Source organism: Trachurus trachurus (assembly GCF_905171665.1).
Source record: "Trachurus trachurus genome assembly, chromosome: 24".
Classification (NCBI taxonomy): Eukaryota; Metazoa; Chordata; class Actinopteri; order Carangiformes; family Carangidae; genus Trachurus; species Trachurus trachurus.
The window spans coordinates 16886075-17013869 of NC_139910.1; the positions used below are offsets into that span (position 1 = coordinate 16886075).

A 127795-nucleotide genomic window follows, 5' to 3' on the forward strand; every position below is an offset into this window, starting at 1 on the left:
TACACCCTTACCCCAACTCGCTCCCCAAACGCCACCCCAAAACATCCTTCTATGTCAACACCTCCAACCCCCATTCCACCCAAAGTCAGACATAGCAGCACAAAGTTTAGGGGAGTCCTCACACACACACACACACACACACAAGCACGCACACACATTTACATATACAGAGAGATATGGAGCAAGAGTGCCACAGTTTTGACTTCTGGCACTCACCCTCTCCTACTACATTAACATACTCAGTGTATATTAAGACACACAGTGACAAAGATGCATTTCTTTCCCAACTTTTATCACACTTTTATCTCTGAGGGCAGCCAGGTGTATAATTGAAGCGCGCTCCGATGACCAGCCAGATGTGTGGGTTTTCTCCCTCTCCGATTGTCGGGTGCCCTTTAGCCGGACTCCTCCGCGCCCCTTACATCACTTTGTTTTCGGGCTGCTCTGTTTCTTAGCGAGAGAGGAAGAATCCACTCCACAAAGCTTACAGCAACTCCTTCTCTATCCAAACACTGGCTGTCGGTCTGTCTGTCCGAGGTGCTGACAAAATGGTCAGTGCGGCCCCTGGTCTCTGGCAGTAATGCATTGTTTGTTCATCTTTGTGAGTGAAGAGCCATAAAAAAATTTGCAGTTTTGCAATCATTGTTTTTCATGTAAGTCCAAAGCAGCTTTTTTCACAGCTGAGCTAATCCAAAATGTAAAAACATTATTTATAACAATAAATAACAATGATAGCCTCTGTTTAGGAGTGTTTTGTCAGATGTTCTCGTTTTACTTGTTTCTCATTGTTTAAGGATAGAAGGTGAGTCATGTTAAATAAATGCTGAAGCTCTTCTGGACAAACTTCTTGTGTAAAATCTTCAACTGTCTACAATAAAAGGCCAGAAATATGTATTTAGAATATTTCTATTGACTGATGCAAGCCCTCTTTCCCCCGATTAAGTGTCAGGAATAATGAAAACGAGCCTTTTGGTCCAAGTATTGATTTTGAATGATGAAATTTGGATGTACAGAACATAATGGTTACTAAATTCTTGTATCTGTAAATGATAATAATGAGGCTTCAGTACAAATGAAAACATGTGTTCTCTTATTGTGCTTTACTAAGAGACAAAAAGTCAAGGACACTAATGAAATACACTAGAAACCATTAGATCTAATCACTTGAGGATGTTTAACCTTGTTAAATGCATCTTTCGAACAAGAGATTTTCGTTTCATCCTGACCAAGCTTCATGCAAACAGCCAACAATTTCTCTGCAGACTCGAGCTGCACCAGATAATGCTCATGGCAGTGTCATCATTTCCAAAACTAGTCTAAACAACGGCTTAGGCAGGGAACTCCATAACATCTGTGCAGGTGTGTTAATGTTAGTCCAGTAAATCTGATGTGATGAGCGTCGGAGTGATCGTCCCTCTGTCTGAACTCAGCCTCACGTCTCGAGCTGTGACAGGAGGAGAACATTTTGCTTCTTGCTGAAACTTCGTCTTTGTTCGGTTAAATTCAGACCTTTTTGAGATCGAGTTCTACTGTCACGTTTAGTGTTTTGTGGCAAAAATTGGGAACACACAAACTGCATGTAAAATGATTGTGTGACTTTAGACAAACTTAGATCAGAGAATAGCAAATAAAAACCTGTATGAGTCATGATTTCAAGGAACTTTCATTCAAAAGAATTGCATACGAATTCAACCCTCAAACTAATATTTCACTTAAAATCTAACTTTTATGAATAGTTTTGATGAATTAGTAACTCAAGGGATTATTATCATTATGAATATGAGTCTACAAACCATCTTCAAGTGCCTATGTGTAGGTGTTTATAAATTTGGGTGAGTGTGTATGCACATGAATCCAGTGTGTTGGCTGTGCCCCTGATGCCTGGCTGACTGGTCCCTGTAAGAATGGAGCTGATATAAACACGCTTGGCCGTTCCCACGTCTCTGTTTACACTGGGAGACCCCAGAGCAGCACTACCAGAGCACTGGATTCCCTCTTCAAGGCGAACTCACACACTATCCATCTGCGTCTCATACAGAAACACTTACTCATAACTACACGCATACAGTGCACAGGCATGCATGTACGTTATTATGCAAATCCACGCAGCCATAATGGAGACATGTGAATGTGTTTTTTTTCTGCCTCCACCACCTCACTTTTATCCGTTTTCTCATCTCTTCTATTTTTGTTATTTGCAGTCTTGTCCCTGCATCCCACCTACCTTTTTATTTTCCTCATTCTATTCAGTCACTGCTGAAGAAACTCAAACTGATCAAGCTTTTGCAATCAGTTCCCACAAAGCTCTCAAACCGGTGCTGACCTCAGTTTTACAACAGTCCCACAAAGACTCTCAAAAGCTTTAACTTTGCTCTCTAACTCCTTTTGAAATGGGCCTGTGATGTACGCCCAACATAAACACAACACTGGGGTCCTAACAAACACGCCCAGTTTACAGGCAACAGTGAGGTCACCCTGGCAGCTCATCTCTACAGGGATGCATAGCTGACATTGACGGCTGCAGTTTTTGTAAAGAGAACAGTAAGGAAATGTGAGCGCAGAAAGAGGCTTTGGGAGAAAATGATGTGGCCGTGTTAATTTTTTGTCAAAAGAATATAACACAGTCAGTCACAACAAACAGGTTTGAGGTAAACAATGGTTTACACTTTGTACAGATAAGTCTTAAAGTGTGTATTGCAACACCTTCTCATCACAATCCACGCCATCTAACTTACAGCACAGATCAGCTGTTATTAAAACCCAACTCATAAGTAACAGGATCGTGATACTGGACCACCGCTCACATTAGCTACACAACAAACCGTTAACAATTAATCCACACTCAAACCGAAGCAACAATAATGTTAACTGTACTCAACAAGCTAAATTAGTATTACAAGGTTTACACAGGGCTGTGTGTGTGTGTGTGTTTGTAAGAAAGAGAGGGAGGTCTGTAACCTGCTAGCTGTTAGCTACCGTAGCTCAGGCGTCGGTCTCCCATCAGGTAAAAGCTGCCGTTTATTCCTCAAATGAAGCTCATTGCGTTGTTGAGCGTCTCCGGTAGAGTTATCCATCACTGCCGTTGAATTAGCCGCTAAACTGCTGGGCGCTAAACCGAGGGTGCCGTCCATAGCCGTCTGTGTTTACAATTCACGAAAGCAACGTGAAGTTACGTGCCGCTCACACTCAGTAGAGTTACGCAATGAGGCAGCTAGCGTAGCCTCAGCCACACACACACCGTACGGGCAGAAGAGGCAGAGCAGCTCTGTGCCTCTCCTCTGAAATACAATGAGACGGCTAGTGCATGGGTGCAGATCCCGGGGGGGGACGGGGGGGACATGTCCCCCCCAATTTCTGAAAAACATGAATTGTCCCCCCCAATAAAAATACCCTAAATTATTAAAAATTGAACAAATGTATTTTCAGACTTCACATTCTTCACATTTTAGATTAACATCTAAAAAGAAATGATTGAAATGGTGGAACAAATAACCAGAGCAGAAATCTCTGGTGTCCTCCACTGAATGGGTAGTTTCTTACACAGACGTTGATGACATCAGCAGGCTTTAAATTTTAAAAAACGACCCCCTCAATAGGATTCATATTTTGATATTCATCCATATCAATTAATCATGCATAAAGTAGTCCCATACACTGGAAGAAAAGGAAGATGGTGAGAAGAATCGGGGATCTGGGAGGGTCGGTGGGAGGCGAAAGATAAGAATGTGAGTAGACATTATTACATGTCCGAGACCCTTAAAATTATAATTTACTAATATAACAGCAGTGATACGTGCTGTTGGCTGTTTAGGACAAGAAAGGTAAGCACAATAAATAATTCCCTGTGCTGTACTTTTTGAATGATATGGTGAGCCTTTACCAAGTTGTGATTTATGGCGGCATGGTATGAGTTGCATATGGGCAAAAAAAAAAGAAAAAAAAAAATCACTTTTGTGTCCCCCCCCAATCCTGACATCGGATCTGCACCCCTGGGCGAGTGGCTTCTACGGCCGCTCTAATAGCCTGTGGTTGTTTTTTAAAATGTGAAGTAATCAGCCAAGTAATCTCCGTTTTTATCAAATGTACCGGTAATCTGATTACGGGTTTTTTTTTCTGTACTTTTACCCTTTTTATACTGATTACGTAACGCCGTTACATGTAGTCCGTTACTCCCCAAGCCTGGTTATCATCAACCATCAACCATAATTCAGATCAACACTATCCATCTACATCTATCTTTGTAGGCTACAGACACACAACCACAAGCAAGCACACAAACACTAATAGCCTATTCCCAGAAGAAATGAAAAAAAAGATTTATCTCTCACTTTTCCTAAGTCACTCTCTCCTTGACACACACACACACACACACACACACACACAGTGATGGACTGTCTATTTATTCTTAGACATATCTGCATCTATTATGCCGTAAGTGCTCACATCTGTGTGTTTACATGCCGCATCTTATGACCTAATGAGAATAAGAGCATTGTTCCCCTGGGAATCGACTGCCCCAGTGATGTGCAGCCCAACAAACTGTAAACATACTCCTGCGCCCCACGTCAGACATCTCACGACACACACACACACACACACACACACACACACACACACACACACACACACACACACACACACACACACACACACACACTCAAAATGCAAGCACGCCATCAATGCTAGCGGTTTGACTTTCCTAACCTGCTCTAAATCTAAACCTTTATAGTAAACATCTTGGGACATCTGAACAAGGCTCTTGTGCAGAATGGATGTGAATTACAAGGCTATATTTCACCCAAGAGAAGCCCGTGAGGATTAACTGTGAGGAGGAAAGAGACAATTTGGTAACCAGGGAGGAAGGACAATAACAACAAGGCTGAATCATAAAGAAGTTATTTTTCTGTTTTGTTTGGGCAAAGGCCAGGAGGGAGAAGTGTTTGAGGCGGTTTGAGCAGGGGAAGTGGTTTACAGCACATAATGCATGTACGCAAAAAACAAGTGACTTATATTAACACAAATACACATTAATGTGTTTTCACACAGACTGACACAGAGCTTTATCTCTATTACAAGTCATTCTTATGTGTTTCCTGCACTGCTCAAGTGGAACAAATCAGTTGAGCTCAACAACATGTCAACCAACACGAATGCTCAAGAATTCATGATAAGTCCGGCCTCACGGTCCCAAGCACTGAAGGATGCGACAGTGCTCAGACACTTGAGGACAGCGTTCATTCAATAAATTCATTCATGCGCCACAGGAGCGGCTGTGAATTCTCTCATTGATAACACAAACATTCTCGGCCGCCTCCAAACTTTACTCCCTCTCCTCTTTTGTGGCCCGTCCAGAATTCCCTGTGGAGCATTTACTGACCAGATGTGCTCATTTTTTTGCTTGGAGATGTTACTAATCCACGTATCTTAAATGTCAATACACCATAAACACTGAAAAAAGTTACACATTGTTGTCTGGAAATGGTGTTAACATAAGCCTGTTAAGTGTAATATTGGCTGAGAGAGATGACTGCAAAGACACATTTGTGGACACAGATTTTGGCTCAAGTCGATGAGCATTTTAACCCTTACTTGGACTATTATAACTTTTAACGACTCATTCATAACATGTTCAATAGTATGGTTATGTTAATAGATTACTCTGCATTGTCTACACTGTGAATCCCAATCATCCATGACTCTACTGTTAAGTCCTGCCTCAACACCAGTTATGATTCAGATGAACAATTAAAAAATATGTTGATTTGACTTTAGAAGATAAATATATAATGTAGCCTATACATGTATGCATTTTCTTTTGTTAAAAAAAGAGATACATTTCTAAGGGACTTTACAATGAACTTTACCTCAAATGATGTCAAAACTGTGTTTTTCCCCCCTGTCCAACAGGACAACCACCATTGTCCACATGGTGGCACAAGACACCAACCTTAGACCTGTTGTTACTGCAAGTTACTTTGGATAGACAACCATGACACAACTATTGATTGTGTTCTAGACCTCTTTGATGGTCAGACTCAAGGTTGTATTTTGTCAATTAAATAGTTTCCTGTACCATTTCATTTCAACTTTTGCATTTAATAATTTCCATTGGGTTTAATTGGCAATAAAAGAAATGCCACATAGAGAGAGGGAATGTTAGTATACCTGCTTAAATACTGGGGGCAAATTCTCATATAAAAATCTGATAGCAAGCATCAGCATCAATTAGACTTTTAAAAGATGATAGAAAATCGTAGGCTACATTGATAATATTTCCATAAAATGCACTTAATGTTTCTCCAAGCTACTTCAAACTTGCCAAACAATGCCGAGGAATGCAGTCTGTAGCTCGGATCTGTTTGAATCCTTAATTGATCTTTTGTCTTATATGTTTAGGCTACAGTAGGCCTGTATACCTCAGTATTTTCTTTTCTTGATTTCATCTGCTCCTTTAACTTCTGATTAAAGTTTATTTTTATATTGATGTAGGCCTACTATCAGAAATTGCACTTGACAGTCCGTCTGTGGCCTTTGTTGTTCTGTGCTTGATTTGCAATCTGATGATTTCTCTCGGTAGGTAGGCTTGCATACTGTAGCATGAAAAGCTCTGGCTTTTAAAATTCTCTCCTAAATACATAGCCTAAATGTATGCTGGTTTTTACAGTAAGTTGTGTTTTGAAAGTTGGAACCGGAAGTTGACATACGTGTACTCTCTTTTACTTTGAAAGGTGAAAGCGGAAGTGACTTGCTGGCTGGTCCACGGAGGAAGGGGTTTGTCCACGAAATTTCGCCGTTAACTGGCTGTGTTGTGTGTTGGGGCTTACAGCAGTGGAGTGGCTGAAGAGGTAGCCAAGGAATTAAAGCAAACACATCAGATACACACATTAAATCAACACGCAGCTCCTCCACCCGGTAACCGAGGAGCTTCCTCGTCCTCAGTGCAACGTTTGGCTGCAAATCTGCTAAGCTAGCGTAGCTAACAACTTTTCATTCATTACTGCCTGTGCATTTTTTCCTTTGTTGCTAGCTAGCTGGTAGCCTTTATCCACAACATTAGCAGGGCGGTAGTGAGTTGTCGTTAACCTATAATTTGTTTTTTGCCGTTTGCTGTCGTTAAATTTCAGTCATAATAAGAAGAGCTGTGCATCAGTTTGCGGTAAATACAACAGCCTGTTTGTTTTGCTGGCGAGATTAGCTAGCATCGTTTTCCAAAATAATGCAGCCGCGTTACTGTGCAGTAACAAGATGAGTAATAAGTGCATCACCTGTAACACCAATAAACCGAGATGATGGATAAACATGCGACGGCGTTCACATACATTTCAATAAAACAAAAAAAGCATCACATAACAAAGTTTTACTCCGGTGGTACTGTTTGTCAATTGGTAAAGTGTAACGTTAGCTAACATCGGGCTAATGCAGTGTCACTAGCGGGTGAGCTAACGTTAGTACATGGATAAAATAGCGAAGAAGTACCTTTAAAACGAAAACGAGGTTGTTCTCCGAAGTGTTATAAGTAATTTCTCTCCTGTCTTGCAGATGCCTGTGTGATTGGTGTTTCAAGCTCCACTCCTAAGAGGGGACCTACGTAGCTGGAGAACTAGATGAACTGCCGCTTCCAGCCCCCATCCTCCTAGCATTTTGACGTTTTTAAGTAAGTATAGCAGCAGTTGGTGTGTCTTTGTGCTGATTGACTTCACAGAATGTACAAGTGCAATGACAAAAACAAAACAAAACAGAGGCTGTTTAATAGTGTTGTAGTCAAGACCACCTAACCCGAGACTGAGTCAAGACCAAGACCAGAACATACCAAGACCAAGACTTTGATGGGGTCGAGACCAAGTCCAAGACCGAGACCATTTTCAATACCATTACTGTATTCACTACCAGTACTCATGTGGCTTGATATTTACATTATTCCTCAGCTAAAAACACATGATGATGTTATGTAAAATCTATAACATATTTAATTGAAACAAAGTTTGGATTGAACAGAAGAACACAGCACAAAACCTGCTGAAGTCTCTTCCACTTTTGACACTACCAAGTTGTTCAGATGGTTACACAAGCATACTCTCTGTGCTTGCAATTTCATTATCTTAAAGTTATTGAATTACATTTCATAAACCAAAGTGGGCGACTGACAGACAGAGACATTTGTGGTTAAAAATGAGATGTCACTGCAGCTGTGGTTTTGAGTGGTCTTTAGAAAAAAATCCCAAGTCCAACTCGACCAAGACCGAGAAAAAATGTAGTTGATTCTGAGACAAAACCAAGACCGGTCTCGAGTACTACAACACTACTACAGACTAGCCATTACATAATCTGTTTGCATAGCTGTGGAAGATACTGCCTGAATATAAAACTAATTTGTCTAAAGTTTTGTATTCATAACACTTACAGTTTATTTTGCTTTTCCAGTGAATCTTGTCTCCCTGCCCATGCATAAGTGGTGATGGTGGTACCGATGATGAGGGTGTGAGGAGAAAGCCCCCTGTGCTCCCGTTGCTCCGCCACACACTTCCTCATGGATTCCAGCAATGATGAGGCACTTGATATCATTGTCACCAATGTGGTGGCGACGTTCAGGACCAGGTGCCATCTCAATTTGCGCACTATTGCCTTAGAGGGAATCAACGTTATCTATAAACCAGAAGTAGGGGTAAGGAAACCAAAGTCACTTTCTTTCCAGTAAAAGAAAGTCATATATTTAAATCTTTTTAACCTGATTTTATTATTGAACTCTTGTGCTAAAGAATGGAAAATAGGACACGTTGAAATAAAACCACTCTTCTTGTTTCCAGAAAGTCCTGATGAAACTTCGTAAACCCAAGATAACAGCCTCAATTTGGTCCTCAGGGAAAATAATCTGCACTGGAGCAACAAGGTAGACGCTCTCCACACGACACGATCATTAAGGCAATAAATGGAGGCTCTGGTTTCTAAAAAGGCCGATCATTTTCTCTTACTACATAAGTCTTGCCTGCTTTACTGTTGGTGCAGTAATGTTTTTGCTGACTGAGTGAGAGTCCTCATTGACTTCCCTATAATGCAGTGGCACTGTCATATCCTAAAGCTATTAGTGCTGACATTAGGAATGGAAATTACATTCACTGCAAGTCTATTACATGTCATACAGCACATTAATGACTATGGTTATTGGTGCCCTGAACCTACTGTCACTCTAAAGGTTGACACTTACTGTCTGTGTGTTATATTTGTATATATTTCTTGCATGCCAAACCACGTACAGTATGTATGTAAGTTGCCGTCTCTCACTCCTGCTTTCTTCTTTCTTTCAGTGAGGATGATGCGAAGCTGGGCGCTCGCAGGTTAGCACGCTGTCTGCAGAAACTAGGCTTCAAGGTGGGAATGATCTCAAAACTGTTACTAACCACACTGATATTAGTAAAAAAAAAAAAAAAAAAAGGAAAAAAGCAGAAGCATCATGATAACTTTTGATGCAGAGAGGGTTTGTTATCATATCTGTTAAGTTATTGTATTTCTTGTTGTCCAGGTGATGAAAGAGTCTTGCACAGAAGTAAGCTGACATTGCAGCTGACATTCTTAGGTTTTTCAGAAATATTTTATGGAGAAATCTGACTTTGTATCATAATTCACAATATTCACCACAATAATTTAGAATACTCTATAAACAAAATATCATAAATAATTAGATTTTTAGACCGTGTGATTAAGAACGCCATTTATGTGTCTTTAAAATTTAGCATATTAAATTCTACAGTGTAGTTCCTGAGATTTTGGATATAAATTCTCTTTGAAACAGTTTCAAAATAGATTCATGGAAGCACAGACCTTATACACCAGTTCTGAAATGAATTAAATACCCAGTGTGCTTCATTAGACCATGTACAATGCTCATTCTGTTTGACTATAGTTTGCTTTAGTCAGGTCATCATCTCATGACTCGCTGTAAAGAAAACAGCAGCATGCAACCAGTTTAAACTGCAAGTAGAAAACTAAAGTGAAGTCGCTCCTCAATGTAAAACAGCTGCTCTCCGAGCTTTGAATTAGCTTGAGTTTAAAGCTTTTTCTGGCAAATCACTCGTTTCTTCTCCTATTTCTGCAGTAACAACACTCAGTTCAAATGAGGCTAACCTAGGAATTCTTGCCAACACTACGGCTTGAAGACGAGTCGATTTTCACTTTTACACTCTGAATAGTTCCTAGTTGAGTTCCCGAGAATCATGCTCCAGTGAAGGGATGTCCTTTGTTATTGTTTATTTTGATGTTGTAGAGGCAGCAGGGAGTGCATGTGTGTATGTGTGTGGTCTGTGGCAGAGTGCACATCAAAGGCACAAGTCAAGTCAAGCAAATAATCATTTAACAGAGACCACAGAACAACTAAGTTGTATTTATTCACGTTACACGTCTCATAAATTCTAGTAGGTGTGTCAATACTACCTGAAGGTTAAATAATGAAAAACATTAGGACATAAGATTTGACTAACAATGAAATCAAAGCATTTCCATTCAGGTAACACAGCACTATTACTCAGGTAAACATTTGGAGACTACTTGATACACTATCTAAAGTGCAAAAGTGCTACTAAGAATTCACATATTAAACCCTTGTGCTACATATCTTACAAACAGTGCCATTGGCAAGTTACAATAGAGTGTCTAACAAGAACATAGCTTAGTGCTCATGTGGTAATAAATGCCCAGTGGACAATATGCAGCAAATGATTCTTGTGCCCTTAATTGCTTTTGTTTAGTTGCTCAATAGCACTGATTGTAATCACATGTTTTTACCACAAGGCGTCACTGTGAAGAGTGGAAGAAGGGTTTTCTAATAATTTGGAGTAATATTACTCCGCTCATGTATTAATACATTCATCTAAGTGTGTGTTGTCTGTGCAGGTGAGGTTTTCAGCCTTCAAAGTCGTGAATGTGCTGGCAGTGTGCTCCATGCCCTTTGCAATCCGCCTCATAGACTTTACAAAGAACAACCGACCCATCGCCAGGTAATTCATCCTGTACATCATAACCTATATCGTAATATTGATTCACATCATCACCGTTGTCCTCATTGTTGTTATTCCAACTTATAAAAGTTCTGTGATGTTAACAAATCGTGAACTCTGATCTCCTGTGCTTCATGATGTTTACTTTGGTTCATTAGTTTTGAGTTATGAATTTTGACTCTTTCAGGATAAAAGTACAGATCACTGTCAGAGTTATCCATCATTCACTAACTATGATTTGATTATGAGATTCACGTCACATATGCACTTTGAGATGCATGTATTATAAAGCCAGGAGCCCTGTTAAAAAACTCTTATTTACCAGTGATTCTGTTTGCTAGTATGGGATGACCTCTAGTGGTGAGAGCACTTGTCAGTGAACTAATGTAGAGCAAACAGAAGGCGTGGGTAGTGTCAGCCTCGGATTCACATATTTATGTGACAACATAACTGGCATTTGACATAATGTAAACAGTCTCAAAACTGCATGTACTTGATGTTGGACGTGTGGTAACGTCCCTGTCGTACTTAACCATGTGTTTGTCTGTGTTAGTTATGAACCAGAGCTCCACCCTGCTGCCACATACAGGATCAAAAATCTCAAGGCCACCATACAAGTGTTCTCCACTGGCAGCCTCACAGTCACAGGTACAGGCACACACATGGGGATACAGCTTAAAGGATTGAGGTCACATTGTTGTAATGCACTTTTATAGTCTTTTACAACCAGAAAAGCAGTTTGTAAATAACGCAATCCCTCAAGGAATTTAGCCAAAGAGTGAAATTGTTTAGTTTATGTGCTCTTTGTATGGCATGGTATACATAACTTGGCACAGACAGAAGAAATTCTTTCTTTTTTTTTTTATTTAGGTTGAAACTTGTTTTTGTACACTCCACCCACACTTTCTCCTTTACACTGATATAGGACCATGTGTGCAGAATGTGGCCACCGCTGTGGAGCAGGTTTATCCGCTACTGTTCGAGTGTCAGAAACCTCTCCGCAAATGAAAGACAACAGAAGACAGAAGAGATGAGTGAAAGAGAGAGCAGGGCCGGGGGAAGCACCTTGTCTGCAGATTTGTCCTTTAGATTTCCTCACTACATGATGACCGGGCATCAACATCCAACATAATCGACGGGCCAGAGTTCACCTGGAATTCTGGAATTTCACTCACCCACTCGGAGTCCCGCAAAAGTTTCAGTGCCGTTGTGGTTTTATTTCGTGGCTCTTGTGATTTTAACAGCGTAAACATGCAGATGTCTTCCAAACTTTGTATTCTTCAGCAGAAACCCCACCCTCCACTCTCCGGCAAACCTGACCTTGACCTGCAGGGCTGGTGCACTGCTCTCACTCTTGATTTACTCGGGGTGTTTTTGCATTTTGCATGGCCACAGAAAAACCAGTTGTGTAACCATTTGATGCTTAACCGTGGTCACTGTTTTTTAACAGTGAGAAGCCTCACCTTTAACCCTATATACACAACAAGTCAAGCCGTTTGCCACTTTCTCTGAAAGACTATCCGTCCACAGCTCGTTTGTAGTAAACACAAATACAAGGCATCCATTACTCACATTTTTTTGCTTAAAAAGAAAAACTGCAGCTGAAACTATAGACTTGAGTCTGGACTGTCCTTATACAGATACACATATCCGCTCACAATATGCATTCATCTCTGATTTGACTTGTTTTCTTACATTTCGTTTGTGTGTCTGTTCACTACAACTCTGTTCTTGTTTCACAACTGTGGCATCGGCTCAGAATGCACACTTACTCCGTCTCTTAATTTCTTCTCATTTTCTAATGGTTTTTTAACACAGAGTAACTTTGCAAGTATTTAACTGTTCTTTTTAGGTTTGGTCAATGTACAGAGCGAGGTTGATGTCATTAATGTTTGGCAATACGTCCAGTGAGTTGACTTTTTAAAGCAACATAAGACTACTAAGAGTTCAAAGAAGATATGTTCAAATTACGTCCTATGCTCAATCAATTAGTCTTGAAAACAAACCCTCCATACAGGACCCTCCTCTCCTCTATTCCAGTGAGAGGAAGTGCTTTTAAATGGAAATCACAATCCTAGTTGTAACATGACTGCTGACACTTGTGCTGGGTATTACTTCCATAGAGGTAACACGTGTGTATGTATGTATATATTGAACGCATCTCATGGGAAATATGTTGACAAAATCTTTGACATGTCTGATTTATGTGGGATGGAGTACTTTTGGAACCAGTGTTAACTGAAGATTTGTGACACTTGTTCAGAATTTTGTATTTTGTATAAAATAATAAAGGTTAATGATAAAACAGACCAGACACTCTTACGTTTTTTTTATCATCCTTTTTATTCGTCCCTATTACAGGTTTTATGTACCAGTTTCAACATAATACCCATTATTATGATAGTTTCATACGATTTCCTGTGACAGACATTTCAAACACATTTACACATTTCACAACATAAGAAAAGATAATGGTAAGTAAAGATTTTAAAAAAATGTGCAATTGTAATTGAGAAAAGGTCCACATATTATTTTCTTGCAGTACAACATTTTACTCAATCAACTAAGCATGATTTTGGCATCACTGTCAAAAGTAAAAAAAAATAAACAAACTTTTTTTTTTCTACAACTGTGCTAGTCAATAAATTATCTAGCCAATATTACAGATGTGATGTGATGGGTTTAGGTTTTTTTCAGCTACCAAACGAGCTGAATGTGGTCACTCATTAGCATTGTCTTGATCACATTCCTATAACATGTAAATGAGCCTCAGTCAGAGCACATGCTGCAATGTTAACCTGATATATACAGTAATGGTGCTATTACTTTACCTCAACACACTGTCATGTTATCTGAATTTACTTAACTGTGTTAATTTGGTTTGAAGGGATTAGTGTTAGATTCTCCAGTAAAGCAAACTGGGGTTATTAGTCACCATAATGTTAGGTCAGTGAAACAACATTCAAAGGACTAAAAGACTGTAGTAGTGCAGAGCCCCATCCCTTCGGCTGGCAGCTGCTAGAGAGTTCAATCCTGAAGCAAAGGTGGAAAATGTCTCTTTCTACACTGTGACTATGCTACAAAAGGATGAAGGTAAGAACAAAGCATAGGCAAGTGAATATACAGTATAATCTCACATTCAATTCGAGTTGGCTACCTTCTGTAACTGTTGCATGAACCCTGAGCTATCCTCTTTTTGAGTAATTAACGCCTCCATTATGTGAGGTGGGTGAGTTGTTCCCCAGTGTCTTTCATGATTACTGTTCTTGAATGTCCCCCCGGTTGAGGAGTACTGTAGCGACATGGTAAGGGACTCAGCTGTTTACTGGCATTTCTGAGGAGGTGATGCTGCTGATCAGGCTCTCCTGAGGCTTGACCTGCCGACAGAGACTCACTTTGAAAGGCTTTCTGATAAAACACAGAGAGAGAGAGAGAGAGAGAGAGAGAGAGAGAGAGAGAGAGAGAGAGAGAGAGAGATGGAAGATAAAACAAGTCGTTAGTTCACAAGATAAACTGATGACAGTATTTTACGTCACATGTAGGCTGACACTCACTTCTTAGCCAGTTCTTTGGATATCTCCTCCAGTGTGCGACCTTTGGTCTCAGGAACACAGAGGATGACAAACACCAGGAGAACGAAGCTCATGACAGCGTAGAGGAACATCACATTAGGAACTCCAATCTTTTCTAGAAAAAACAACAGTAAAGAAACAGATGTTTTCAGCTGTGTTTAACTTGCTATTACCTAATAGTGATACAATTTAGATGGATCAGACAGACAAGTTTACATAGGAAAATAAAGGCTGAAAATAAATGTCTAAAATGTTAAATGCTAAACTGAATATCAAGGCAGAGCAAATATTTGATATTTGAATAGAGTGCCCAGTGGAGAGAAAATCCTGCAACACCTTTGTTTTTTCAGGAGATAAACCCATGTTCTCTAGCTATAAAATTGAATCATTACAAAGTCAGGATTATGTTTAAACAAAGGAAATGCAAACACCATTATTTTTGTTAAAATGTATGTTTTAAAAAAATTGTTCAATGGAAATGATTGTTTGCAGAACAGAAACGCTTATGTTCTAAAAAAAAAAAAAAAAATACAGCTCTGCCTCACTGGCGGCCTGAACATACATCCAGTACTTTATAGCTGATGGATAAAACAAACACAAACACATAAACACACCGGTAAATGTGAGGAAGGTCATGGAGATGAGAAGGTTTGTGGCCCAGTTTACGGCTGACACCACAGACACAGCCCTGCCTCTGACCCCCATGGGAAAGATCTCGCTGAGAACCACATACACCACTGGAAAGGAAAGAAAACAATGGCAGGAATGTACAGAGGATAAGAGGTGATGATTGACAGGCATCTGTCAAATTAACATGAACAATCACTGAACAAAATCATTTGAACATAATATAGCAAATAAATTCTTAAAGGGATCGTTCAACATTTTGGCCTATTGCCATAATACCTATAGTTATAGCAGTAGGTTCGTTACCTTTAGTGCAAGCTATTTTTAGAGCGGCGGAGCCGAGCCACGAGCTGCTCAGAGCTACTGGAGGCTCATGGGATTTCTTGGTTTCCCTCATCAAACTCATTTCAACAACTCCAAAACGCTCTCGTGGACAAGTTGTGACCTGCACATTCACCACACTATGAGATAATAACAGAACGTTACATGACACGAGTTGTTTTCGAGGCAAATGCAGAGACTGCTTGCCGAAAAACTGCCCCTGAAGGCAACGGGCATCAGCGGTTTCGCATGAATTTACCTCTAAAACAACTCTGTCTGGTAACGTTCCGTTATTATGGCCAATTTGCCAAAATGTTGAATTATCCCTTTAACATGTGAGTTCCTATACATTCCGTTAAATTGATAATGGTATAGATTGATTCACCCACTCCTATCGGTGCATGGGAGCACCAGTGGAGTGGGTGAATCGACATCAGACAGTGAGTTCTTACTTGGTCCGAGGCCAATAGAGAAAGCTGCAACATACACCAGCAAACTGATCAGTGATGCCCACTTCAGTGTGGATGACACTTCTACGCGAGTCCTTCCTCCTCCTGACTCCCTAATCCCAGCATCCTCTCTGTTAGTCCTCTGCGTGTCCTCGCTCGCCCAGTGGCTGGGGAGGTCAGTAGAAAAAATGCCACTGTTGTCCAAGTCTGTGGAGGTTCTGTTTAAATCCCATGGGATTTGTGTGTGGTTTGGCGTAGTGTGACTTTTGCACAGGCTGGTGAGGTGAGTGTGGCTTTGTAGTGTCAGTGTACCGAGTACAGCCAGCGACATTCCCATTGCGACAGCACCCACACACAAAAAGCTCTTGGGTCCCACCCGGTCGACCAGCAACACAGCAGGGATTGTGCCAACTACTTTGACTACTCCAAACCCCGTGGAGGCCAAGGTTGCCGCAGCGTCGCTGTCGAAGCCTACGCTACGGAGGAGTGGTGAGGCATAGGAGAGGATGTTAGGTTGACCAGTAGCCTGCTGGAGAAACACTAAAGCGATGCCCGTTAGCAGTCGTGAACGCAGGTTGGCCTTGGTGCTGAACAACTCCCGGAAACTGTACTCTGATTCTTCTTTCAGTCCCGTCTGGATGTCCTTGAGCTCTGCTTCTACACGCTCCGTTACCCCACCTCTCATTCTGGCCATCACTATCTTGGCCTGCTCCATCTTACCCCGAGTGACCAAGAAGCGTGGACTGGGTGGGAGGAACATGAGTGCGCCTACTTGCAGCAGTGCTGGGGGGATCACTAATCCAAATGTGTACGCCCAACCGGAGGGCACGGTGGCAAAGGCGTAACTGCAGCTGAATCCCAGCATGACACCCACGACCAACATCAGCTCGTACAGCGTCACCAGCAGACCCCTCCTCTCTCTCGGGGAGATTTCCGCAATATACAGACACGCCGCCGTCCCAGACAGCGCCGTACCCATGCCGACTATCACTCGGCCTATTGTCAGTGCGGCAAGCGAAGTCAGGGCGATGAGCACGACGGTCCCTGCGACCACGAGGGCGGCGCTCAGGAGCAGAGTACAGCGGCGGCCATAGCGATCCAGTATGGGGCCTCCGGCGAGGCAGATGAGCAGAGCTCCGACCAGGTGGGAGCTGACCAGCAGTTCCTGTTCCCGGCAGGAGAGAGAGAGAACGCCGCGCAGCTGCAGCAGGACCCCGGAGGTCAGGCCCATCTCGTAGCCCAGCATCAGGCCGCTCAGAGAGGCTGCTACAGCTGCTACCACCACCAGCCAGCTGCAGCCTGGAGAGAGGGACACAAAACATGGAGTCAGAGAATGTGCTTCAAGATATCAGCTATCCAACCAAAGGTCTGATCCCAACCTTCAACCTCAAGGATTTACACATTTAGCCTAACTTTACCATGACAGAAATCATAAATAAGTTCACAGCAACCTTCACCTTTCATTGTCTTGATATGTCATATATGTATCTAACCATGTATTATCATTTATTCATTGTTAAAGTTTTGTTCTTTTTAGGTCAAGGTACTTTTTATGAACCTCAGGCATGTGATTTCAATCTAATTTTCTAACCCAAACACCCTTTGCCTTTATTTATCTTTATAGAATGATGAGCTTTTTTTCATGGCATATTTTTTATGTATTTTGGAACCTGCATTTTTAAAAGTGGCAGAGAAACTGAAGAGAAGAGACATTTTCACTTTCATATATATATATATATATATATATATATATATATATATATATATATATATATATATATATATATATATATATATATACTGTATGTATATAGATAGATAGATAGATAGATAGATAGATAGATAGATAGATAGATAGATAGATAGATAGATAGATAGATAGATAGATAGGAAATGTCATGTTGAATCATCATGCTGAAGTGGATCTTCTTGAGTGAGGTCAACTAGATGACTATTTGTTCCCTTGGGTGATCAAACAAGTACTGTGTTCTTTACAACTAGTCAAGCTGTAAAGCAGCAAATAATCGTCCATGCAGTTGTTGTAATCCGGGTTAAGATGACATGCAGCAGGAGGGGTGGGGCAACATGTCTAAATGTTGAAGGTAACATGTCTTATTGGTTTTATCCGTAGCCAACAGATTCTTGAGCAACAAAAGCTTCTGTAAAGGTAATTGCTTTAAATAAAGATTACAGTAATAACATTGGATGAGATAGAAAACTGACTGCATTCAGTGGTTGGGTGTGGGACACTCTGTAAAAGCACAAATGTCAACATTAAGTTATCAAAGACACGGTATAAGGAAACGCTTCTCCACAATGGGAGAGAATTTGCACACAAAGAGGCAGAGAGGAACGCAGGATTGGGTTACTTCCACTAACAGTGTGATGTCAGAGCCAGGGTGACCAGGTAAAAGGCCAGATAGCATCATTAGACATTTTTTTAAAAAGTTTTCCAAGTGCTGTGTGCCATACCTTCTGGCCCGCTGACATATTTTCTCCCTGGAGGTTTCCCCCAACCACAAAGCTGCCTTAACAGTGCTGACTGTGTGGAATTAGAGGTCGGAGGTTCACAGGAAGAATGCTGAAGCAATCTTGTAAGTCATTATATGCTTGTGCGTGTAAGACATGCAATTTCCACATGCATTGTCTGGCATGTATCTTGTGAGTTAACATAAATATCATTATCATTACAGTGAGGTAGATAGGGAAGGAACAAACATAAAACCCATAAGCTCAGCATTCAAACACAGATATAATCATCTTTAAACATAAATCCACAACTGCTATTAATGACCCTTGTAACTGTTGTTAACCTTTGTTATTGCTATTGCTATCAATATTATCTAAACTTTGTAAAGAGGCTGTATAATCTTATATATTCTTATGGATTTTACTGCTGTGGTTCTGATAAGCATGCCGGTAAAATGTATTTAATCTGTATGGTTCAAAATGCAAGAGAAACACTGACACAGGTACAAACTGCAGTAATCTTTTTCCATGTGTGACTTTATCTAATAATGTGAACAAAACATTTGAAATGCTAATGTCGACATACATGCATTGGAGCACTTGTACATTCACTTATTATTCTTTACACATTTTTCAGTGAGTCTCTGGACTGTGTTTAATGCATAAAGTTTTTCTTTCAAATCATGTGCTGGTAATACCCACTTCCAGTTAGGGATTGTTACAGGTGCTCTAAAAGCAGTGCCAAGTCCAATTAAATCAGAGTCAGTGTTTCATACATCACAATAAAGCTCAAGCCCAGTAGTATAGTAGTAGTATATGTGATTAGATTAAGTTTTGGATGAGTAATGAGTGATCAGTGACCAATCTGTGTCACATTTTTGATGTTGTGCCACCTAGGTCAGAGTGACCCGCAGTAAGCATAAAAACAGTCATAAAAAACATTTGGCTTCATTATTAATCAGAGTTTGAGAAACAGTTTATGTGCAAAACCCATCACTGTTTTCACACATAAGGCTACTGTACACGGAGGCTGCCTGTAATATGGAGCAGGATTTAAGGGTTATCAGGTTACTTCAGGTTTAACAGCGGGTTTACAAGGGTTACAACGATGGTTCACTTCTTACGGAGGTAAATCTCCATGGTTACTTTACTTCAGAGGGTTTAGAGAAAAAAAACTGTCAACAGTCCAACTACTGACCAACCAGATTACTGGAAAAACTAAGTGATTATTTCAACCGGAAAAGAGTTTACAATAAAGTTTTAATCTTTTACAATTTGTCACTGCAGCTCAGGATAACATGAGGGAATTTAAGACGATAACTGGAAATAAAAACTAAACCCTCTGATGTCTTTTATTAGAAAAATTATTCACACACTGTTAAATATTTCCCACGGTTATAATTGAACATTTGAGTCATTCTGACCACATCAAACATTAACTACTTCTCCTCTCTCTGCTTTGGTAGCAGCAACAGCCTGGCATTTTTATTATTATTATTTTTTACATTTGCATCACATCTTCATTATAGATTTTTCATCATCAGAGAAAAGAGCTGAAGTATTTACTCAGAAAGAAATTAAATTATCATTCCTGCATATATTGACGTTATATTCAAGTATACATATAAGTATACTCTGGCTTTTCTAATAATTATTTTTAATTCTGAGTTAGATTTCATTTCTCACATCAATCTTGCTACAGCTAAACCTCTGATGGTGTTGCCTATTAACACCATAACAAGCCTGGTAATACAAGTTACACAAGATGCCTGTCCATGCATGTGTCCTGTGACACTAGCAGCTGATGAAAACATGAAAACATATCCTGGCTATGTGGACTTGCTTCATACCACAACCAAGTTGCCAACTGACTGGATGACTCAAAACTCACAGCAGGACTTTTTACATTAGTTACAGATTCGTGGGAGGGTCGCTGGAAAAGCTATCTGGCCAGTAAAGATGTTTCTTGGAGGAGGTCAAAGGTTAGCATTGAACAATACTGATTTTCAGTACACTTGAGTTTTACATTCGACTCAACTGTTAATGGAGGCTTGGTGGTGCGAGCCAGGAAATGTAAGATGTGGGGAGGTCCCCATTATAACTTATGCCCAAGTAAGCTATGAAGAACACAGACACACCTGTGACTTAGGTATGTGTTTAGATCAAATAAAAACAACCCTTAATTACACCATATCAAAACAATCTCACTGTACCTGGGCCTCTGGGTGGGGCCAGTGCCTGGGTCTCAGAGGATGGGTCGCCTTGGTGGCAAGAGGCCATCTTCTTGGTCTCACTGTCAGGGTCCATTGTCAACCAGCACTAACAGTAGGCCTAGGTAAAACAGATACACACAAACACATTACGCAAATACGCACACACAAAGACACTCAAAAGTTTGATCCCAGACCTGAACTGCAGGCTGATGGATAGCACTATTTCCTAGGAGGAAACTCCCAGACTGTAAATCGATGCTCTCTGTTAAAATGCCAGTACCTTTTATTACACTTTATTTTGAAAAAATATATTAGGCTACATACACATTATGTTTCATTAAACACAATAAAAAGTTCTTCTCAGATGTAAAATGTTGTCTTAACACAAGCACCCTTAAAATTGCCTATTAGTGACAAAATGTTCACATTTAGACCCCCGTAAAACAAGTTAGCAAGTGACCACACATTTGGTGCCAGCTCTCAGTGCACCATCCTTCAATACTGGGTGCTATTAACAAAGTTTTATCCTTGCCATGGATACAACACAAGTTACAGGAACATCACAGAGGAACAGAGCACTGTTTCACTTCATTTCAGTAAAACACTGAGCCTAGGCATTTCCCGAAGGACTGCATAAGGCAATCCAGGGTCAACCTCACACCAGCTGATGCCTTTTGGTGGTCCTGGATACTTGCAAGTCCCCTAATGAAAGCCTGTGTCATAAATACCAGCTCTTTGAAGCTCACAATGGACATTTGCAGTCGGTTCTTGGACACAGAGGTGCGAGTGTAAGCCTGCCAAGACTGTTGTTTTTAGTTTACACTTCTATCATCTCTTGTTTTTCTTATTTTGTCGTGTCTAGCGCATTGAAAGTGTGTAGTCTCGCATTCATTTGGACTGTACCCCATCCTCAGCAACCTGCAACAGCATATGAAAGGGTGTCATGTGTTATATTCTGTGTGAGGCTACACAATGGGACCACATCTTTTTGTATTTAATACATAAAGCTTGGTTTAAAGATGGTCCAAGTTCATTTTGCGGACCTCAGTTACCACCTCATCAAAAACACAACGTTTGTATGCCAACACCGACAGGTTCCTTTGAGACACCGACTTCAAGTGTGGGCTTGCACTTATTTACATGCACTTCGCTACACTATTTCAGTTGACAACAGCTGTATGCAGTGACAATTTTCCTACCTGACGCCCCAGCCGAGTTTTTTGTTTTGTTTTGTTTTTGTGAGCTCAGAGTCGTGTTTGTCGTGTCGCCTCCATTCGCTTACTTCTCCTCCAAAGTTTCCCCACCGGACTAAACTTTTCCTTCGCTCGCGACTCCTATCTGCGGCTCGTGTCGACGCACGCATTCGGCTTGTTTTGGTAAGGCACTTGTTAGCCCCGCCCACGTTTGCCCGGACCACGAATAGGAAGCGAAGATTTGGCTTCTACCGTGAAATCTCATTGGTCCAGACGTGTCAATCTGGAATTGCCTATAGAACTATGTATTTATTGTAAACAAAGTATCCTTGCAAGCTATTGTTGCTCTTCTGTAATAGTTTGAAGTTGCAAATGATTTCTGTGCTGCACTTATAGCTCATCACGAATTTATGTATGTTGCTGTAATCATCGATATAAGTCAACCAGCAATAAAAAAAAAATACACCTGTATCAATAATGCTGTTTCACACAAGCTGCCAATGAAAACAAACGGAGTGGCCACCTGCCTGAAATGCTCAGTCAGTTCCCATGCCCTGTTTCTGCAGCAAGCTGTAGGGCTGAGCTGTCCCATCTGCCCCTGCTGCTTTACATATGACAGAATGTACCCTAATGTGCCTGTAACATTCAGTTTGTGCTTGGCCTACTTCTGCAGAGATGTATTTAGATATTGGCCTATAGGATCCAAAGTCTGACCTGTTGTGAACCACTGTCATTTGAGCCTCAGTTTAGTTTACCAGAGATGTGTGTGGGTGTGTGTGCGCGTGCATGTGCATGTGCGTTATGCAATGACTTGGTAACTGAGATAACTATGAGTGGCCTACTTGTCGGACTATGTCAGCAAAGTCACAGATTGTTTTCCTTAGGTTTAGTCCTGTGTCTTAAATACCACATTGGAAAACACTTTCAGCATTTCAGGTTAAAAGCACTATAAGCAACTAAGCCTACACATTGTAAATGTATGCTTTCAAGGCTACTTTCTCTCAGTGTAGAACAGTCATTGGTTTGATTCTGACAAACAATGCGATATAGCTCTGTTTTAGGCTACTTAATATTACTTAGAAAAGAAAGTCTTACTCACCAATGTAGCTACAACACAGTAATGGTAGGGTAATCAGCGGCAGACCTATTGACAGTTTAAAGGCCAAACTAGGATGTTGGTTGTGCAAATCAAAACAAATTAATCAATAGATTTGTTTTTGTTCAAAGTGGGGGAGTGGTAGACAGAGTAGTCATACCTTATTTTCGTATGTTTTCCTTTGATATACAGTGTGTGCATTCAAGTGAACCTGTATGACACAACACACAACAGTAAGATTTTTTAAATAAATGCAAGCTTCTTAATACAGTATAAATTAACTGTCTGTGCACACATGATGACATGCACAAGGCCATTCATGGAAACACACCCTCTTTTTCTGCTTCCCTCTTTCACCATCTCACATGCAAAGCTATGCTGAATATCAAATTAAATTTGCAGGGGAGCCATGCCTTTGCTTTTCAGTACTATTTGTCTGGGAGGTTTAAATTCTGTTGTAGATTTATCAGGATATGGATGATGTAGGATCTGAGTTTATAAAGGAAAAAAAGAACGTCAGTTCTTGGCCATCATCCCAGTATACCTATGTCCAAGTAGGCTAACTAACTTGTTTGGTAAGACAGGAACAGCAGAGTATCAAACAACTGTTGTAATAACACACACACCCATTGCATTGACATTTAAAACTCAATATATGGGTGTCATTTAAAAATCATCATGACAGATAGGAGAGGAATATAATATATTTCCTGGATTTTTTTTGTTTTGTCTTTATTTAAAGCACATTGAGTTGTTACATAAATAAAGATGCCTTGCCTTGCCTTGCCTATTGCGCACATTTTTTGCAACAGTTATATGGAATTAAGTCAAGATGACATTGTCATTTTTGAAGGCTGCAGTTTGTGGTACTGTTGAACTGTATTGTGTTAAATAAGCATGTGTTTCTGTTATTATTAGGTCAACTAAATAACAGCAATTTGGTGTAAATTCAAACTTCACTTTAAAGAAACCTAGACTTCCTCAGATGTAATGTGAGTGTGGCTGAATGTGATGTAGGTTGCTCAGTGTTTCAACTGCTGCCACAGAAATATAAAAAACTAATTTCAAAAAAATCAATCGGTCATCAATTCATATTTTTGAACTCAGAACAACATCCTCTGCCATTGATTAAAAATAAGTCATCTTAATACAGACAATTGTTTAAAAAGGATACAATATCAGCCAACCTTTTCATAATGCTCTATCTCACTGTTTTCTATTGTCAATATTGCAACATCGTGATTAAAGAACTTAACCTTAATGTTACATTATTTATTAAAATTTTTTTCAAGTGTCATCAAACTCATTATAGTGTTTTAATTACTCTGACTGGCTGTGACTCTGGGCTTGAACCTTGAGCAAAAGAGTTCATGTGGTTGTCAGGCTCATGAATTATAAAGAGGGCTCCTTGCAGCTGTGCACTCCTGCCCTCTTGTGGTCGTGAGCATTTCTTTCAACAAAGAAAATTAGACAAGAAAATAACTTCATTGGATCTGACCAATTACCCCTACTCTTTAATGGACCCACACATTCAAGAACCAAATACTCTAACAACTTCCCAACCACTGGAATCAAGTAGAGCTGCCTTGAGCTGCTGTTTGGCCATTCCAGTAAGCTTTTTGACAAAATTCATAAGAGTAACAAAGTGTGAATTTTGGGTCAATAACGCTGTGTGTCCTTACTACAAATTTCTTCAGTGGTTGCTGGTTGGATAAAGCCATTGCCACTACACTAGTGTGAGGTGGTATGTGTGACACATGTAAAATTAGACAGAACGATTTTGTGTTGTAGATTTCAGATCAAATTCACATGTATCTATAATTTTGGATTTATTTAGATTTTTCAACAGCATATTTGTGAAAGGACAGACACAGACAATCGATCCATCAATCAATCAAACAAACTTTTTAATAGCACTTTTCATACAATTAAAAATGCAAAACAAAGTGACAAACTAGGACAGATGTTCTCAGATGTTGAGGGATGGTTTGTTTAAGATTTTCATGACATTTATAGAGATCAGAAAAGTATAGAATGACATCGGCATCATCCTCTAACCATTAAAGTTTATCCGTCTCCCTGCAGGTGATAAAGGGAACATACCAGGATGTCTGAAATTCTGTTACACCAAACAGCTAAAAACATACACAATATAAAACTGACAAACAAAACACAGCAATACCAAACAAGATGGAAGCCAGAGGAGCAACCTCGCCCAGAAAGGTCCCAGGCCTGGGAACTGAACCTAGAGATAATATTGCTAACAATTTTTTAAATCAGATTATTAAGAACATCTAGGATGTGTGTGGTGTTTATGACCTACCTTACTATCAAAGTCCAACACACACACACACACACACACACACACACACACACACACACACACACACACACACACACACACACACACACACACACACACACACACACACACACACACACACACACACACACACACACACACACACACACACACACACACCTGTGACACCTCCCTCATGCCAGTGTTCAGGGAGATGATCAGTCAGATTGTGTGACTCCTGATGATAGTTAAGGTTCATAATGGAGAAGTTTGATGGAGAAACTTAAGGTGGTATGAGGGGGGATGTCATCTCCCTTGCCTTGTTAGCAAAATGACTATACACTTCATTCTCATTGACCTGCCACCCCCCCTCTCTATCCCCTGGCAGCAGAGAAAGTGGGTGGTTTAATATATGTAACTCTCGGGCCGCCTGACTCATTGATCCTTTATCTGACTGGTTGTGCGAGTTACTAAAATCTATGACTGTGAACATGGCTGTGAAATATCAGTAGCTCTCTCTGTGCTGTGTATTGATAAGTCTATGATGCTGTCCTTGGTGCTGAAGTGGGAGACAGCTCCGCCTTACGCCTTTCTCCCTCAGACTGTGGTGTCAGATCTTTATCATGTGCCTCCACCTTTTCTGTGACTCTGTTTTTGTTTCCTCCCCCAAAAAAGATGAACAACTTTACTCACCAATCTGCTCAGTCCCTTAGAACATCTCATGTTCAGTTATAAAGTCACATTTATCATGGGAATTTTGGCAGCTAGAGAATAAACCCCTTGTGTATTTTATCAGTTCACGGTTTGGCCAGCAGATGGCAGTACATGACTATGGCTGCGGAGCAGATTTAGAACTATTACAGAACATCTTCTGCCTGATAGGGTTTTAAAGACAGAGACAGAGAGCACAAGCGACTTAATAATCTGCAGTGATGACATTCAAAATATTCCAATACCTGTAGCGTACACGTTTTTTGTTTTATTGATTGTGCCTCTTCTTTTAGGATTCATATGCAATAAGGATAATATTTTATTGGAATTTTTAAATCTTGTTTTCCCTCTTGGAGCAGTGTGAAAAAAAGGTAAACACTACAGTGAGAGCAGTAGCAACAGATCTAGATTTTACATAGCAGTGGGGCACAGATACAACATATTCAGTGAAGGGCATTGACCCGAAGAGTCTGTAATCTAAGATACAGCACAAACATACAGACTATGTGTAGAACATTATTCTTTAGATCAGGATATAGTGTTTTAGGAAAAAAATGCCATCAGGATTTTCTATTTCTGATAAGCACTGATGGTCTGTAGACCCAGTTACAGCCCAATCCATAAACATTCTGCATCGCCCTCATGCTGGGTTTTACTGAATTTACAGGAGATGCCTCAGAGTAACAATGTCAGACTGTTGGCTGGTAGACAGAGTTAAATCTTTTATGGGTCTTCACCAGGACAGTTTCTGCAGTCCTTTTATAATGTACGGTAAGTCTTTTGTGTGGGAGGAAATCAGAGGTCAGAGGTCACCTATAATAACCACCTAGATCTAGCAGATACTCGGTGTGCACCTCAGCAGACACTATTAACCTTGAACTCAGCAGGACATCAAGACACCACCCTGCTGTAATCTTCCCGTAAACATAATTCTTATTATTGTCTCATGATTTATGAATTATTATTTTGCATTTAAAATCAGTGCCTCTCCAGTGCAGGTAAAGTGTCTCTGCTGAACTGATATTATTACTGTAATATCTTTATGTCCTGGAGTGGCCTTATCAGTCTATCAGACACTGGCCAATAATTTGCTCGTCAAGAGATCAGTCCATACACGCGCACACACATTCACACACTTGGACGTCACAGTCATTGTTGTGTAAGGCTGCTGACGCATGACGGTTGGTTAAAGTCCATTCGATAATGTGGGACGTTTGGCAGAGGTCAGTAGCTCAGGCCTCTTCCAACCATCACTGGTCAGTGTTTATAATTTAATCTCCTTACATGTTTTAATTTACTCTCTAACTTTGAAAAAGGATTTCATGTGCATATTTTCTGCAGACAACGGATATTCGCTGCCAATGTTGAAAGATTAATCCTCATATTTCAGACTCATAGAAAATCAATAAAATGAAGCCTTCACCAGGTTTTAGGGTGTAATAAAGTTAAACTTTTATTGCAAACCGAACATGGTCACATAAATCTTAAACAATTTTACAATTTACAGTACATTTAACATGAATTGTTACATATACATATTTAAGCATACCTTTAGTCGTTTTTTGTTCAATATACATTAAAACTAGTACACATAACTCCAAATATACAAACAAACTTAAATACCATCAAACTGCATTACAGCAATATTAAAATGGAATGTTCAGTTTCAATGTAGTCGGCCCGGCTGCAGGCCGCCGTTACATTATTGTGAGGCGAATGGAAGACTATATGAGGGGGACACAGTTGGCAAGCAGAACCATACCAACACCTCTGAACGCGTTACTGTCTTTCTCACCTAGCAGCAGCAGTGCTCTCTCTTTCTCCCTCTGTCACCATTACCGTTATTGTTTTATGTGCAAATGAAGATATGAAACAGTTCCTACATCTCATGTGTTACATAGAGAGGAGGTGTGTAAAATTTAGTGCTACATCTTTCCTCTCTGATGACTTTCAAAAATAATAATAATAATAATAATAATAATAATAATAATAATAATAATAATAATAATAAAAACAATGGGTGAAACTGTGACATTAAAGTTTGACATAAACAAACCCAAAGGAGGTGAGCTCTGATGGAGAGAAGAGAAAAATAAAGGCACCTTTGAGAGAAATAGAAATGTCCCCCTCTGTAACATTCAGCTTCAAATGACTCCCTTTTCAAACACACAGAAAGGAAATGAGAAGAAACTAAAGCACCAAAATGAATGTCATCTCCGAGCTACTCAACGCAACAGCCAGGTCCCCATGGGTGGTTAGACAGAATCTCAAAAGGGAGAAGATGTTTCGCTACATACTAGATGAAGATGGAATTCCTTTTTCAGGGCTGGTACTAAACGGCCCAGCCTTCCTCTTTTGAGAAAAGGTGGAAGTTGGTGTGTGTGTGCTTGTCAGTTGTGGCTTTAGGGTCGAAGGAGGTGAGGAGGGGGCTTTTAAGCTGCCTGAGCTATGTGCAAAGGACCTCCACTATCAGGTTTAAGATGAGCAATCGAGGGCTGAAGAGGGATCTGGTTTGTGTCGGCTGCGGGAGGTTGAAGAATTTGTGCGTTGGTAAATAATGGTAACATGGAGGATTGTAACCCCAGTAAGTCCTTTTAAACGCCAGGCATCTTCTTGTAGCAAGTCGTCTTCAATGCATTCAAGAGTTGGAGAGATTGTGGAAAGTGCACATGTATAAACTTTTGTACTGTAGATACGGAGTTGTTGCAGAGGGTTGGTTCAAAAATATCCATCATCCTGATGGGAAACGTAGGGTGGGGTCAAGATGCAGATCCATGGACATGCCACAGTTCATGTCCTGTAAGTCTAAACTCGTGTCCATTGAATGTCTGCCTTTAAATCCTATAGGTAGGAGTCCATAGAAGGGGCGTAGGAGAAGCCCACAAAGGCCTCAGCTGCCTCTTTGATGCTGGCTGTGACAAGTGCGCTGTCTGGGGAGCAGCCAATGGAGCTGGGCACCGGCTCATCTGTGAACTCTGGATCAAAGTGCCGCAGGTCATTGGGTCCTGTCTGGAGGCGGGGAGGGGAAATGGAGAAGGGAGACAACAGGGGATTAGTCTGGCTGTAGAAATACGAAGCCACAAACGTAGAGAAGCCCAAATTCACCATCAGCAGCACTTATTGGAGTATTAAAATGGAACATACCACGTTGGGGTTGAAGGGAGGGGTGATCTTCTTAGCATTGAGGTCATCCCAGTTGATAGGGGAGAAGAATACGTGGTTCTTGATTTCAATCTGGAAAAGACCGGAGTGACAAACAATTAAAGGATGGGCATAGGCAGAGAATATGTCTAAACAAACATAGAGGAATATCTCATAAGAATAATATAATAAACACTTACAAAGTCTTCTGTGCAGCCCAGCCTCTTGGTCCGGTCCTTCTGCAGAAGGCCCTCCAGCAAGTGTCGGGCTGCGTTGGAAATGTTGGGTTTCAGCTGCAGCGGCTTGTTCAGGATGTTGTCATACATCTCCGCTGTGTTACGGCTGTAGAACGGAGGCTGAGGAGGGACAAAAGGAAATGATTAGTATCGAGGAATCCACATGACCAACACTGATTACATCATTTCAAATCACGCACAAATTCCTGTGCCAATAACAAACGGGACAAAAATGTTGCCAAATGACTGTGAATGTTACTCACCAGGCCGTAGAGCATTTCGTAGAGAACAGCTCCTAAACACCACCAGTCTACTGTCCTGTCGTACGGCTGCTTGTGTAGCACCTCAGGAGCTAAATACTGTGGAGGGGCAAAGACAAGGGAGAAGTGGTAAGAGTCAAATACTGAATGTTCCAGAGAGCTGTCAAAAACACCTGAACAGCAGGGGGTCAGCATAACTGAAGAGTTCATCCTTACCTCTGGCGTACCGCAGAAGGTCGACGTGGTCCCGTTGGGTTCGATGTTCTCTTTGCACAGGCCAAAATCTGTGAGGATGATGTGTCCCTGGGAGTCCAACAGGATGTTCTCTGGCTTCAGGTCTCTGTAGACAATGTTGAGGGAGTGGAGGTATCCCAGAGCGCTGGCGATCTCTGCAGCGTAGAACCTGGCTCTGGGCTCAAGGAAGCAGCGCTCTCTCTGTAGGTGGTAGAACAACTAGAGAGAAAGAAAAAGGAAACAGGAGAGTAAAGGTTATTCATACATGTATATTTTTTAATCATGGTTAATCTAGAGGGAGGCTCTGAAAGACATGCACCGAGATAGGAAATGAGTACAAGAAAGCCCGATAATAAAGGGTACAGAGACAGAACGGAAACTGACTGGCAGGAAATAAAGAGGCAGGAAGGTGACGGCTTAAAAAGTTCGACAGGGGAGGACAGATGACATGAGGGCCAAATTTGGAGCGAGAGACCAGTAGGATGGAGAGAAAAAAATAGAGGGGAAGAAAAGAGAAAGGGGAGAAGGAGAGTAAATGTGTCCTGTTTCCTGATAAGGCCCATATTTAATCAGCAATGTCTTTGCTCGTCCAACAATCACAGGAAATTAGCTCGATTAGACACACACTGAGTCTGAATGGCGCTGCTAATTTTGGCCCCCCGAGTCTCTCCCGCTGTCCCAACCCACCCCACTATTTCCTGAGAGGTGTTTCCTTTTAAGTGAAAGAGAGACTAAAAAAAAAGACAGAGAACGACAGTCTCTGTTCTGCTTCTCATGACAGGATATCCCCCCTTGTCTGTCTCTGTCTCATCTTCATGTCTGATTATTCTGAATTTACAGGTTGGGAGCCTCTATCTCTCTTCCCCTTTCCCTTTCAGCTACATCCACCATCCTTTTCCTGGTTCAATTAGCTCCTTCCTTAAATAGCTCAGCTTCTCCTCTTTTATCCCCATTCTTTAAAGGCAGCAGTTCAGTAAGTGACTCACCTCGCCTCCGTTGATGTAGTCCAGGATGAAATAGAGTTTGTCTGCCGTTTGGAAAGAATAGTGCAGGCCCACTAAGAACGGGTGCTTGACATTCTTTAGCAGCACATTCCTCTCTGACATGATGTGTTTCTCCTGAGTAACACAAAGAGCTTGGGTTAGACATGTTGGTGAGAACAGACTTTTTTCTGTGCTATGAGTTTGTCTGAGTCTGTGTTTACTAGTTGAGCGCCTGTGTGTGTGTGTGTGTGTGTGTGTGTGAGAGCGCATTTACCTCCTTCTTCTTGAGAATGGCCTTTTTCTGTAAGACTTTGACTGCGTAGAACTGGTCATCTGTGCGGTGGCGTGCCAGCAGGACCTTCCCAAAGCTGCCTTTGCCAATCACTTTGAGGAAGTGAAAGTCGCTGGGTTTAGCTGAAGGGTTGGAAGATGGACCGAGGTTGATCTGTTGGGATGGACTGGGCTGCAGGAGGGGGACCAAGAGAGAAGAGGATGGAGAGTGTTAGGGCTATAAACCAACTCCCAAATGTATGGTAAACATAAAAGAGGAAATGAGTGCATGTGTCAAGTGTAAACAGAGGAAGAAGCACACAATTCACTGTTTAATTCAATATACTTACAGGGGGAGAGGGGTTTGCATTCATGAGTTCAGCTTCCTGAGGAGGGCTTAGGTTCAGAATAGACTGAACCTCAGGACTGAAAAAACAAAGAAACATAAAAATGAGCTCATCTAAAAGGAAAGCATGAAAAAGAGCCTCATTTCAAAAATTGAATTAAGTCACATGAAGTCGCAAAGTTTCTCCAGAGGGCAAGTAACTGGCATTTCTGCTTGTGTTTTGTCCTCTGGCAAATGCAGAACAATAACATGAGTCAGATGGTACTCACTGCTTGCAGGCGTAGGAGTTTGTGGCAAGCCGCTGAATGAAGTCGTTCAGACCCATCCTCCTCTGTTTCATAAAAGCTGCAAGGCAAGGGAGAAAAAGGGAATATTTAGATTTTTAAATAAAAAGCAAAAAGTTGTACATCCAAGCAGTAAAGAATCAGCGTCAAGTATCCAGTTATGACTCCGTACCGGTGACTAAAGCCACTAGTCCTCTAGATTTCGAGTAGGTCAGGACAGGCTTCTCTGTTTCTGTTTTGATCGTCATGATGTGATGAGTTGGACAGACACCGCACTCATCAGCTGGACAAAGCCAAAATACAACTAACTTGCTTTAGGCTCTTGTTTTATAACAGGCCAAGAGGAGGAGGAAGAGGGGGAGGAGGAGGAGGAGGGCGGAGCCGCCCCTTTTTTCCCACTCCCCCCTCCAACCTCCCCCTCAGTGGGCGTGCTCCCCTGCAAGCATTTCACTCTGGTAAAATGGGCCATCAGAGGATGATCGATCTCGTTCTCGACCAATCGGAAGCCGTTGCGCTCCCTGCGCGTCACGGCCGCGCCTCAAGATGTGCTTGCGTCAAAAACAACAGAGGAAAAAAAGAGTCCTTTACCACAAGCCCGACTTGTACTATTTGCACATATGTTTGTGCAACACCATAGCAACTTTGCCTAATGCCCCATGTGTCACACAGTCTGAAATTGTCGCAGTATATTTCCAGCTGCAGAAACAAATCTTATAGGATAATGACACCCAGATGTGCAGATGTCCATTAAGTAGCATAATGGTGCCACTTAATGTTCCATGGATACAGAATAAATGTGCAGAAGGTAAAACTGCTTAAGATAGTTGCTGTGACTCTACATTATTCTCCAGGCTGCTGATCTTTTTTTTTTTTTGTCACAGACAGTCAGTGTATCCAAACTCCACAGCCTACCCCCTCTGAAAGTAGGCTCCTGTACAAATAATCTGATAGTCTCCGAACTAGGCCTATCAGCTTAACTGTTTGGCTGTGTCTCAATTAAAACGGTCGGGAATGACGCAGGTTATACAAAAGACGAGAGGGAGAGCCTGAGCCGAGGGAGGCCAGATGCCAAGAAAAGCCGCCGGTAGTGGAAAAGTACAGAGTGAGAAACTCCAGTCCGAGTACATTCAGCTCGAGAGGGAGAGAGAGAGAGAGGGAGGGTGGAGGAAGAGATCCTCAGATCGGCAATCTGTTATGAGCTAAACCTCTCGGGGGTAAAGCCCAAAACGCTTCAATGTGATGTTTAAAAGTGAAAAATTCTGTGGGGGGAAAAATGCCACCCTGCGCTGTGTTTTGGCCGCTGGCACGCAAGAGGACCAGCCGGCCTCAGTTAGGCACGGTTATGTAAGGCACCTGGTTCAAGTTTGATCAACACCCCCCAGTGGAATGAGAACGGGTAAGGTGATATCACCTGTGAAAGCCAAAAAAAATATTACCCCACTATGAAATAGGACATTGTTCACCGTGACTAAAACAAGGAAGGAATCCACATTAAAAGTCCCAAATGTGGCAACACTCAATGGAAAAATCACAGCTGGGAAACAGCTGTGTAATACAGTACAAGGGGGGTAAATTGCTGATTGCAAACTTCAAATTCTATAGGAAAAACTTCACAAATAAACTATTCGCTCACAAAAAACACACGCAGCAGACTCAGTTTCCATGGGGAAACAAACAAACCTTTCAGATCTGAGGGAGTTCTCATGTCGCCTGCCTGCAGCTCCGCAAGTTCAACAAGTTGCGAACTAGATCTGCCAAAGTTTCTCTGGCACTTTTAACAGAACAGACCCCCTATCAGCGAGGCATTTCCATAGATAACAGCATCATAAATCCAGGTCACGGGATTAAGGGGGTGAATGGATGGAGGCCCCCCCACCCCCCTCCATCCCCACCCCTCCAAAAAAAAGTATGTCTGCCAGTTCTGTCTTCCCAGCCACACACACACACACACACACAAAACAGCCCACAGACACACAAAGTAGGTTAACAGCTATCCTTACAAAATAATCTATAAATATCACAATAGGCCGGTTACTGCACTAACACCATTAAGTCTCGCAATAACACCATTAGTTCATTAGTTTCCCATAGGAGCATTAGAATAAAGATTTCTTGGACAGATCCATCGCTGTTGCGTTCAAATACAACACAGACTACTTACACGTCAAGGTGGTCGTTTTGTCTTTCATGGGGATGCTTTAATTCCCGACTCACAACAGACGGAGAAGGTAGTACAGGTTCCTCGGCAGAGAGGTAATCGAACTACATCGCATTCTTCTTCTCGGTGAGTTTCATCAAGCAATTTTTTTTTTACCTCCCTGTTGAGGGCGGAGACATCCCGCCTCTATTTCCTTCCAGTTTAGTGTTTCATGCATGGTTGGATGAGTTTTTCCTCAGCGCGGGGGGGTTATGCTGCCTTCAAATCTGAGCTCCAACTTTTTTTTAGCCACTGGAAATATTGCATTTTAAGTTTTATTTCAAATATTAAAACAACAACAAAACTTAATGATATGTTTGTTTGTGTATTTTTTTGCAGCCATAGGCCTACCTCCCTCCCCCTTGCAGGACATGGTGTTACAGTGCAAGCACATGAAACTGAATGAATTATAGCCTAAATATTAGTTGTAGACTATGTGCCTCTAACTTAAAAAAAAAAAAAAAAAAAAAAAGTGTTTGAAATGCTGTTCATGCACAAGACAACAGTGCCACAATATCATACTGGACTAATATGAATGTCTTTCACTTGTAAATGCGATTTGCCTGTGCAAAAACTCAGGTTGCCAAACATTTTTTACAAATCATTTCATGTTCATTAGTTGTTTTTTTAAGCACCACTGCAGAGGCCATTCACCCACTGTGCTGCTGAATGAAAAGGTTTATAGAGTTCACAGTCGGCAGCTACCAAGAAGTTATAGGGTCATATAAACCCAGCCTCTCAATGGAATGTTCTCTTGACTATTTTGAGCAGACATGATTTTAAAAAAAAGAGAAAAAAAAGAAGTGTTTTTTGATTCATGTTAGTCACAATCTGCTTCTGTATTGTTGTTTGTGCTTTTTTATTAACATTTTCATTATGTATTTTTTCTATTTTGAAAACATTATCTCCTGTGTTGGGTTGGATTAGGATGGGTGCTCAGTGTTTTAGGTGCAATATATTTTGTAAACCTATTATTATTCTGGATAGTTTCATTCATTTTTAGTAATACCTTGATTCCAATTGCACAATCGTACCCATTCACCCTAAAAGCTGAGCAGCTGCCCAGTACAACCAGTGACCGCCAAGCAGGAGGAGGAGCAAATTAAAGGGGGGGGGGTTACATGTCTTGAGGAAGCTTACCTCAGCAGAGGTAATAATGGTGCAGTTGCTGCTTCCTCACTTTCAGTCAGATTCACCCTGTCTATCTAATTCACTTCAAACCAGCAATCACAGATTCAAAGGTAATCAAGGTCAAGCGTGTTAAATGTTGGCTATGTTTTAGTGCGACAGCTACTCCGTGTGTAATCGTTATTAGACTGTGGAAATGCAGAGACAAAGACAAAGACAGCAGCGATTTAAGCTTATCCACAAATTATATGGAGTCAGGGAGATGGCTGTGTGTGTGTGTGTGTATTCTTTTGTTCCTGACCCCCCGGCTTCTGTTGGAGAAAATCATTGTGTGGCTGCATGTATGACTTTGCAGTTTTTAAATATAGCACCCACTTTTCACTGCTGTCTCTGTGTCTCCCTTAACTCAGGTCAGATCTATTATTAATCTGTCTCCCACAGCCACCTGATGCATGTACACACACACACATGCACACACACAGAGCTAGAGGGCAAAACAAACTTTGCAGGGAGACTGACAGAACATGCACACACACATACACACACACAAGTTCCCTCAAGGTGTCCAAAACGCCCCCTTCCTCACTGAAATGCCAAGAACTTATTTAGAAAAAGAGATTTCTCCTTGAGGAAGCGCAGGTTGCAGCGATACACTGCCATCCCTCAGTGTGCATTTATCATCAACTGTATCTCACTGTCGACACCACAGAAGCAGTCCACGTGGGACACAAACAGACATCTGTTATTAGCACTTGAGAGCATCACAAGCTCAACAAGCGAAACCTTGCGCGTCACACGGTGTCTCCTCAAAAGAGAGCGGAAAGAACGTAAGGAAAATGTGAATTAGTACGAAACATCGTTGACCTCGATAAATTTAGCTTAAAGGAGACAAAAAACAAATTGTGAATAAAACTTTGTTACGTTACCTCCAAAGGAGTGTAAGCAATGTTCTTGTGCCTGCATCTGTGGTCATATAGCCCAGAGTTGAATGAAATGAGAGAGAGGTGTTGAGAGAAGATCAGGAGAGAGGAGGAAAGAGAAAGAGAGAGAGAGAGAGAGAGAGAGAGAGAGAGAGAGAGAGAGAGAGAGAGAGAGAGAAAGAGAGAGAGCAATACCAACAAAAGCTCCACACAGTGTTTTTCCTCTCTGGCCTTCTTCCCCTTCTGAATTTACAGGCTGCTCGAGGCTCGGACCACGAACAAGAGGAGGCTCCACAATACTCAAGCTGTGTGTTTATTGCCTATGTCTGTCTGTGTGTGTGTGTGTGTGTGTGTGTGAGAGAGAGAGACACTTGTACATTATGTAACCCTCTTGTGGCACTGTCATCTTTGCCAAAGCCCAAATTGGCTCAGACACACACACACACACACACACACACACACACACACACACACACACACACACACACACACACACACACACACACACACACAAAGGCAGACACACACACCCCGGGGGTTAGTTCATGAAAGGACAGGAAGGGTTTCACTGCAGCATCAGAAGGGTTGAGGTGCAGGATATTAACGTTGTAGTATAAAACACAAAACACACACATACACACACTCCCCTCAGCCCACCCACCGACAACAGCGTACCCATACATACACAAAGACCAGCACATGCCCATATTCACGCGGTCTCCGGCAGAGGACATCCATCCATTAAGTCCGCTCATGTCTGTCATCACTCTCCCTTCCCTCCATCCTTGTAGTGTCCGTTTGTCTGTGCCGGGGATGATGAGTGTGTTTGTGGCTATAGTTGATCTGGTGATGAATGTGAATGAGCCTCGGTGGTGAGGAACCAAATGACACTGTTACATAAAGGCCTCGGCTATTCAGAGAGGACAGCCAGGCTTTTATTTTGCCAGTGGATATGGTGAAGGGTCAGTGTGCCAGTGTGGCCTGCTTGGCTATATCCAAAAAAGTAGCCTGCTTATCCATTCATCTACCTCCGCTGACGGTCATGTGACCGCCATTTGCTGAAGCTTAGTTCATTGAGGAAATTATAAGGCACTCACAAACCCATAAAACAAAGCATTAGAGTGTGTTTCAGTCTTTTTTGGGGGGATTCATTTAATGTGTCTATTATTAGACTTTGCAAGGACAGGACGTTATGGTGCATCCTGAGCTTTTAGTATCTTTTTATTTGAGATTGAGGATTTAGGTTTCGGATTAAGGTTAGAATTATGAATGTGATGGTCAAAGGTAGGTTTAAGGAACACAGAGTGCATTATGTCCTTTGCTATACACCCAAATCCATCTCTTAAAGCACTTTGCTGAGATTTTTCAGGGTATGATGGCAACATGGTCAAAAAAATCCTTTTTAAGCTGTCAAATATCTCCAGTTTGGGAGTGCCTTTATGAATTGCATGCTCGTCCTGGTGATGTATTGTATGCGCATGTGTATGTGCATGTGCCTGCCTGTGCTCTGTGTAGGTGTGTTTGTCTGTAAAGGGCAGGTGAGTGATGTGTCATAAATAGTGTGAGAAAAGTGTAAATAACAGCCTTAGAAAAGGGCCTGTTGATAGTATTTAATGTCACTGTAAAACAAGGGAGTAAAGAACACACACAAACACACAGGCTTAGTAATCACACGTTATATAAACCTGTTGGCATTTCAATGCACAAAAACTCAGTGTAAATGCTGATTAGTTGTACTGCAGCGAGTTGATGAACATACTAATTTGGTTTAATAAGGGTGTCCTGAGCAGATGCTTTGTTACATAAGACAGTCTGTACTTTTTTTTTTTAAGACACACACGAGGCAGCTTTCACAAAGATATTTTAAAGTCTTGGGCCAGTCTTCACTTTGCCCTCAGATTGGCCTGTTCCAAGTTAAACAGTATCCCAAAAATAAATCCGACTCAGCCCTTTCGGCCTAACAAGTTAACTGCTTGACCTACACTTTCAACTAAGCAATATCTCCATGGTAACAATCAATAAATGTGCTGCCAGTGGCATCAAATGACAAAATAAGTAAAGAAAAGTAAAGAACAATGTCATGGAGTGAACACTGAGAAGTGAAAGAGTTTTTAGAGATGGCAGTAGCACCTTGGATATAACCATTGTTAGTTTGCTCTTGCCCAAGGAAACTATTTTGCAGTGGAAGTCCTGCAACCATTAGAAGCCACTGAATCTCAGCTCTGCTGCAAGAGATTTTTATTCTGCAACAAATGCCCTTGTTACTCTTTAGTTCATTCAAAATGTTTGAGATTTTCTTCTGGACTGAAAGACATGAGTTGCTGGACACGTCAGTCATGTTTCTACAATAAATCATTGCAGATGCTACTTAAGAGAGTGAGAGAGTAGAAACTTCAGTACAACTGATGGATTTAGATGTCTATGTGAAGTCTGGTGACTTGGAACTGAACCATAATCAAGGTCTATCTTTGGTTTGTTGTTTGTTCTTCCTACAACCTATGATAATTACTATGAGATCTATAATTGCCCTTTGCTGCTCTTCACACCACTCACACCACATCACTACATCACTGGAAGAGGCTGTGATGTGTGACACCCTTCAAACCTAAAAAGTGCTTCTGTAGTAACTAATTGCTGAACTTGGAACAACAGGGTGTAGCAGCATCTTGGCCGAGGCCACAGGAACCGCTTGTCACCAGCTCGGCTAATTGCTTGGATTTCTCTCGGAAAACTCCCATAATTAACAGCCAGACTACTCCCAGTGAAAAACATTTTCATCAGAATCAGGCTCTTGTCACATTTCTTTCTTGGAAATGTTCCCAGAGACAGCAGGTACCTGCAGCACTGCCACAAACACATCAGCACTTTGACTATTTCCACTTAGTGTCTCTTTATATTTAATACATTTGCACTTCACATATAAGTAGTTACTTTACAGATAAATAATTTACACATTAGCCTATAATTACCACTGTGTAATTCTTAAATTTACTACAAACCACAAGGTATAGAAACAATAACAGTATCTAAAAGTTAAAGCTGGCCATACCTTGGCCAATTAAACCAACATCATCAATACTGAAATGCCAAAAAAAAGTTAGTTTGTTCCTAAAAAATGAGGTCACACACACATGCACACCCATAAATACACTCATGAGAGGAGCTCATGTCTGCAAGATTCCCACCAGAGTTAAAAGTACAATATAAAAGGGAAGACTGTCGATAGGCTCTCTGCCAAAATGTCACACGCGTACATACTGTGCCCTTTGGATTGGACTGTGATGTGTGGCAGAAATAATGGCCATGATGGAAAATTAAAGTACAGTCACTTACAGTTATGTCGGCTATAAAGAGATTATGGACTATTGCCCAGTGGTACACAGGTGAGAAAGAATCATACAGTAGTACATGTTAGTGCTTGCAGATGAGCTGTAAACAGAAAAGGTCACTGTGTCGTGTGTATGATGATCGGCCCTTTGTATTGTGCCTGTAACTACTGTTTTGCCAGTTTCCACAAAGCAACAAATAGTAATCTGGGTTTATGGACTACAGTAATTATCCTGTTTAGAGGTTGGATTAGAGGGGCCAAGTGGTGAGGTAAGGTAACATGGCTGAATCATTTTTGCTTCCACAGCCGTCAGGTCTGGACAGCAAGACAAACAAGAGGAAAACAGACAGAGAATGAATGGTAGGAGACCATTTTGGATTGATGGTGAAAATAAACTAAACTGCAGATAATAAAGAGAAATGAGCCGCCAGTGACTGAGGGAGTTGCTGGAGAAAGATAAAAGAGGACGGAGAGCTTGTGCAGCGGAGGCACGGTGTGAGAGATGGATGGAAAAAAGGGAGAGACGGGAGGAAGAGGAGGAATACAAAACAACAGGATTAGTTGGTGGTGACTTACTGTTGTCGCCAGGGCAACAGTAGCTGTCTGGGTCTGACTCATTGTGGTAGTACAGGTCCATCGCCTGGAAGAGAAATATGGCATTGCTTAGTAAAAACAACTCAAACTCAAACCACAAAAGTACATTTTTAAAAAAAATGGACAGACTTTGGGGATCTACAGTATACAGATATTTATGACTGCTGGTAGAAAACAAAACAAAATACTCACAACACTGTATTTAAACATAGCTACATAAATCACAGACTGATGCATCTATGTCTTACTATGCATCCAACCTTGAAAATCCAGTTTTCTTGTTTTTAATCAGGTGAATAGTGACAGTGGTTGCACATCTTGTGTAACAGCTCAGCCCTCAGGCTTATAACATCCTTTCAAATGCCCAGATAAAAAAAATAAAAAAAAATAAGCTAAATAAAGGCAGGGTAAGCTACAATCTAGACCAGTGTTTCCCAACTTGACGTTTGGAAACTGAAGCTATACTGAAGACAAATCTGAGAGGTCACTATCTGATTAACAGCTGAGAAGAGAAGACAATATTCTAGTTTCTTCTAATCATTGTTTTTACTCTTTTGAACAGTTTCACACCGATTAGTTCAGGAAGCTCTGACGCCGAGTTGGGCCTCCAGTCCACAAGGTTTTGGCGCACGGTGACATCACGTGCCGTGACCTTTTGGAAACAGCAGCATCCTAAATCAGCTTTTCCAAAACCACAGGTTCCTGACCCAGTTTCAGTTGGTTTCCCACGTGATGTGTTTTAATGAGTTTCCAGGGTGAGACTGCATTAAATCATTTAGGGAAGTGGTGAGAAAACTCTGCTCTATAACATGATGATGCTTGTGCTTTCTAAATAACTTGATGCCAGTTGGACCTTCATCAGTAATTGGGCCAAGGATAAAACAGGGCATCATTAGGAGGCTTCATTACCTCCTAATACTCATAGTATACCAATAAAGTGTATTCATGTGTTCCTCATTGTGTGAACCCTTATTCTGAAAAGTAATGAGAAATCATTGGTATAAATTAATTGAAGTGGACTGAAATATCTGATAATATTAATTGCAAGTGCAAATAAGAATCTAAAAACTGTAGAGTAGTTAAGTAGAAATATCTTGCATGTTTAGAGCTGATCTTTGACTTGCCCCATTTCATTATAAAACTTGCTCTACATATGGTTAAATGTCTCAGAAATATGCAAGTAAACACACGTCTTATGAGCAGCTGCTTATGTCTGTCCCACTTTAACCCTCTGCATACAGTAACAGTATAATTGGCAGCTGTCATCGCACAAGCAGCATTCGCATCTCAGGACATTCCCATGAAAGCTGCGCTGTCGTGTCAGATATGCCTTTTTCGAGACGCCCGCTGTCAGTCAGCAACTTTTCAAAGTGTCTGTCTTAAATACAGTCTTAGCCTAGTTTGCTATTCCACGCGGCGGCTCTGAAAACTTATTGGAGCTCTCAGTGTTCTCCCATGGGTGTTTTCTGAGAACAAAACAAGCTGAGGCATGTGTGTGTTTGCATATGTGTGTGCGGTGTGTGTGAGTCGTTTCAATCTCATCAGTTTGTTTAGTCACTCAGAGATACTGCCTCCAACAGCCTGCCTATCATGCTGGTCATTTCATCTCTGTGTGTAAGTCTTAAAATAGCTGACAGAGGCCTCATCTATCAAATCTGTTCCTCTGAGATTCACTAATAGATTCATATGTAACTTGCTGTTCATATCCCTTCATACTATAAAGATTTCTCCACAGTCAAAATCTCTTTATCACTCATGCCCCTTTGTCCTTTCCCTCCTTCTGCCTCACTTCGGTCATGTCCTCCCTCTCCCTTACCTCAGGTTGTTTATTGATTCAGTAAAGAGATCCGATGGAGTAGCATCCATAGTGATGGTGAATCTAGGCTTTCTGTTCATTAATATTTCATGGTGAATTTATTTTTCCAACACAAGGCAGAAAGTTTGGGTTGTTCCAGCAGAGGCAAAGAGAGACAGATGGGGGCGGGGGGTTGGGTTTCTTTGTAAGGGTCAAGGAGAGGTTTGGCTTGTATGGCTTGAGTGTGAATCATACGTTAAAACTCATTAACACTAAAATATTAAAATATTTCAATTTGTACATTCAAAGAAATAGGTATATTTTTCTGGATGTTTCCCTTGGTTTGAGCCTATTAAAATGTGCAAAAGAAATAAAAGAAAGAGATGCATGTAGACATCATATTTTATTTATACCAATGTGGAAAATCTTGTTTGTTTCTTTCTCTTGCCAAACTAGATGAAAATTAACTACGCATTGAGCAACATTCTATGAAATCATCAGCATCTAACGAGTCAGCATCTTACTTTAATTGTTTTGTCATCTGCTAACTGATATTATGTAATTAAAGGAGTTATTGTGTTTTATTTTTGCAACATAGCCAGTGTTAACTTTACAGTTTTGCCAAAAGCTTGTGCCATTGCTGTATTTACAATAGTAGAGGTTATAACATGCCTTCTGAGCAGGTCTGCTTCAAGGCAGACCGGATGACAGTGACTCAGTATCGGAAAACTGAAGGGACGGACCGACCACGCCAGATTTAGCTGGTTAGCATGTTGCTTGCTCTTGGTGTGTAAAGGAAATATGTTTTATGCTGAATTCAGAATTTATCATATTATACTGGTAAATGAATATCTGTTAATGCTAATGTTGGCTATGTAGCATTAGCAAGACTTACAAATAACTCCTTTAACCTTTTGTTGTAGGTTGCTTACCTCACATAACCCAGAAAATAACATCTGCTATTTAATATAACTCAATGTTATAATGGATGTTTACAGTCCATAATTTCTCCAGAGATTTCCTGAACTAACCTCATGAAGGACACCTGGAAGTCCCCCTGCTTTGTGAACCACTGATTACTGTGATAAATGAGTGTTTGCTACCTGTAATTTAATTAGCTGCACACAGAATGAACTTGCCTGTGTGCGTTGGCGTGGCTGCCAGATATCCTCCAGGGTGTAGCTTATGTAGGGTCCACTGCAGATGGAGCACTCCAGCATGACTGGGCTGGCCAGGCGGGGCGACGCGTGGACCCCCCAGGACTGACAACCTCCCAGGTGGACATCTGACTCTGCTTCTTTCTGCTTGCCTGTACCGTCGCTGTGATGGCGAGCCAGCATCTTCCACTTTCTGACCTGCAACAATAAGATTGATTTTTTTTTTCATTAAATTGGTTAAAACCAAATGAATGGAATAAATCAATCCATATCTATGAGAAATGGTCACATGATTATTATCTAAACAGACTAATATAAGTACACAAGTGAAAACCACAGTGCATCATACTTCCAATGCAAACCCTAGGTGGGAGTTTAGACAGAATTTAACCTTATCAACATTAACCATCTACTTAAAAACAGCACTGGGATCTGATTTAAGCTTAGTGTTGTTGGTGGTTTAGACTTATTTAGATAATCTTCCTCCTACATCTTGTCAAAACTTGTCTCAAAGTTGATAACAGGTCTGTTTAGTTCATAAAAATAATGGTGGTTCACATGTTTAACAAAGTCCTTAGCCTCATTCCTGAACTCTTACATATACATGAATCACTTATATACTAATCAAGAGACACATTCTTGAACTTTAAAAAAAAAAAATTATACTTATACTATTCATTTTTTCCTTTATAGTGAGATAAACTTTGAGCAAATACACTAGGCCACACGGGCCACGTAGGGCATAGAAGTAATATATACATTATAAATATACAACAGAGGTAGAGGAAGCAAATACTGTAGGTATTGTAAGCCCTGGGTCAAGGCTAACACTATGCTGTTGTAAAGGTCAAATTTAATATAAAGCATGTATCAAGAGTGATATCAGCTTTAACATGACTGCAGCTACAGGACTCCATGAGTAAAATATCTGAGACTTGTGTCTGCATTGCACAGGAGGCAGTGAGTCAGGCTTAGCCTTTGCAGTAATCCCTTCTCATGTGACAGCAGAAAATTGACACACTTTACTGAGTAGAATTTTCATCACAAACTCCTATCCTTATAGTCTTTCAGCATGTGACTTACATCACAAGCAGAAAACACAAAAAACACGTTAAGCACACACACATTCACACAGAAGGCGTGAGAGAGAAATACTAGATGCATGATGTTACAATGGAAGGTAAGGTCAAGGTGCACATAGTTCTTGAGGGAAGTGAGTTGCACAGATGGATGTGTTAGTGACCCAGAATGGCTGTTACGTAAGGTAAATGGTGTCCTTGGCACAGAGAGCGGACGGGTTCAGTGACTGCAGCCGTTTCAAATGAGTCTTATCAAGGCCTCTATCAGTGACTGCTGCTCTGCTGGGCCTCTACATTACCACGACTTGGCATGGAGAAGTGTATGTACTAGTGTATGTGTGTGCGCGTGCGTGCGTGCGTGTGTGTGTGTATGTGAGAGAGTGTATTGGAGTTCAAACTTGCAACTCAGCAAAAAACTTTCCCTGTGCGTGAATGGTCGTTCCCTTGACTGTAATTATAGCCCCGGTGCTGGAAGGACAGAGGGGATCCAAACAATTACTGAGGGTGTCAAGTACAACATGATAGCATTCTGTCGAAACAGAGAGAGAGACAGAGAGAGGGTGTGTGTGTGTGTGTGTGTGTGTGTGTGTGTGTGTGTGTGTGTGTGTGTGTGTGTGTGTGTGTGTGTGTGTGTGTGTGTGTGTGTGTGTGTGTGTGTGTGTGTGTGTGTGTGGTCCACCTTACTTACCTAACTATGTCATTTAGCCAAACTTGAAAAATTACCATATTAAATTAACACATATTACTATAGTAAAAATGTTAAAGGAACAGTTCGGTATTTAAAATAGCAGCTCTACAATCAGCAATTGTACATTCAAAATAATAATTACACTAATAAGAATTTTATTGTCTAATAGTTTTCTAAAAGTCTTACGAATGTTATCTGAAATAGTTCTAGCTTTTAATCAAAATTGTGATTTATTTGTATTTCAAATTATCAACACACTAATTGTACATGTGTCAAATTTACATTGCTTTCCATACAGGACTAATTCACAGCTTTATCTTTTCTGAAACGCAAATATCTGGTTATGTATTTATTGGTGACCTCAAATTATAAACAAACAGACGTCCAAGACAGGGCAGCAATATCACTGTGTGTATACTGTGGATTGTAAAGATTCTTCATCTAAGCAATATTTCATCATGTGTATGTTACAGACCCATAAAGGCTGAGCTGTACATGTTTATAATGCAGTTTATCATCCTTTATTGTATGGCCTCTAACTGAACCTTGTTCCAGAGAAGGAGCCACACATTCTTCAAATGGGTAAGAAAATATGTGGACAGGATGTACAACACACACACACACACACACACACACACACACACACACACACACACACACACACACACACACACACACACACACACACACACACACACACACACACACACACAAATACCAGTGTCCAGACTCTCCCTCCTACTAACCCCTTTTCCTTGCCCTCTGACCTGGTTTTGTTCTACGACCTTTTAAGACAACAGTGGTACCGCTATTATTTAGGTTACATAAAGCCTCCTCTATAAGATCTGTCCCTTCACGTCATAAACTCAGGATGTAATAAGGGAAATTTGTCCATACTAATCCCAGGATATACACATCAGCCCCATAAATCAAGAAATAAAAACATCACACACGCCATACTCAGACTCATGACCCCTTTCCTCTGTTGCCACCTCACTCACCTCTTTGCCCTTTGCCTGTGTTCTATACAGATTATCTTTGAAAAACAACATTTTTAGTCACTCACAAAGTTATGCAATATCTTCACTTAAAGTCCTAACCCTCTCCATAAACACTGCAGTGACTTTGCTGTCTGTGCAGGATCATATTGTTTTAATCAGTGACTTTACAACAAGGCTAATATCAGTTATGGGTGGTGATACCGAGGGATTAGATGATAAGTGGGCAACACATCACTGGACATTGAACAGTAACAACTAAACCTACTGTAAGCTGATGCTTTTACGTTTTACAATGAAATTACTTAAAATTAAATTAATTAAAAACATACCTACTAACCCTCAATGTGCCACAATCATGTAGTTTCCTTTCTGACTGTGCAACTTTGCATTCAGAGAAATCATGACATCAAAAAAAGAAAGAAAAAAAAACAGAAACAATGCTTACTGAGACAGAAAAGACAGGAGGACATTTGGTGTCCAAAACCAAACTGATAGTCTTGAAAAACAAACACAATTATCATTATGAGCTTCACTGATCTAGTGTTTACAGCTGTTGAGTTCTGTACAACATGTCTGTTATTACTATGCAAGCGATACGATCTTTGTACATTACACATTAAATCAAGATTGTGTTCACAGCAGGGTTTTAGCCAGTCTACGCATGGCCCTGTATCCTGGTAACCTCGTTTCCGTCTTGTCCTTATCCCTTCCTGTCCTCCACTATCTCCCCTTGGTGCATTTCTCTACCTCTAACAGGATGTGTGATGTCCCAAATACTGTATGTCTGAGCATCAAAGAGTAATGAAATGAGGGGGAAGACAGCATTAGTGAGGGGGGGTAATAAAGTGGAATGAGGTAATACGGTTCAAACTGCGATGTGGAGACAAAGGAAAAATATGTTTGAAAGACCAAAAAGATAAACAGAGAGAATGAGAGTGCAAGCTAGTCTTACATAAGCAATCCCATTCTCTGTCAGAGATAAGATTTGCTTATTAACACCAAGGTCACTTCTCTTTCTTGTCTCTTTCTTTACCCCGCGTTTGTTCCTACAGTCGATCGCAAACATGGGTCCTAAAATGAATGAGTAAAGGGAGTAAAGTCAGAAACCAAAGGGCAGAGAATCAAAGAGTTATGATACAGGAATACAAACACAGAGAGTACAGTATCCCCCACAGGAGATAAGCATCAGAAATACTATTCAGACTCAACAACAGAGAAAGAGGGGGAGTCAAACTGAGAAAAAGAACAAAAACGGGTGTCTGAGAAACAAGATGGATATTATTGTTGAGCAGGAAAACCGGACCAAGTGGTAAATTTGGGATTTTTTTTTTTTTTGGGATATTGACCTAAGCTGCTTTCAGGTTTGCAGCCACTTTCATCCTATTGGGTCATACTCAGGCCCTTTTCAAATTTAAATCCTGAGGAGCAATGAGACAAGGCCTCTAAGCCCTGACTTTCTATTAAACATTAATATTCATGGTCGTCCACGGTGACTCAATACGCAAGTTTTCTTGGGAATTGAAAAAAAGAAGCTACCCCATCCCTGTTTTTCTGTTTTTCTCCTAACATATTTCTTTTTACCCTCTTCCTCGTTTTCTCTCATCTCTGTAAACAGAAATATATCCATGTGGCACAGAGCCTCTCTGCAGGGGCTATTATGAGATTTGTTTCGTTCTCCTTTGTTTTGACATTAAACCTCACCTCCTGTCACACTGATAGTCATAACTACCCAAACATTTCACACAGCGTGAGCACCGTTTGAATAAATTGGCCAAAGGTGAAAACATCGGATCACAGACTTTAAAAACATCACTAATATACAGTATTTCACCCACAAGGCTCATCCTGTTTTAGATGCTTAGGGTTAAGATGATCTGATTATTAAGTTGCATGGTGAAAACACTTTTGTTATGCCCTGCATAACAAAAATTGATCGCTGTACGTCACTGACCTACATGTCATGGATAAACAAGACTTCACACCTATGGATAAAAAGCTGTTACCAATATCTGGCATCTCATATGTCGAACATAATTTACAAACACCAGTCATTCTTTTTTTTCGTCAAGGGTGCATATGCTAACATCAGTTACTTAGTACTAAATGCAAACTTAAGCTAAGGCTAACAGTAACGTGATCCTTTCAGGTTCTCATTCACCAAATACACTTTGCAGATAAGAACCTGTTAGTGATGCTATATGAAAAGTCAGTGATCATTAATAAATTCACCCTTGGGGGAACATGAATGCCTGTAAAAAAAAAAATGTCAAAATCCAATAGTTGTTGAGCTATTTCAGCTTGAATTGAAGTGGTGGAGTAACAGCTCAACCAAAATTTGACACAAATCAGTTATTAGCATCAACATTGATTTCACAGCCAGATATAAAGCTGATTTGACATTCTTTACTTAGGTTAGGTTAGGTTGTTTCCCTTGTTTGTTGCTACATTGGGTTTTGTTAATATACTTTCCTGGATTTAATGCTGCAAATCTGCATCTTTAGCCCAATGTCCATTGGAAAAAGAATACCACTAAGACCTATAAGTCTGAGTCTTTCACAACAGAATGCAGTATCACAGTCAGTAACAAAGCACAACCACAGTAGCTTGGTGTTGTGCACCAGTAATGCCGTGAGTAAGCATATTGTCCACGGTGGAAGCAGATCAGGTCAACTTTAAGCTCAACTGTCGAGGGTGTGTTATAAGCCTAAAAAACCTCAGTGCACAAAGCAGTTTCAACAGAGCTGAGTATGTGAATGGGATAGAAAAAAAAAACAAGTTACATTGCATAGTCAGGGTGCTGCTGAGCCTCTGTGGCGCAGTTTTGGCTTTAGCTCTGGAACATCAAGATGGAAGAGGGGATTAGCCGGGTTCTCAGGGTAGATTAGAACAACAATAATTCCCAAATTCCCTCAGAATAAGACTCGGAAGGGAGGGTGCTCCCTTTTTCTAGTGGGCCAAGGTCAGCGGAAAGAAGAGGGGAGGGCACGAGGAGAGGGGGAGCATGAGGAAAAGAAGTATCGATGCCGGTGGATCTCCCAGTAATGGAGGGTTTAATCCTCACGAGGTGCGGAAACCGATACAGCATTTTTTAAACCTTCCTTTTTGTCCCTTGCAAACCCAATACACACCGAATAATTATTATTATATCATATCCATTTGATATCAGAAATAGAATTAAAAGTATATTTTAACCATAGGAAAAAAGCATAGCTATAGTGATGATTTCTTTAGTGGTTTCCTTCATCATGTCACCTCCGTCTTTAATCCTTCTTGCATTGAAACTCAAATTCCACAAATTCACTTTCTCTAAATTTCACCATGTGACATGCAGTCATGCAGATGCATATCTTTGCGTACCTCAAATGCCTTTACTAAACCTCTCTCACCTGACACAGATTAGTCAAGATGGCTCGTAACATCAGAGAAAAACTGTCAGACTTCTCACCAGCTCTCCTCTTGTCTGATGTAGCTATAGGGCTGAAACACTACAAAGACATTTCAAACATTTCACACGTACACGTAAAATGATAATCAATGAAACTGCCAAGATAATGAAGTGCTATACCTCTGTGATTATTTACCTCAGTTTTACCCCTTGGCAGAAAAAAAGAGCCTGTAATCCTGCAGTAACAATGAAAACAAATGCACCATGCACATTTTGGGATATATACAGTTCATCTACTGTGAGCAAAACGGAGAGATCATGCAAGAAAAGCAATTCCAAGTTTATTACTCCAACCACATTCTTCCACTGCCAGAGTAGTTGGCTTTGGAACAAAAGCATAGCTGAGGATTAGCAGTTTTCCATTGCTAAGTGTATGCTAAACAGTGGTAGCTTTGAACTGCCTTCCAGACCATGGGAGAGATCCCTCATTAAAATGCTGCTTAAATATGTTTAAATCAGGGGAGAGTCGTGACAATAAGGAGGGCAACGGCTAATGGCAGGAAAATATCAAGGTTGTGAAGGACATGAGACATGATTTTAATAGAGGAACTGATACAAACTGGCTTCGCACCAATGCTAAGCTGGCAGCCCACCAGTTTCATTACTAAGCACAGAATCTGAGAGACTCCAGGGGTTCTGACTTCTGGCATTTACATGGAGAGAAAGTGAATATGTGCTGAGGTCTTTAACAAGGAGATAAAGTTTTGAGTCAATTAGCCAAACTACTCAAAAAAGCACAAACATGAAGTTTGGTGTAAGAGGCATTCCTCCCTGGTATTGGTACAGTAGCTATGCATGACAAGACAGCAACTTGGAAAGGGATTTTTGGCTCCCTATGCAACTCTTTGTATCAAATATAATTGGACCTTGTGGGTTGTTCCTCTTAATTCCTTTTTTTATTCCCAACGCTGGCTAAAAACTGTTTTGACAGTAATGCAATTCAGAGCAAATACAACTGAAGCTTTTTGCAAGGCTGTTACCTTTTTTGGCTATTGGTGCGGGGTCATCCACCAGGGCAAAAGTGTTCATCACTTCATTAGATACGCCTACATTTACCACAAGCCATTACAACAAACCTGTGATAAATCCTTTTTTTTTTTGCTGAGTCTCTGAGAAGCTGTTTTTTAGACTGTGGTGTTACATTGGGTTTTTTTCATTATCTTTGTGAGATTGACCTAAATGTCTTTGGGAAATCATTAACTCACAAAATTAATTAAATCAGCAGAAAGTGAAAATTTTCCATCTAGCATGGACAGATCAGATAGCCGCGTGTGACACATTTGCAGTCTGGTCCAGAGTTTATGTCATTGCCTCAAAAGCGTCAGTGGAATGCCAGTTAAAGGTCACTGGTGAAACGGTGTAAACTTTGACACCCAAGGCATTAACCATTAGCTCCTCCGAGAAGTGAACTGCCTGAGATCTGTTGCTTCTCCGAGAAAGGGCACTTCTCAGATAAGACTGGACCGATGACCAAAGCCTGCGGTGCAAAGTCGAGCAGAAAACCTATAATAGACCATAAAAGTGAGAAATATTCTCATCCTGAGGTGTGGACAGCTGCACTAACACAGTGACCTGTTCTGTGTTGACACAGCTGAATTGCATTTGTACTTGTGAACGACTCACAGTCTAACTTGACACAATCTTTGAGGGGAAATTGGCCAACCATCATCGACCCCTTTCTTGGTCTCAATCTCCAGCTCAGACACAATATGCATTAGCATTTGTGGACCATGCAGAGCTTTAAGCCTGCAGGGCCTTGTCACTGCTGAGAGAGAACAGGACAGAGGTGGATTTGTCACAGGTCGTCTCCTTCTGTTTCCTCTCGGTAGAGAGCGAAACAGGATAGCCGGCGGAAGAGACACATGTTTAAAACACCAATGACCCAGTGATCATCTGACTGAGCGTTTTTGACAGGGAGGAGGGCAAGGTACGGTATGATCACGCCTTTTGTTCTAGCTGACTCCTACAAAACATTTACAGGATTAGCTCACCTCTGACAGATGAAGTAAGAGCTTTCTTGCATCCCAGCTAATTTCTAAAGAATTCAGATGCAGTTTTTCGCCCTCTACTTCGTGCCACTCTTGTCAGCTGAGATCTAATCAATAGTCAGCCACATCTCACAGGCTGCAGGGGAGTAGATAAAAATCACTGTTCTTCTAGGACACGCTTGGCTTCTCTCATCTCCTTGGATTTCCTCACCCAGCGTCTTCTCTGCTTCACTTCCTGCTTTCCTTCCAGCCCCCCTCAACCACCCACCCTCTCTCTCTCTCTCTCCTCTGCATGAATGAGTTTTGGACAGTAAACACAATTAGGACCATAGAGGGTCAGTCCTTTCAGGGTAAAGTTGGTGTTTAAACCAATAATGACTATACACTTGAATGATTAACACCATCACCTGATCCATGATCAGAACAGACCACATGCAAATAACAGTAAGCAACTTATGCAACTGCAATGAGCTTATGTAATGTACGAATCTAATATCTGCCTTGTTGAGATATAATATAATATGTATAATATTAGATTACAGCTCTTACACAGAGGTTGGTTTCTATATTACAGATCCATTAGTTCCTTACTACTTAAACAAAAGTGAAAAAGAAAAGAAAATAAGAATTTTGCAATTGCAATTAACCTTTGGGTTTAAGAAGGATTTATATAACATTTTATAATGATGTATATGTGTGTATAAGGGGATAGCGTGATAAAAATTAATTGTATAATTTGCTGCTATAAAAAAGTTGAGGGTGGGTAATGGAGAAAACCATGAGGTGACGGTAACTGCATGAGGTGACGGGGGCAGGTGCACACTGGTGTTCCAACAAGAATGGGAGGTTAATTATTGCAGCGTGTCCAGCATGTTTAACCCACTCATCAACATGGTCAGTTTCAACAGGCCTGTGACAAACACACTCCTTACCTCCCCTTTGCCGCAATTTGCGTCAAAATTCCTACTCCTTCTCTGAGTCAGAGCTCACAAACACACAAACTATTATTTTTCTGTGTGATTTACACTTTCCACAGATATAAACTCAGATTCAAGCAAATATAATGCCACTGCCTGAAAATCAACATGTTTTTACGTTTTCTTCAGTGTTAAAGTAATCCATTGAGAATGGACTGTGTATGGGTGCACTTGCAAAAAGGAACTGCCAATACATAATTAAGCATCAATAAGCCAAAATTTACAGGGGGAAATAACCGGCCTCAAGTTGTTGGCCACAGGTTATGAACTTACTCCATGGGTACATTTGACTTCCTGTCCACTTCCCCCAGTGAGACAAAGAGTAACAAAATCCACTTTTTGCATGTAGCTCAATCAATGTTTTATGACAGTACAAAGGTGTGGGTTGGTAGGTGGGTAGGTATATCTTTATGTTTTGCATGAATTTACCTCGAAAACAACTTCGTCTCGTAAAGTTCCATTATTATCTCATAGCGTGGTGAATGTGCAGGTCACAGCTTGTCCACGAGAGCGTTTTGGAGTTGGTGGATTGCGTATAAAATAGCTTGCACTGACAATTAAAGGTAACAAACCTTCCCAAAATGTTGAACTATCCCTTTAGGTTCCATGTGGTATCTTGTTGGTAGCCTACCCTGTATGTATAAAATACAACATACAGTACACTGTGTTTGTGGGTTGCAAATGTTTCTTAAGTTCCCATGAGACTGCAGAGAAAATGCATGACAAGAGCGATAACATGTCAGGACAACCATCAGTCAGCAAAAGTTTGCGTTCTTTTCATTTCAGATTCAGTCTTCATCAAGAACGGCACAGGCGAGAGATTAGTGGAAAGGCTGCGTTTGCATTCGCTCTATGTGTGTTTGTGTGTGTCAGTGCCCGATCCGTACCCGGAACACGATCCGTTCCAGGACGCTTCTGCGCATGCGCACGCACATGCGCACTCCCCCCTTCTTTTAGTTTACGGCAGACACCGCGGATATGGATGAAAACAGAGACGTTCTATGAGGAAAAACACAAGCACGTCGCAACGAATTCCCCTCTGTTCTATTTCTGATTAAATTAAATGTAATGTAGACCGATCAGTTAATTGTAAAACATTTATTTATTGATGTAAATGTGGTGATTTCTGCACATACAGACAGCAGCAAGTCAGCACTGCTCCTCTGACCAGCTCCTCCTGAAGCTTCACTTTTCATTTACACAAACTAATCAATGAGACCATAAATTAATCTGCTCGCTTTCTCCACCGGCATGACGACGTCTGGGTGACCGGTCAATCACCTCAGCCGGCCGGCTGCTGCCTCTGAGATGAGCCGAGCAGCGAGCTAACGTTAGCTCCCGGTGGCTACTCCCAGCTCTGCTCCCAGCTAGCTCTGCACTTCTCCCAAAACCGGAGCAAACTTCCAAACAGACGTCAGTTGGATAAACTGCCACAGATTAGGACTCTAAACTGTGACTTTCTCGCATGAAAAAATATTTAAAATTAATAAAGTGACGTTTTAACAACGTTACGGCGGACTTTTAGCTGCTCTACTGCTAGGCTATCAGTTAGCATAGCTTTGAAGCTAATGCCGTAAAACGGCGCATGCGCAGAAGCGCTGGAACGGATCGTGTTCCGGGTACGGATCGGGCACTGACAGTGTGTGTAGAGCATTTGACAGTGTGCTGGTGTGTACATGGTACAGTACAGGACGTCCTTATCAAGAGGATTTATATGCCTTTGATTTCTGGTCCTACTCAGGCAGTGGGGCAGATGCTCTGACCTCATCTCCTCTATCGTCTAATAAAATTGTCCTCTCAGCTCTTCTCATCTCTCTCTCTTTCTTTCTCTCTCACTGCTGTTTCCTCTATTTATGTCTCTCCCCTCAGCTCCGTCAATCCCTCATTTCTTCTCTCCTGTCGTTATTTTTTACTCTTTGTCTATATTTAATTATAAATTCTTCTGTTACCCATCTTTCCTCCTGCTTACAGTAAACATCTCTCCCTCTGCTCCCTTATTTTCTCCGCCATCATCTCCCCATGGACAAAATGCAGGTGTCATAAATTCAGGGCACTGATTTTACAATATAATAAGATCAGCGCCATAAAACGTGGTCTATATTTAGCTTTGGGTTTGACTTATCGAAAGTAGCACAAGGGTGAAGGCTATGCAAAGCACTGGGTCAAGGCTAAGCTAAGCTACATGCATTTTTAATAATGCTAATGCTTTGTAATTAGAAAAAAAGGTGCCATCATAGATTTTTAATAAGGCGGAGAAGGAGGTGGGCAATCCGTCACAGACGTTTTTTGGAATGAGAACAACACTCAAAGTGCGCACGAGGGTTGGGCGAATGTCCCCACATTAAGTCAAATATTGCAGAGTTCATATTTTATTTATTTTGTGCCCTTTAATTTCAGCTCTGATGCAGCTCCTCTGGCAACAGGAACTGCAACAACATTTTTGCTGCCAAGTACAGATTAGCTATTTCTAACAAAGGCTTCCACTCACAATGAGCGTAATGCAGAAACGAGTCGGTGAACATAGGACAAAGGCTGAATACCCAGTATTCTACAATACAGGGCACTTAAGGCAAAATAATACACTTCTACATCATAAACAGAATAAATAGCAGAGAATAAAGAGCAACATATCAAACCGAGACAAATATCCCCAGAGCTTTCCCATCAGTCTCTGCACACTCAAGAGTAATCTGACACTGTCTGTCATCATCTGCTGTCTCATTCATCTTCACCTCCTCTAAAATTTGAAAGCACGAGCAGCCTCCCGGCGTCATCACCCCCACTTTCTTAAGTCCGAGTCTGAGACACTTGCTAGACAGCGACTGACACGGTTCACTTTGATGGGCTGACATATTTTTATAGTGAAGCTTTTGCTCATTTGCATTTGAGTCAGGTCGTGGGTGGCTTTCCTTAAGATCAGAGCAGCGTATTTGGCATGCGAGGGAAATGTTTCTGTTGCTGCTTCATTTGTTGAACAAGTGTCTTGTCGCTTGGGGAGTGTTTGGCTCACCGACTTTGAGGGCCCTGAGATGCGGAGCGTTTGGACAGAGTGTGCCGAGATATGGTACAGTATGAAGAACATTGCAGAACATGACGTCTGTGAGCTGAACTTTGTCGGGGAGTATTTGGCATTGCCACACAAAGTCAAACACAGGAAGAATGCATTTCAGCCCATATTTAGATTTTGCTGTATGTTGTAAGTTTCCATTTGAATCACTGACTGACTGAGCTTCGGCTCAACAAGACCATACATGAGATATGAGCGGTTACTGGAGGTCAACCCTGTTTAACTCCACATTGGCTTTGCATCGACTTGACACACATGCACACACACACACACACACTCTGCAGTGAAAACTATGACTCACCGCTGAGCCCCCTCCTCTTTAACCCGTCAGCCTGCTCCCACTGCTCCACAACACCCATTAATTCTACACACACACACACACACACACACACACACACACACTGGTTGTCTCCACTGAGACATTAGTGACAGATCTATCGGTTGTGAGGCCAAGAGGTGGAATTGATGGAGAGATAGAGTGAGGCAGAATGGCTGGGAAGAAAACCAGAGCAGAATGAAACAAAATGGGAAAAAAACCTGGAGGACTGCAGGGATGCAAACGTGCGATAGACAACTCCACAATCCCGTTTCATACTGGTATACGCCTCTGTGTTGATTCTCTGTGCACGTACTCACATGCAAACACATACAATACAGCCTGGCTTTGTCTTGCTGGGATGGTGATGACTCATTCTCTCCTGTCACGCATGGGACTGGAGAAATACACACACAGACATGGGTAGGGGACCAACTGATGGGTATGATGATTGATAAGGAGTGGGATAGCTATTATGATTGCAGTTACATAACCAAGGACAACCTGGACACCTGCAGCAGCAGCAGCATTAGTGTGAACGGACTGGTGTGTGTGTGTGTATGTGTGTGTATCTGGGCCAGCTGCTGACAGCTCTTCCTTTTCACTTCCTTCCAAAGGGCTTGTGTTAATTTTCTAAAAACTTTTGTTGAATTTTTAACACAAAAGAAATCAACTTAGAAATTCTGCTTCCTGCTCTGATTTCAGAAACACCAGCCCACGGTGTGCAAGAACAAGGGGGGCTTTGAAAAACACCCCTGTCGCTTTAGTGTTTATGTTATGCAACGACACTCGTGGTAGAGCTTAAAGGGGGAACAACGACAAAAAGAACAATGTCTAGAGTCCTGTTAGCGCCTAATTTGCTTCTTTGACTTCTTTCAATGAGCACTAATGGGTAAACAGAGGGAGGCCTGTGAAGTGAGTCAAGTGTCATTATGGAGTGTGTTAGTGGATACTCTCCCACCTGTGGAGAGGATGTGGTGGGTGGGATATGGGTAGGATGGTGAAAGTCATATCCTCCTTATTATAGTAACCCCTCATTTGTCTCTCTGCATGTAGGCTACAGAGGTTATTCCACACAGAACAACAATATCACATATGTGCTGGGCATTGGCTTCCTCCAACAAAACAAAATGTTCTAAATGGTAATGGCTTTTTTTTTTTTTTTTTAAGTATAGCTAAATTGATTTTATGATTGCAACATGACAGCAAGTGGACATATGCTGCACACATTTCTTCAAAATCAAGTCTGAAGTAATGAGATCTCTACTGGACATGTTTGCAGGTTTGCAGGATTAAAAATGGTGTTTCCATTGTATTAAAACTTGTTTTGTATCATTTCATAGTGTTAGTGTTAGTGTCTTGTTCTTATCAGCAGCTATAATGTTGCTTGTATACTTGTAAATGTGGTATCTTCAATAAAAAAGAAGATGTCTAAGTGAAGCAACCTCATGATCCATCAAGAAATCAAGGATACAGTGTGAAATCATGAGCCACATGTAAAGTGATATGCACAATAGGTTGGATTATATGGCTCAGATGTTGGCTTGTTCAACTTGTTTGACAATCTGAGCCTTTACCAAACCGGGGTTTCAAGATCAACTGGTGAGGTTATGTTGTTCATTCATGGGATTAAAAAAAAAAACATTTATGATTCAAAATGTATTTCTTCCTGATGTCTGTAGCATTTATCTAAAATAGTCAATATTGCATTTTTTATAGTGTATTTTGGGGATTTTGTTTCTTTCTCCTACTGATAGACTTAATGATAAACTGTCGTAACATACGATTTGATAAAAATGACGACAGCAGGAGTTATGCTTTATTTAGAGGATGATCACAATTTAGCACGTTATTCACAGCCTACAGCTGTGTGTGTGATGGAGGTGACAAATGATACTCGTGAGGAACAGGCAGCTGATCGTGTGTCACAGGGAAGAGTGTGACTTAATGAATGGGTAGTGACACAAATGCGGTCAAGGACACACAGGCACTCTCTCTGTTTGTTTTCCCCTCTTTACCTTACAGCCCTTGCTCTTGTCGTGGCCGCTGGTTTGTCCATTGGCGGGGCACGGTGAGCACGGCTCATGGTGGTAGTACTGGCCCCCTTGCAGGCCGCCGTAGTGACAGCAGCCGTAGGGCGAGGGGAAGTGTGTGTACCACAGGTCGTCTGACAGCGGACACTTTGGACAAGGGTAGATGAGACCTTTCCCCTGGGCCTTCTCCACGCTCACCTTGGGGTTCCGCATCCATCTTCGTACCTGGGCAAGAAAGAGATGTTTGGTGTCAAAAGCGGTTGGTTTGATCTCATCTTCACTTTGCTTCTTGTTTTTTTTTTATTCACACATATTTATAAGTACTTGCACAGGTGCTCCACAGACACACACACACACACACACACGGACATATACTGTCAACCCTGCCAGCTGCAACCTTTGATCAGAGAAAGAGGAGTCTTTTTTTTTTGTTATCCCTAATTACATGTCAGTTCAAGTAGGACACACACCACACACACACTCAGTAGTGCACTTCAAAGAGGCACAGATTGCGTATCTGCTCTGGCACACTTTGAAGACATGAATCAGAGAGGGAACACACACAGAGTGACACACAATATATGCATATACACTTGTTGCATGTTGATGACACAAGGTAAAATGCTGATGGCCCTTTCAAACATGATGAAGACGGAAGGCAAAGTCTGTCCTGTCAAATCTTATGTAACCTCTGACTTGCTTTAATGTCAACAATAGCGGAGAAACTGGCCGCCAGACGAGGGAGATTACAGTAATCTGTGATGGATTATCACAAATGAAACCAAGTCACTGACAGACATTATACAACCATCCGCTACCAACAATAAGTGAGACATGATGGGGCATGCAAAGCACACTGCTCAAGTACCTACACACATCACTCCTGCAGTGACTAAGACTTCTCAGTAAAGCACTGTCACTAACCGTAAAACCAAGTGTGGGTGAATGTGTGTATGTGTGTGAGCGTGCGTGTGTAGTGATAATGGAAAGGAAGCAGGAAAAACCAACACAAGAGAAAAATAGAGAGAGAGAGGCACCATTTTCACAAGAAGCCTTGTGAAATCCCGTCCCGCTGCGCGAGCCCAACATTTAGTAAACACACACCACAGGACGGTAGCCTATGTGACTGAGCATAGAGTCCAGTCAGCTGTGTCACACACATACACATACATACACACACACACACACACACTAAGATTAAATGGCTAAGTCAAAGGGTAGCCAGTCAGTCAGCATGTCAGGACGTGTCACATCAGATGGAAAACATTCCAGCAGGTCAACACAAAAACAAACCAGCCACTGTAGGACTGACACAACAACTTCTACACATGTTGCTTCACGTTAAACATGAACTAACGTGTGATTGACATCACTGCTGATCTTCTCGTTGTTTTGCATGAGAAATGAAAAGTGAGAAATGTCTTAGCAGTAACTCGTGGATCAAATCTGCGCACTGTCATTACTCTTGTTTACGCTCTGACAATGAACCTATGTCTTTTAAAGCTTAACACTTTTTCACCTTAGACACAAAACAGCACAAGTCATCATATCATGTGATGTCATGTGATGTCATGTCATGCAAACAACTGCAGTCACAGTATATTTTCTCTCTTATGGGCCCCTTAAGAATTCACTGAAGAAATATACTGTACACCGGTGTATCATATTCACTTGTTTCCTCTAATCACATAAGTCATCTCAATTGCACAGTCTAAATGCGTAGACAAAAACAAACACTTACACTCACAGGGCCATTGATTTTATATTTCCTTCCATCATTTCCCCTCTCTCATTTGTATGATGCAGAGCTTGGTCTGGACCCGTGCTCTCCCCATTATGTAATTAGGTTTATTTAGTCACAAATAGAGAGAAAAATAAACCCTGAAACAGCAGCAGGCATTAAATCTGATCTGGAGCCATGTGTGCATAATGGGAAAGTTCTTTTATTCGATCTGGCAGGGAAGAAGGGAAAGCTGGACTTATACAGTGATATGCAAAATAAAAAGATTTAACATGCATAGATGCATAGATAGATAGATAGATAGATAGATAGATAGATAGATAGATAGATAGATAGATAGATAGATAGATAGATAGATAGATAGATAGATAGATAGATAGATAGATAGATAGATAGATAGATAGATAGATAGATAGATAGATAGATAGATAGATAGATAGATAGATAATCACTAATTATTGTTAAAATCTCATGGGAGACTCATCGCAGCAGAATGTGCCTGTGGGAGTGCATGTGTGTTTGCGTGTGGGTGTTAACACAACACAATCTGTCCGTGTTCACCAGGCGAGTCATCAGTGATCCACACCATACTGCAGCACCATCTGAGCCCAACACTCACAGTTACACACGCACCTCAGACGGCCACACTGTCAGCAACAACATACGGCGGCGATGACACATCCACGCGAGAGAAAGTTTGTAAGCTCCCAGAAACCTAAAGCGAAGACATATTTGTCGAGTACATACTGTAAATGATTGTGGATTGTTGGCAATTTGATGTTATCTTGGAATCCATTCAGTCCCTAAGGCTGGAAATGTGTTAACTTGAACCTGTGCAATAAACTCTTAATTTATTATCTGATTTATTTTATTACACTGTTTGGGTAATGGAAAAAATAACGTTCTGCTTTATCCTCCCAGCAATACAGTGATTAGTGAGTGAACGCATCAATCCGCCTCTCCTCCACAGGCTGGAAGTAATGTTAGTCATTTCCTTCCCATCATACCCCTGCAGTCATTACTGTGTGTTTTCTTTTGATCTCATGTAAATCAGTGGCAAATTATTCAGATTTAAAGAAGCAGAAGTCGAACTGTTTGTCATGCTCGGAGTGTTTTGAGTGAGTGTAACAAACCCTAATGGAGGTTTATTGAAATTAGAGTGTGCACTGAAGCTCTGGAGTCCAACAAACTCTTTCTCATGCCAACTAATTTTGCAAGAATTCGCATTTGAATTTACCACCACTACAGTGTTTGCTACATTAACAAGGATACTTGTTCATCATCTTTCTTTTGAAACTTTCTATCTCTACACTTGACTGATTTTTAAAAAATATAATTACAGAGTTTTAGGCAGAATCATTACATAATTTTTAAAATCATTATTTAGTCACTTATGGATTGTTTTCATCTGTTGGCTACAACAAACCATTGCTTTTTTATCATCAATTAATCCACTAAAGAGCAAACATGAGCAAAATTCCTATTTCTTTTTTTCAGTTTGTTTCAAATGTGTTTTGCTCTCATTACATTGCTAATGTTAGCATTAACATGATTTCAACAATTGCGCAAATTCCTTTATTGGCCAAGAGCAGGACACTTGTTTTTCATCAGCTTCTCTTTCCCCTCCTGAACTTAGCATGCTAACCAGCTAGCCCGTCCTGTTGTGTCACTTTCTCAGAGTGAGTCACAGTAGCATTCAGAGTTCAGCATCAGGGTGCAGACATAGACAAGATCAGAGGGAGCGTTCCAACCTCTTGTCTTGTAAACACAATTGCTGAAGCTTTTGTTCAGGGACCAACCACCACCACCCGACTACTCGCACAGTTAGACCACAGAGAAAATGTATGGCTTAAAAAATGACACGCAATTGCTCAATTGTCAATTTTAGATTCATTGTTTGTGCTCAGCATGCATTATTGCTCTGATTTATGCATGTATTTTAAGCCACAGCATTAAAAAACACTCAACTCAACACTGGTCAATGTGTTGCTTCCTAATAAGAAATACTTCTAAAAGGATTTGCAGTTTGTAAGGGCTTCTTCAATATTCACAAATCTTCAATTAAATAGTGTAAGAAATGCCATTATGCTGCAATAATAGTGGTATAATGCAAAGTCTGCAGTTGTGAATGTTAATAAATTCCTATTGAGTGCATTTGTGTTCCAAATTCTCTGCAAATGTTCAAGTCAATTGGTGCAATATTCCTTTGTGAGGGACTTATTAACCATATTACACTCCATAATAGGTGATTCATTTACCTCTAATTAACTTATTAGTTACGATTCATCAATCTTTGTGACGTATATCAAAAAGTGGAGCCTGTCCTATTACTGTAAATCCCTGCATTGTTCTTTAAGAAAAGTCAGCACATGCATTTCGCCAAACAAGGAAAACCTATAATGCAAACCATTAACATTACACAGGAAATGAGCCTTGTGACAGCACTGCAGCATAACGCAGGATGTGCTGAGTAGATCTTGGACGACAGTGTAGCACCTCGCCAGCACAATAATGATGTCATGATTTCAACACAACAGACACTTGTGGGCTCTGGTAGTGCAACAGTGTTCTGGAGCAGACACAGGCACAGAGAGGCAGACTCACTCACGCACACAGTAAACATAGACACACGGGGAGCCGAAGCTCGCGCCTGATTAGCAGGGCTTAGCTTCCACAATGACATCATCTCTGGCGTGCACATACACACACACACACACACACACACACACACACACACACACACACACACACACACACACACACACACACACACACACACACACACACACACACACACACACACACACACACACACGTTGAAGGAGAGAGGGAACACTCCGGCTGTGACACCTCCTCTCTCAGCCAATATAAAGCTCATCCTGTATGTGGGCGTATGTGTGGGCACACACTCACGCATGCATCATCCCAAATTGTGTGTTTGTGTGTGTGTGTGTGTGTGTGTGTGTGTGTGTGTGTGTGTGTGTGATCCAAACTCACCTTCCTCTTGACAAACTGGAAAGCGGAGCACTTCTTAAAGGAAAAGGCTGTCTTCTCTCCCCCTCCTCCAACTCCTCCACCTCCACCTCCACAACCACCGCCACCACCACCTCCTCCTCCTCCTCCGCCACCTCCTCCTCCATTCACCAGCTTCATGGCCGACACCGGCACTCCGCTTGCCTCTGTAGAGCCCAGGATGACGGACAAACTGGCAAGGAGTTAAACAAAGAAAAGAAAAGAAAGAGAGACAAGAGAGGGAGAGTTGTTTAAGGCATGAGGAGGAGGAGGAGAATGTTTGCAGGGACAAGTGTGGGACAGCGAATGAGAGAGATGCTTCTGTGTGGCATGAAAAAGGATGCGAGGGAGAGAGTGGAAGCGAGAGGAGGTGGAGGTGGAGGAGGCAGATGGACCAAAATATGAGGGAGAGGAGGCAGGATGCTGCAGAGAGAATGAGCGTATTGGAACAACTAGGTGCCAGGATAGGGATGAATATAGGGTAAAAGTAAGAGAGAAAGTGAGAGAGAGAGAGTCAGGTGCCGATGAAGAGATGGAGAGACAGGGGAGGAGAGAGGAGGAAGCTCCTGTTGCTGTGAGGAGGAAACAGCTCTGTTTACAGCTCACGAGTCTCACAGCACTCAGGAAGCATCTCTTTGAACTGTCAGGCATGTGTGAAGTTTACCCATGCATGAGTCAGTGTATTCACATGCACAGTGTGTGTGTGTATATACATATATATCCCTTAAAAAAACAATAGATTATATTCACTTCTATGAGTGTGTGTGAATGTGTGTAAATGCATGCACTGTGTGTACACATGCTTGTTTCTTTCTGTACCTTTATGCTGGTGTGATGGTTGGTCCCGCTGATCCCGCTGCAGCCTGTTTGTATCCGAGGATTCCTCCTAAAACTGATCCCAGATCAGATGCGCCGACCTGCTTTCCTCAGTTACAGGTGTCCCCTTCCCCAGTTCTCACTGGACTATGCCCACATTCACAAAAAGACGTGGAGGAGGAGGAGGAGGAGGAAGGAGAATCTGCGATGATGATGCTGTCCAAGGCAATAAGAGAATGTCACTGTGTGTGTGTGTGTGTGTCCTCAGCAGTGCAGTTGTTTGTAGTGTACTGTGTGTGAATGCACTGTTGCCACTGTGGTGTCAGCCTGTAAACAAACACTCAGGAAGTGTGCGTCTGAGAGCATGATGATGATGCGGGTGTGATGTGTCCAGCTGCAGTCTTCTGGCTCACACCAGCGCTACTTTATCAATGAAAGGCTCCGCAGTAAGCAGACGCTGTCTCCCCTCCCCTATCTCTCTTCTCCCATCTCTCTCTCCCTCTTCCTCTCGCTTTCTCCTGCTCCCTCACTGTCCCTCATCAACCTTCTGCCACCCCCCCTTTTCCTCAGCTCGCTCATTTTTCTGCTGCAGTCGATGCAGGCTCCTCCTCCGACACCCCCCCACTTCTCTCTCCCTCTCTCTCTCTCCGTCTCCCTCTCCCAAAATACCTCACCTCACAGCTCATCCCTCCCATGATTTCTTTCTCTCTTCCCTTAAATTGTCCCAGTGAGGATGATAGAAGAGAGGACAGGGACACCCAAAATATTTCTCAACCGTGCATTACAGTGCTTGTGTTTAATGTAGTGAGCCATTTTTCCTGACAGCTTTGGTCCGGCTGGATTTCACATAAACACACACACACACACACACACACACACACACACACACACACACACACCTCATCATATCTGTGTGTCTGCCCTTGGCTCAGTACCTATAACACAGGGGCACTTTAATTTCCTGATGTGACACCCATGGACGATAAAGCTGAATCATGTTCCTTTTATGAATTCATGGGCTGTATGTGTGCAGGAAATCTGGCAACAAAAATAAAATCATGTTTCCAGTCGTGTGTCAGCTATATTGCATCAGAAACAGAAAATATTAAATTCAACAAAACAAAACAACACTTCATTTTCACCTATAGACAGACAACTAGATGTTATCCTGAAATAAATGTTGCATGCTGTTTCTTTTTTTTTTCTTTTTTAAATAAAGCATTAGCTACATTATGTCCCAGTTAGAAGCTGTTTTTTACTGACTTCATTTCACTCATGATGAGGAAATAAGTTTACACTTGACCTTTGTCTACAGTAGCTAACAAACTCAAATGGCCGGAGGCATTTCTAGCAGCTAATGTCAAGGTGTGACTTGAATCACAATTGGAGGTGGCAGGGTCCAAGGCAGTGCTTGTTTCTTGTTTGGCATGAGTCACTAAAATTGGTTGTTGTGGAAGCCTGAAGATGAATCGTCTTTGAATCTACTGTAAATGGTCTATTTCTCCACTAAGAGTGATGTTAGTTGTCATTTTTAGTCTGGTATTTTAGAAAATATAGATAAAGTGTCTTGATAAGTAGAGTATCCTGAGACGATTGATACCACTTTTATGTCTGTGTTTAATAGTAAGCTGGTGATTAGCTTAGCCTAGCATAAAGACCTGAATCTAGGGCCTAGCTCTGTCCAAATGTAAAAAAAAAAAACACACGTTTCACAGAATTATTCACAGTTTTATTCCTATACGTGAAATTTAGCATAACAACAACACATGTTTGTTTTTACAGGAAGTTAATGTAGGCCTATAGCTAGCTGTTTCACTTTATGCTATTTGGTGTTCACACATGAGAGTGCCACTGATTTTCTTATCCAACCCCTAGCAAGAAGGTAAATAAGTATTTCCCAAAATGTTGAAACGTCCTGTTAATCATAATCCAAGAGTGTATCAACATGGTAACACTCTACAACCACATCTGCTTCCTTTCACAGTCAGATTATACCATACAGTATTTGCTTTGTGTGGGCTAATTCTGTCGCAGGAGATGTATGGTGTGAAGTTGAACTGTGAGCTGATGTGCCACTAAATAACATGTAACCTTGAGAAAAATACTGCAATATGCACAATTTGTCTGAGAAACACAAGGAAATCAATTTTCAGGGAACAGTAGCACAATTGTACAATTATGTTAATGTATTGATTATGATAGCCTATAATCAATTAAAAAGGAAAGGTTAAGAACCTGTAAATTCAATGGGAACTTTAAAAATATCTCCTCTCTCAGAGTAAATTAAAAGATATTACTCAACAACACTGCTGCGTATATCGTATGGTAAGCATTTGGTGGAAATGTAAGCCTCATTATGCAGCGAGCAAGTCAGTTCACCTCAGCCTCATATTGAGACGGATGTAGTTTGCTCCTCTCAGGGGAAACAATGACTGTGCAGTATTCACTGTAATCAGGATCAATCAGAGGCCCAATCAACAGTGACTCAGCGGTAATGACATGGAACAATGATTGGTGAAATCAGCTTTGCACACAGCTGCATAAAAACTGAGGGCACCCTGTAATTTGCCAGCGGAAGAAAACAGAGTATTTTCTTCCCTGGAAAACCTCTCAGGATTTGTTTCTAGAGTTTACTAGCATCTCTTGAAATTTAATTTGCCCAAAAACTATTATTTCAACCTATATATACTGCATTTTTTGTTTTGTTTTGTTTTTGTTTTTCTACCTCAGATCTAACTTTAACTTGAGCCCTGTTCTTTCTGCACTGACTAGATGAATAGCACAAAATGTGTTTTTTTAATACTTGCTTCGCTTTGCCTTGTAAATAGAAAAAAGGAGGATAAAATCTATTTTGACTCTCAGCATTTAAGCACCAGTGGTTTGCTTCATTGATTTGAGTCAGAAGAGCAGAAGAAGGCAAAACCCTACTTTTTTCCAAAACATCTCCTCATAGAGCTGTGAAGGCCCCAGGGTGCTTTTACATTGTCTGACAGCAGTGAAACTCTTACATACATATGAGTACTCTTACATAACCGTAACTTACATAAAGTATTTCTCTCTCAAATATAGCTCTATGGCACAAAAATTATTCTGTGATTTCCCAAGAGACCCCAAAGATTCTGCGCTTCACTTGTAAATTCAAATGCAGCAGATACATAATTAATAACAAGATTTCTTAAATGGTTCAGAGAATTGCTAAAATGATCTTAAAGTCAATAAATTATGGATTTCCCTCTAAGTGAGTTATATGCAGTAAAGTAACATATAGGCAACACCTACTCAAAAACTTAAGAAAAAAAAGAAAAAGCCCCCAACTGTAAAGACTGGCATGAGGTGTGGGGGTTGGTGTTTACAGTGCACTTCCATGCTTATTATTTACCCGGAATAATCAGTGTGTACATCTGAGGCTGAGTACTTTTAATAGAAAGCCAAGTGAAGCTGTATTATGCCCTTGTGATGGTCAGGGATGATATGCACTTGCTAACTCAGAGTGCTAATGAGGTCCACTGCACGTTTTGATCATATACCAAACAAGACCTGGTTGTAAAAAGAATCTCTGCTAATCCTTTTCATTCCTTTTAAAGAGAAAGAAAAAAACACTTACAATTTGATTCCACTCTGATAAGATCCAGTTCATCTGAGAGGTAGAGGGGAGGAGCACTGATGCTTATTTCAAATCTTTATCAATCTGAGAAATAAATCAATAGAAAACATGAATGTGTGTTTTCTGTAACAGATTATGAGGCATTCTGTATCTCATTTGGATTTTTATGCGCAGCCGAAAGTTAAATCACAGTGTAAAAGGCAGTATAAAAAACATCAATGGAAATTGATCATGCTTCTGTTCCTCCTTGCTCTAGAAGCCATACGTACCACCATAATATGGCTAGCCAACCAGATGAACAGTGTTCACATTTACAGCAAGTTTCTCTTCCGAGAAAAGGGCAAATCAACATTGCAAATGAGAAGATAAAATGTAATGTTTTGCATCTTCCTTTGCTCTGTCTCTTTTTTTTGTTAGTTTGTTTTTGCCCTTTGACCTGTCTCCACTGTGTCAAATACAATTGATTCCCTGTGTCCTTCTCAGCTCTATGTTCCTGCTTAGAGAGGCCGGGTCATGGGCTGCTTTCTTGTCAAGGTTGAGTCTTGTCAGGACACGCAGAGTCTAGCTGCTGATACCTGCAGAAGAACTTCATCTCTGGGAACAATTCCCTGAATGATTGCCAACATGTGCGCCTGACTGCATGCGTACCTCTGTTGTTTTCTGAGACACCTTCACAGCCACCCTTCCTTTCTCTTCTCACTGTCTTTCACTTTAAAGAAGCTGCTCTTGACTCTGAGTCACTTTCATAAATTAACCATATTCCTGCTCTGCTTCCACAGGCTGCTGCAGAGAGCATCTATAGGGAAAAGTGCTTCTTTCATACACCACTTCCAAGTTCTCTCCCACGCTGAAAATAGCAACTCTGCTTTGCACACATGTTGCCGCAGAGTTCCATATTTCTGCAAATAGGATTCGCTGGGTGACAAGGTTTGCATACAGTACGTGTGAGTTTGTGTGCATTTGCATGTGAGATTGTTAGCATATACACATGTTGAACGCATTTGCTTTGTGTGAATCTCATCATTGTGTATGTGTGTGTATGTGTTGGTCTCTATCTTACTTTCTTATTAGGTGTAGTTTACCTCAAGGCTCTCCCAGGGCCTTAAGTCAAGCTCACTGAATCTATCACTGCCTAATGAGCACCACACACACAGACACGTGCCTACTGTTGATACCAGTGTGTGTGTGTGTGTCTGTGTGTGTGTATGTGTGTGTGAGAGAGATGCGTGGGAGTATCGATGGTGCTCGCAAAAGAAAGGAGGAGTTGTTAGAAACTAGTGGGGTGCGCACACACGCAACCTCACGTGCCACTGATGCCTTTGTGTGAAGATGCTCATTTGTGTAGTTTTTGTTTTCCGGGGTACAGTAATGTGTTGGTGTGTGTGTGTCTGTGTGTGTTGGTGTGCGTGGGAGGGAGTGCAGCCATGAAACATCTCCCAATGGGACTGACAACACTGCAGTGCTGAGCTAAGGAGACAGAGGGAAAGAGCTGGAGAGCAGAGAACCAATTACAATGGCTCACTGGCCGACTCTCATCACTGTGCTCAGTCAGCTAAAGTACGAGCAGGGGCAGCAACTGCGACGAGCGAGACTCCCTCGCTCAGGACTTATTTTACGCGTTTCATTCGGCATGACGCTTCAAAATAAACGTTTTAGTTTCAGTACTTTACCGGTGGTGTGGAGTTGAACCACTTGGCTTGGATTCAAGTCACAAATTTCAAGTTATAAATCAAAAGATGACTTAGAACTCAATTGTCAAGGTTAGAGGATTGTAACGCTCTGTACAGTATATATCCATAAAACATAGTAGGCTAACTTTAAGACAATGGCTTCTCTAAGAACAGTAGTACCTGCATTATATATTAGATGACTGAATCCCAGGATACACGTATACTGTAAAAAAAAAAAAAAAAAAATGTCAATACGACAATGAGGGGAATATTGGACATTGCACATGATGGCATGCATGGTTAAAGGGAAGGAGAAACTGAGGTTATGGATAATAAAGTATGGCTAAACAATCATTGACTGCCGGTCTGTGACAAAACAGCCATCTGCATGATAGTCAGACTTCAAATTACACAGCCATCCATCAGCTCTACTTTATGCTCATACTTGTATTTACTATGTTCCACTTCACCACAGAACCTCAACTTACAGCTTCATCCACTGGAACTGAACAGCGGCGAGAGAGCAGGGCGGAGAGACAAGAGAGGGACGGATTGTTGTCAGGTGATGTTGTTTCGCTTGTATTTGTACAAATCAATGACATCCTTATATTGTTGTAATTAAGCACGCATAATGCAATATATGGAGGACTCGGCTGGAGATTAAGACTCATGGGCGCCACTGATATTGATGAGCCATTATCTGTTATTATCAGGATTCAACATCTCAACATTATATAATGAACAGTATATTGAGTTAATCTGTTTTCCATGAGAAAAAATATCTGATGGTTATGTTGTGCCTTCACTGACAGAATCAAAGCTTGTTGTCGAAAACTTCAGCCATTGTGTCCACCGCCTGCACAAGACTATTCATAGGACTGAGCAGCAGGGCTCTGCAAGTTTGTTTGTACAGCACCTTTCAAACACAAAGGCAATCCAAAGTACTTTACATAATACATTACATAAAAAAACCCTACCTGTTGAGGAGCACTGCCTATTTATCACCATGTCTCCTTCATGTGATTAGCGTCAAGCTGGGAAAACACAGTGCTTCAGTTTTCATGCAAAAAGCAGATGCAGTTTCACAAAACTTCACGAGACCAGGTTCACTTTTAAAGTCACTTAAAGTTACTGGGAAAAAAACATTGAAACAATCTTTCACTGATAGCGAAGTGAGAGTAAATGGCAGCCACTTTCATCAACGCCTCATCAATCAATCAGTGAAGGTTTTCTATTTGACTGACTGGTTATATATATTATATTATATTATATTATATTTATTTGGATAATAGTTGGAAAGCTTTACTTACTCTCCCGATGTGGAGCTTTTGAATGTCTCACATTGTCCTCATCAACATGCTGGAGTTGATCAGTTGCCAGGACTTTCACATGATTCTTAGTCGCAGACTTCAAAACAGAGCTTTGCACATGGAAACAAAACATTTGATAAAGTCTCTTCTCAAGGTCCACTTATCATCTGATGATGATCATGTGATATGGTCAAAAGCTTTGAGATTGAATTATTTTGTCAACTGTAAATGTGTATTATTATAAAGATGTTTTGTCATGACATGTTTGTGATGTCTGGTTACAGCCTCACAAACAGTTAACATTCTGTAGAGTGACATTTTCAAGACTAGTAAATAAACATTCCCACGTGACAGACTTATGTGTGACTGCCTTATCCACAGATAAGGCAGTCATGCAATACAAATACAAAACCACCACAGATACATGGAAGTGGGACAAGTAAAAAAAAAAAAAAAAAACAGGCAGTGAGGTAGCTATGCTGGATGTCTGATGGGTGTCAAGAGTCCCCTGACATTTAGACATTATCTGATGATGATGGTAACGATAAATGATACACATGGTACGATATGAGAGATGTGGCGTGATGTGTGTGTGTGTGCCCATGAAAATGTTGCGTCACACGTAAAAGTTCTGCAGTGTTGACTAACTGTGTTAGAGTATGTGCTTTGTAATTGTACCAACTCTAATTATTTTGCAGTCAGGAATCAAAGCCAACAAAAGGGTGTGTGTCTGTGTATAATGGGAGAGGGACATTACCAACCGGACATTTCTAAGTGACAGTGCACACACTGTACCTGAAATTTACCATGGTATTCGCATGACATAATCTTCATCACAAGGTGTTAACCTATGAGCGTTTCCACTTTCATTTGTGTTCAGCCAATCACCAGCCAGAGTCAGAATCACCAGAGCCAGGGAGAACAAGGCATGAGAAGAGATCTGCTTTAAAGTACAAAATGCATTGCACAGAATGAATGTGTCAATAACAAGTATCACTTTAACCCCTTATAACCCACTGGCCTGTGGGTTGCATTGCTTCTAATGCAATACATATCCCCTTGGCCAGCGGGCCATAGGCTTTAAGGGGTTAATGTCTTGCTTTAATCATAGAATAATTAGTAGTATAATAAGTGCAGAAATCATCATAGAGTGAATTTTACAATGGCCTACAGTATTTATCTGTTGACTTCAGACAGTATACCTACTCTATGTTGTTGCATCTATGCGGCTTTTACCAAAGTACATTACTGTAGGTTCCAATTCATTTCCCAAACGCAAAATGACACCTGGTGGTCCTGTTGACCATTTTACTTTTTTTAACTCCAAGTTTGGCAAAAGTTCAATTCACCTGAAAGGTGTTTATCAGAAGACATGATCAAGAGGGAAGTCAATACTGTAAGAGCAACTATTATGTACCTACAGTAGTTGTGTAGTAAAGTTTGTTACACTGCATATTGTAGTACACAGCAGTAGCTGAAAATATTTCTCCTGACTTCCAGTCTAATTGCATCAACACTACCAGACAAATATTGCCTCTTGGCATGATATGAACACCGTGCAGGTCATCTGCATTATCTTTGCCTCTGTGTTAGCTCACTCTACCTTGTGACTTGGCTGCCCTGCCTGTTTACCCGCATCCTGTGACTGGCAGTGGAATCTGTAGAAACAGGAGGAAGCGAAAGCGAGACATCGCCTGAGCGCGTCGGGTGATACATACCTGAACAGGTGATTCCTCTGATGCACCGTGTGAAGAGGGTTGATTGGAAATCTTTGAGAAACATTGTGTTCTAGACAGACTGATGTTCAACAAACCAGGAATGTGGAGCAGCAAGTTGTTAGGTGTCCTCAAACAGGAATGCTGATCTGAATCATATGTTAAGATGCAATTAGTCAAATCCAAGGAGATAGACTGCTCTAAAACTATAAGAAACTGGGTGAGATTCATGAACTAGCTTTTTGATGATGACAATATTTTAAATACTTTGAAGTGGTTAAACAAAGAAGGAAGGGGATCCTTCTTTGTTTAACCACTTCAAAGTATTTAAAATATTCACTTCTTTCTCTCTGTTTGTCTGTTTAGCAGATGCCTTGTGACCTTTTTAGTAATACAATCTTTAATGAATGATTGACAGGAATAAGCCAGGGGACACAGAGACATATAACCTGCTCACACACTCACAAACATGCACACTACCAAAAGCTGAAACTGGAGTCATGTGTCTCCAAGGACGCAGAGTGAAGGGCATTTTATCATATCTTTGACTTGATAATGATCTGATTTTGTCCAGAAAACACAAAGGCAGAAAAAAACCAACACACACTTCACACACAAAAACAGAGGCTGTAAACTTGTGGCTCAAGTGAAGGTGCACAACTTTTCTTCAGTTTTAGTGACTTTTGGGATACAGCATCAGCAGTAGTCAGCTTCATTGATAGTCAAGCACACCAGCACCACTCTTCCTCTGTAAGAGCATGACTCAAGCGGACAGTCTACAGTGGCCTCTCTTAAGGTGAAATCCAACAGTGTGCCAACACACATTGTGACTGCTCGTATCATCTTTACAAGGCAGATCCTTCCAAAGGCATTAAAGTTTAATTTGATTTCCACTGCAAACCCTGACGCTGTGCTTTTTGCGCAAAAAAGAATGTACATTGGATTTGTGTTATGCTAAATACAGCACACACTGAAATGAATGAAAGAAAATGTGTCTTGATTTGCACCTGTACAAAAGTGGAGTAAAAGGTCCAACTTTTTGCATCAAACCCTTATTTGTAACATCTTGAGTCAAGTTAACTGCTGAAAAAGTTATGAGGCTGGAAAAAGTTGAACGAACTGTAAAGTTTCTCACTAAAGATGAAAAGTGTCTTTATTCATAAGAAATATATTTTTCACAGTTGATTTTTTTTTCTTCATAGGTTTTCATTCTCACACAGTCTGCTAAATTCAGTATTTCAAGGGGAAGTCAGATTGGCAGGGGAGTAGATCTTCAGCCCATGGTGTCTCCTCTTTGAAAACAGAGAATCATAAATCTTCCCCCCTCCCTGTTAGTTACTGGTCCAAACACTGTTTTTCTCAATTCTTCAATTATCAATCGGCTCATCATGGGGTTTTTAATAGCTGTAGAGTAAAGTTATTTTGTAGGCTAATTTTGTTCCACATTAAAAGCCAATTTAGCTTTTTTGATTTCAAAAGTTGTTGTTTTTCCACTGTATTGTTGAGTTTTCACATACACACACCCGCCTCCTATAGCTAACCAAATATGGACCAAGTCAAACATCTAAAAACAATCCGATTGAGCACTAAAGGCATTCCTCATTGTCTTTTCTCCTTCCATTTATGGTCCATATTGAACATTAACTTTGCCCTGTGTCCCTGCTCTCTACCATTGTACCAGCTGTGGAATTCCAGTCTTTCCAGGAACAATGGGAAGCGTTGACTTCAGAGGAGCAATCCAACTGATGCCTCTGAGATAAGGAAGTCTGCAGGAGCCACAGAGAGCACACAGACAAGCAGCAGCACTATTTACAGACATGCTTTGTTTCTGTCTTTTGTCTCTCGGGCGGCTCATGGCATGCCAATCACTTCCCTCCACCTGATCTGTGCTTTGGTATGAAATCATGGTTTATATTTGCACTGCACCCTGCACTGCATCACCTTATGTGATGCAGTGATAAAAGCTTCAGATGTCACATCACTACTAAATAGAAAGATATCAAATATTTAATACCAAATTTTACTTCTATTTAATTCAGTTAACAATGATGCACATTATGAATTCATTGGAACACTATTCAACACTCTCTATTTAGCCATTAATACAGTGTGGTATGTTTATAACACACTATAATGTGAATTTAAGTGGTTAAAAATTGTTTATTTACTGTATAAACAGCTGCTATCTTGTGTAGTAAGGTTTTTTTTTTCTTTTATTAGTTGTTGTCAGTTATTGATGCAACAAATGATGCTGTGTTATATATTCATAAATACTTACAATGTGTCAATATATTTTAAAAAATACCCTTGAGTGTCCTTGAGTATAAACCACAATACAAACTATGTATTATATCATATTACAATACATTTCTATATTATGATTAATCATTATGTTACCTTGCATTACTTACAAATGTGAAATAAAAAGTCTGAAGATGATAATGATTAAGTTTAGCTGGGCTTTACCCTTCACTCCCTCCATAAATGGCACCACAGACAAACAATGGTCTACATATTTACCCACTATGACATACACACACACACACACACACTTTTCTTGCCTGAGGTTCAGCGTGTCCTTTATTGTCCACTGCCTGCACAGCGGTCAGCTGCTTCCTATCTGGCGCCACACCAATGAGCGACTACCGACCCCCCATCGCCACCACGGTAACACTATGAGGAGGTCGAGAGCTGAGGGAGACAAGTTAAAAAAGGGACATTCCCGTGTTCAAAGTTAAACGATTAGCGGAAATTGCAGAACGATTTTGCAATGCAGCAGCTGCTATAGTCCTAAAAGGTGTAGGATCATGTCAGAGGCTGATAAAGGCCTGGAGAAGCCAGGAAAATCGTCACAGTCATTGTTGTGAGAACTTTCCTTTGTTAATAGAGGTGAAGAGAAAACAGCATCATTCAGTGGTTCACCAGTCACATTTCGTGTCATAATTTATAAAAGCACACATATTAACTCATCTCATTAACTCATCTTCTAATGCAAAACTTTCTGGAGTGATTTCATTCGAAGCGAAAGATAAATCATGAGTCAAGGCGCCTGTTTTAGCCATGAGGCAAGAATTTCAATTTCATCACGAATGCCGTGGACATGTACGGAGAGAGAGAGGGGAAACCAGTTCAAAGTGAAATCCTGATAGATTCTGAGAAAAGATACGGAGAGCCAGATGAATGAAATACAGGAGAGTGTGCTGGAGGGGTGAGTAGATGTGAGAGAAAAGAAAAAGATTAATATAAAGAGGAGAGAGAGAGAGATGAAGGCATGGGGGGAAGAGAGACAGAGAGATCTGACAGGGGGAGACAGCTCTCTTTCATAAAGAGCATTGGATATGAGCCTTAGTCTGTCTCCCCAGGGGATGTAGCCTGGTTTCTCTTTTCCCAACACACACACATACACACACACTTATTCACATAGCCTATACAGTGGGCTGTCAGTAGAAGCTAACACTATATTAACCAAGAGCACACAAACAAAATATTTGATACATAAAAGCTAGGGCAGGTATATCATACGGTCAGTTCAAACATCAAAGCCGATTAAAGTTTAATTCCCTGCTTAACATATGGATCAACCAAACACTTTGATGCGAACTTAAGGCAGAAAAACAGGCATCAACAGTAACTGTCAGCGTGCGGTGCCGGCTCCTCAGCAACAAGGCCTCCACTACAGACTTTAAAGCAACACACTGACATTTTGCATTTAGCAGTCACGGCACATGATTTGGTTGCAGAAGCTGTTTACAAATCCACCCATAAGTTTGTGTTGTGTCGACCTCTATAAGTCCTGAGACACTACATACGGTAGTTACATTAGCTAAGATCTAGTAGTGATTTGCTAAATTAGGTCACTAACATTTACCTAATTTAAATTGGTTAAGTGTGATTTGGAAATATCTGAGTACGCTAAGCTAACCAGTGCTAAATTGACGAAAGGTACATTGCATTGGAATGATATGCAAATTAAAACCTTCCTAGCCTACATTAACCTTTCAGATAGCTCATGTGTTAGTGGGCTAACATTAGCTTTGTCAGTTGGTTCAGTGTACATCTCTATTTAGTAAACATGTTCCATGTCACTTATGAAAACTAGATAGATATGTCAGAAACTTTTCCAAAAAAAAAAAAGCCTGTTAGCATTTCCAGTGGCAAAATCTTCAAGCAGAATGCTTATCAAGAATTTCAGAGAATCGTGACAGTGTTGGATGTATGGTGTTAAATTCTGTGCCCTACAAGTCACCAGGATACTGACTATGATATGTTATCAGCTGTAGCTACTCCCTGTAGTCTAGATAGATGGCCCTAAAAGTCAGGGTGAAGTGTTTTTTTCTTGGTATTTCCTGTCCTTTAAATTCCATTCAGACTAAAAGTTCCAACTGAGAAGGACAATTCACTTCTGGTGCCCTAGGGGTTGACTGGACTGATTTATTATTGCCACTGGGGTACATCCTGTTAAGTATGAGGCTTCCACCTGCTTCTTCTCTCTCAGTTTCATTTAAAACCTAAACCCATCTTATAGCAAATGTAATTTATTCAGGAAAATATATAAGCTGAAAAGATAAACATCAACTTTTTCTACAAGGAAAAAGATGAAGTGAACTGAGCTGCAGCCTCCAGTGAAAAAACACTTCATCTCTTACTGTTTCTTTATTCTCTTTCATCTTTAAGGCTCACTGTTTTACTCCCTCTGTTTTACATGCATTTGTAATCAATGCTATGGGATTTTCAGGGGGGGGGGCTCTTTATATTCCACCCACTCCCACCTCTACCGCGCACACATACATTTCTAATTCTTCAGACCAGTGCACACACATTAGCACATTTATTTTGTAAACACCTCATCAGTCATTCATTCATGTTTTTTTCACATTTCAGCTGAAACTCAAAGAAATACATGACTCAGCCTCAAAATTTTGATAACAAAGTCAATTTTGTGTATTGAGTGTATTGCAGAAAGTGAGAGAAGACGCCTCTAACTGCAAAAGATTATGTGACTCATCAAGCTCCTGCTGCTTTTACAGCATAGCACAGTAATAAATAAAGATGTGCATTAAATTACCTTCATTTCTGGTGACCTGGATTCAACCATCCATAACTTTTCTACTTAGAATGGAGACTTTATTTTCAGCGCCTGATATTTAACCCTAAATATCCCTAAGCAACTTTAAGGGGTTTTATTGAGAAATAATGGCCATAAAGTGCATGTGTATTATGTTTACTATCTTAAATATGTTCCTCAGTGTATTATTGTGTAATAACCCTAATGGAAAATGTTAATAGTAATAAAATGTTGTTTATTTGGTCTCATGTTTTCTCAAGTTTGAGTTAAAGAAGGCTGTTCATCAAAACAGGAAGAACAGGTCGTAGTTTATTATCCTGCTCTTTGTGATGAATTAACTGTATCAAGAAAAGCCTGCTTACGGGAACAAAAAATATGGTTGCTAAGGTATTATGTAAAACATGTGATGTGTTGGTATAAACAAAAAGATATATGACTTCAAACCAAATTATTCTTCATCCTGCAGCATGGCTCTGAGAGTGATGAACAGGTGAAAATGCCATGTCTAATTTGTGTTATTAGCACATAATCCATTCATGTTTCAGAACATAATCTTCGTATTAGTCCTGCCCAAGAATGTGCATTAAAAGTACTTATTTCGTGCATGGCCACATACAAACTCACACACATGCAAAAGGTTTTGGTATCAGACATATTCATGCACATGAATATTTGTGCAATATTTGTGAAGCAGAACATTGTCTGGTCACTGAAGAAGAGGAGTGGGGAGTTTCTTCAGCTCCAGTTACTGTTACAACATAGTCACCTATAAAACTCATGCAAACACATTTTTATTTTTTCACCTCACTTGCTCCCTTGCTGGGAAAAAAAACAACGCATTTCCTCCTCCCATTCCATTTGTGTGCCGTACTGCCTTTGAAGAGTGAATAAAAGATAACAGTTTTGCTTTTGGGTAAGAAGCAAACAGAGATGTCGCTGAACATTTGAGCAGGAAATTTCAAAAAGCTGTCCTCGTCATGGAGTTCAGCAGCCTGACACACACACACACACACATACACAAAGTAAACCATTGATATGCTGGCACACGCACACACAAAAGCATGCACTTCGTATACCCATGCACACACTCTCACATATACGCTTGCACTGATTCAGAACTCCAGCATTGCTTTGAAATGGAAATGTATTGGCCATGTTGCAGGGAAATACAGAGCTGAGGAAGAGGAAAACATTCTCCTGACACAAACAATGAAAAAATAGAAAGAAAATGACAAAAAAAAAGAGCCTAGTAACCACAAATAAATAATTCCCCTGGCCTTGTTTGCTAAAGACACAGTGTCACTTTGTAAGATTTGCAAGATTTGTTTCAGATTTGTGATGAATCATCCAGATATGTATGTGTATGTAAAGAAGGTGGGGGTGAAAACAAACACAAAAGCATCACAATGTAGGTCACACTGGAGCATAGGTGCAAACACAAACTCCAAAGTTGAGAAAGCTGACATTTCTCTACCTGCAGCTTTAACATAAACACATGAGTGGGCACTTGTAGTAGTTCAAACTTTTAGTTTATTACTAAAGAGAAAACAAAGGCAGCAAAGTGGAGTCAGCACAGCACAGTTGCATAATGAAGTTGTCCTCTCTGGTTTGAACAAAACTTTGAACAAAACAGTTAAGAAGTTCCCTTCATTTGTCCCCCAGAGTCTGTTGGTTTGAAGTTAATCCAAAATGAAACGGTAATACTCGACCAAAAGAGACAGTTTGTATCTTTGTATACACGATTACTGTAGCCATTAAATATATTAAAAAAAACATTGGTGGAGCATAAGAGGTTACATAAACTGCCAACAACAGACTATTTACAGACAACAGTCTGTATCTCCTATATCTTATCCCTGTATATCTTTTAATATACAGTACAGGGTAAAATGCTAACATTATAAACTGGTTATTCTTTTAATTAAGGTCAGGTTGTTCAGCTCCTGCTTCTGTTGTGAGCTGGAGCTGAGGTCAAAAGTTTACACACAAACCATACCTGCCAACGCCCTTACGTGAACACTTAAAAAAGCAAAGCGGACACCAGACTACACCCTTCCCTGGAACAGAACATGTTGCGGTCTGGTTTGTGTTACCTGCGGTCCATGTCATGTGTATCGACCGCTGGGAGCAGCAAATGCACATCGACTAGCTCCCCTGAAGGATTACATCTTGACTATCTGTCCAGAGAGCGAACAAACAAACAGATGAGAAGAGTCATCATCACATCATGCTTCATAATATTAGAGAGTACACCATGTTGACACGAGCTGCTGTCTTTTGCATTACATCAAACGCACACATGCACCTGCTTTTGCCTTCCACATCACGTGTGGTGTAGTCTGCATTGTTCCCAAAAAATCCACTTCACACGGGTACGCAATTTTAATTCAGTCTATTACAGTAAGTGCAAACTCCTAGTAGCTTTTTGCAGAATACAGCTATACTGAATGACCAAAGTTGGGGAAATACTCTGCATTGAAAATACAAACAAAACAGGGTGTGATTAAGTTAACATTGTAGCTACAACAATTTCACCCTAAGCAAACAAGGTTGTTACACCTTAGTGGCTCATTTTTGAAACAACTGCTCACCTGGATTATTTTACATAATGCCTAAGGTCTGCAAGGGAGGATCATTTGCCTTCACTTTAAAGGACAAAGCACCACAGACGACGCTGACTTCAGACTACAGTTCTCTGACCCTTGCAACAGGACTCCTGAGGAGCTGCTTTGTGCTTCTTTAACCATGACTTGGCACGAGTCAGGGGAAAGAGAAGAAGGAGGGAGAGAGTCAGAGAGAATAATAAATAAGCGCTGTGTGCTGATTGCTCCTGGTGTCGCATTAGATTTCTTCTAATGTGTCATTATGCTGCATCTTTTCTCCTCTCATAGCCTGAGGAAAACGTCTACGCTGACACAAACAGAGCATTTTCCACATACACAGTCTTATTTATTAATGTTCTGTTTTGACCATCTATCCCCTCTCTCTCTCTCTCTGTCTGTCTCCCCCCCCCACACACACACACATACACACCTAGATAGACTGCATGGTGCACAAACCACTGTGGCTATAAAATCTTGCTGCAATTTCATTGGCCGAGGCAGAACATCCCTCGAACCAATGAGTGCGCAGGACAGGTCTGTGGACTGGTGGCCTGGTGAAACTACTCAGTGACTGAATCATCTTGGTATGCCAATGCATGTGCATGTACACAGCACACACACACATACACAGAGAGGGCAGATCAGGGGAAGTGGGACATGTCTGGCATACAGATCAGCCGGATGTGTGGATGTGTCTCTAAGAGAAAGAAGGATACAGCTATTGCAGAAAAAAAATGAGGTGAAGGAAATGTGACATCACTATTATTACTACTGATTGCTTGACTCTGTGTGTGTGTGCTCTGTCTGCTCTGTCATCTCCAATTTCCCCTCTCCTCTCATCACCCCTCACTAATTGACTCCTCAATGTCAGCAACCATTTCTCCCCTTCCAATGCATCTATCTCTGTATTTCACTTCTCTCTTGTGCTCTTGCCTCCAAATTTGTTTATTATCAAGGACCAAATCTCCTCTATACGCTGCTCCATCATCCCTCTCCTTTGTTCCTCATAGTCATTAGATCCTTTTAAGCTTTTTTTTGTATGATACAGTAATTATTTCTGCCTTCCCCTCCCCTCATCCCATCTACTTTCCTTATCTTCTCCACCTCCCATGCCTCCTATTTCCCTCTCCTCTGCACCCTCCTCTAATCTTCCTCTCATGTTGCTTCCAGCTGACTGAGTAATAAGTGTCTCTGGGCTGGCAATCAGCCCGTATTCCCAGCAAGGATACACACATTCATGAATCAGCTGTGTGCTGTGTGTCTGTATGTGAGATTAGATCTGCAGGGGACAAAGAAGGTGGACAAGGAATTGATGAAAAAGATTAAAGTGTAGTAGAAGAGATGTGGGATAAAGAGAGAGGAGAGAGAGATAAATGTGGGTATGAAGGTGCGTTATTTTGTCATGAGGTAATGACATAGCCTCAGGTAAACTTTTCCCATTTCTGATTGGTTGATCAAGAAGCCACATGTGCTGCACAAGATGTGAATGATAGGATAAGAAGAGCAGGGCCAGTCAAAGGAAAGGCGCCCACCTACCACCTATCACACACACACACACACACACACACACACTAAGAGGTTACATAACAATTAAATTCAATCATTGTCGGTTTGTGTTCTCCATCTCTGTCAGTGAAGATTAACGTCACAGTTCGATGTTCTATTTTTCGTTTTTGTGAAAGAAACACCCGTACCAAAGGCTGCGACTGCAGTTACCCTGACATTACATCATTGACTCGGTGGTTGCATCATAGGAGCGCGTCAGATTGGTGTTTGGTGACGGGATGAGGGTCACTCGTGTCAGAGAGTGTGAGCAGGGTTTGCATATGTATGTGAAAGACATAACAACATGCTTTTTACAACATATCTGCATATTTAAGTGACATGTTAGTGCCATTCTCTATGCAGGCACCTGCTGTAAAATATAGATAGCTGTTACATCCTGTCATGAAATCAGATAACACTGTGATACTACATTGCCATTTTTTCACAAGTATATACGATTAGATTTTCATCTCACAAATACAATAAGGCTTTTACATGTTAAGAAACCAATTAACACCACTCCTCCCAATGAGAAACCACCTTAAAACCAACAATATATCAATGTCATCTGTTGTTAGTATTCTACCTCTTATATACAATTGCATTAGATGTTGTGCTAATATTGAATTTTGGTAACAACTTAAATCCAACCACATATCAAGGATTTTCAGCAACCATAAGAAACACAATGCATATGAAATTTCCTGCACAAAAATCCATCTAAAAAGCAAAACATTGATAATTTTAAGCATACAGTATTCCATGGTTGTATACTGTACATCAAACAGCGAATAAAGTATAAAGTTTCATTCAACATCTCACAACTGTCTATGAAAATTGGACGATTTTCACTATTTTACGAGTTCTCATTAATCCTCCTTATACGCCAGATGGGGGACGGTTTGCCTCTCAGGACGATTCAGTGAGTCATAAAGTTGAGACAATCACAGGAAAGTAACCGAGAGACGATTTATTTCACCTCTCTCCGCCCTGGCTCTCAGAGAAGATAAAAAATGGAACAAGTATGTTCAGCTATACGCTCGGCCCAGGTTTGAGTGGTTGGTTTCCAATTCAGAACGACACCTCTGCTGGGTGTCTATTTTCTTTTATCTAATCTCTGAGTGGGCAGAAACTTTCTGGGTGAAAATACGCCTTTGTACCTCTGGCGTCCTGCGCCTTTCTCTCTGTTATCTACTGCTTCTTATTGAGAGATTAGAAGCAGTGGCAGACAGACACACAAACACACGCAGCATGTTTCCGATAATGTGGGGTGTTCTCCATAATCTTGCCACTCCGTAACTCTCTCTTACTTTCTGCGTGATATATATCAGCTATTATGTAAAGATGCTGACTGCCTCAACGTGCAGGAAGCAGCGCTGTGCTGACTGGCTGACTGAAATGTCAAGTGTTGTCAGGAGAAGAGTTTCATCAGATACTGCAGAGCTGCAGTCACAGTCTTGCTGGCTGTATGACTTGTGATATACATCAAACTGGGGTCAAAAAAAGTCTCACCAAATACTTTGTCCTGCACTCACACAAACATTGCAAGGAAAGCTGTCAGGTATACAAAAAAACTGCCGAGTTGACATTTGAGGTGAATTGTATATAGGTGACAAACATGAAAACAACTTCTGCTGCTTATGTCATGGATCAATCATGAAAACTATTCGACACAAACAACTCACATAACTGTGGGACAACAGGAGGGAGCAGAGTCCAGGAAAACAGGTAAACAGGTTTCACACAGAGAGACAAGTCAGCTGGTCGTCAGCACTTTCTCTCTCCCACTCTGTCAATCACAAATGTAAAGCAGACAGCTGAAATATAACAAAAAAAAACTGAGCACACTGCTCATGATGGACAGAGTGCTTTAAGGGTGAAGGGTGTCCCGCAGGTCTAGATGATGTATTCTACTGCAACTACTACTGCATACAGAGATTTCTGTTCTTTTTTTTCTATTATTTGTAAACAGGCAAACACATTTTGTACATCAGTGAGGCCTCAAAAATGTATTAAATGCATTTTATTTCTCATTGAGCATCTGCAATGAATTTGAAACTGTCATTGTTTTCATCTATGTCTAAACCTAACCAGTAATCTTCCTCTCAGTTGTGTGGTCTTGTGTGCATTCGATCCTAAAATCATACATACAAATCACCCTGTAAAATCTTCTCTCCACAGCATCGGTGGTGAACAACTCCTCATGCATTAGGACCAACAAGTCCACATATTGCCAATACCACCTCCTGGGAATATGAATATAGCAACAGTTTACAGCAGCGCTGACATGCAACCCTTGGCCAGACGTGTTCTTGCATGCAGTATAGAAACTTACAAAACTGTTGCATTGGGTTTGACTGCATGTGCGTGGTTATGTAAGCCCTGGCGATCAGGCGTGACTTGACAGTAGAAGGTTGCAGCTTAAGTAGTAAAGGTCATGAGAATTCCCATCATGCCTCTGATGATGATTCAAGTGCAATACTCAAGGGACTTAAGTGTCAGTGAGAAGAAGTCAAACTTTGGACCGCTTTAACTGAGAGAAGATGCAGCACGTTGTATGTGCTGTACTGTCTGTTATATCGTAGATTTTTTGCTACAGCCGCACAAACTGCAAGTTGATAAATGAATATAATTTCAAATCCATAAAACACTCTAGATATACAATACAAAATGTAAAGAATACTCATGTGCAGAATTTATTTCCCTGAAAGCACCCTCCTATTATCCTTTGTCAACGTTTTACAATAGCCATCCTCAAAGAATAGCGTGCAGCAAACACAGTTTCCCGCCTGGTGCCTGTGTGTCTACTGTCCAGTCAGTGTACTACTACAGGGGTGTGGTGGTGAGCAGGGATGGCGCAGTCTGCGGGAGGAAAAGAACAGACACTAGAACAGCTCAGACAATGGCTCTGGCTATGGCTTTGCTATTTTGAGAGGGCCTCCTCCACCTTTAGCCTCGCCCCAAACTTCACCCAGCCTCCTCTGCTCATAGTTCAGCTCTATCTTTTTGGTCTTGTATGAGGAGGAGGACGATCTAGACAAGAGGGTGAGTCATAGAGCGTGTTCAGGACTTCTTGTGGATTGAAACAGCTTCCCGGATGCTGTTTCTGTCTCCCCAACCTGCTGCCATGCGAACAATGGGATGAAAAATTGCTGGTGCAAGTTTTTTTTTTTAGTTTTTTTTTATGTTAATTTAATTGTTTGATGCATATGCAAACACACCTTTGTTCCAAAGAAGACTTCCCCACCCACGCCAGGATTTTCTTCCTATTGTTTATGTATGTGTGAACTCACCCTTGTATGGTGCTGAAACGTATCCAATATGAGAAATCCACTGTACACACGCAAACTGTAACAGCGCCCTCAGCACAGGAAGCCCAGCCTTCCGATGACAGGAAGCAGCCCTCGCCATGGAGACAGCAGTCTGAGCTGGTGTCCTACAGGTCAAACACAGGCGCACACATACACACACGCAATCTGATGCCATCTAAGGGAGAGGCGGTGAGGTAGAAACCTATGAGGTGAAAAAGAGTCAGGAAAGAACTGATGCACAAATCCCTTCGCTGTTTATACAGACCATAACCTTTAACCACTGCACAACACACACACACTTTCACTTATACACACTCTCAACCCTGTGGTCAACACAGTGCTTTAAATAGACAGGAAGCGCAAAGCCTGTGTCAGACCACGAGGAGGTGATGACCTGCTCTCTATTCTCTCTTGTCTCATTGTCTTTTGATCTTCCCCATGTTAATCTCCACTTATTTTTATTACATTTTATAGATACTCAAGTCATGTCATTATTACTCAGTCCACACTGCAGCAGCATGCAGAACAGCCTCTGCAACAGTGGAGACATCACACAGGAAAGCTGCAGTGGCCAGTCAGTAGTGGGCCCTGTTATTCCCTACACAACATACACTACCATACTACAGTTAAAGGTTCAGTGTGTAACAATTGGCAGGGTTTATTAGCAAACTCTGAATATACTACCCATGAATATATTTATATAAGTGTATACCGGTAATCACTATAAAAAAAAAATTAGTTTGGTTTTCGTAGCCTTATAATTATTTTTTGTATATATATACATATAGTAAGACCTTTGCTATATGTATATATAAAAGAATAATAACAATAATATATAATAATAATAATATATTAATGGGTAGTATATTCCGATTTTGCCAAATTGCCAATTATTACACACTGAACCTTTTAACTACATAAATACAACAAATAAGGACTGAAACAATAAAATAGTTGACTGTAAAGATATGACACTGAAGGACAAAAATAAGAAATATATTCTACAGTATATAGTTTGAACTAGACTGTGTGTACTACCTGTGGGGTACATTGGTCAAATAGCTGTGCAGCAAAGTAAATCAATATATTTGCAAGACTCTAATGGTTATTGAATTAAACCCATCAATACAATAACCATCTGTTTTACTGTTTCAACAGTCATTGGTGATGTTAAAATGTAATTATACTGAAACCGCAGCGTAATTATGAGAAGCACATTTATCACATTCTGGCCAGAAGTTGCTGAGATCCTGCTCTGGAACGATGCGGCAACCACACTGTAGTGTATGATAACATTATTAGTACTGTATGTACTGGGAATTGCAATGAATATTCTGAATAGTGGTTTAAACATCCTGAACTTGTACAAGTTTGCATAGTATAGCAAATGTAGCTTATCCAACTACAGTTAAATAATATAATGATATAATTTCATTAAAGGCAAAACACAAACCATCATATGACATAATCTGACTGGTGATGCTGAAAAATGCTTAAAATCTTTATTCTTTTGTTTCTATGGTTCTGTTGGTTTTGTTGCTAAACTGATCACATGAATTAAGGCTGGAATAATGAAGGTGAAGATGTAAAATATGAAGATTTCAATCCACGTTCCAAATGATGTTCAATGATTGTGAGTGGGTATGCGTGCTCATGTATTATAGTAACCTTAGCCCAGTGTTCATTCATCCACATTAAAGGGCGTATACACATAATTTCCTCCGGCGTTGTTTATTCTGTGGCTCTATGTTGACCCGAACCTTACACACACTTTCCTCATACTCCCTCCAAAGCAAAACCAAAACATTTACGTCCTTCTCCTCCTCTGCCCCTCCCCTCTTACCTCCCTCCCTCTCCGTCACGGAATCCTCCCCCTCCACCTTTACACAGTACATGCACATAAACAGATCGCAGTCGGTAATGACGTCAGAGCTGTTGTTTGAGTTGTTGAGGGGTGTTTTGATGTGACAACATGTGTCTTAGGAGACAAGTTAATAATCTATTGGATGTCAAGGATAATCTGGATACACGTGCACTGTCAGACTTACAGTACCTAGACGGTCACATAAATGTGTGCAAACTAACATCCAGACATAAATCAATTCCAGATCTTCCCTCACCTCACATGGGAAAACAATAGCAAAAAGAAAAAAAAACATCTCAATATTGCACAAGCAATAGGATCAAAACATGTGAATGTTTTTGTTATTGTGCAACCAAGCCAATCAGATCAGACCAATAAGGGGGAGTCTCAGGTTAGTCTGAGGGAATAAGGTCAATTGATTGAAAATCTCTATGTGAAAACCATGTTCACTGCTCTGTCAGTGTTGGTGGATCAGTGGAAAATACTGCACAAAGCGGTTTAAGGATATGACCTGACAGCATCACATTGTTGCATCAGGCTCTTCATTCCTGTGATGTGAAAAGAGTGCACATATATCTGATAGGTTACCAAATCTGAGTCAATCCACAATCTCGTTAAATAGAAGCTTGTGTAATCTGACCTTCTCTTTGCATTTTCCTCCATTTCTTACTCTTTCCCTGCTACACACACACACACACACACACAATGCATCCCACCATCATGCATACCAGCACCAACAATGAAATTAGAACCAAATGAGACACAGACAGCTTTGTTCATCGTGACCTCCCACAGAAAGATGAGTACCGACTGACTAGACCGCATCAAACCACTGTGTACCGTGCCTGCTGATCTGCTGTTGCTCACCGGCTACGCAGGCAGATACTGTGAGTACTGAAGATGTCAAAGATGTCTGCAAAAAACATATATAACTTTTTAGGATATAAACATCGTCATAAACATATAACTTGAGTCATGGTTTCTCTACAACAACAACAATGATAATGTAAATGTAAAAAAAATTCAGATGCAAATAACCAAAAGTGTCTGACCAGACCACACATTGTAATCAGTATTTATTGCCTTTATATATTCTAAAATCTTATATTACACAAAAAAAAACCACTATATTAACTCTTAACCTTTAATAACCTTAACATAATGTTTCGCAATTGCACTGACTGGCCATTACAGGTGTGGAGAGTTAAACAGGGGACTGAACGACAACATCTTTCTTACACAACCAACAGCAATGAAATGACAAACAGGTGTCATTTGCTGTGGCTTTGAAACTATCATATGACACTTCAGCATGAAGGATGTCACTAATACTTGAGGGGAAAAGAACCAAATATCAAATTAAAGTCTTGCACATCTCCTAAACTACAGAATAGCTGCCATAAAGACGCTAACCCAATACAACCCAGTACAATTCATATTATAATGTCATTTCAGTTTGCCTGTGAGCCCTGTGGCAGCCATTTTCATTCTCACAAAACTCATTGTTGATGTGGTTGATCTTAAAGGAGAACACTTTTTAAAAAAAAAGTGCTTGACACTTGCAGTTCTTCACTCCTCTCTCTGTCTCTGCCACTTCCTTTCTTCCTGCCTGCCTTCCTCTTCCTCTGCTCATCTCTCCAGCTGGTCCTGTTGTATCCTGAGCTCAGCATCCCAGTGGGCCAATAAATGGCTGGCCTACGGGTGTTGTGAGGCCCCGCTGTGCATCTACACAGCCATCTTTCTGTCTGTGCCCCTCTTAGATCATCTCTTTCTCTATTTCTTTATTTAATCCCACAGTTGGTTTCAGTGGCACAACTGACAGCACCCTAGGACAAGTGCTCTGCTTCCCTTTCAAGCACTCCTCAAACAGAGGGTTATGCAATGCATGCACACATGCACACTCACCAAGCACCAACACACACACACACACACCCAATTAGCTGAGAGGAGAGGAAAGGAGAGGAGATGAGGGGAGAGGAGAGGAGAGGAGAGGAGAGGAGAGGAGAGGAGAGGAGAGGAGAGGAGAGGAGAGGAGAGGAGAGGAGAGGAGAGGAGACTGTTTTTGCTCTGAATTCAATACTGTCTGTCATACACACACACACACCCAATTAGCTGAGAGGAGAGGAAAGGAGAGGAGATGAGGGGAGAGGAGAGGAGAGGAGAGGAGAGGAGATGAGGGGAGAGGAGAGGAGAGGAGAGGAGAGGAGAGGAGAGGAGAGGAGAGGAGAGGAGAGGAGAGGAGAGGAGAGGAGAGGAGAGGAGAGGAGAGGAGAGGAGAGGAGAGGAGACTGTTTTTGCTCTGAATTCAATACTGTCTGTCATACACACACACACACCCAATTAGCTGAGAGGAGAGGAAAGGAGAGGAGATGAGGGGAGAGGAGATGAGAGGAGAGGAGAGGAGAGGAGAGGAGAGGAGAGGAGAGGAGAGGAGAGGAGACTGGTTTTGCTCTGAATTCAATACTGTCTTACAATGATTCTATTCTATTCTATTCATAAAAGTATAAAGCTAAATCAAACCACTATTTTCCGGTTTTCTTTGGATAATGTACCATTCAGAATACATATTCACAATCACAGACAACCCTCAACCTCTTAAATTCATTTTGCAGCTTCACGAGCCCTGAAATGAACCACTATTTTCCAAAGAAGCCATTAAAACACATCAGTGAGTCATTGCAGTAGGTGACATGTCCCTGGCTGATTAGCCTGTAATTCATTTATGAGTAAATCCTGTCACTGCAGCCCATTAAGTACCCACTAAAGCATCAAATTTGTATCTGCTGTAGAAAATAGTCCTAAAGAAAGTGATTATTATTACCAATGTTTGAGTCATTTTTAACTACATACTGTATGTGCCTTTTTTTTTGTTCTAAGGAACAATGAGTAGTGATGTCAGTATTGAAATTATTGAGAGATGGAGTAAAGGAGGAAATGTGAAATTTCAGATATGTTATTCTGAAAAAGTACTTTTTAGTTGTGGTCTCCAAACACATTGGAAATAAAATGTGTTTATAGTTGTTCTGATCAAGCTGTGAAAGAGAAGGTGAGGATGCGATATTGAATGACAACAGGGAGTACAACTCATTGTTAAAGACAATCGCACCAGGGGGACATGCATAGTGTTGCAACTTGATTGCTCACATTAGAAATGAAAGAAATAGTTTCACCTCCAGTCAAATAATCAAATAGTCTGGGAGTGTTAATCCTGCCCCAGTATACAGTACCTACATACTGTGTAAACTTTGCAGTTTGTCATGAGTTATTGTAGAATTTATGATTTTACAGGCTATATAAGATAATAACACCATGTCATTTAGTTTCACGCACCATCTATCTTTCAACAGTTGTACCAGTGAATGGTACTGGTGCTGAATCCCAACCAGCTAAATTAATTTTAGCCGAGATAACCACACTGAAACAAGCTAAATGCTTACTGAGTTAACCCATTAAACACAGAGTTTGCTATTCACAGTGCAAGAAATTATGATCGTAGTTTCCTGCGAGTGGTAAGACGCTTTACACAAGAGGAAACCAGCTTTGATCATATCAGAATTTGCATTCAGGAAAGCCAGCGTAAGGAGCCTCACTGTCTGCCTCCGGAGCAGTCACATTTGTGACAACGTATGACTAATTAGTGAAATTAAATCAAATGTTTTTATTGCCCCATGGGAGTGTTTGGTCAGAGACTAAATACAAAAGCGTGTGCGTATTTGCATTTGCATGTGTTTCAAGGCCATCACAGCAGAAGAATCCCCGGAAAGTGTCCCTTTCTCTGCACACTGAGTCAGGAAACGCACTGAGACAAGGAGCTATTGTCACAAAAAGCTTGAAAAAGCTGCCATGGAGTGTGTGTCTATGTGTGCATGTACATGTGTATGTGTGTATAAGGGTCAATGCACTTTTGAAATAATATTATTGAACTGTGTTTAGGTGGAGTACTTCACTTCCTCCACTGACCTTGCACCAATTCGATTGGTAAATATTAGGTTTGTTAAGAAATTATCTGGCCTACATTTTAGGTCAGACACACTCTTAGACTGAATGGATGAAAAAATAATCAATACATGGGTAATAATATACTGATTGGGTAATGAAAAACTTGAGTAATGTCAGGAATTTCCATGTGTTTATGTTTGTCCAATGTCCATTGTTACCTATTTGACAAGGGATCAATGCTGTTAGTCGGGGCATGGGCTCTACTGTCAGTCACGGACAGGAAAGAAATGTAAACAGGCGGCGAGGTCACATGGCGCCTTGTTAGCCATGTGCCAGGAAGGGTCAGTCACATTCTGTGTAGTTAGGTGTGTTTTTGATCTTTTATGGCTGTGTTCCCAGAGGTGGTGTGTCGCAAGCCAGCCAATGATATGTCAGGAAAGGGTACAAGCCTTAAAAAACAAAAGATGAGTGGGGTGAAGAGGATGAATATACAGGGGAAGGATGAAAGGAAAAGAGAAAAGAGACGGGACACAGGCAGATAACACCTACAGTATAGGAGCTGGGCACAGAGACAGAGAGCAGATGTACGTGGGTGTGGGATTGATGAAGGCAGTGGGTAGCACTTTCACTCTAACCCAATATTTAGTACTTACAGTAAAAACAATATTGCAGCAAAACAAAAACAAAGAGCTCATTATATAATGAAACACAATTGTTTGTAATTGGAGCAATCTTTAACTATTTAAAGAGTCAATTCAAACTGTGGACCTACGTTTTTTGAATATTTCACAATATATTTTGCTTGTTTGTATGTTTAATGCATGTAGTTTCAAGCTCAACAGGTTTTTTATGAGTTGTCTACATATTTATGGTCAAATGGGAATTATTCATACAAATTTATGTTTTAATAAATTAAAAAAATAAATATTTTATGGAATTTTTGTATGGAAGCCGAGAACGGCCACATCCTTTTTTTAGTATTACTGTACCCTTTTCTCGTGATAACTACTTATTATTTCATTATCTCGATATAACAGAGATCGTTTTCTCATGATAATGAATTAATTTAGTTTGTCATCCACCTTTTTCCGTAGCCTACATCAAAAACGTGGACAATAATCACACCAGCGAGTACAGTGGACTGAGGTTAAATGCCCCATGCTCAAGCTGAGTTGTTAAGCAACCATGTTTACACATTCTACCATAAATCAATTTGTTATCACAAGAAAACGGTCTTTGTTATAACAAGATAACGAAATAAATTAATTTGTTATCACGGTGAAATGGTCTTTGTTATTTCGAGATAACGAAATAATAAGTTGTTATCACAAGAAAACGGACTTTGTTATATCGGGATAAATAAGTCGTTATCACGAGAAAAGAGTAATGAAAAAAATATATGGGCGTGGCAGTTCTCGGCTTCCGTTAGCAATATGGTAAATTATGTTGCACTGCTTATCATCAATCCTTAAAGCAGAAGTAAGCGATATTTTTGTGTTAATATAAGTCTTAAATAGTTATATCTTCTGACAGCAATCACTTACATAGAGTGTTTGGACCGAAACACGGGTCTCTCAGTCCCTCTGCTCTGCTCTGAGCCGAGGAGAAAACCTTTCTTGTATCCTACAAGTTTTATCCAATGAGAGAGAACGGGATGAAGGGCTGTGTGTGCAGCCAAGGGATGCTCGTGAATGTGGTGACGTAGGGACGAGGACCAATAGATCCATGACGAGGGCGGGGGCTGCTAACTCCGACAAGAAGTTATTGTGCGTTCAAGGCAACCCGTAACTCGTGTTTTTTCGACCTGTGAAGTCGTACCAGTTCGATCTGGTACGAGTTCACGGGTCGGAAGTTACGAGTGGCCGTTATAGTGACTTTCACAGGCATCAGGTTGGAGTTACGGGTTGCCTGGAACGCTACAAAGTCATAAGTCGTGACTTGAAGCTGTAACTTACGGTTTCAAAAGCCTGCCTGGAACACAGCATTAGCCAAAACGACCGGATCGCTTACTTCTGCTTTAATTATTAATAGATGCTCCTTACTTGAGGTTATAAATGCTGGCAAATCCATCATGAAACACTTAAAATGCTTATTACATCTGCATGTAAGTGTGTTATAAAATGTATTGTAGTTCTGCTTGGTGTTACCTTGTTGTGTCAGATATAATGCTCATAGGGCCATTAAATTTCAGGTGCAATTGTGTCATTCTGTCTATTTCCTCACACCTTACAGTCGTATAGCTCTCTCAAACTTCTGGTTTTGCATGATGTATTTAGATCATCTAAGGTCAGGCTTTAAACTATTACAAGAGTGAGCAGTTGTCTTCAGGGTGAAACTGAAAAATAAAAAACTGGCTGGGAGATATGGTTAGTACGCACACACATACACACTTATATATATATAACTCTGGTGTGTGTGTATGCAGACAAATGCTCACCTGGACAATGGCCTGAGGAATCAGAGGCCAAACAGGGCCATCTGGTCCTACAGCCTGGAAGTGACCAGTCAGCATTAAGTCTTCAACTCTCCCTCTCACTGTGTCTCTCTCCTCCTCGCTTTATGCACACACTCATCCACCCACGCACTGACAGACAGGCCTCGGCTCTGTGCAGTCTCAGCGGAGCTCTGATGGCCTTTGTGAAGCAGCCATGCTGGAGGCGACAGGCCCGGCACAATGTTCCACCATGACATGTTGGCTTCGTTATTGCTCCATTCAGGGGAGGATTCGGTGTCATCCATCCCCCTGTGCGTGGAAAATAAAATCAAGCCTCGTGAGCCTTTTTCCCACTGAGACACCAATGCCATGAGGTATATTTTTAAAAATTCTATTGTACAGAATTTGAATAATATATTCATCGGCATGCAGCAGAGAAGATATTGTAGCTATGGGTGAGCGTCTTTTCTTGTTAAAAAAAAAGTTTTGTATGTGCTGCCTGCAGTCAGATTTTTCCTGGAATAAATGAAAAATTTGGGTTTGACTGGACTCACACCAGCTATTCATAGAGACATCCCAAAGTTTGCGTAAATTCATCACAAATTTCAGGCTAACGATTCAAAATAAAACTTCATGAATCTCCTCGCTAGTATATACTGTAGTAAATTTGTTGTCAGTGCCATCTAAACAAAACCAGTCAACCAAGTGACAAACTGTCTCCTTTACTGTCTTGTATTTCTACTCATACAGTATTATGTAGTGTGATGTATCACATCACTGTTGTTGCTTGTGATGCTAACCTAGTTTTCAGTGGCATCTGATAAATCAGCATTTTTAAGCATGTTAAAGTAGCATGTGGAGGAGATACCTCTTCAGTTCTGACCTAACCAATGTTATTTGGTCATAGCTTTAACAGATGTATGTCATTTTGGTGAAATTCAGTTTATAAAATTATGAAACAGAAGGCTCATTTGACAAACTAACATTAGCAGTTGTTAAGCCAGATAAGCTAATATTTTACAACCGGCAGTTAAGCCTAGATAATTAGTAACAACAAACATATAAGAACCAATTTGCATGATACCTTATTTAATTAAAGGTATGTTTGTTTGTTTTTTGAAAGTCATCATCTTTATTAACAACTCCTTTATATTGCATCAGCTCCACTTTGAATATTAAGTGACTCCCAGTGAATAGACCTCCAAATATACTCACCTGAAAGGTCAGCTGTCTGCTTCCATTCAAACCAAGTCTTTAATTAAGGCTCAATAAATCTAGGCCAAGCAGCCACCCAGGGCCATGGACCTCACACTGAATAGATCCAACCAGATTTGAAATTCAGAGATAAAAGATACTGAATACTGAAAGCGAGTCAGTGTTCCTTTATATTTGGCTGACATGTTTGAAGTAACATAGACAGTACCCACAAAGGGTATTTTGTCTATGACGCATAAGAATTCAAAGGGCTTTGAGAAGTCATTTGGTCCACCTCCTCCATCCTCTACACATGTATGACATTCATGAACAGTTACAAAAGCAGCAAAAAGCACACACAATCATACCACAGAGAAAAGGTTACTTACAATATAAAAATGCAGGGTGTAAGAACACCAAGGTTTGGCATTACATAAAGACATTAATCATCATGTCAAACATTCATATGAGCAATCTAGGGCAGGCAGATCGTCCCACACTGAGCACACACAGTCACATATTTCCACTCCAAATGAGTGATTACCTGCATGACGCCCTACATATAAGTGACAACATGTTCAGTATTTTGTTCCCTGGTGTCAGTTGAGAGCTGTTAGGTAACTAAAGGAGAGGCAGCATCGGGTACGTTGGCCTACAACACTCATGACCTCTCACTCTGCTGCCTACTTATACCATGTCCTTCAGCTGGAGAGCTGCGTACATGAATAAACACTAAGCAAACATGTTGATGTAGATATGACAACCTGAGCAATTCTGACAAAGCCCTCTGGATTTTTTTCTTTTCTTTTTTTGCTTCAAAATGTCACGTTAATTTGGTCCCTGTGGAGAAATCAACGGGGCATTTAAAGGACAACTGGTTGGGAATCAGCTCCCTGCTTAAGGACACTAAAGCTTCACTATACGGTAGATTCTGATATGAAGGATTTCTCTCAACCCAGTTACATGCTGCAAATATCCAATATCAATTTCTCACTCATTGCAAATCCATGACCTTGCTCACACTAATTGGCAACACAACAGCAAATCAACATATTATAGTCAGTGAAAGACTTTCAAAATGGTCTAAGCATTTCATGAACCTTTTTGTTATCCCTCTTCTATTTCCGTGAGCTCTGTATCAACAAACGCCCTCATGCAAACATCTAATACTTCCATGCTGACCTGGTTTCTCTATATTGTTTACTCTGTGCTGGTTTGACCCATTCTTTTGTGTCCTCTCAGAAACCTGTCTGCATTAGTTACATGATGCTCTGCAAACTTCTCTTATGGCAACAGCTTAGTGTGGACACATCCTCTGCACTGGAAATTAGCAAACAGTGCTGCAGACGAACAGCCTGTGCTCAGTGCAGAGACGAACAGAAGGTCATTCTTCCTCAGTAGTTCATTAGCGTTGATGACAAAGGTGGATGCGATAGCATGCCCGAGCTGCACCACAACTCAGTTTAATCTCTTCAGAGCTTCCTGCACTTGTTCCTGTATTATGGTACGGAGAGAATGAGCTACTAACTAGCTCTTCCTAAATGGGTGTGGAGGATTCCCGACGGCAAAATACTTGAAAGATAATGAGCGGGGAACCACTTCAAGATAGAGGAACTATTTATTCAAGCATGAATCATTGCTGCCTTAGGACTCGAAATGCAATTCCTAAAAATGTGTTTGGATTCTGTGGCCATAGTTAGACAATAGGCAACACATTTTCCTCTCTGGGATGCCTAGATCACTAACATCCTTTTGATCTTCTGCTAATTTTTCTAAATTATTTTGTGAAGCCCAAATCTGCCATAACTATTCCCCTAATGAGGATTTTCAGGTACAACCCTGCAGCTTCCACCTAGTTTTCTCCTCAGCTGTAGGCTAGTCTTGTCTATAATAAAACATTTTCTCATCAAAATGTCACTTTGCCATCCAGAGTGCAAGAGTGGTTTGGCATCATTTCAAAAGCAATAACACACCTGCAATAGTAGCTACTGCAAACTATTTTTGCACTGTCTGTGCCCCATTTTTACATCAAATAATATCATCAAAACTTTGCTCCTTACTGTTTGTCCACACATTTGGCACAGGATATATATACACAGGACTGACTGCCTTTTTTTTTTTTAATTAAAGAGCCGAAGTCCTGCCCTCCTATTTTTTTTTAGCTGTTAGGGGCTAGGGGCTTCCCATTAGTCTTTGGCACACACGCACCGTCAAACCTGCCAGTGTAGTTATTGAATGCTGAAAAATAATCCTGGTAATACCTAAGCTAAAAATAACAATTTCATTGGGTTGGGAGGAGGGGGGAGTCCACTGTGCACTGTGATGTATTTTCATAATAAGGGTGACTTCACTGTGATTGTCTGCCAAGAGGTAAAAAAAAAAGAGTTTGGTTCTCTATTACAGAATTAGTGGACAAATATACGGCCCAGATGGTGTGAGACATGACACTGTGACTGATATATAATCAGGATAAACACATCATTCACTCAGTTTGTCAGGGAAAATAGATCTAGGACATCGTGTTCTGGCAAATTACAGAGGCGATGTTGTTCGCTACCAAGTCAGCCTTCTAGTCAAAATGTTAAATTACCATGACAAAACTTCTCACCAACAAAAGTGAGTCACGACTCCGGAGCAAAGCAAAAAGATAGAATAAATGTGTAAGTAAAAGTTTGTTTTATTATTAGAATTGAACAAATAAAGTATAAAGTTTTCAAGTTTCAGTTTTGTGATGGCTGATATTCACCCAGTGCCAAATGTAGGTAGATTTTCAGTTTGGCAACAAGGTATCTGAAGACCTTTTCCACACTGCCAGGTGAATGTACCAAAATAAAACACCACCCTGAGTGTCTACTGCATAGACACGCCCTGTCTGTCCCTCTGTGTCAGTTTGACACACATACACACACACACACATTCATTCTGTTTGTCCCTAACCCTGCTTCTGATTTGCACTTGAGTTGGGGCAGGACATCTTCACAGTCTGTTGTATGTTACCTTCATGATCTAGTCACAAATCTCTCTGTGTGAGTAAATTAAGAATAATGTACAGAATCCCGAGGTTACAGATACAGTAAGTAGGTTTCAGTTGCTGATGATTTAGAAGCAAAAGAGTAAGTATGCAATTCAATAAAAATGTTTAAATCTAATGCTTTTTGTGAACGCAGGTTTCCATTTCCAGCATATAACTTCTGTCATAAGACCAGTTGTTCTCTGCATAATCAAACACATAGGATTTTTAAAAACAGCAGCGGCAACCTGTGCAAACAAAATGTTAAACATTTGTTCCTGACTCATGCTCTCACCCATGCGTGTTATGTCTACATTTCACTCTGCTGTGTGTGTGGCTCCAGCTTTAGTTGTCATTTTTATCTTCTCACATTGGTAAAAAATATACTGTAAATATACTGCACATGGCAGAGACTGACGTGGCCCTCTGTATCCAAGTAACTCTCTCACCCTCCAAACACTCGCAGTATACATGGGGTTTTCTTAGCTGAGTTTGCTTAACCTGCTTGAACTGCAGCATTTTCTCAGGACTCAGCTTCATCTCAGGGCTTATCTACCACAAAACCCCGGCTGCACACTGTGGAAAATTCCCTGAACCCAAATGTGTCAGAAGGCCCTGAGAGACAAGGGAGAGAAGGAAAAAAAAAAGGTGTAGTAGTGAGAGAGGGAAACGGCTAGTGGTGAGAAAGTACAAGCTTACTGTGTGTGACACATGACATTCAAAGAGAGAGGCAGAGAGAGAGAGTTTGGGTGGGTGTGGGGGGCAGAGGCAGTTTAAAAAGACAAATACCATAGGACAAAGGAATGAGATAAGACTGGAAACCACTGATTACTGGTTTTGTCTTTACTGTTTTATAGAATAAGTGACTCAATGAACAAAATCACAGCCCTGTGATATGAACTGACTTCAGATGTCACGGTGATTCAAGCTATAATTGTCACGCGAAGAATGTAAACAAAGCTATCAATGTGCAGAATCTGGGACACAAGGAAACACCGATTCCCCATCAGGGCTGGACCTTGCTCGTGATCTCTGTCTGTTTTTCTTTCTTCCTCTTATCTGTGTCTATATTGCTCTCATACCTTACAGGCCACTTAAAAAAAACAAGCTTTCAAATGTTCCTGTGTTTATATTTATATTTAAAACACATAAGATCATTTTTCACAGAGCTACTGCACTGGGTTTTAGCCAAACAGAACAGAGAGAACGGCTGTTGGCTATGACTGTTCTCTCCAAATACATATCAATGAGAACACCCTCTGCAGCGGGCCTATCACATCAGTGCAGGCAGCATGAAAACAGATTTTTATATACTTCAGTTTCCTAATGGATACAAAATGGAAGGATGCTCTATTTTAATTCCTCCCTGTGCCCGATAAGTGAGGTGAAAGTTAAATGCTTGGTTTGGCTGAAGCCGCCGGCAGTGTCCTCAGAGTCACGTACAACAGGGTGAGACCTGCTTCAATGAGCCTTTTCCTTCTCAATGAAACATCCACAAGAGGGGGAGATGAAAGATAAGTCAAGAAAAAGGGCGGAAACGGAGGAAAATGAAATAATTGCTGACTTACTTTGTTCCCACTTTGTTTCTAAGATTATGACTTGGTGGGTGTATGTGTGTGAGGGGGGGGTACAACCAACACGCCTCTTCAGACCTCCTAACCTGACTTCTGGGTGGTATCCATTTCATCACACGCTATGTTCGAGTGCGCGTGTGTGTATGCAATCATGCAGCTTGACACAGCACAATACCCATTCCCTAGCCAAAACATAGAGGGTGGGACCCACACACACTGGCTTCTGTGGTAAACGTCGCATAAAGCACAGCTCACCAGGGGACGTGATTTTACACACTCACTTGACGGATGGGGCACTCCCCCCCGGGTACCCTCCTTTCCTAAACTGGCACAGCGGCACCGACGAGGCGGAGGGGCAACATGCACACGTGTTCATCTGCCCCATGTCAGTCTCAGTTCACACTGCATTAAGTCATGATCAGACGTTTAGCAAGGAGGGGAGACACGTAAAGGGGAAAGAGGAGGGGAGGAAACATGCATGAAAAACAGGGCCAGGAGAAGAAGCAGTGAACTCATAAGGGTGACTTTGGTGGAATAATTTCAGTATGAAAAGATTTAAATTGATTCACTATTCAACAAGATATCAAGTCAATGAAATCTTATCCTAACAAGTTTACTTTAGATTCTTCCATCAGCCTCCACTTTGGTCCAAGCTAAAATATACCAACAAATGAGTTGTTATGAAGCTATAGACATTCATGGGTACCAAAGGACCTAACTGACTCTGAAAAGCCCCATGACTTTCTCTTTAGCACCACCAGTGGCTGTTAAATCTCATGATTTTACTCAAGACTTTGCAGAGACAAACATAGTTTGAAGATATTATATCCAGATTTTGATAAACTACATGTATACTATATACTTTACACACATGTAATAAAACTTTTTTTTTTCGTGCACTGATCAATTTTGAGTTTTTGGGCTATTTTGCTTCCTTAACATGTCTTCTTTCAGACTAGAGGAAATAAATTGTAGAAAATACACATTCAAGTTATTTTACTTCATTTTTGTCTCTTTCGTCTGTAGATTTCTCCATAGCATGCTGCTGTGACATACTGTACGGTGCCTGTTGTCTCGCCCATGTCATGGCAGGTATTGTTGTAAAGCGCTCTCTCTCCTGCACAATGACGTAGGCTCCAAAAATTGTCATTTCCAACAAATCATAAAAGTACGATTGACAATAACAATTTATGGAATTTTACAATACACAAATCTTTAAAAGCTGATCTCTCAAAATGAGTTTTTTCATATACTCTGAGCTACAGACTTCAGCAGCACCTATATACACAAATGTATCCAGTTTTAATCCTTTCTATATTCTTAAGGTTTTTACAGAAGGGTTTGTTGATTGATTATTCACAGCTTGATTTATACAACATTGTATTCCTAAAAACATGGAAAAAATTAGATTTTTGGGGGCTGGTGACAGTATTTTCTCATTTGTGATAAAAAAAAAAGAGAAAATAATGTTTGACTCTAAAATGTCAACAAAATAAAACAAGATTTTTGAGAGTAGCTTTATCCAGTGTTCAGACTTCTGTTCTGGTAATGTATGCAAATAATAGCATATTTAATTAGATATTGCCTCATTTACATATTTAAACAAAAAAATACTGTCTTAATGTAAGTACCTTGGTTTATGGTGATATCTGTTTATATTTGGGTCAAAATGTCAAACACTTTGTTTTACCACCAAATGCATTCAAAAAGGCTTAGTGGTAATGTACTCTACAAAATGAGTATGCTTGACACACTTAAAGGTGAACTGGTTGAACATTACATTCGCAAAACAGTAATGTGTTAGTTTTGTCATTGTTTGTGTTCATTCCTTCACTTGAAAGCTAGACAGTTAAACACTCAGGTATTTTCACAGCAGATGTTTCAGACGGTCATCCAGTTCACTCAGCTTTCTCACATTCTCACGTCTCATGGGACGTTTTGACATTTACTTGGCTTTCTTGCGTCAATGGGTCAAACATTAAAAAAAAAACAAACAGCCAGAAACTCAATTTAAACCTTTTATGTTTGACCACATGCTGTAAAGTTTGTGTGTGACGTCAAAATGAAAAACATAACAGAGCAGACTTTGACCTGTTGTACAACGGCAATGGGCCATGAGACACGACAAGCACAATGTGTTTTGAGGAACACGTCAATCTTCGCTTTCAAAGTGAACACTAATCCATCAGCAGGCCTGTTTGCTTGTTACATCTATCTTTCACTGACACTGTGTCAGGACAACATCAGGAGTCTTTGCATTCCACAGCTGTCAGTCAGTGACATAACCCAGACTTAACCCAGTAAACAAAAAACACATGTGTGATTTATATAAAGTGTTTTAATTTAGCTCAACACACATATGTGTTACAAAACACTTGGTATGAAAAGCAGCTGCAATTATTTTGTTCTCGGGTTGGGCTCTGGAATCGCATCATAGCTCTCCTTGTGTTAACCTGCTTCATGACTAATTTGTCCTTCCTATTAATATCATTACTTTTTCTTCTTTTCAGAATTGCCATGTCACGCCTTGACCTAGACATGAACCTGCTGCATAAACTTTGAAAGGACTGTTGGATTCTGTTTCTTTAAATTCATGAATTGTGGTTTTGACCTATTTTCTTGAAATGGGTTGAAAATAAGGTTTCACTTGAAATGAAAAATGTTTTTTGGTATCATTTTCTAATGTTTAACATATCAACAAACCTTTTTGGATCTCTGCTAGGTCACTGATCTGTATTGTTGCAATGTGATTTTCTCTGACTTTTGTATTTTACAAATGTTACTTAATTACAGGCTTCACTAATCCAAGAGAGCGTGGGAAGAGTTTGGGTTGCTGACGTATGATAAATGGCATGATAAACTGCAAAACTTTCCCCACATCCCTGTACCGGCCTCTTACAGGAAAGTGTTCCTCCGATCAAGACTTGCGACTCTCTTTCCTTAGTGTTTGATCGTGATACTCTTCACCTCTGTGAAGAAGTGGTAGGAATCTTTGCCCCCTTCCCTCCCCACGCCAGATTTCTTCATCCCTCCGAAGGGCAGGTTCAGATCTCTCACCAGCCAGCAGTTGGTCCAGACTAAACCTGCCTGTAACCGCTTGGCCACCCTGTGAATCTTCCCCACATCTCTGGACCACACGGTCGCCGCAAGGCCGTACCGCACGCCGTTACCTTTGGAAACAGCTTCATCCTCCGTGTCAAAGGGGCTGACGCAGGTGACGGGGCCAAAGATCTCCTCCTGTATGACACGGGAGCTGTCAGATATGCCTGAGATAATGGTGGCTGGCATGAAGTAGCCGGAGGCGTTTTGCGCAGGCAGGTCCAGCTGGTCAACCCCCTCACCACAGTGGATAATGCCACCTTCGGATTTGGCGAGTGCTACAAAGCTTCGAACCTGGGAATCAAAACAAAGAGGGATTTCAATTCAAAGCATATGAGTATTTAAAACAAGCCTTTTTCAATGAGAAACGGTTTCTGTAACCACCTTTTCCAAATGCTCTTTGCTGATGAGAGCGCCGTTGTTGTTGCTGGGGTCAGAGGGTACACCAGTCTTCCACTTCCTAGCTGCAGCCACAAACTTGTCCAGGAACTGAGAGTAGATACTTCTCTCTACATAAATCCTGCTGGTGCACAAACAGATTTCTCCCTGGAAGCAGAAAACATGAAATGAAGATGATGCTGCTGAGAGAGGCACCTCATGAAAAGATGGGCTTTGAGCTCCCCCGTGTGGACACATGGTGTCACTGCATGTGAACAGTAATAAAGATATTAGCCTACATTTTTACTGACAAGAGTAATCTGCATAAAAACAATATTTGTTCATGTAGCACTTTCGAAAATAAGTTTAGAAAGTGTCTGATAATGTTATGTAACAGACAGATCAAATAGCTACCATGTTTCTGTGTTTCCTGTGTGTGAGAAATATGGAACACACATACAGTAAGGACCCTAACCTTAAAGCACAAAACAAAACAGTAGCTTTATGTTCACCATGGAGGCAGTATAAATCGTCTCATTTATCATGGTGAGAAAATGCATTGTATTCTAGTGTACAATGTGAAAATCATTGAAAAAAATGTGAATAATAATAATCATGGTGAGAAAATATGGCAACCAAAAATGTATAATCAAATTACAACATACCAGTTTTTTACTACTAGCAACAGGATTATTTAAGGCTAGGTTGGACTCATAGAAGTCTTGATTATTAGAATGTAATACTCTTTTCTCACCTGATTGGAGAAGCTGGAGCGAACCGTGGTCTCAATGCACTGATCCAGGTCTGCATCAGCAAAGATAACGGCAGGGTTTTTACCCCCCAGCTCCAGTGAGAGCTTCTTACAGTAGGGGGCGCTCCGCTCTGTGATGCGCTGGGCAGTTGCTGTGGAGCCAGTGAAGGAGATCAATGGGATGTCAGGATGGCCAACAAGGGCGTCGCCTGCCTTTGGACCAGTACCAAATATAATGTTGACTACTCCTGGAGGAACACCTGCAGAGACAAAGGCAGATAGGTATGTATTATTAATTTCATATAACATGTTAACAGAGGTAATAGTATAGAAATAAAAGTATTTAAAAACTTCAAAATGAGTTTTGATAGTATGCAGAGACTGAATTATGAGATATGTCAAATTTAGCATCTTCATATTATGTTTATGTAAAGAAATGAATCAGAAAATCTCAGTAACTTCTGTATATGTGAATCCATTGCTGTTGCATTGTGGGTGTTGCAGTCCTACCAGCTTGCTGCATCAACTTGCACATCATCCAGGCTGTCACAGAGGTCATCTCACTGGGTTTGGCCACCACCGTGTTCCCTGTAGCGATTGCAGGTGCAATCTTCCACGTCAGCAGGTACAGGGGGAGATTCCAGGGGCTGATCAGACCGGCTGCACACAAACCACAACAACACAATTCAAAAACACACGAAACACAAATATGACATTTTCAGGTTGTAAACAATGTGAATGCACTGAGCTCTCACCCACTCCCACTGGACAGCGGATGGTGTAGTTGATGCAGCCCATGTGGTCCATCTGGCTGCAGTCAGTGGTGTGGTGGAGAATCGATGACGCAAAGAAGCGGAAGTTGTACGCCGACCGGGGAATGTCCACAGTCCGTGCAAATGTCACCGTTTTACCTGCAACACACGCCAAGAATGTCAAAGTGATGTACAGCAAAGGAAAATCGAGAACTTGCTTATATATTAGTGGAAAGAAAAACAACATATCAGAAACAAAAACAGTGAGCAAATACTGTTTGTTATTCTACAACAAGCATCAGTTCTAAATGTTCCTTTTACCCAGACTTGCCATGATGAAATTATCTACAAAATCAAATGTATTACAGAATAATTCCCTAATGTTGCTCAGAAACTCTTCACCCTCATCTTGTGTCAGCAAAAGGCCATTAATACCAACAGTCCAAAACACCATGAAATTGAATGAGCAGCCATGTTCCCCAGGGTATGATCCCTTTATATTTTGGATGATGACTCTGCTTCCATCAGGTCAAAGGTCAATTTAGCAGACAAGACTGAGCATAAATGTGATACACAGACAACTGTGAACTTTGCTTAGCCCTTTCACCCAATGTCATGACCCTCATTCCCTCCAGCTCCAGCCCCAGAGCAACACTTTCTCCTCAGTATTAGTTCAGTAAGGGCCTACTGTAGAAATATAAAAATCAAGAGTATAACTGTTCTCTTGCTTTTGTGTTGTGGCCTGTCATTGGTGAATAATCTCCAAAAGAAACTACATCCACTGTTTTCTAGATGCTACTTGATATCAGCTTGCTGAAACTGAAAACATGCCAGTTATGACCCACTTTCTTAATTCCACCTGATTGATTATCTGAAATTATCTGAGTCCGTAACGCACCTTGGTCTCTGGACTCGGCCTGGGCGAACTCGTCCAGGTTGGCTTCGATCAGGTCGGCCAGCTTGTTGAGGACCTGCGCTCGCTCCTGCGGGCTGCGGGCCGACCAGTCAGGGAAGGCCTCAGTAGCTGCTGCCACCGCTGCATCCACCTGCAGGGAGTCATGCACAGGTAGATTATTATTACTGGATGGTGTGTGTGTTGCATTACACTACACAACTAGTTCCCAATTTTGGGGGGTTAAGGGCTCTCAAGATAAACCTGGGATTAAGGCCATTAAAAAGCCTTCTAATGATAAAAGCTGACAGGACACCTCAACTTTATGGATCTTTGAAACACCTGATGAAACAACAATACACAAACACACTATTTGCGCAAACTCACATCTAACCTGTGCTCAGGACTTACAGAGACATTTAATATACTGCAGGAATATGTGTGTAAATCACATTGGCTGAAATCTTTGACAAAGTACAGCAATAACGCTGCTTATTACATATTTACTCTATAATCTTAACACAGTAAAGTAAACGTGAAGGTTTAGAGTGTGTTTAATGATTACTAGACTGTTGACTCTGTAAAGAGCAAAGGTGCTTCTGTCTGAAATTGTTTCAAAACTTGCACCTATATTCAGCAAGGATATTGTGCAAGTTAATTTCCTTTAGACCGTTTCAACAACTTCTTCATTCAAAGGCTGATTTAAATAAGAGCTTGCTGAATGTGCACACAATAGGATTGAAACCCTACACTTTTAATGGTTATTTGAAAGAGTTAACAAAATCAAAGGAACACAAATATTGCACAAAATTTCAGTGTCAGTTTAACTGCTATCAGTGAAGGACAGTAACATGGCTGTAAGTTCAATGCACTCCTGAAAAAACACAAATGCATGGTGCAGGACACGAAAAACAATATAATATCTGTGTGAGGATGTCTCACCTCCTGTTTGCCACTGTCAGGCACTTTGCAGTAGACCTCTCCAGTGGACGGGTCGTGGGAGTCGATGTGATTCCGACAGGGGATGAATTTTCCTCCAATGTAGTTCTCCAGAACCAGGTACGAACGCTGCCCCGAGACTTTGGCCATGACTGTCAGTTAACACGCTTCCAAACACAAACAACTGACCGAGAGGTGCGAGGTGACAGCGGGCCGGTGCAGGCTGTGTCTCACACATGCAGGAATCCAAGCGCAAAGAGAGGTGAGCCTGGCCTTGCACTGATCCTCCCACTGTGGGCTACGTTTCACAATAAAAGACACTGCTGCGTTGTGTAGCAGTTACAGCAATCAGTGCAGTAAATGTGAGAATCAGGTCTGATGTCTTGTTTTGATGGCATTAATCTATAAAAAATTAAGTTGCTACATGTATCCTGGTTATGGTCTGCACATGTTAACAGTGTATTTATTTTCACAAATTTGGATAAAGACCTAATAACAGTTTTATGAAAACTGCATAAACTGTGAACACCTTGTCCAGGTTTCTGAACTATCTCATGACATAGTGAGAAATTAAAATTAATTAAGAAATGAATTAAATGTGTACACATCACATCTCTCTCTAATCAATAAGAGGATGGAGGTCCAAAGGAAAATAATAATGGAGGTCTCTGGAAACAGATGAGGGCTCCTTTACAACTACTTTCCTGATGAAGATCGTATGTCATAATCAAAAGTTACTAAATGGACCTTGAGATGACATTTTTAACAGGAAACACTGAGGCCTTTTAAGTGTTAATGAGCAACGCACCCTCTGCCAAGCAAAAGGTCTGTGGGCTTAAAGGCTTTTTAAATGTTTAGTCTTTAACTTTTAAATATTTCCTATTGAAATGTTAAAGATTACCAACATTTTAGTGGTCTATAAGGAAGCTGGACCCTGTGTCCAGCCAATGGACTTCACAAGTGCTCCCCCTCATGTTTTATGTTACGCAATCCTGTTAGAGCAAAAAGACAGACGCACAAGGCCACAGTGGAGGAGCAGGGCAAGCGCTCACCTCTCAGTATGGGAACATGAAGTTCTCAACAGTAAGTCACACACAGCTCTCCATGAGACATACTGAAAGGTTCACGATCCTCAAGTGTGTGTGTTTTTTTTTTCTTTTTTGGGTTTGTGTACACAAGGGTGACAACCGTGTGTCAGTTTTAGCGAGTACTGATTCAGAAAGTGCAGTTTCTGACTACGAAGCCACAGCATTACTCATCCGTTTACAGAGAAAGCGATTCATCATTATGCTACACGCTGCCAGACTCGCAGTACTAACAGTTCTTATTGCCATCCCGCTCCTGGCTCTGCTGGATCCGTTTCAAGGATTCTCAGGGAGTCTGTATAGGCCCATAGACTTTCACACTTTGCGGTTCTAACGTATCCCAAAGTGACAGACACAGACTCAGAGCTGTACACATTGTCTGTGTGAAGGGTGTGTGTGGTGTCATTTTCACATCTGCTGAACACTGCCATCCTGTGGCAGCTGCATCCGCCTGTCTGTGTGATGGAAATTCTACATCATGAGACCTTCGCCTTTTGCAGCATCACACACAGCTCTGTGGTGTTTGTGACGGATGGTTTAAGCAGCATGTTGCACAAGTGAGTCATATTAAGATGAATATTTATCTGTGGTGTTGTGTCAGTGATAAGTGAACATCACGAGGGAACAGATAGCCTGTGGTTGGATTGTGGCACATCAAGTCACGAACCCTGTCACATCAGGTAACACAGGAAAGATTATTTCAATCGACGTGAGACAGTTTCAAAAAAACAAAAACAAAAAACAGACTAAAATATAAACAGACTAACCAGATCTGTGCATATTGTAAGGTTACCGTACTGTACATTTCTGTCCATTCTCTCCCAAACAAACCTGTGGCCAGCTTTCATGCACACACACAGAAACTTTTCCGTGTTTGCACACAAACTTCTAAAGAGGTTGCTCATTCTTAATCAGAGACATCATCTCAAAGCACCTTCGTCAAACATTGTTTCTAGCTGACAGCCACAGAAATGTTATCTGAGAAAAGAGGAAACTAATTTGTCTGTTAATCTATTGATTCACTAATTTTTACCACTTTGTTCTTTTCTCTTTTCTGTCTGTGTTGTCAATTGAAGTCTAAATGTGTGTACGCTGGGATTCATGAGTTTCATTTTTCATTAAACTTCAAACTTTGATGTTTCCCGTCTTTCTCACACAACTTTTCATTGAGAAAAATTTTCCTTGGCTACCATGGTGCTTTCCGCTCCAGCGGGAGTGACCCCAGCACTGTCGCTCTTAAACTTGACGGTAAAGCGATCAGGTCTAGATTCTCGCTTCCTACGTACTTTCACATGCGTATTTCCACATTGAAAACCCCAGTTTAACCCTGTCATAGAGCCTTTGGGGCGGATTTTCACGGAGTGGACACTTCAAACTATTGAAATCAAAACTCAAACCACAGATTGCTGATGTCATGTTCATTTCGCATCATCTAACTTCACACCTTCTTTGAACACATGGAGAAACAGAAATACAGCTCCATCAACCTCCCACCTCCATTCAGCTGAGTCTTTCATTGTCAGAAATTAAAAAAAAAAAAAAAAAAGCCCTTCAAAAAGCATTTTGCTGCTTTACTGAACATCTCCTTTGTAGAAGTATTTCAAGTATTTCTCTATGAATGAGAATTCTGACTTTTTCTCCAAATGGAAGTGGAAATTAACTTTCCCTTTTTTGTTCAAGAGCTACTCTACCTTAATTAGAGTAAACATTTAAATGTCCTCATAGCTACATAATTTGAGATGCAGACATATTAATGGTTAAAAAAAAAAACATTTTGCCCTCAACTCCCACATTACATAACATCATCTTTCTCTTGTAAATTTAAAATTAGTCATTTTAATTCAGCAGTTTTGATAAGGAGAGCCTTATTATGGATAAAAGATGTGCTGTAACCTGGATCCAGAATCGTCTGTCCTTATATTAGCGTTAACATTAACTAAAGATGAAATGTGAGCTTGTTCTTTCACTCCTTAAATACAGTAGAAGTCAAATGCTGTGCCAATACCACGGTTGATCTGCACCCGGTTGCATTATCTTTAAGACTGAATTCATGACCAGCCTGGGCTCCTTCAAGGAGAGAGCGGTGAAATCAATCACCGTTGAAATCTCGGCGTGGTAGCGTCGTCTTCCAGAGTCTGATTATATTATTGATTTGGCTTGATCAAACAGGAGATGTGAGAGCAAGAAGGCTTTACTGACGAAGATCGGTCACACAGGGAGGAAATGAGAAGTGGGGGGTAAGCATCACTGTGTCAGGATATCAGTTGGTATCTGTGCAGGTAGTGTTGCCGGGAGCAGTCAGGTGAAGCAGCTACCGCGCTGGTCGGAGTGATGGATGGAGGGTTGTGATGCTCTGGGTCCATGGGTGACATCTCTTTGAAGAATTGCACTTTTTGTCTCTGGCTGCATGCAGTCTCCAGAGCGAGGCCTGACCGGCTCTGCTTTGATGGAAATATGTCTTTCATTCTTTGATCTGTGGTGAGGAAAAACAAAACTACAGTTGATGTCATCGAGTCTCACTTCTTCCACTGGGTTTAACACGCCTAAATGCTTTTGCTCAATTTACAAGTACAGTACGTCAAAACACAGACACATCTTTGTGCAGTAACACAGTCTTTATGTTGTTCCGACTCTTATTTGTACTTTACCTCAGTGACGACCCCAGCAGCAATGGTGGAGCCCACGTATCGCAGCATGAAGCGGCCCAGCTCCTTGTAGTCCTTGTACAGCTCTAATGACACCGGCCTCTGGGTCTGGATCTCCACGATGGCGTTCATACCCTTAGTCAAACACCTGCACAGGAACAACAGATTGGATTCTTCTTATGTATGAAATTCAAATGATGTGAAAGACTTCTTAGAAAAAGTACTTTCAGCTGTTCTATGTGGTTTGATGACAGCGATTATTAGGCTCCTGTTATATTTTGAAGACAGAGAAAACTACAGCACCTCACACATGGTGACTTAAAATTGCAGAAATGCTGCTTCAAAGTGCTTTAAGTTGTTTGGTAACTTAATTCTTTAACTTTATTCCTCCCAGCTCCTACAGCGCTTTGTCATTAGCTGGGAAAGAAAACCTTAACCTTAACTCCAACAAGGGGGATTCCGATGTGTGAATTTATACATAAACTTACTTTGGTTTCTTCTTGAGGACTTCACCGCTGCTTTTGTGTAGGACGCTAACCAGTTTCTTAATGGTGGCGGGCTCACTGACTGTCTGGTAATGCAACAATACCTGCACAGAAAAGGCAAACACAGAAACAGTATCACAGTTAAACATATAAATACAACAAACCAGACAGCCTGAAGCTATAATGAAAAGCTCTTAGCGGTAACAAGTGTCCAGAGTGTGTGTGCTTGTACTTACTGGGAAGCCTTGTGTGATTGGGACCTCGATGTTGAAGAGGAGGATTCGGGCTCTGAATCGAGTACAGACTCGAATGGGCTCCTTAGGGTCACAGAACACACAGCCCACACTGGAAGGAAACAGGTGTCACAAAGTATATACCCAGATATATAGTAATAATAATACATCACCAGAAAAGGGTATTGGGAGCAAAGCAGGCCTTACTGCTTTCTATAAAGGTTTATAAATGGGTAGGTTTGAGAGAGACATCAACTGCTGTTGTTTTCAATTAATATCCAGACAAGCAGCCATTGTAAACCGTAGCACATCAAAGAGAATCGTCATGATTTAATACTTATGTCATGTTTTGCTTATTTACTTGATCTTGATGATGTCCATGCCGGTGACTGTCAGGCTCACATGGTCTCCTGCTGCCGCCCAGTCCAGAGCCTCGTCGTGCAGAGTAATTCCTGCAGTGCAGACAGAGTGTAAGTTTTCTGCTCACCACTGGATGGCAGTGTTTACCTCTCACTTGGTAGTTTCACTGTACTCGGATGCAGGTGTTCCTTAACCTGACAAGACGTGACTTTTACTTCAGCATAGCTTGGTCTTAGTTTAGTGTCTGAGTTTATGGTTTTGGGGGGGTTTGTATTTGTTTAGTCTTTCTTTCTGCACAAGCTCAACTTCTTTAAAGAGACGCCGAGGAGTTTGCTTTTGGTTATAAAGAGTCTCATATTAATGTGGATGAATCTACGTTACCCACTTGTTAATGGGTCCATTTTCAATAGGGTCCATTTTCAATAAATATATCGTTTTGTCTTTAAAGTTATTTTGATATTATTATTTAGTGGTCGACTCGCCCAGCATTTCCTAGTTTCGGTTTCGGTTTCCCGGACGCTGCCCGGCGGGTCATGGGAATAACGCCACCGGATCGCTAGTTGGCATCGTTTATGGTCGGAACTACGACGGTATCTGATCGTCTTCGAACCTCCGACTTTCATTCTTGTTTAATGAAAACATTCTTGGCAAATGCTTTCGCTTTCGTCCGTCTTGCGCTGGTCCAAGAATCTCAACGTGCGCGTGGAGGCTTATGGGAAATGTAGTGTTAAAACACTTCACTTTCCGAAACTCCTCGTAGTCCCTTTAAAGCCAAGTGGCATTCTTGTCAGCTTTTTAATTAATATACGTATGACGTTCAGAGGAACAAACTTTGTGCTCTGTTGTTGCAGAGTGACTGTCCTTGTGATTAAAAATGAAAAATTGTAGCTTTCGAACCTTTACTGCCATGAATGAAGAAAATTCACCGCAGGCCGAATTAAAATTGAAACTGAGGTACCAAAGTCAGACAGAATACCAGAGTGGCAGCAGAGACACACCAGTGCGTACCTTTGACAGTGCAGGTTTCATTGGGAGGCATAGCAAGTATCCTGTCCCCAGTCTGAATGTAACCTGCCTCGATCTTCCCTGTAACACAGAATCCTGAACCCTGGTCTGAGAGGAGAAAACACAATCTCTTTAACATGAAAACAAGAAATTAAACTGGCCATAATAATTAAAATCTTCCACTGAATTTAAGTTTACGTCGTTGACTTTACCTTTGAACACGTCTGAGACGCACAGTCTGAAAGGTTTGTCTACAGACCTCTGAGGAGACTTGAAGGCATCTTTAGAGAGGAAGACACAGAAGAGGAAGAAAAAAAGGAAAAAAAAGGAAAGGTTAGTAAATATCACAAGGAGCCTGGTGAATCATTTTCACTGTTACTGGATGAATAACACTATTTTGTCGCCTTACTGGATGCAAGTCTAGCATCTAGCAAGTCAGCAGTTTACTAGCAGTGACAGGCATTATGAACTATAAATGAACTGTAAATAAATTATTCCACTCAAAATCTGTGTTTTGAGTATCAAAATGTATTTTGAAAATTAAGTTACTAATGCTCAACAGATCTGATTCAGCTAGAATAATTGTTGGCAGATTTTAACCTCAACCTCTTTTTAAACAAGTGGCTATATGCTATAGGTTCCTGGAAGACAGTCAAGCTTTTTACGGGTATGATTTCATTCTATTTTTCAAATCAAACAAGCACTGTAATATTAAACTCCAGTCCAGACGTCTAAAGATAAACAGCGACAAAAACCTACGTTCACACATTTGTAAGAGACCATCGATGAAAAATGGCAGAAATGCAGCTTGAACTTCATATATTATTTTTTCCACAAGTGTTAAAAGGGAGCAAACGCGTCGGGCAGGTCCATGCATGCCACTGTGCATTACCAATCTGCTCCAGCAGGCTGAGGCCAGAGTACCAGGAGGTGAGCTCTGTAACCAAACTCCTGGTGGCGAGGTTTTCTCCTGACAGGCCGCTGGTGGGGATGTAGTAAACATCAGACTCCTGCAGAAACAGATAAAAAACCGGTTTCAGACTCAGAGGAAATACTTCCTCTTAGCCAAATAAGACCTCTGGAACCATTCATATGAAACAACAGTATAAAACATCAAGATGTCGATTGAGTTTGTGCCACCTCACCTTGAATCCTGCCTGCTTGAGAAAGTGGCCAAGTTTGGAGATGATTTCTCGGAAACGGTCTTGTTGCCAGTTTACCTGATTCACAAACACACATAAAAGAAAAAGGAAAAATACACAGACATAAAGTTTCCCCTTAAGCACAGCTTTGCAAAGGAAATGTGTCAGCAGTATGCCAGCGATTATAGGAAACAAGCAAATCAAAAATACAATCGCACACATCTCCCTAAGGTTGCCTTCTCTCCTGACAGAGAAAATGTTAAATACAGTACAAAGTATATATAGAAGTGTATGACTTGTCAAAGGGGAATTCTGGTACTTAATGAGAGTTTAGTAGTGAATTCCTGTGTTCTTCATGCTCTGAACTTTCACTTTCCACAACGCTGTTTGAAAAAGATTAAAAAGATTTCTGAAAAGTAAAAAGCAACTTTTAAATGATTTTTAATTATATGTCATCTACGTGGATTCTGAATTCATGTGTCATCTGTGAAAATGAAAAACCTCTTCGCCGTTTTGTGAGAGAAATATTTTTGTATCTGCTGCAGTGATGTGCATCAGGTCTGACCTGGTCCATCTTGTTGACAGCCACAGCCAGCTGAGTGACGCCCAGCGAACGCACCAGCAGGGCATGCTCTCTGGTCTGACCCCCCGCCTCGAAGCCCGCCTCAAACTCTCCTCTGCTGGCATCCACCACAAGCACGGCCACGTCGGCCTGGAGACGGAAACCAGAGGAAAGATCAGAGAAAAAAAAAATGCATCCACTTGAGCTCACAATGAATCCTGATGGTTGATAATATTAGAAAGCATGAACTAACATCAAGACCGACCCTGCACACACCATTGCAACTGTTCATGTTTCAGTAGAATTTAACATTTTATTGGAGCGATCATTTAATCTGTGGGCAATTTTATGTATTTGAGAAACAAATACTTTTAAATGTAGTTATGTAGAAATACTGAATTCAGTTGTTTTAAAATTAATTCATTAAACACTTCACTGGTTCATTTCAGGCTCATAAACATCCTCCTGACCTCCAGAGTACGTGTCTGACTGACACCTCGCTTTGCTTACAACAGAAACCCCTTAGTCACTACACGAAGAGGCTGAACGTGAGGACAGTCATATGGTAAAAAGAGAAATCACATTAGAGCCCCAAAAAAGGAGGCAGACAAGCACGCCCATGCCGGCAAGTGCACCTTCTGACACCAACACCCAAAACCACATAAGTTATTTCAAATCACGCTGACGGGTGTGGCAGGGCGATGGTATAGTGAGGGAGGAAAAGCATTTTGATCAGAGGGGGAGATTTGCAAAGTTTGAGGGGAGCTTCATGTCACGTTGAGGAGCAGTTAAGATCTGACGGTGGTTAAGCCACAAATGAGCTATTGAAACAGTCTTAAGATTTTTTGTAGATAATATTGTCTAATCAGTACCAAAAAACATGTGTAAATGCTGTATTATCAAATTACAAAAGCTGTAATAGAGGATTTTATCCATAATCACCACCTATTATATTAAAGATGTGTTTCACCTTTGATATTTTTTAAATACTAATCATTACCTTGCTAGATTTCAATTTTATTTTCAAATGTATTTAATTCTGTATTACTTTTCTCCTATATAGTATCTATAACTTGCTGCAACACTTTTTATACAAAAAGGAAAATGCTGAGCCTTCTAAATCCCTTAATGCCTCTTAGTTTTCATCAATTAGATCAAATTTGTGAATAGTGTACGTTTCAAGACTTTTACAAAGTCTACCTGTGCAGCTCCTGTGATCATGTTGGGGATGAAGTCTTTGTGTCCAGGCGCATCCATTAGGGTCACCACCTTAGTGTTTGTCTCAAACTTGGTCATGCCAACATCCATCGTCACACCTCTGTAGAAAACACAAATAATTAGCGTATTCTGGCCCAAGTATGTGACAAAGTTGAAAACAATTTTCTCTATCATGTGGAGTAAAAGCGAAACTAAGGGGGAAAACAAGTGTCTGGACCGCCCATCAGAAGGATGCGGATTTAAAATCTCAGTCCATTGCAGTTCAAGAACAACGTTTTCTGGTGGGCGAGGCTCTCAGTCTCTCACTGTATTACGCATTGGCTTCAGAAGTTACTGATAAGTGAATACGGATTCCCACCCAAATCACTTTCTGTTTCTGGCATATTTCGCTTCCGTTTCGCTCTGGTGACGACAACAGAAAGGGGGCAAACGCAGACACATTTTCAACAATAACATGTATTTCTTTGTCAAAAAGCAAAACATGTCCCAGCCAGTGCAGGAGACGTTTAGTCATTTCAATGAGAAAGCCGTTGATGACAGATCACATCCTGGTCTAGATTAGGTTGACTCTAACAATACCTGCAACTGGTCAAATTTTGACTCAAATTTCTTGGTTTATCATCCTGAAGAGGACAGCAGGAGGAGACAGTTTCGTAAGCATCGTAACTGCACTTAATGAGTGTCTTTATTTATCCAACCTGTGCTTTTAATGTGGAGGGGGGGGATTGTCTTGCTGGCCATGCATATTTTGTAGCTTCACGTTCAAAATGTTACCTGTCCCTCTCCTCGCCAGTTTCATCCAGAACCCAAGCGTAAGCGAAGGAAGCTTTGCCCGCCTTCTTAGACTCCTGCTCGTACTTGTGCATGGTACGTTTGTTGACATTGCCCAGCAGGTAAAGCAGGTGACCCATCAGCGTACTTTTACCTGCATCCACATGACCTGCAGAGAGAGAGACAAATGTAATAATACCAAAGGTTTAGTTCTGTCAAAAGACAGGAAGTGATCAAATACAGAGGCTTCGGGGGGTGGAGAAGATAGCAGGGAGAGATGAAGACAGACTGGCTTAGACAGGAAGACTGCCGTAAGAGAGATAAGGCAGGTAGGGGGAGAGAGAGAACATTAGACATGGTGAAGGGAAGCCACAGATGGGAGAAGGAAAGAAACAGAATTGCACAAGTGGAGGGAGGTAGACAGAAATGGGAACAAGGATAAAGGGTGAGAGGGGGGGAAGGGAGAGGGCCGTGGTAAAACGAAAGGTTTCATAGGCTGTGGGAAACTAGAATCATCTGCACTTCTGAAACTACATAGTCACCTTTTCTAACTGAGAACGAGCAAAATATGATCAAGCAACTGCTCCAGTCTGCAGTTCCAACTTTCTCTCTCAGTGCTGCTAAGCTAAGACACACTCGCACCAAAGAGGGAAATCAAACATTGCATTTACATATCACACAGTTAATTGCTGCTCTTGTGTAATCAGCACATAGTGTACATTCGCGAAATAAAGGATATGGGGCGGAGGCCGATTTCCTTTTTTTTTTTTTTTTCCCCCACCTCACACCAGCACATGTTGCAATGTTTCCCCCTCATGCACACTGTTTGCAAAATAAGAAAAGTGACTTTTGGAGGGAAAATGGAACTCCCTAAGTACAGTACAATTACAAATGTTGTTGCTTTATTTCTACATATGCAAAAACCCCCAAAAACTAAATGCTTAAGTTGTGTAACAAAAGAAAGCAGTACTTCCTCTGTGTTTTGTGTACTGTATGGAGGGAGTAAGAATATCTTTTTCTTTGGCTTATTAAAGTTCCATGTTGCAAGTGGTTTCTGTGGTGGTGGTGCTGTGCAGCTTCTTCCTACCTATAACCACTAGATTTAACAGAGGTTTGCCCCCCTGTCTCTTCTCCAGCTCAGCCTTGATATTGATCGCCTGCCGGGACTTGCGGCCCGGGGTGGGAACTGTGGAGGGCTCGTCCCCATTCGACCCTTTAGATGGGGTCTCGGGACGTTTGGTGGGCGTCTCTGTGGCAGGTGCGGTGTTTGCGTTTTCGGGACTGCAACCGCGGCGAACTGAAGCGGCGGGGCTGCCGTTCTCCGCAGTGCTGAGGAGAGAAACGTGGGCGAGTATTAATCATGATGAAACCCAACTCTCTCTCCTCTGCAACAGATGTGAATCATGCCAGCGTACAGCTTCCAAAAATCATTAGCAGCAGAGGAGCAGAGGTGTTTTCAGATACCTGGGAACATCGAAGCCCATGGTCTGCTTCTTGCCAGACACGGTCATGCGAGCCACTTTGGGAACCACTTCGGCGTCCACTTTATTGTGAGAAGCATCTCTGCTTTTAGCTGAGAAGAAGAGAGGAACAAAATAAACACTTGCTTATAAACAATGGCAGTCATGACTCATCGTGGTCTCTGACAACAGGAGCATATTAAAATTTTCCTACAGTGCATAACAAGACCTATCAGTGATAATCAGCAAATATAAATGTTCTATACATATTAGTTAGTCCACATTGATAATGTACTGTACTTTACTGTATAAAGATCATGTTGATGCAAATTCACGCAATCAATTTGGACTTGACAGTAAGTGGAGAAGCAGACTGAGCATGAGTCTTAAACATGAGGTTTTAGATTTTCCATTTAAATTTACCAACTTGAGCACATGTTGTGACATTTCCTACATCTGCTAATAATAAAATAAAAGTGTGGGAAAATATCATGACACATGTAAACAGCTTATTCAGCAATGTACCGCTCAGTGTGGTGTTAGGACATCCAGAGGATATTACTACAATGTACTTGCTTGTGACTGCTTTCCTGGTCACAGTTGCCACTTACCGGCATAAAACATACATATATTCTTAAGTATGGGCATGTGATGCAATCGGTTGCACTCTCATATTCTGCAGCAGTGAGACTTGTTGATATCAGTGCTTTGTCATCCCAGTCCCAAATGGCCACCGGTCCCAGTCATATCAACCTGCTACTGATTCATTTAGACTGCCGAGCCTAGTGCACACTGTGTGCATGTGTGGCAGCGTCATCCTGGTTCAGAAAGGGTTAATTTCAGAAGTGGCCGTTGCCTCCCGTCTCCACGTAAATAGAGCAGTGTGACACAGCGTTTCGCAGAATGAATCTTGTGAAAAGGTGTCACATCAGCAGAGTGCAGGGCTGGAGGTAAATGTGTGCTTTGTCACATTATGTGATACAGATATGTGTATAATAAATGTATATTAACTCTACACCGCTTCTACAAGGCACACACAACACACACGTAACCAAAACTGATGAGGCAACGTTAAAGAGTGATGTTGTTGATCATATATTGTAATTTTCCTTTTATGCTTTTGGTTCATGTGAAAGCAGAAAAAGCTCATAATTGATATAATTTCAATACTTCGACCTTTACGAGCAAGAAACTGCTGCTCCCCTTTTAGATAGATTCACCTACTCTCCATCTAAGATTTAAGGTTCGCTAACAAACCTTTTTTATCTTAAAGCTTTGACTTGTATTTTATGCATTGTACTAATCATTTGTGTGTGAGCTTCGTGCAGTTTATTCATCATAAAAAAAGCACCCTGAGGGAAAATGAGAGGAAAGGAGGTGTCATTCACCAGTATTATTAATGGACTTTCTCTAACCAGCTTTCTCTGAATGACTGGCTCTGCATTACAGAAAAAGTCCCTCTCATTCTGAAACACTGATATATGAAGCAGACAGTTCATTGCACTGAGGAGGCTTTTTTTCTCTATAAAGAACAGGCTTTTGCACACCATTTAATCCACATTGTGATCAATATTAGTTTAAAAGGTTTAAAAGGCAACAACAACTCATTTGAAAAAAGGGGTCATTCAAAGCTTAAATACACCTCTAATCTATTTCTCCAGAGAATGTTCTGAAAACCTCTCATGCTTGTAAAAGCTGGGCCTCAAACAGTTACAGATCTCCAACACCATCTTCATCACCGAGCCGCTGTGTCATCTGATGGTGCTCTGTCGTGCAGGATGCAGCAACATGAGATAGAAGAACAACTCTGGGGAATTTGGGTTCTTCCTGCAGCTGGAGGCTTTTCTTGTCCCAACTACAGTGACGTGTTGGTTTCTACCACCTGTGTCAAACAGGAGACCGGACGACAGCTTGCAGTCCACTCACATGGAGCGCAAGCTGTGAGACATGTGGTCTCTTTAGATGATTAAATCGTATGGATCAGCAAAATCTTTCTTTTAACCTGGGGTGAAACAGACAGGTGCACCCTACAACACTCCCCTAAGGTCTGAAGCAATAAACAGCCCCTTTTTTTAACTACTGAACATGTTGCTCTGTCAAAACACTGTAATGCCTTCGCAAACAACTGACTTGCCAGATAATTTTTTTTTTGGCTAGCCTGGGGGCAGCACTAACAATGGGGCGGCCTGAGAACTATAGAGCACAATCAGGTTGGGAGGCTCAGAGCAGTATCTCTTTTACACTGTTTAGACTGGCAGGTAAACAGTTGGCCCCCTTCCATCCAGGATTTCTCTTGATAGAGGACCCTTGCAGTGACTAAGAGTGAGTGACTCATTTGTACTACTTGGCCTGAGGGCCCAACTGAGCACAGGATAAGAGGAATCCGCCCAGGATATGCAAATATCAACCCTCTCCCCCCTTGTCCAAATACACACTGTCATCTAAAAGTCTCCGTCTGTGTTTGACAGCATCACGAACACATACACTGAATATTCAGGAAAGCACAAAACTTTCTCAAATCATTGGTTACAAAAGAAAAATCGAGCACTATGTGAACTATTGGTCACCACCATTAAAAATATTAATTCTGATGAGAACATTTGGATTTTGAAGCTCCCCACCACTTGAGGCCGCTAAAGGCTGTGAAAGTCAAGAATTGGGTTTGACTTGGCTCATATCGTCTTAGTCCCATCGAAGGGGAAAACAAGGGGAAAAACATTCACTGATTCAACTATTGTATCCGAGTCTGAGCCAATATGACTGTGTCAAAGTTACCTCTCTTTCAGTTTAGTTTCATCTTGCTCGGGCTGCTAAAAAAAAAAGGTTCAGATACAGTGTAGAAAACCATGTGTGATGTGACTAATAGTGCAAATAGCATGAAAATTTAAATTCCTGCACAAGAGATTCCCACCAGAGGGGACAAAGTAAAACCATCTGCAGCAGTGTATGTTATGCTACATTTAGGCACTCCGCACACTGTAGTCTGTTTTTGCTCCAAATTAACAGCTGTAGCTGTGAACCAAAAATAGATGTTAGACTCTCCATTCACATTTGTAAATTTGATAAAGACATGAATGAAAAACAACTATAAAGGAAGGAAACGAGAGTGTTGGTTGAGGGAAAAGCTCTGAGACCCACCTGACCACTTTCACAATGAGTTGCACTTCGACACACATATATATACGGTGTCGGTACCACCTCAACCCTTCTTCAGATACATATCCTCATCCTCTACAAATACCTACTCAGCAGTCGGCTTGAGTCATACCAACTACCTGAGAACTCTCACCTACTGTTGTGTCTGTAAACACACCGGTATTTCAAAACAGAACTATGGTGAGATTAATGTCTCATCCTCAGCACAATAAAGAGTCATGTCGAAGCACGTTTCGGATTTATATTGTTCGGCAAAATAATTTAACAAATATGTCGTTCATATTTTAAGTGATAGTCTGTGGCGCACCCTCTACTCTGACTCCAGCTGATTTCTTTTTTTTTTTTGAGTGACAGACACAACTACGCATTTTCCAAAGACGAACCAAGGCATAAGACCAGAAGATTCTGCCATAATGCATTCATTAACATTTGTGTGAATGGTGGAAGAAGCCAAACACCTGCAAATGGTAATGAATAGCAGAGTCGCATGATTAGTCGTATTAAAATCTTAATATTGAGTCACACCTCTAGGTAATTACATTCCCACATGACAATGACTCAGCTCCAAACATGAGAAAATCCCTGCAGCCAAGAAGAGCTTACCATTTGGAGTTTAGAGGAGAACAATGGACAGCATCATCCGCCTTTGTTTTCTGAACAAGGCTTCAATATCTTGTGTACAGTACTATGATAAATATTAGGCCTACATTTATAAAGCAGTTCGATATTAACTTGCACATTTAATGTTGCACTGTGTGTTGGATTAGGGATGCCACGATTACTTGTTTTCACAATTAACCGTGGTATTAAACGCCACGATTATTTAATCGTAAAGGTTCCTAAATACTGTCACTTTCCGAAAAAGATTACAGTATGTCGGAACGATCGGAACCAGATCAGCGCAACGGGCACGGAACGAAAACAAAGTTACACAACAACCGCGTGTGTAACTTTGTTTACAGACAGAGATGCGCGCGAGTGGTAAAGCTTGGCAGAGGAAGACTGATTCTCTCATAGCAGACATATTAAGTTGATAACGGCTCGCCAGCCTGTCAATCATCCTGCAATGAAAAAGCAGCCAAAGGAGGAAATACGTCTGATATTAACCATCACGTGCACCAAAAGTAAAGGTAAATACACAGTAACTGGGTTAAATTACATTAATGGGATAGTTCAGCGTTTTTGAAGTGGGGTTGTATGAGGTACAAATGGTCATTAAGTAGAAAATCTGCAGCAGAGGGGCGGTGATTAGCTCAGTTGGTAGAGCACCCGCGTCCTCACTGCAGGCCGCCCCGGTTCAAAGCCCGCGTCGAGCAGCCCTATCCTGCGTGTCATTCCCCCCTCTCTGCCTCCCATTCCTGTCTCTCTATCTCAACTGCCCTCCTGTCCATTAAAGGTGAAAAAAGTCCCCAAAAAATATACTTAAAAAGAAAATTTAAAAAAATCTGCAGTAGAAAGGTAAGGAAACACCGGCGCATCACGCTGCACCAAGACACACGAGAAGTCCCGTCACAAAATAATACACCAGTTGAAGAGTACGAGCTAAAGTAAAATTTACCATGCATCAGCTTCTCGGAAAAAAAGTTTGTTTATCTGGAACTAACTTCAAACCTCTTTTCTCGAAAAGGACATTGAGGTTTTGCCCTCATGTGCAATGTCGTCGAGATCACAGCAGTATTCAAGTCAACCAACTCACTCCACATAGTAACGTAACACTGAATAGGTAGGAATTTAAATGTTAGCACGTCATTTGTAAGAAAAAAAAAGATTAAAACATTTTTTTAAACAGTTGAATACTACAAACATTAATAATTGGTCCTATATGAATAGATACTTCGTAATAATCGTGATATTTGTGATTATTACTCTGACAATAACCAAGAAAATCTATAATCGTGACATCCCTAGTTGGAATCATATTATTGGTCTTGCCATAGAGAATGTAGAATGTAATGTATGTCTATAATAAAAAAGTGTCAGAGGAAATTCTGATAAAAATATATATGGTTTGACAAATATCGTACATACGGTAACTTACTAATAACTTACTACTACATATACAGTTTTTACTAAGAGAGTGAACTGGAAAGGTATATAAGAGTTTACTAACATCCTTCAGCAAATTGGCTCACAGTTGAGTACTGTAGGCCCCTCAATAAGTTGTGTGCGATTTCTTTTATCATTCTGCAGAAAAGAATCATTAACGTCAGAGATCAAGCTACAACAGCACAACAAGCAAACAATAAATGAACCAAGAAGAAGGCAGTGTGCATGCCAGCTGCAAACTTCTTGTAATATAAAGTTTTTCCATTTAGATAAAGACCTGTGTGTTACTTTTAGTCTTTCTTCCTGCGAACATACCACACCACAACAAAGCATAGTAAAGCTGTCTATGTCCATAAGCACTGGCTTTCTTTTGACCACTTGCTGTGTCTAAAAAGGTATTTTCCAGTGCTGGCACCTCATCACAACAAAACAATGTTTGTGCAACAAGTACGCCTTTGCAGAAATGCAGAGAGTCTGTAAAGACACAAAATGATTTGATCTGACAAAGCCTCTTACAAAGCTGTGAAAGTCGAGAGACATGATCAGATTTTCCTACGTAGGTGGTGTAAAAGAGACAGAGAGTAAGATGATCGGCTGTGTCGAGTCGATGTGTGCTTGGGGTGACATTTTCTCCTTGACTTGCAGCTTCCTGCTCAAAACCCACACACTGGCTCGCCTTTAGAGAAAAGGACAAAACAGTTCATGGACAAACCCACTTGTTAATAGGTTACGTGATCTTTTGAAGACTGTCTCAGTGCAAAAGCTAAAAATACTGTGCATCATATCTTGACTCTCAAAGCAGACCACAGCATCCCTAATACACCTAACTGTTTCCAAACATGATCCTCCCAGGACTACACTGAGAGAAACCTGTTTAACTTCTAATGTTTGACTTGTCATTATTTCCACTATGTGCCCTTTATTGCCTATCATTTCCCTCAGGCTCCCCAGTCTATGTTTGACACCCCGAGGGTCCACTTCACTCACCTTTCTGCACCTGTATAAAGTTTACACATGTCAAACCTAAAGCCTTCCTCCCAACTCAAAAAAATACTCAACACATCAGGCAGAGTGAGAAAATGACTCAACCATGGTGAAATTATTACTCTTCGCTCTTTTCTTCTTCTGGCTCATAGCTACAGTGCAAACAAGTGTCCTAAGGACAACACTTAACCAGTTTTTAGGGTTTGCCAGACAACATGCGCACAACAGGACACCTTACAGTTGTTGCTGTTGGTGCAAGATGTTATCTGCCCTTGCCTTCAAGCAGTCCTTGTTCATTCTTAAGTTGTAAAAATTCACTTCTTTAAGGGGAGAGATTCACCATTCAAACCAATACCAATGACTCACACTCAAAATGCAAGATGACTTAAAAAACTTTGGCCTAGCCTGAACAGTGCAAACACTGCACCAGATACATAATGCAGTTTTCTTTCCCAATCAATCATTTCACCCAGAAAATAATCGCACCCTCTACTCAACCCTTAAATGACTTCACATTGATGCCATCTACTCCACCCTTTTGACTGTTTCTGAATTAACAGGTGTCATAACCAACTTGTAATAAGTGAGGAAACTACTGTACTGATTTTACTGTAGAATCCATTAGAGAGAGAAAAAAAAAAGTATCTTTTTAGACCCAGACAAACAGACGCACACCCACAGACGACCAGAAGGACACGCCCAGACACAGGCGCACTCAGAGTACATAAATTTAGTCATCTTTATTTCAAAATTAACAACTTAACCTCTGGCAACTTGTGATGACACACCCAGTGTAAATCAAACCCATCTGTACATGGTCATATTAAAAGCTCATAAAAGCAAGGAAAGAAAAAAAACTTTACCTCAGGTGTGAAGGAATTCATTTTGATGTATTCAGTACACTCTTTATTCACAGTGCTTGCATTCGTAACTCATTTAATCAATGTCAAAGAATAAAAAACGTGTGTGTGTGTGTGTCTGTGTGTGTATTCTCCTCTTGCTCTCTCATGGGAAAATCTCCAGGTGTCCTCTAAACCAAAAAGTCAACCCCATGATCTCAAACACAGGCAGCAGTAAACCAGTACAATGGTTAACTGATCCATATTCCAATAGCTGCAGCACACCTGCAAACAAAATCAACCTCTTTTTCTCTTTTGAGGCTTCATGCAGCTCAGAGCTAGAAAAAAAAGAGAAGAGAAAAAAAGGGGGCCATGCCATGAGAGACACTTTAGTTTTCCCTGGCTAAGATTACACTACTTGCACTACACTGTCATACAAAAATTAAAAAGCCAATGGCTATCTAAGCATACAAAAATAAGACTCAAAATTTAAAATGTATACCTACAGTAACGACAATTTTTTTCTAAAAGTTTTTAAAATCCTTTGATATATCCTTTAAATATTAGCTGCAATTTGTTTCGAGCTGCCCAGGTGGTTCTGAGTAGTTCATTCTTTGTCGTGTTTGACTTAAAAAAGAATATTGTTCTGTATACAATAGCAACATAAGATTTGTCTCTTTGCCTTAATAAAAATAATGCATGGCATGCCGGCCCGTGATAATACTGTTTATAGAGTTTTTGTTTTTTAGCAGTGTTCTGCAGTGGGAATGTCATTGTGTTCATCTGTTGGTCCCAAACGTTTCCTCACTCCACATGACTGGTTGTGGGTCACAGCAGTTAGTTAGAAAGACTCAGAGGTAATAATGACCCTGAGAGCTGCATCACTTTTAAATTTAGTCCAGTTTGGTGGAGCAGAGGGCACCGCACCACAAAGATCTGAGGATCTCGAGTGAGTCAATTTAGCACCAATTTGGATGCAACCGCAGTAAGCGCTTTTCTTTCTTCCTCTCTCGTCTACCTGGTGAAGGCTTTTTGCTGATTAGCGCGGACAATGTCGTCAGGTGACGGTGTGTCAAAGCAGAATGGTACAATTGGTGAAAGTGGGGTAAGCTGTTCTTTACATTTGTCCTGCCATTTACAGAGGAAGGGCTGGTAACCACTTCCTGTCTTCTGACTTCTTATTTTTCTCTTCAATGCATATCTCGTCCTCCTCTGTTGTCTGCGGCTCTGTGTCGACATGGTCATGGCAAATACTGAGGGTGTTGCAAAAACTGACGAATCCAACCTCAAGGCGACTGAAGCCGGACGGGAGAGTGAGGAGAGGTCATTGTCGAAGTGACGAGGGCCCGCCCCATGTAACTGTGACATGAGTGTGCTCAAATCAATAGTCTGGCCTGGATTAGGTTGCCTGGAGTTTTGGTGGTTCGGTTTGTGGTCGAGCTCACACTTGACGCCGCCATCTGAAGTGCTTTTTGCCAACACGCCCGCCTTCTCTGGTTTTGCTGGTGAAAGGAGCGAGGCGAGGGAGTACTGCGACCCATATGAGGTGGTTGAGGTTTCGCCTTTGTGTTCAGAAGTCAAATGTGACAAAGAGAGCAGCTCAGAGAGGCCAGGTGGTTGTTTTAGTGCATTTGCAGTAGATTCAGTGCTGACGGGTTGAGGAGAGGCTGAGGAACTCTTGGTTTGATGCTGCAGGGCTAGTTGTGACAGTGAGACGGCCCCACCCTGGCACCTTGGAGTAATGTTGGTTGGTTCAGAAGCAGTAAGTGCGTCTGCTAGTCGTTCAGTGCCCTGTGATTGAGACTGAATGTGTGAGCTCCTGTTTTGATGCTGTGAAGCTAGCTCAGACAATGAGAAAGTTTGTGCAGTTGCAGCCGTGCCCTGGCACTTCACAGCAATACCACTAAGGGAAGTAGGAAAAGAGTTGCTGATAGTCGGGCTGTGGTTTGAGTGCTCCTGGATTAAATCAGCCAGCGATGGGCTCCCCTTGGGATCAGCCTTTGTGGTTTTACCAGCAGTTCCAACTCCCACTAAAAGCGGATTGCTCTGGAGGGAAGAATTGAGATTCCCAAACCCAGGAGGAGCAGCCAGAGAAGAGCCTGCAGTTGTTAGTTTAGGCTTGTTGAGTGACAGACTACTCAGTGAAGCTGAGAGGAGGGATGGAGTGGAGCTGTTTGATGCTGAGGACATGTTTAAAGAAGCCAGTGTCCCCAACGAAAGGCTGTTTGGGTTAGACATAATGGACGGTGGTGAATTAGGTCCTATGGCGAGAGCACTTAGTGAGGGAACACACAAAGCTCGTCCTGCATCAACTGCTGCCGTCTCCTTACTTTTCTGCTGATGCTGAGACATGAGCTGTGCTAGACTGACACCTGAACCAACATTTTGACGGATAACATTTTGATTTTCAGAGCTGCTAACCACGAGGTCAACCTTATGTTCAGACAAGGGGTTTGGTGTACATGGCTGTGAATGTTTGCACCCATCAGATTTGGGGTTATGTGCCTCAGATGTAATGTCTGTGTGAGAAGCAGACAAGCAGGCTCCTTACCTTACGAAAGCCAATTGCAGGTGTCGAAGAGGAGAGACAGCAGGCCAGATGAATCATACCATAGATGTAAGGGGGAGGGGAAGGGGACAGAAAGAAGGCATTTTGTTAAACATTTGCATGATAAAATGTGTCATCCCACGCATTGTGTGAAACTGTTGCTGTTATGCTTTTATGTGCAGAACACTAGTTAATAGTATTTGAAATTTCATTTTTTTCCAAGTATTTACTGGAGAACGTTGACAGAATGTATTCTGTCAACATATCGTGATCCAGTTTTAAATATAAAGTATTATTTCCATTGTTTATTAATCTCTTGAACTACAATCATGTTCTTCCATTTCTGTGCATCCTCTCTGATATTAATCCCTTATTTGACTCATCACAATCTAAAACACCCACTGTGCAGGCAATACTCATTTTTTTAACGCTTCCTCTTTTGTATTTCCAGTGCTCTTAACTGGCAAGCTTACAGATTTGCACCAGACTGCCCAAGTCACAACTATGTATAACCTTACATATACTCCTTTTAAAGTATATATCATTAAAGCCAGTGGGGAATGTTCAGAATATTTTTGTCTTGAAATTAACATCTATAAATGAATGGTATTGATTCTTGAACAAGTGGTACACATACACAAGGCCTTGTTTTTGCAGTATGTACAAATAAAATCAGCTTCTGCTGAATTATTGACTCGAAGTAACTCAGATCTAACTCAAATAGCAACATCACAAGAAAAAACACTCACAATGACTCATTCACTTTGTGCATTGGATATAAACATTCTCAATTATATAACAACTGTTGGCCAATCAACAACAATGTCTGTCCAACAAATTTATCAAATTTTATCAGCTCTAGGTGTACCTTTCTCAGCCGCAGGCTCTCGTTTGGTTCTTTGCGGAAGCGGTGCTTTCTCCTGGACGGGTCTTGCTAATGAAGCTGCCTCCGAATCAGCACTTTTTTTAACTGGTGCTGTGTTAGTGTCTTCGGACAGGACTGCATCCAGGGCCTTCTGTGGGTCAAATCCACACCTTACGGCTGCCTGGCTCAGGACAGAATCTGGCATTGCATCTCCTAGCACTGCCCGCATATGATCCAGACAAGAATACAGCTTGGCTACAAAACAGAACACACAGATTAATCACAGCAATTGTATTTGTGATCCAGAAACAGAGAACACATTAAACACTGAATGATACTTGTAGAAAAGGTAGAATAAAAATGCAACAGGACCTTAGGGCCACTCTCATTTGTCACTTGTATAACTTTATAAAGTTACCTTGATCAAGAGGGTCAAGGTTGTGGCTGGTGGTAGGGGACATGGGAACATCTTCATCTGCATATTCTTCCTCTTCTAAAGGTTCCTCTTTTGGTGCTTGCCTCTCTTGACGTGAGTAGATGAACTGATTTGCTGAATAAATCAAAAACATGTATATTTAATGGCCAATCTGTGGAATAAGATGTCAATTTAAAACTGTGTGATGTACATTTGATCTCATCAACCAAGATACCAACCTGTTGCTGGTGATATACAGCAGTAGTCATCATCCACTGACTGTCCATATATGTCATCATCATCAAAGTCTAGAAAAAAAAATGTACCAGAGAATCAAATGTGTCCTTTCCTGTGCTTGGTAAAAACATTCACGTGTACTCAAAGGGGCTGTAGTAAAGAAAAAGAGTCCTTTGTGACAGGTGTCACTTTGCCTCGTCAGCAAATTCACAGAAGGCATAACAAACAATAAACTGGAAGCCAGGTGATTTTCTACCGTGACTTAACCGCAGGTTTGATAAAATTGGAATCTAATAGGTAATAATACCAGGAAGTGTCTTTATGCCACATTCAGCTTTGAATTAGAGGCTTGTAATAGTCCTACCAAAAACACTGGAAAGTTAGCTAGCTGGCTAGGTAGCTGTCATTAACTTTAGTAAACAAAACATTAGCTAACGTACAACACTGAGTTGCTATAGAGATAACGTTACCACCATTACGGTTAATAATCATAACTTTACATTCAACAATGCAACTTTATCCTGATATTATATCACCACTGTGGCAGGTGCCAAGTAACACGACAGCAACATTATCTTGCCAGCCAAACTAGCTACTGTTAGCCGCTAGCGCTAGGCTACCATCAGTAACAGTGAATTGTAGCTTAGCAGCTAACGAGTTTAGCGGTTTGAGGCCTCGCAGTGACGTTTAAACCGTGACCAACACTGAGCTAAGGTTATCTACCTTCATCGTAGTTGTAACCTCGAACATTTCTGTGCCGAGACATTTTGCTTATGTGTCGTCTCTCGGCCCCAGCGAAAATGTTTTTCGGCTCACAGACTGTTGTAGCATGTGTCTCAGTGCCTCGCTGCCATTGCTGTGACTGTCGCTGCTGCTGCTGCTGCTGCGTGAAGTTACGCCAGCAGGGACGTCAAAATAAATTCTACACCCTCAAATGCATCAAAAAAATAAATATTTTTAAGTCTTTAAATTTATTGTATTTATGCGGGGGTTTTTTCTTGGTGGCCAACACTGTAGACATTAAAAAAAAAGATTTAAAATACTTTCTTTAGAGATAAGTTTTTCGCTGACGTAACTTCCGGTTGCAGTTCCTCCAACGCGGCTTGGGATCAG

General features: G+C 41.0%; 5 protein-coding genes across 10 annotated transcripts; 1 reads left to right on the plus strand and 4 right to left on the minus strand.

Annotated features, from left to right (window-relative positions):
- The first annotated feature begins 6739 nt into the window (after window positions 1-6739).
- tbpl1 (TBP-like 1) lies at window positions 6740-13291 on the plus strand. Of its 4 annotated transcripts, none has more exons than XM_084000367.1 (8): window positions 6740-6771; window positions 7540-7654; window positions 8422-8662; window positions 8805-8887; window positions 9303-9366; window positions 10885-10988; window positions 11542-11636; window positions 11914-13291. In XM_084000367.1, exons 3-8 carry the CDS (start codon window positions 8528-8530, stop codon window positions 11994-11996), a joined length of 564 nt encoding a protein of 187 aa, XP_083856493.1. In that variant the 5' UTR covers window positions 6740-6771; window positions 7540-7654; window positions 8422-8527; the 3' UTR covers window positions 11997-13291. The 4 variants fall into 4 exon arrangements, with proteins under 4 accessions (XP_083856493.1, XP_083856491.1, XP_083856492.1 ...); XM_084000365.1 differs by having other exon boundaries at window positions 6759-6845; XM_084000366.1 differs by lacking the exon at window positions 6740-6771 and adding an exon at window positions 6838-6912.
- A 43-nt stretch (window positions 13292-13334) lies between these two features.
- On the minus strand, window positions 13335-21976 carry slc2a12 (solute carrier family 2 member 12). The gene is made up of 6 exons (XM_084000471.1): window positions 21839-21976; window positions 20640-20757; window positions 15961-17256; window positions 15175-15297; window positions 14543-14675; window positions 13335-14396 (listed from the first exon to the last, which is right to left on the minus strand). The coding sequence occupies exons 2-6, from the start codon at window positions 20731-20733 to the stop codon at window positions 14303-14305; spliced, it is 1740 nt and encodes a 579-aa protein (XP_083856597.1). The 5' UTR covers window positions 20734-20757; window positions 21839-21976; the 3' UTR covers window positions 13335-14302.
- A 5392-nt stretch (window positions 21977-27368) lies between these two features.
- Window positions 27369-66631, minus strand: sgk1 (serum/glucocorticoid regulated kinase 1). Of its 3 annotated transcripts, XM_084001021.1 has the most exons (15): window positions 66582-66631; window positions 62981-63193; window positions 62147-62354; window positions 57394-57633; window positions 42797-43012; window positions 39845-39908; window positions 31681-31756; window positions 31416-31491; window positions 31070-31258; window positions 30799-30930; window positions 29795-30031; window positions 29582-29677; window positions 29283-29438; window positions 29086-29175; window positions 27369-28950 (listed from the first exon to the last, which is right to left on the minus strand). In XM_084001021.1, the coding sequence occupies exons 3-15, from the start codon at window positions 62300-62302 to the stop codon at window positions 28783-28785; spliced, it is 1896 nt and encodes a 631-aa protein (XP_083857147.1). In that variant the 5' UTR covers window positions 62303-62354; window positions 62981-63193; window positions 66582-66631; the 3' UTR covers window positions 27369-28782. The 3 variants fall into 3 exon arrangements, with proteins under 3 accessions (XP_083857147.1, XP_083857149.1, XP_083857148.1); XM_084001023.1 differs by lacking the exons at window positions 39845-39908; window positions 42797-43012; window positions 57394-57633; ... (1 more) ...; window positions 62981-63193; window positions 66582-66631 and adding an exon at window positions 33857-34056; XM_084001022.1 differs by lacking the exons at window positions 39845-39908; window positions 42797-43012; window positions 57394-57633; ... (1 more) ...; window positions 62981-63193; window positions 66582-66631 and adding an exon at window positions 31868-33810.
- A 33189-nt stretch (window positions 66632-99820) lies between these two features.
- aldh8a1 (aldehyde dehydrogenase 8 family, member A1) lies at window positions 99821-104904 on the minus strand. Its single transcript, XM_084001188.1, has 7 exons — window positions 104630-104904; window positions 103694-103841; window positions 102799-102954; window positions 102554-102703; window positions 102047-102303; window positions 101299-101460; window positions 99821-101208 (listed from the first exon to the last, which is right to left on the minus strand). The coding sequence occupies exons 1-7, from the start codon at window positions 104774-104776 to the stop codon at window positions 100756-100758; spliced, it is 1473 nt and encodes a 490-aa protein (XP_083857314.1). The 5' UTR covers window positions 104777-104904; the 3' UTR covers window positions 99821-100755.
- Window positions 104905-107141: 2237 nt separating this feature from the next.
- On the minus strand, window positions 107142-127557 carry hbs1l (HBS1-like translational GTPase). Its single transcript, XM_084001187.1, has 18 exons — window positions 127406-127557; window positions 126685-126753; window positions 126449-126580; window positions 126034-126285; window positions 115597-115705; window positions 115220-115461; window positions 114136-114301; window positions 113344-113461; window positions 112147-112293; window positions 111585-111659; window positions 111332-111449; window positions 110652-110720; window positions 110443-110547; window positions 109436-109526; window positions 109078-109186; window positions 108845-108945; window positions 108360-108504; window positions 107142-108184 (listed from the first exon to the last, which is right to left on the minus strand). The coding sequence occupies exons 1-18, from the start codon at window positions 127446-127448 to the stop codon at window positions 108173-108175; spliced, it is 2103 nt and encodes a 700-aa protein (XP_083857313.1). The 5' UTR covers window positions 127449-127557; the 3' UTR covers window positions 107142-108172.
- Window positions 127558-127795: the final 238 nt, after the last annotated feature.

Coding starts and splice junctions, on each gene's coding strand:
- slc2a12 (XM_084000471.1), bottom strand. CDS start 20,733: ATGGACCCTGACAGTGAGACCAAGAAGATGGCCTCTTGCCACCAAGGC. Junction 14,676..15,174: donor GACCTTCCTCACATTTACCG/GTGTGTTTATGT, acceptor TGTTTTTTCTAG/AAAAGATTGGAGTTCCTAAT. Junction 14,397..14,542: donor TCCAAAGAACTGGCTAAGAA/GTGAGTGTCAGC, acceptor GTGTTTTATCAG/AAAGCCTTTCAAAGTGAGTC.
- aldh8a1 (XM_084001188.1), bottom strand. CDS start 104,776: ATGGCCAAAGTCTCGGGGCAGCGTTCGTACCTGGTTCTGGAGAACTAC. Junction 103,842..104,629: donor CTGACAGTGGCAAACAGGAG/GTGAGACATCCT, acceptor GACTCCCTGCAG/GTGGATGCAGCGGTGGCAGC. Junction 101,461..102,046: donor GCTCCAGCTTCTCCAATCAG/GTGAGAAAAGAG, acceptor TTCTGCTTCCAG/GGAGAAATCTGTTTGTGCAC.
- hbs1l (XM_084001187.1), bottom strand. CDS start 127,448: ATGTCTCGGCACAGAAATGTTCGAGGTTACAACTACGATGAAG. Junction 112,294..113,343: donor TGATCACAGGAGCTGCACAG/GTAGACTTTGTA, acceptor TTCCGTCTCCAG/GCCGACGTGGCCGTGCTTGT. Junction 109,187..109,435: donor ATGGACATCATCAAGATCAA/GTAAATAAGCAA, acceptor GTTTCCTTCCAG/TGTGGGCTGTGTGTTCTGTG.
- tbpl1 (XM_084000367.1), top strand. CDS start 8,528: ATGGATTCCAGCAATGATGAGGCACTTGATATCATTGTCACCAATGTG. Junction 10,989..11,541: donor AACAACCGACCCATCGCCAG/GTAATTCATCCT, acceptor TGTCTGTGTTAG/TTATGAACCAGAGCTCCACC. Junction 11,637..11,913: donor TGGCAGCCTCACAGTCACAG/GTACAGGCACAC, acceptor ACACTGATATAG/GACCATGTGTGCAGAATGTG.
- sgk1 (XM_084001021.1), bottom strand. CDS start 62,302: ATGAAGCTGGTGAATGGAGGAGGAGGTGGCGGAGGAGGAGGAGGAGGT. Junction 57,634..62,146: donor TCCAGTTTGTCAAGAGGAAG/GTGAGTTTGGAT, acceptor TTTCTTGCCCAG/GTACGAAGATGGATGCGGAA. Junction 28,951..29,085: donor CTCCCTTCAACCCCAACGTG/GTATGTTCCATT, acceptor CCCCGCCTCCAG/ACAGGACCCAATGACCTGCG.